The sequence below is a fragment of the Argopecten irradians genome, chromosome 14 (assembly GCF_041381155.1).
Source record: "Argopecten irradians isolate NY chromosome 14, Ai_NY, whole genome shotgun sequence".
NCBI lineage: Eukaryota > Metazoa > Mollusca > Bivalvia > Pectinida > Pectinidae > Argopecten > Argopecten irradians.
The window spans coordinates 36,378,679-36,503,052 of NC_091147.1; the positions used below are offsets into that span (position 1 = coordinate 36,378,679).

Consider the following 124,374-nt stretch of genomic DNA (forward strand, 5'->3'; position numbering starts at 1 on the left):
GTCGTGAAATGCACTGCTTAATGCAGCGCGCTTAAGTGAGTACCACTGTAAAGTAGATTAAGGTTGGAAATAACGGTATCACAAGCTGGAAGACATAACAAAAATCTATAAAAGATTCCATGAACACACCTTGTTTTACCGTCTACAAAATTCTATTTCTAGCGGGTCTTTACAAAATAGTTATTTTATAATGTATTGTTTGAAAGAGCGATAGTATCCTTTCAAAATCATCCTACACAACTACACAAAGTGCTGTCACTAAGGCATTTCATCACCGTTTCAACATCATCGGACCTCAGTAGAGGTTTTGAAATCGATGGTACATTGAATGTTCAAAAAATGAAGACAGAGTGAGGATTAATATATTGTCCTAAATAAAAGACGGTGATATGGCCACATAATGTGAGGTTTGTGACTTATGGAATTGTTAAGATGCACGAATATAAAGCCCATAAGGAATGTACGAACTCCTCTAATCGGCTGAGACGGATAGAAAAAACCTGGATCTGCCGTGTGTGTAAAATAATATGTTCATGGTTTTTTTTTCAAAAAGAAAAAGAAAAGAACTACAACCGATAACGTAGAAACAGAGGACAAACTACATGTAGTAGAGGGGGAATGGAGAAAGTAGAAAAAAAATACCTATCTATACAAATAACGTTATAAAGATAAAGACCAACAAATACTGTTTGATAGCATTCCAGAAAAAAATGGAACTGGCTGATAAGTGCCGACATCGTGAATTTAAAGAAGAAAGATGTGAAAGACATCATTGTAACAAGATAATATACCTCTGAACAGGGGACTACCTAAAACATCGCATCCACTCAATGCAATAACATCAGACAAAAAGCAAAAATGAAGGAATGCTAGTATCACTCAACGTATGGAGCAAACCACGAACGTCTAAACGTAGTGCACTCCGTGTGCACAAGGGTGTAACCTTTAGTCTACTGCCAACTGTAGCTAGCTGCTAGTACTCGAAAAACGCTATGTAGAAACATCCAGTCGAGTGGAGATTGCAACACCCGCAGTTAATGTTCATGAGAATCCATAAATCAACAACGCCTTGCCTGCGTAATACTCATTGGTGTCATCTTGAAAGGGACAAATCGATCTGGGAAAAGTGACCATCATTATCCAGACTTCCCAAATAAAAACATTAGGACATGACTTTTTATCAACACCAGAAAAACATTCAATTTAGTAAATACAAGTAAAGGTAACTTAGTGATATCTAATATCGTATATGCATGTACATGTACCAACAAAGGAAGTTAGCTTACTGAACAAACGCCGAGAATTTGAAATAATCATCAAATAGGGAAATCCATCAATAGTGTGAAGCTTTAACCGAAACATTGCAAAAACAAACCGGGTTATCGGATAAGTACTTGATAAGTACTGATATCGGGAATTTAAAGGCGAAAAATTTAAAAGACATCATTGTAGCCAGAAATTGTTGCCCTGAACAGAGAGGGGGAAAACAAGAAAGTAAGGGACGAACTAGCGAGGATTGCACTACCGAAACAATCGAGGCGAGTTCAAAATATAAGGTTATGATATATTTATTAACAGTCTCTCTGAAGAAAAAGGTGTTATCATCTGCAACAAAAATGAACTGCTTGGAGAATAAGAAGAGGATTTTATAAAGAAGGGTTTTGATGAAATGCTATGGAGCATCATAAAAGTAAGCTGCAGAGAATTTCCTTGACGAAGGTTATGTAGCCGGATTCCATAGTTCCATTTGGAACAATTATGCCAAGTTATAAAAGTAAAAGGATAATCCTTTTTGATTGGGTTTATGTATGGTCCATCGAATCAACGTTGACAATTCAATATCGTTTATAAAGGAAGCTACTGAAAAAAATTCACATCTGCTTGTGCTAGGAGATTTCACTTACAAAGGTATAGATTGGCAGACAGAATCAACGTCAAAAGGTATTAAACGAACAATCAACAACCCCAAAACTAATCTGAGATAAAATGTTCACTGTGTGTGTAATGATATCGGTAGAGTACTTTCTAGTGTGCAGCCCATCTATCCCGTAAAAGTATACTGAGAACGAACATATCGTCCCCAATCTCATATTTTGAATATGAAGCAGAAGAAATATTATAGAATCTGGTTTGCCTCAGCCAAAGCAAATAATCCTGAGTGTTCCTCACAGTACTATCGAACGCTCAATTCAAATGCTACACGTGAAGCATTGTAAAGAAAATAACAAGAGGGAGAAAACTGAAGAAAAAACATATGGAAAAGAGGAAAGAAAACAGAATGACTTTTATAGTGGCCGATGGCAGCAGGTGCCATGCTTACACTCTATATGCAGGACAATAACCTCATTTTCGAGATAAAGTTGTGATGTGAAGTTATATATAGTGCATCAGTAACATAAGACAAAAGGTAAGTTGTAGAAATATGTACTCTTTTATTTCTCCTTTTGACAGTTCGGAAGACAAAAATGATTTTTCTTTCTCTAACATCTTTCACACATACAGTAAATGTGGATATTTCGGCGTGTTGATATTTTCACTTATTTAGTTTCAAACTATTTGCGGCGAGCCAATTTCTGGGCATCCTCGATACTCCAGAGGGTGGATGTGACGACAGTGATAGTAACCCCTGGAATACCGATGATACTTTATAGCTGTTCATCTGATATAGTGAGATGATAGTGAGATTTAAAAACAAGGACACAAGCGAAAATTTCAACTCGCTAATAATTTCACATTTGCAGTACTTTCTTCAGTCGGTCATATCCTCAACACTCTCTCACATACACAGTTTACTCAAGCTACACTAAAATTCTCTGTAAAATCTCTCAGCAGTCACAGATTATTCAGAAACTTTCTCACACGTACTTACTCACACAAAAACATACACGTGTAGCCGTCGTCAACATATTTGTACTAGTATATGTTAGTAGTTACCCTCGATAATCCAGGGGTTCCGATCACTTACTATCTCTGCGCCCCTGGACTATCTCATAGTAAATCTGAAGGCTTCTCAGAGGTCTGAACCAATCACAGGACAGCAAAAAAATCTTTTGAAGACTACAGAGTGAGCGACGTCCAACTTCAAAACCACACAGTCAACCACAGTGTACTGTTAAACCTTTTGATATGCATCAAAGGACTAAATTACCTATTCAGTTCTGTTCCCTTTGGTTTTTCTTAATGAGATAGTCTAGAGGTGTAGATATCGTCAGTAAATCGGAACAGCTGGAGTACTAATGGTTAGTAGTATGCCAATCTAATAAAAAGTTGATGTTCATTATATACACCGGGGAGTTTACGAAGTAGATAACGAACATCAAATTTTAATTAGATTGGTGGTAGTGACTTAAGAATTTTAATTTACACTGAAGTTCCATTGTATGAAATAATTTCGAACAGCTATTACCCTGAATAATTGTATCTTACATTACCAAATCACCCATATGGACCAGTGAATTAACTAATACATTACAATAAACATGGCCATTCTATCTCTAATCGTTACTTTCCAAAGGGACAAATGGAACAAAATAAGAGCACTTTCTATGGAAAAACCTTAAATTCTACTTATCTAAGATTACTATTAAATACGAAACGTGTATTTTTCGATCATAAACTAAACTGAAAATTCGGTTTCCTTGCAAATGAGATAATTTTTTTTTTTTTTTTGTTTGTTTGTTTGTTGATGTCTGAAATGATTATATCAATAAACAAACAATTGAGAACAGGCCCCGATTTCTCTAAACAAAATGAACAACTTAAGTCTAAACTAAAGTTATTTCTTTTATGTAATCTATGTTAATAATTTTAACTTGAGTTCATTATTGACTTAAGTTTGTTTTGAGAAATCGGAGCCAGGTCCCGAAATCATGAAACGGTCTTGGGTCTACAACAGTCTTAAGTTTAGTCTTAGCTCATCACAGATGATAGTACAAAAAGTTAAAGTTACGTCATTTTTGATTAGCTAAGGAAAACATGTGGTACATTGTTTCGTGATCCTGGGCCAGGTACACTTTGTCGGAGTAATTCTGATCATCATCAGTATAAACTATATCACTGTTTGCAAACTACCGTATATGCAAGAAACAACCAGATAGTTACAAACATCTAATTATTGCTAAAACGTTTGTTTATGGGTATCATTTCCGGATCCTTGGCTACCCGGAAGACATATTTATATCGTCGTGTCGTTTTAACGAGCTATATTTATCCAACCTGTTTCTGACAAAACAAAAATACAGCAATTACTAATTTTCAGAAAATTGACAAATACAATTGATGGCCTTACGTTGTTTGACATTCAGGTAAATTCATGGGAGAACTCTACCATTTTGAACATATGAGTTATACTTTGAAATTCAGAATTCGACAGACACACAGAGAAACACTTCATGCGCGTAGTTTGACATGCGTAGCGGTTACAATTTAATCTGATTTAAGTTCTCCCTGAGAAACATTTAATTGAAATTTACTCATAAAATACAAATCACCATTATAAAACTAAACCAATAAGTAACTGATTTTCTGTCGATGTAATATCATGAAACACTATACTTTTAAAAAATGATATTGATTAAATTAATACGAGTTTGTACATGTATATGTATCTGTATCGTGATTCTAGTGAAAATACCTTATAGACAAAATATACAATAACGTTCTTGGATATAATATAAAGATTTTAAAAGCACCGAGTACAAATACATACTTCTCAACAGCATACACTAATATGGACGGCAGACATTAAAAACACATAATTCATAACATTATACCAATGAAAGTAATATATTAACATCGTTTTATTTATGACTTTGTAACGTCCAAATGTGTATATATATATCGTATACGCAGTCTACTTAGCCAAACAACCATAGTGATCGTAGCTACTAGATTCATTCTGTCAAAAACCAGAACAAGGATGTAATTTTCAAATATTGTTCTTCAATTTGACGGATTATATGTTAGTATGAACGCATTTGACAAGGAACATATCCATTGATGGAGCGCTAACATACATCGCGAATAATTGAATATCTTACATTACCAAATCACCCATATGGACCAGTGAATTAACTAATACATTACAATAAACATGGCCATTTTATCTCTAATCGTTACTTTCCAAAGGGACAAATGGAACAAAATAAGAGCACTTTCTATGGAAAAACCTTAAATTCTACTTATCTAAGATTACTATTAAATACGAAACGTGTATTTTTCGATCATAAACTAAACTGAAAATTCGGTTTCCTTGCAAATGAGATAATTTTTATTTTTTTTGTTTGTTGATGTCTGAAATGATTATATCAATAAACAAACAATTGAGAACAGGCCCTGATTTCTCTAAACAAAATGAGCAACTTAAGTCTAAACTAAAGTTATTTCTTTTATGTAATCTATGTTAATAATTTTAACTTGAGTTCATTATTGACTTAAGTTTGTTTTGAGAAATCGGAGCCAGGTCCCGAAATCATGAAACGGTCTTGGGTCTACAACAGTCTTAAGTTTAGTCTTAGCTCATCACAGATGATATTTACAAAAAGTTAAAGTTACGTCATTTTTGATTAGCTAAGGAAAACATGTGGTACATTGTTTCGTGATCCTGGGCCAGGTACACTTTGTCGGAATAATTCTGATCATCATCCATATAAACTATATCACTGTTTGCAAACTACCGTATATTACAAGAAACTACCAGATAGTTACAAACATCTAACAATTGCTAAAACGTTTGTTTATGGGTATCACTTCCGGTTCCTTGGCTACCCGGAAGACATATTTATATCGTCGTGTCATTTTAACGAGCTATATTTATCCAACCTGTTTCAGACAAAACAAAAATACAGCAATTACTAATTTTCAGAAAATTGACAAATACAATTGATGGCCTTACGTTGTTTGACATTCAGGTAAATCCATGGGAGAACTCTACCATTATGAATATATGAGTTATACTTTGAAATTCAGAATTCGACAGACACACAGAGAAACACTTCATGCGCGTAGTTTGACATGCGTAGCGGTTACAATTTAATCTGATTTAAGTTCTCCCTGAGAAACATTTAATTGAAATTTACTCATAAAATACAAATCACCATTATAAAACTAAACCAATAAGTAACTGATTTTCTGTCGATGTAATATGATGAAGCACTATACATTTAAAAAATGATATTGATTAAATTAATACGAGTTTGTACATGTATATGTATCTGTATCGTGATTCTAGTGAAAATACCTTATAGACAAAATATACAATAACGCTCTTGGATATAATATAAAGATTTTAAAAGCACCGAGTACAAATACATACTTCTCAACAGCATACACTAATATGGACGGCAGACATTAAAAACACATAATTCATAACATTATACCAATGAAAGTAATATATTAACATCGTTTTATTTATGACTTTGTAACGTCCAAATGTGTATATAATATCGTATACGCAGTCTACTTAGCCAAACAACCATAGTGATCGTAGCTACTAGATTCATTCTGTCAAAAACAAGAACAAGGATGTAATTTCAAATATTGTTCTTCAATTTGACGGATTATATGTTAGTATGAACGCAGTTGACAAGGAACATATCCATTGATGGAGCGCTAACATACATCGCGCTCCGTAGAATATGTTCTCTGCCAATTGCATTCATTATAACATATCTACAGTTACGCAGCCAAAATGAAGACCGATCTTAAAATGGAAGACAGTTATAAAATGGAAAAAAAAATAGATAGACGACACTCAACATAATACAGATTAAAAAATAATTTGGACGGTACTGATAAAAAAACTTTATGAACCAGAAAAATAAAATAGTATTTGAAACAAAATACATAGGAAATAATTACGTATATCACACCCGGATTCGGTTTCAAGAGGCGATCGGTTTTGAGAAGGATCGTTTTGGGGAAGTTACAATGTACATACATATTACTGATGACATTAACAATGCATAGAAAATAGTACCCTATTTTTGACGCGGGAAGGGGGTGACTAGAATACGTCAATTCAAACTCAGAACTATCCTAAGGTATTATCCTGACGCAACATTATCTATGGAATGGTTTTATAGATAAAACTAATGATTACAAGCTGTTTTGGTTTTCAATGATATAAGAACATTGGAATGTGGAGTTCTAGTGTCAAAAAATAGAATTTTATAAAATGGTGCACTTATAGATAAATTAATAATACATTTTTAAATATAGTGTACAAGCATTGATAAGTATTTATCTAAAATTATAGCACTGATTTAAAAATAAATTAAATAAATATATTAAAGCATTTTAGAACTGACAAAATGTATGGCAACGGGAATGTAATTAGAAATTTAAATCTCTGATAAAATGAAGTATATAAATTTATATCATCTCCTGGCTGGAAGATCATTAATTCATCTTAGAACCTGTGTATAAAGTTCAATACTGCATCTAGTCGGAAAATATAACTATACATTATTCAGAAATATGTACATAGGATGTATAATGCTGATATTATATAAATTAGTATAAATACCTTGGACCCAGCTGTCTGTATTTTAATAACTAATATCTAATAACTGGAATGTAAATTACTTTAACTTAATCTATTTGTACTTACCATGATCATTAATATGCAACAAACATCGAAATCAACAACAACACCTTACCACAGGCTTTTGACTCTGCCACAAAGTATTCCAAACACAAATATATATATAGGGGTGTCCGTATATCTACAGATCCAAAAGCCTGTGTCTTAACAAACAATCAAGAACAAGTGGTCCAAGAGGCCGGTAAACTCACCTGCTAAATTAAAAAAAAATAATGGTGACCATAAATGCATATCAAGGTCATTCATTTGAACAAACCTGCACTCAAGCATACTAACTATCAGTTTGATAGACCCTTTTGTAAAAAAAAATTTAAAAAAAGGAAATAAGTCCAGAAATAACATCAGATCACATTTGTTATGGACCTTACGAGTGAAGATCATTAACTGATAAACCCTAGTTAATTTACCCAAGAATACCATAAGTGAGCTTTTAGGTAGTTGAGAAAAAATTTGTTTTTTAATTATAACTGTGAAAATAAGTCAAAGCTCTTCCAACGTTTGAACAAATGCCATAGACCTCATTTGAGCATGCTTCAGTCAAAATATCTATAAATAAATACCACCCAAGGGGAAACAAATCTTTATAGCTAAGTTATCTTTATACCCAAGAGAAATTTTAAATCATTAGATACCCCATAAAGTTGGTTTATTATGCAGGTAGTCGTTAAAAATGTTATCTTTAAATAAGACAATGCTGGAGACAGTGAGTAGGACTGGCAGACGACAGGTGTTGCGCCATCACATTTTTATATTAAATCTCTCTTTATTTTTGACAGATAAACTTATTAAGTTATAAAATGTATTTTTCAAATCTACATGTAGGTACAAGATATAGAGTAGAGTATTATAAACCAGACCTCAAACGAAACAAAACACTTCAACTTTCTTCAGTGAGACAGGAAGTTTCTCTTACTCCGGAAAGGGATATCCGCAATTTTACCGGTGTAAGGTTTTACTATCTCACTCTAGGGTAAAGAAAAGCTACATGAGATCTTTAATTGCACTTGAAACACAAAGTGGTGCAAAGGGTTAGAGGAAAAAAATCATTTACCCACTTAGGGGTGAGATAAGAGATCTCATCCCTGGGAATGAGCTGTCAAACGCTAGGCATATTTTTGTCACTTAATTCTAAGTTCAATGTTTTATCTTTTACCCTTTGAATAAAAGACAGGAGCGATAGCAAACTTAGTTCTGTCCTGCTTATCCATCAGGAAAGGAGGCAGTGTCTGTTCTTCCATGGCCAGGCCTTCAACGCCGACCATTATGTGGCCATTTGAATAGAAAACATAGGATCTCTTTCACCTCGGAATATGAGGAAGTCGTCAGGAGAACAACTTGTCAGGATTTTTACATTTCAGGAGTTTTGGTCATCAGATGCAAGGTAATCTGTATCCCGTAAGTCTGATTTCTCCTCTCGCCTCAGGAATCAACTTGAAGGTAGTCGTTATGCCTAAAGTTCCTCAGGTATTGCTTGCTTCAATAGCTGAAGTAGTCTTTAATAGAAAGAATAGTCAGGTCTTCCTTGCCTCTGGAAATAAGGTGACCGTGCCTTCAGAAACACAGCTCTCACCGGGAGCCAAGATTGTCTACTAGTATACAAATGCAGGAGGTTTGATTAAGTAAACATAATCTGGTCTCTATCACCTCAGGAATCGAGTTAGCCCTCAGGAGCAAAGTAGGTCGGGTGTTTTTTGGTTGAGGAATTTGTACAGTCTGGTCTTTATAGACTCAGGAACCAGGTCAGACTCTGGGATTAAAATTTGTCAAGTCTTTCTCGACTAACTCATCCCGACAGTCCTCATGAATAATGATAGTCAGGTCTTTATGGACTCAGGAATCAAAGATATCGTCAGAAACAAAGTAAGGCTTCCCTGTTAAGGACTTGATTAAAGAATCAAATGTAAATCCAAAGATAGTCAGCTCTTTTAGAACCAGGAATTGATAGAGGAGGTCTTCGGAAGTCGGGTCTTTTTCGACTCAGAAAACTTTCAGGTATGTTTCACCTGACGTTTGGTCTCTCTCACCTCATAAATGAGGAAGTCTTTTACAGAGAAAGCAAAACTTTCAACTCCGAGACATATTCATGTAAATTAGGTCTCTTTTAGTTCAGGAAATGAGATAGTCTTCAGGAGCAAAGTTTGTCCTGTCTCCTTCATCTGGTTCTTCTTCTACAGGTTTCGCCGCAGTGTCTACCAAAATGTTAGATTTCTCAACCTGCAGATAAAAAAAAGGTTACATGTCAAGCATCAAAGACCGATTCAAATCCATTTCTTAAAAGAAGTGCAAGGAACACAAAAAGTCAAAGATATTTCAGACATTTCAAACCTTTTTTCATTATCAATTATACCAAAGCTTAGGCATACTTTTGATGTAAGTCAGAGGTTAACAGAATTTTGCAATCTTTCACAATCAAAGTTTTGCGAAAGTTTATCGACACAAACTATTATTTAAACTTGATACTGAGAGAACTTACAAATTTTGAATTCACGAATGTTTCTCTTTGCGAACTTGTTTTGAAATGGACCTGCGAAATTTAGCAGCCGCCAAAAAAGTTGGTTTACAGTATTATAGCTATGTTTGGTACTATATGTACTTGCTTGGTTAACCTATTGGCCATCAACGTGGGAGAAGTTATTTCAAAAAAGATAATGTGATGAATGAAGAGTGAGACAAAAATACACAATATAATTGCACATCGAATTGAGTAAGAGATTTACTTTTTAATCATTTTAATTTTGCAGTTAACATTTCATTTAATTGATTTTTAGCAAAATCGCATGACATTAAAAACATAAAAATACATAATATGAAAGTCATCTTACAATTCGAATATAATGTAAGTTCTTTCACCACATAATCTAAAAACAAAGACATGACAAGACAGCCAAGAAAATTGTGCTAAATAATAAATGTATTTTATGAATAATTGCAATGGAGTAAATGTTTCTCTCATACTTGATAGGGTTATTCTGTGGTTGCTAGGGAATAGATAACTGTCTTTTACCTAGTAGGGAAAAGACAGCTCACATGAGTTAACAATGGCGTGACATCATCAATACCTGCCACAACCATTGTCGACAATGTCATTAATTTTGACATTTTCGATATACATTTGATGACCTTGAATCAAAATGTTTCTGAACAACTGATTTTTAAAGTATGAGAGAAAAAGAATCAACCATGAGCCTGTCAGGTGGACAGGGATTTCTCAACCCTTGTGAAAGATTTTGGCTGTCAACCTTCAGGTTGAGATATCTCTGTCCACATGACAGACAGATGTAAGAGTCTATTAGTCTTATTTTCATTTGTGGATATTAATAAAGAGAAAGACACAGGAATAGCTTTGAACTGTTCTGTATAAGATTACCTACCTCTTCCTGAAGAGCTAAGTAATTTTCCACTTTGTCTATCGCCTGATTTTCAAACTTGAATTCGTTGGTGAAGTCTACTCCATCCGACTGCATGATAGCGTCGTCCATAGCCTTTAGTACCAGAGCTCGCATATACACGCTGGGATGCTGGGTGTCGCCTAGCTCCTGGGTGATGAAGTTACACCGCTGTTCTATTGGCATAACCTGGTGTTCATTCCTATCAAAAATATACACAAAAAAACACATCTTTATATGAAATACCATAAAGTTGGGTTTTTTTGTGAGGATAATAATTTCGCTATTTTGCAGAACAATGCTATGATTATGAAAATTTATTCTGAGATATGCAAAATGTTTAAGATGCTCCACCACTGACAGAGCAAAAACAATACTCATTATTTGAAGAAAAATTGGTGTTTAGTCGTGTATGCATATATGTCTAATTAACGCAAAAATTAATATAAGATAATTTAGTTTGCTTTATTGCATGCGCAATCAGTATCTCATTCCATATAGAACATTATATAGAAATTTTTCCGGATGCAATTAATTTTTTTTAATATTTTTATCTTGAAGTAAAACGAAAAGCTCGAACTTTTCAAAGGTGGTAATGGTGTAAAGTAAGTAACTTTTGTAACTAAAGAAAAATACTAATTCGTCGGTTCCTGTTTTTTATAGAGCGTTGGAGCATATTTAAGAAATTATGGTTGATTCATGTAAAAAACCCATTAAAGACATATCTTAATAATTCTAAACCGCTAAAATTCAATCTTGATTTGAGATCAAATTGCGAAAGGCGTGACATGCAAAATTAACCAGCTATAATATAACAGTATTGTAAATGGTATGAAATACATTAAAATACACAAAAAAATCATATAATGATTATTTTATCTAATATCCTTTCGACTCAATTTTGATAGTAGGTTATAACAAATGCCATCTATGAAAGCAGTTTACATCTAGATTTCGGTTTTATGCCACTTTTGCAATGATAACAAACAATACACACTACAAACAAGCAAAAACAGTCACCGGAAGTCCCCTAAAGGTCACCACATACGGGTGATGGGAGGCAGAAACCTTGACCTTTTTTTTTTTTTTTTAATCGGTGCTCCTTTCCCCTTTCTCTCTATATGTATTGGGATGAACATCTCCTTTTAAAAAAACTAGCATTTAGTTTTTATTTTTTTAGCTTGCCTATTCGAAGAATAGGGGGAGCTAATGTTGTCACCCCCGGCGTCGGCGTCAGCGTTGGCGTCCAATTTCACGTTAAAGTTTTTGAGCAAGTTTCTGTTTCGTCAATTGTTTAAACTTAAGTCATCATAAATGTTTATGATTTTTTTCATAATGTGTATGAATGCTGAACGTGATAATACAACCAATTTCGGGCCCTTTAGGTTTTTTTTGAGTCTGTTAATTTATCATATTTCCATGTTAAAGTTTTTGAGCAAGTTTCTATTTTGTCTATTGTTTAAGCTTAAGTCATCATAAATGTTTATGATTTTATTTTCCTAATGTGTATGGATGCTGAACGTGATAATACAACCAATTTGGGGCCCTTTAGGGGGTTTTTTGAGTCTGTTAATTTGTCATATTTCCATGTTAAAGTTTTTGAGCAAGTTTCTATTTTGTCAATTGTTTAAGCATAAGTCATCATAAATGTTTATGATTTTATTTTCCTAATGTGTATGGATGCTTAACGTGATAATACAACCAATTTGGGGCCCTTTAGGGGGTTTTTGAGTCTGTTAATTTGTCATATTTCCATGTTTAAATAGTAAATACTTGAACATCAACTTCTTCTGAATAGGCGAGCTTTGCTGTTCTCCAACAGCTCTTGTTTATTTAGTTACGGCCGTCCAAAGGATATAAAAAATATAACATTATTGTATAATAATTAGTAACAAAATTATAATAGACAGATCCTAATGTGAATAAAAGAGCTCACTGATTTGTTAATTTGAACTTTCATCCATGTGAGTCTCAATTAAGAAACCAGATATGTGGTAGAATGTCATTGGAACCACTTGGTTATGGGTTCAAATCTATGTTTCGCCTTTTATATTTAACTAGTTTATAACTCAATAAATTTTGTGTTCATCCAGTGTCGCTTGCACTTACCAGACCTCATACGATTTCCACATGGCCCGTCGCTGTCGGTATGTGTTTTTGTCAGTAAAGTCGACCACAGAGATATAATTGATTTTCTACAAATAAATATAAACATTAATTAGATCTAAATTTTTGTAAAAGAGTGTGGAGCAGCCAGAATATCAAAATAATATTAATCAGATCCTACAGTCATAAGGTACAAAAGACAGGGTATTTCTGTGAATCTTATTAAATTGACAACCTTTCCCATGGCTTGTTTTACTCCAGTTTTGCATAAGATTAAAAAAAACAAGTATGTAAATGGTGTCCTTCCCCTGCCCCCACCCCCTTGTCAATCAACTTTTACCTATCAGTTTCTTGATAGAGTATGTACTTGGCCGTAAATGTTAGTGTGCATCTTGCCCTATGATTTTCCCCATGTCAATTTTGTACTTAACCTATCAGTTTCCTGATAGAATTTACCTGGCCGTAGAAGACAGCGTACGTCTTGCCCTTGGAACACATGACGGTGACTTCTAAGTTACGAGGCAGGTCCCAGTCTGAGGCATCAATGAGACACCCAGGAAAACCTGAAGACAGACAATGATACATCTTAAGTTAAGCTTAAACCATAAATTCCACAACCACTTCTTATTTCCGTTTGCTGTGGAATAAAAGAACTTCCCTTGCTCGCTATAATTTGCGCCCAGGGTGCTTAAATAATTGTAACAAAGGGGGACGCTTATTAATGAACCAAAATGTAAGTTGTGGACGAAAAAAAGTCATATTTTAAATCTTTCTGTACTCATGGTACATTAATCTGTTACAGTAAACATGTATATGTCTTTTATCCTTTGAGACTCATAATTATGTTGTGATTCACATGTAAAAGACTCGAAAGTTTATGTAATATGGTATACACAGATGATGTTTGAGGCATCACATGTTGTAAAACATTGTTAAATCTATGGAAAGGGGGTGTTTATACAACTTCCAACTGTTCTCCAGAAAAGAGGAGGGCGCTTAAAGGGAGAGAGAGGCTAATTACGGCGAATACAGTACTAGGCACACATTTAGTGATAAGATCCCTCACTGTGATTTTTGTTTCTAGGGTAGGAGGGGAGTTTTATGTCGGTAGAATAGATTACTGTATAAAGGTAACAAAATTTTATGCAAATTAATGTTCCATGCTATCCTTCATTCGAAACCAAAGCAACCAACCCAAGACCCCTGTAAACTTTATGCAATATACCACAATCCAGCACACCTGTAATTATTTTTTACCTGAGAATCTGTCCTCCTCTCGCTCCATCATAACAATCTGCCGTCCTGTGTTGAGTGAGTATGCCTTTAGTTCACCGCGAATGTTCACAAACACATAGGAGGAACCTGTTGGTCCATATGTCTGACTGACCTATCAAAAGAAAGGACAATTGATGATGAGGAGGGCAAGACTGGTTTGGATGGATATTAATTCATCTGACAATTCAAAAGTGACTTTGGCGCAAGACTTTTTACATCGCTACTTGATATCTAAGGTCTTGTCTTCATGATATCATTGTAAGAAGATGTGACTATAACTTCACACGACTAATAGAACCCTTCACCCCCTTTGGGGTGAGACAGGAGAATCTCAACCAGAGGGGCAAGATTCTTAAGTTGTCAACACAAATCTTTGCCAAGTGTTCGACAGCTTAAGAAAACTTATCCCGAGGGTTGAGATCTCCTGCCTCAACCCAAAGAGGATGAATAATTCTTTTTCTCTTATCCTATGTGAGCACGTGCACAGGTCTAGTGTACCTGTCTTTACCCTCGGGTGCACGCAACACCGCATACATGGGAGGCCGTCCTTACATGACCATAGCTGTTAATAGGACGTTAATGAATCAAACAAACAAACAAACAAACCCTAGGGTGAGATAGAAAAAATCTCACACCGGTCAAGTTGGGGATATCTTTGTCCCGGGTAAGAAAAACCTCTATCTTACACATGGAGATGGAAGACAGCTTACATGCGTTAAACGTTTATGTGACATTATCCTTACACAAGGCTTATTGTGTCAATGATGTCATCAATTTTGACACATAACAACAGTCTTGTAATAATGGATTGACGAAAATCCTGTTAAACATTCAAGTTTCATTATTAATCATATATACTAGTATATGAGAGGAAAAAAATCAACATCGGTCTGTCAATAGGGATATCTCAACACTCATAACAGATTTGAAATGCTTGCCGAATGCTGACCAGCCATAATCTTTCAATATGATATCCAAACATAATCAACAGACCCATTTAAGATTTTTTTATTTCTCCAATTATTCACCCCTAAGACATATTTTAACTTCTCCAATTCAATGGCTGGAATAGTTCATTATTAATTTCCAGGGGTGAATGAGTTCCCACTGGTCTACTCACATCAGTCGAGGTGATGGACTTACATCATACTGAACGACGTTATTTTCCAGTATATCGTTATACTCGGCAGTGGTCAGATGGATGTCACGTCTAAAGGGCTTCAATTCCCCGATGGTTAGGTCACACACAACAATGGTCAAGTGGGCAGCTGTCAAACAAAGGACACAGAATTTATTAAAAGAAACAATAAGCCAATAAGCGCTCAGGGTGTTTTAACAAATTGAAACAAATAAGGAGTTGCTTATCAACAGAACTGTTCAAACAAAGTAAGCTATAAATCATAATGCAAATTCAAAGAAAACAAATAAAGCAACCTACCCAGTTTTTATATTTTCTGTCTGCATTTTATACAAGATAAGTGATATTGAGGCCTAAAGATGAGGGAGGGGCACTTATAGGGATGGGGTGTTTATTGGGTTAAATACCGTAGGTTAAGTCATTCATCCCTGAAGACACATTTGGACTCTTCTACTTCAAGACCTGGGGACAACCCATTATAAAATTTCAGGGGTGATTTGGTTAACATGCTACTTTCAAATTAAATTGACCCAAATTGACCCAGTTCAGCATACACAGCTGTCCTCACATGACCTTGGCTGCTTCAAGGTCATTTACAAAGATTACATTTCTTTGTAAATGTCCTTAAAGCATTAGAATCATTAGAAACAAGAAGAGGAAAACTAAAAAACTTTTTGTTCTTTTAAAACAACAGTCTATCAGATTAAACCTTTTGGAGGGTACGATGGAAACAACATCATGAATATCATATCCCGGCCGTTAGTTGACATCCTGGGTTCAAATATCTTGGTGTACTTCACCTGAAATGAAATAGCTTTACATTCAGATAAGTGTCAAACTCTATAACAGTAAAACCTATATGCCCGGGGCAGAGCAAAATTTATACAGTTCTTTCCCTCCCCAGATTTGTGCCAAATGACACTCTTCTCGCCGCGCCATGACATAAGCTCACCGGCCCTTCGGGCCAGGTGAGCTAATAATGATCAACTGCTGAATAAGACCTCATTTTTACTACCAAATGACCCCTATATTTTAACACTATTTGACCCGTGATAAGTTTCAGACAGTAAAACCTGCCTTAGTGACCACCTCTTTATAATGGACAACTGTATATTAAGATCAATTTCTATTTGTCCCAAATCGCCAATTTTTATATACAGTTTTAACCTATTATGAGTTTGTATATTACAGAGTTATCTGTCCTTGTGGTTAGGTATTGATTATAATTTGCAAGTGAAATATCATTGTTTTCTGAGAAAACCACAGGAATTGTGCACACAAAACAATGATGTCACAATTTCTACCTACCCACACACAAGGGAGGTTACTCTGTAATATACAAATACAGAATATTCAAAGACTAACTGTTTAATAAAAACTCTTTGGTTCCCAAATAGCTTTCAACTTAATTTAAACACTTGGCTATAAAGATTATTTGTGTATTCTTGATGGAGAGATTTGACCGTAATAAAATGTGACAAAACTTCTTGAGGAAATCTTGCGCTTTTAAAATCGATGACTTAATTAGCTGAATCAGTAAGACATACCTTAATTGGTTTATACATTCGAGTGACGTAGGACGACAGAGTATCAGTCTCGATGTGTCGCATGACGAGATGGAACATGGCTCCGTTGGTCTTTACCCCACCCTTAGGGGCATACACATACAGCTGTAATGACAGAAATCAAGTACAGATAGGGTGTTGCACACAAAAAAATGAGACAAGAAAACTGAGGCCTGTCTGAAAAAGTACTGCTGAAGCAGTAATAACCCAATCCTTTCAATACATAGAAGACTTGAAAAAAATGGGGGGGGGGGATTCAAGACTCAAAGAATCGAATTTATATTATAAACTAGAGCTGTAAGTCAATAACTAAACAATCACCCACTACCTGGTATTTGAGGCCATGACAAAAAATGTTCCTCCAAGATGTTTCAATTGACAGATCACCAGGTGTAATATAGCCACGCCTTGTGCTCACGAACGCATGTGTTTCTATTCAATGTCGGAGCAAACATCGTAGCACACACAATACAAAATACAAAGTCACGTGCGGTTTGATTGACAGCTGGCGATCCGTCAATGGTAGTCGTTAACACAAATATCAGAATTTGTTTATCAAACAGTGAATCCTCATTAACACTGTCTTATATAGGCCCATGGTAACACTAAACACTCTGATCTACCAATGTATATAAACTGTATAGTGAAAAATTTGGTCCAGACCAACAAAACCTTTTGGTAAATGTAGTTTTGATCTTCCAGAGTGATTAGAGTTGAATTGTTTAAAAACAAAAATGAAAAGTTTGTCATCAATGATAATTCATCAAGCAGAACTCACAGTGAGGCCTTCGTCTCTAAGGATCTCTCTATGCCATGGATCACCAAGCTGCATATTGTCTAGGGTTGTTTGGGCTAGAATCAGAAAAAAGTAGATGTTTCATTAAATATTCAAAGTCACAGGTTGAAGAAAATGCATCATAATTGCATCGGAGTCTTTATTCCTGAGTTAGAGGACAGGGCTCAATGTCATCTCAAAGTTACAAATAAAGAATCTGAACGCCAGACTTGAGGCATTATCAAGATATGCAACTACACATTAGGCAGAAGGCAATTGAGAAAGAAGAGAAAGCATATCTTGTTGCAAATTTATTGCCTCTTGCATATTGCAGGATGCAGGAACAGTGCTTAATATGCACAATCTACGAGGTTTTTATTTTTTTCATAGATTTACTTTTTCATTCTCACAGTGGTAGATACAGATCACAAAATCTTGAGTTCTTGAATACTTATTACCCTTTCACACTTTTATTTTTATCAAACCTACAAAAATATGTATCTTTCTTTGATTTCAAATTTTAGGAAATATGTGTTATATATATCAAGAGCGGAAGGAAATATCATTGTAAGGCAGGTTGTGCATGTTGTGTACTTACTAGTCTTTCTCTGTTTGGCTATTTCCTGTAGCGTTCTAGGACGCTCGCCAGGCATCTGTGATAGGCGGTCAGTGAAAATCATCTGAAAATGTCACGAAAACATATCTTCATTTAGCTCTTGAACAAAGACAGATTAAAGATATGTAGTTCATTACACCTAACCCTTCCTGATATTGGGATTTTATTAATTTGCAACATAATGCAGGTTAACATTTTGAACAACATACCTTGGGCTGACTAAACAGATTGATTGGTGTATACCATTATGTAGTAACATGTACATATAACATAGCACTAACTTACCCAATGCACATTTTACATGTTCATTACATTATTGTAAGATGAACCAAGTTGAGGTATATTCTTCTTGATAGTTTATAACCATATCTATAGATAAAGGTCTTCAAAAGAGTGACATCAAACCAAATGATGTGACCCCAAATCTGATGCTGTGATCTTTAACCCCAAATTGTGACCTCTAACCTTGGGCTTCTCCTTGTTGCAGGTTAACATTTTGAACAACGTACCTTAAAGGCTGACTAACTAGATTTATTGGTATATATACCATTATGTACATATAACATAGCACTGACTTCTTCAATGCACATTGTGTATAAAATGTATGTTAAATACAATATCATCATATGAATCATGATGCTGTGAACTTTAACCCCATATTGTGACCTCTAACCTTTGGTTTCTCCTTGTTGATTGGTGTATACATGGCTTTGGAGGCAGCAATCCTGTATTTAAATTCTGGCACATACCAACCTGTAGTGGTCATATTCTCACTGTTAAAAGACAAAGACCATTTAATTCATTCACCCCTGATGACATGTGTAAACTCTTCTAAATCAAAGGCTAGACTAGTCCATTATGAAATTTCAGGGGTTGATGAGTTAAGTAGCTAAGTGGTTAATGAAATATAAGGTGCTCCAACATTCTGTTACAAGCTTTCTACATATGGATTGCTAGTTTGAAATCTGAAGGGACAGTTGTAGAACAGCATTTTTTCTATGTAAACTTATGCTTTTCCATGTCTACAATTTCTTCCTTAAACCACAATGGTTGTTAATTACTAGAATGTTAAAAAGATTTTTTTTTTTTTTTCCATTTTTAACTATCTCTTACTTTGAGTCTATAAATGCAACTTGAAGGAGAAATAGTCAGTCTCTACTTATTCTATTTGTTTTGTTCATTAAGTTCTTCCATTAGAATCATTTTATGTAGTTCTGTTACCCTTACTTGTCAAGTTTCCACAACATGATGTATCCGTCCGAGTCGACCGTCACCATGCGGTTGATATTGTCTACATAGCCCATGAAGGTGATGATAGTTTTATGACGCCTCAGGAGCTCGGCCTCGATCCCTTTCCCGATTACGTTTATGCCTTCTAGCTCCTCCTGAGTAAACCAACAAAACATTTTACAGATCATGCAATATCTTCAAACTGTTCAAGAATACAAATATTAATATATCTTAAACATTGTGTTGTCATCACTGACATACCGAGGTATAATTAATCTTCACCTTTGAGTTAGTTTGTAATGAAAAATTTCCGGCTAAGAATTGGAAGAACTCAAATTTGTCTCAAATGTCAGAGAACAAACAATATGCAGGTTACAATAACATATTTTCATTAGATAAAAACGTTTTTCTAAGACTAACTAAAGGTAAACTGTATATACTGTGTGTATATGTTTACACTCTATGTAAATTAAGTAATATGAATTCTAAAAACCTAGTAAAGATCATATTTCCCAACTAAATCTGCAGAAACTATAACAAACTAACAAAGTTCATTTGGTTGAGAATTTTCGGCGTTTCTGTGAACTCTGTAGTAGATGAGCTGCCTAAAGCGTATTCCAGATCAGCTTTCAATACGTCTCCATTCTCCAAAGCAATACAGATCATATTCTGGAATTATAACAAGGTACCAAATGTGGTGAAATATTTCAATAAATAAGATAAAAATATCATAGCAGAAAATCGGAATTCATTCTGAATGTGTAATAATCTAATTGCGATATTCAATCTGTAATATATTTTCTTAATTACCAATGCAAATGTATATCCAGTGGACCAATGATATCCAGCCACAGATATTCCAGAAAACTCAATCTTTATTTAGACAGAAATGACTTTGAACAGGTTTGATTATTGACTAGACAAATGGAAGATGGCAGTCTGGAAAATTAGCAATCCTGATGATTTGAGGTCCAATGGTACAGAAGTGTCCACTAGGTTATTGAGGGTCCATTATGAAAAAAAAAAATATTCTGGAATTTTTTTTAATATGTATACCCTGATACGAAATACATATAAATATTGTAATAATTATTCTGATTGCCTTAAGGAAAATATAAACAAATAAACAAACAGAAAGAAAGTGAAATAGCATGAAAGATTATTTTGATTGACTGGAAATAAAGAATGAAAGAAGAATGATATGTGAAAGCCCTCCTGCGAGAGGACAAGTTTTGTAGAAAAAATAACTGTTATTCGATTTTAAAAATAAAATATATTGTTTAAGAAGAAAAAAAAGGTCCTTTTTGCCACATTACACAAACTTTGTAGCTGTATTACAGTAAGTATACATGCATCTTTTGAATTTGTAAAAAGGCCCACTTCCTTTCAAACACAGTTTTTTTTAAATATCTTCAAAATACAATAAAAGACAAGAGGCCCAAAGGGCCTTAACGGTCATCTGACTACCTTGACAATAATAAAATTAATTATATATAGTGTCACTTTGTCAGGATCATTTTCAATTTCTTTCAACAAATTTTATTTCAAACAAATTGGCCCAAGGGCCTTAACATACAGGAAATTAATTAGATATAGTGTCATGGTAGCCATCTTCGATTTGTGATCAACCAGAGATGTAACAATACTTTGTCGGGACCAAGTCAGGATCATTTCATGCAAGTTTCAGCCAAATCCCACCGGTAGAACTTGAGAATAAGTTCAAAATATGTTTTCAAGATGGCGGCTGTGACGGCCTTCTTGGATTTCGGATCGACCCGAAAAATAACAACACTTTGTCGGGACCATGTCAGGATCATTTCATGCAAGTTCCAGCCAAATAGCACCGGTAGAACTTGAGAAGAAGTTCAAAATGTGTTTTCAAGATGGCGGCTGTGGCGGCCATCTTGGATTTCGGATCGACCCGAAAAATAACAACACTTTGTCGGGACCATGTCAGGATCATTTCATGCAAGTTCCAGCCAAATCGCACCGGTAGAACTTGAGAAGAAGTTCAAAATGTGTTTTCAAGATGGCGGCTGTGGCGGCCATCTTGGATTTCGGATCGACCCGAAAAATAACAACACTTTGTCGGGACCATGTCAGGATCATTTCATGCAAGTTTCAGCCAAATCGCACCGGTAGAACTTGAGAAGAAGTTCAAAATGTGTTTTCAAGATGGCGGCTGTGGCGGCCATCTTGGATTTTGGATCGACCCAAAAAATAACAATACTTTGTCGTGACCATGTCAGGATCATTTCATGCAGGTTTCAGCCAAATAGCACCAGTAGAACTTGAGAAGAAGTTCAAAATGTGTTTTCAAGATGGCGGCTGTGACGGCCATCTTGGATTTCGGATCGACCCGAAAAATAACAACACGTTGTCGGGACCATGTCAGGATCATTTCATGCAAGTTTCAGCCAAATCGCACTGGTAGAACTTGAGAAGAAGTTCAACGGAAGAAACATGACGACTATAGGTCATCCTGACCTTTCGGGTCAGATGACCTAAAAATCTATATTGATGGCCTAAAATGAGGTTACAACACCAATCAAATACAAGTTTCCAAGAGTTATCTCTGTTAACAGTAAAGATAAATTTGGCTGTTTTGCAGTATGGCAAGGTGATAAGTCAATTAACGTGTGGTAATAAGGACGACAGCCGGAAACATAATATATGTATGACTAATAACTTTTGCAACTATACAAAATTATCAATCCTATTTTACATTTCCATAATTTTAAAAATCAAAAGTCGTTTCAGAAATATAGTGGGTTTTCAAATATCATTTGACCAAAACAATTACTGATATATTTTCAAATACTGTACCTGGATTCCAAAAAATGAAAAACTTGGGTAAAAGGTTGCCACAGTCGGTGAGAAACTCTGAGTTAGTGTTTCCTGCTCCACAAATGGACCTTCAATGACAGATCATAATGTCTTTAATAAGTGTTTTCAGTAATCACACAAGCAAAGGACAAAATGGCATTGCTCTCTGAATTTCTTCCAACAAAGACAGAATCAATATTTCCTATAAATGTGGTACAGTGTATAATGATTGTAGAATATATCAGTCATTTTAAGCATGCCGACATCACCTCTATAAACATTAGTCCCAGACACCAGACAATCAGATTCAATTATTAAATAATTAAATAATCAACATTATTTATTGAAAATAAGACAATATTTTCTTAGGTCAAACAATTAGGCTAGAAATGACAACAAAGAAAAACAATATAAGGCCTAATTTTCAGACCAGAACAATCAAAATGCAGAAAATTCAACAGCATCTGATCAGTCGTCAGATCCCTGTGTTGGAACCATAGGTGACTTACCTTGGTAAAACATGAAGTCGTTCTCGTCTGTATCAAACTGGAACAGGAGTCCTAGCTGTTTGGGGAGTTGGCCGTCTGAGTCGGGCGCGATCCCGAGGGACTTTGTGTCTGCCTTCCGTAGTCCACCGCCAAGGAAAGCCCATACATTGACTAGGCCCTGCAACATGGACAATAACATGTCAAAACGTAAGTGATTAGGCCCTGCAATATGGACAACAATTTATCAACACATATTAAATATAAGGCTCTGTTGTATGGACAACCAAACTTCAAAGGTAATTATAAGGTCCCAAACCATATTGACTAGCTAGGCCCCGTAATATGTGTAAGAAAATATGTCAAAACATTAAAGATGCTCCACCGCTGACAAATGGTATATTTTCACTATTAAAAACAGGAGCAGACGATTTAGTATTTTTCTAGAGCTACAACAGTTATTTACTTTACACCATTACCACCATTGAAAAATTTGAGCTTCTAATTTTACTTCACGTTTAAAATATGAAAAAATAATTAATTGCATCCCGAAAAAAATCTGTGTCACTATATCCTATATGGAAATGAAGTACTGATTGTGCATGCACCAAGCAGACAGGAAACATAGCATCAAAAACCCTGATGTACAAAATTCTCTACATCAGGTTATCAAGTCCCTGTCTGTTATCAAGTCCCTGTGTTACATAATGTCCCCTGAAGTATATTATCAGGGTCCTGTGTTAGTTAATATTGTCTCCAGAAACATGTTATCAAGGTCGTGAGAAATCATAAGTTACATAGTATTACATTCGTATTCAGACAGTATTCCAGTATTAATTATGTGGTAAAATGTTAACTGATATATATATCAGTTGCTATATAGTAGTACATTTTCTGATAGAATGCCATATTCTATTTGCTGAGAGGGATCTTATCCTGGAAATCATTGTTAATTTTCTTCATGTTAATGACTATGTTACATTTACGAACATGAGTGAAACTGATCAAACAAAATTTATCCTTGGCAGACAATCACGAGATATCAATTTGTCAGACGAAAACTGGACAGAAATAATGAATATATCTCAAAACTGATACCAAAAATGTATGCAAAAATTGATGAACATTATAAATAACAGTGACGAATCTAAGAAACAACTAAAATATGAACAATCAGTAAACCAGACATAACTTATATTGGTCATATATTTAAAAATGAGGAAATAAAGAATATCTATCTATCTATCTATCTATCTATCTATCTATCTATCTATCTATCTATCTATCTATCTATCTATCTATCTATCCTATCTGTCTATCTTATTCCAGACAAGTCTGTTTGCCTGTCAACTACAACATGTTATCAAGTCCCTGTGGTAAATACACTGAAAATGTTATCAAAATCCTAAACAAGAATTCCATAAAAATGGATGTGTCGCCTGCACAGAAGTTGAAAACATCACCAAAACTAGTTATTTACAGTTGAAAATATTGTTATTAATTAGGTGAAGTTATCAAGTACCGTAACTCTTGCAAATATTGAGGGATTTTGACCAGTATTAAACTCATCCGAGATATAAAGCAATATACCAAATTTGGTTGAAATCGGACAATAAATACGAAAGTTATTGCATGGAAACCATTTCCAAGACGCCAACGCCGACACAACCGACGCTGACGTCGACATAGTGATACCTAAGTGTCGCCCTGCGTTGCAGGTGACGTCACCAAAACTAATTATTAAACGGTAATAATCTATAATTCTCAAAATACTATAAGACAGATAGTACAAGCTTCTTAGCCATCTATCTGTTAGATATAATGAAAAGAAGCAAAAACAATGGGGAATTTGAAAACGCAAAAACAATGGGGAATTTGAACCTTCACATGAAATTTAGTATATATCAATTTTATTACTGATTACTGAGAATAATGCATTATTCCATTTCAAGACAAAAATCTCATACATAATGAAGGCTGGTAAGTATTGTGGAAATAAAAAGATGTACCATGAATGGTTCCCACGGCCAGGAAGCGTTGATTTGGTGACCTCACCATGGACAAGACTCCCCCACATCTCTTTGGCAGATCTATACGATTCAAGGTCGCTTCCACTCTCTGTTTAAACAAAATCCTCCATCAAAATCTCATAAAGGTTACATCTATTCTGTTTATACATGTACATGTCTAATTATGCAATACATCTTATTAAATCTAACAAAGGTCAAAACCACTTTTTATACAAAACACCTCCTCATGATTTCCTCGAGATTCCATCCACTTTGTTGATACAAATACATGTACATTATGTACCTCATCAAAGTCTTAAGGTAAAAACTACTATTGATAGTCAAATCCCATTAAAATCTCACTATTTTGTTTATTTTGTGTTTGAATTTTGAAGTACTATCTGTCCAAACTTGCACACAAAGAACTTGTGTTATGTAATGTGTTTGCAAGCCTAATGTCAGAGTTTCAGGGAAAAACAAATGGTTTTCATTCACAAATTAATGATTAAAACCCTTGATATAATGTAACAATCCCCGGTATACACAAATAACTAATATGCAAAGACCAATCTAATAAAATTACGATACTCTACACTACGCTCCAATACAAAGATCTAACAACATTCCATTCAAGGTCACCTCTGCATGACCCCTGGCCTAGAATCTGAACATCTTGGCCGTTTATACTTCCGAATCAATCAACTACACTGAAGATTTCATAGACAACACGCTGATTGGCTAATCAAAGGGGTCATGCTAAGGTGACCCTGAACACGCAGTTATTAGATCTTGTATTGGAGCAAAGCATAGAGCATTAAAGTGGAGTCTCATTTTGTTTAGATTGATGCAAATACAAAAATACTATTAAGCTAAATAAATCATATACCCCTTAAGGCACATTTAGGCTCTTCCAAATCAAAGACCAGACCAGTCCATTATGAAATTTCAGGGGTGAACGAGTTACGAAATTTTTTGTACTCACCGACCAGTATTCCACCTCCTTGGTCATGTAAGTCTGGTATATGCGTTTGTTTCGTTTGACGTCTGGTATGTCTGTGCGTACAGGTTCATAAATCCTAATATCTACAGGTATGATATGGTGATATTCTAGTACTACAATGTCAGGGTCCTCATCGTCGTCCCTGCAACAGGTTACCATGACAACAATAAACAATCATAAAGCTGTTACCATGGTTACAGAGCTACAATGTCTGGATCCTCATCGTCGTCACATGTTACCATGACAACTATAAAATGTTAAAATGTTATTATGGTTGTCTGTGCTATATGTAACCATAACATTTAGATATCATCAAACTGAAAAATTGATAATCAGAAAGTATATTCATTTCATACAAAAAAAAAAGGAAATTCACACCATTTAACTGGAAAGGTATTTTTTGGCAGAGACTATATTTTTCACAGTAATTTGTGACTACCTGTAGACATTATTCTATGGTCATGAAATATTTGTATGCATGCTCCTTAATATTTTGAGACAGTAGTGAATAACAATGTACCCTTGTTACCAGATCACACAATATTCATTTACTAATTATCTAAATATTACATAAATCTTAATGTAAGTTGATGGGTCATTCAGATATATAAATGAATCGTGAATTACCTCCCCTTGGTATTGGATTTTTTATCATCTTCTTTGTTTAATTAACTAATCTCCTGGTCTGTGTAGCACTATTTTTATATTAGCATTAACTAATTTAGTTATTGTTTTATCATATTGGAAATATTTCAACCAAATGACAATTGTAAAATAATCCTTTGTCATATCTAAAATCAGGACAAACATATCTAAATCCTTTGTCAGGTGTAAATATTCTGAAAGAAAATGTCATTTTAAATTATTTTAGCAATATACATGCGCCTAAAACCCTAAATACATGCTCTATACAAACAAACAAAGCTTTCTTGGTTCAGCACAGTGCATCATGATGCGTGCAGAAATGCTGAAATACACTTTATGCTTCTACCGTGCATCACACAACTATAAAATATTGAAAATGTATGTGCTACTTTAATTGTACAACATACACTAGCTATATTCATGTATTAAGTTGTCTTTTTATTTCCCTTCTCCTCTGCTGCATAACTAACTATAATAATATTAATGAATACTAACAAAAATTACTTAAAGTGGCTACAATTCAAACCTGTTTATAAATTAAGCCGACCAAAGGATATAGGAAAAATGGTCTTATTTTGATTATATAAGTTTATTAGACAAGTGATCTTTATACACAGGTCAAATTATGATTGGTCACTTACAATAAGACCCTTAGAAGAAAGTGGTTGTATTATACAGGTGGTCTTTATACAAAGAGGGTCACTTAAGACAAGTTCTACTGTACACTGTTCATTGTTTAATCAAAAACAAGGGAGATAACCCTGTATATATTACTAGCTATTTGTGTGATAACTAGCTAATTTACTGATCAATGAGATTTTTTATTCTCTTATTTTCTCCTTTTTACGATGCACAACTGTCTATAATACCAATATATACTAAATAGTGTTTTCTATAGCTAATAGCTACATAATACTAATGTAAAATACAAGGGAGATAACCCTGTACATTACTAGCTAATGCAATATATACTTACACTCAAAATTGCCTCGCACTGCCAAATCATCAAACAGGTGAATATTTATACTAATTAATGATAATTAGCAACTCTGTCATATTGGAGAAATTTCTAAGAACTTCTTCTGCAGTCTTTCTCTTTTTCTCAATGACATTAAATTTTGTAACTTCATCACAACAAAAGACAATTAAAATTTATCACTGACAATTATCTTTTCGTCAGTTGATACTTGCGAAGTAAATTAAGTCTTTGAATATACAATTACTTCATGCATGTATGTACATGTATACTGTGATAAGTGTCTTTTCAATCCATGCTGCTGTGAAAAGCGACATTTTTTGCATTCTCTTAACAAGAGCGGTTTGCGGACAGCAAAGCTTGCATCTAGCAGCCTTTATAGATTTTTTTAAAGAGCTTAATCATATGCGAGTATATGTTTGCCAATTGGGCCACTTGAAATTTTCAAAATTCTGATTTTTACCCTAAAACCACTGCCCATATCCATAACAACATATTATAAAATCCTAAACCTATATCAAGACAAAAATCAATGTCAGCTGTCAAGAGGAAATGAAGTCTAATAGATCATTCCTCTGCTATTATCTCTTCCTTTGAAATGTTAATTAAAAAATGCATTTGGATTTAACAAAAAGTTTCTCATATATGTCCTGCATTTAATCATTTCTGAGAAACTTTCTAAAAATCTAAGCTGATCATCCGTTTGCCATTTTATTTTGATTTTTTTCTTTTTAGTTCCAAAAGGTAATGTATAAACAATGAAGAATGATGAGAATTAAACAAATGTAAACTAAATTATCTCGAGAGACGACTATACTTATGAAATAACAGAAAAATCCTTTAAGTATTTCCTGAGAAGTAGTGACAACAAACTTAATCAGCCCAAATCAAAGATGGCCATCTATACACTCTCTGATCCTGATTAGTCCAAAACTGAATGAAATTTCATTTGAATTTAAGATGGATAATTGGACCAAGGACTGCAAATAAAAGGAATTTGAATAAATCCATTAGTTAAAAACCTCCGAAAACTGAAATGGCCCAGTGAAATATGTAAACACAATGAATTACATACTTATCGCCTTCTTCCTCTTGTATCACTTCTTCTTTCTTCTTCTTCTCCGGCTTTTTCTTTTTGATGCGTTGAGGAGCTGCCTTTAGAGTGAATGGCTGTGAGTGACCCCATAACTCCATCCTATACAAAAACAATCAAAAGGTCATGACCCCATAACTCCATCCTATCAAAAACAAGCAAAAGGTCATCACCCCATAACTCCATCCTATCAAAAACAAACAAAAGGTCGTGACCCCATAACTCCATCCTATCAAAAACAATCAAAAGGTCATGACCCCATAACTCCATCCTATCAAAAACAAGCAAAAGGTCATCACCCCATAACTCCATCCTATCAAAAACAAACAAAAGGTCGTGACCCCATAACTCCATCCTATCAAAAACAAACAAAAGGTCGTGACCCCATAACTCCATCCTATCAAAAACAAACAAAAGGTTGTAACCCCATAACTCCATCCTATCAAAAACAATCAAAAGGTCATGACCCCATAACTCCATCCTATCAAAAACAAACAAAAGGTCGTGACCCCATAACTCCATCCTATCAAAAACAATCAAAAGGTCATGACCCCATAACTCCATCCTATCAAAAACAAACAAAAGGTCGTGACCCCATAACTCCATCCTATCAAAAACAATCAAAAGGTCATGACCCCATAACTCCATCCTATCAAAAACAAACAAAAGGTCATGACCTCATAACTCCATCCTATCAAAAACAAAAAAAAATTGTGACTCAATAACTTCATCTTATCAAAAACAAACAAAAGGTCATGACCCCATAACTCCATCCTATCAAAAACAATCAAAAGGTCATCACCCCATAACTCCATCCTATCAAAAACAAACAAAAGGTCATGACCCCATAACTCCATCCTATCAAAAACAATCAAAAGGTCATGACCCCATAACTCCATCCTATCAAAAACAAACAAAAGGTCGTGACCCCATAACTCCATCCTATCAAAAATAATCAAAAGGTCATAACCCCATAACTCCATCCTATCAAAAACAATCAAAAGGTAATGACCCCATAACTCCATCCTATCAAAAACAAACAAAAGGTCGTTACCCCATAACTCCATCCTATCAAAAACAAACAAAAGGTTGTGACCCCATAACTCCATCCTATCAAAAACAATCAAAAGGTCATGACCCCATAACTCCATCCTATCAAAAACAAACAAAAGGTCGTGACCCCATAACTCCATCCTATCAAAAACAATCAAAAGGTCATGACCCCATAACTCCATCCTATCAAAAACAAACAAAAGGTCGTGACCCCATAACTCCATCCTATCAAAAACAATCAAAAGGTCATGACCCCATAACTCCATCCTATCAAAAACAATCAAAAATTTGTGCCCAAATAACTCCATCCTATCAAAACAAACAAAATGTCATTCATTTGAACAAAATTTATATAGCTTACTACCTAGTAATAAGAAAATCTTCAAAGCATTCATCTTAACCATCCTTTAATAATGTTCACTGAGGTTTTTTCCACAGATAACAAACACAGAATTGAAATTTATAAATATATAATATTCGCCTGAAGACACCTGTGAAGGTTGTAAGGCCTAGTGACGAAGTCTAGTGTTTCTTCTTCTTTTTAATATATATATATATATATATATATATATACACCTTCGCAAGATACATTGTTTTTTTAGCTATATAATATTCTAGTATATTTATGCCAAAAGAAAGTCTTGTACCTTTGCCTGTTTCTTTGTTGCTGGTATCCATAGAAGGTTTTTGTAACCATGCTGTAACCCTGATCATTTGGTTGTCTCCCTTGGTCCTCCCCTAGCACTATAGCCTTCAAAGAATGATTCAAATAATCAAGATCTACTGATTTGTTAAAATTTCCATATTGCATCTTAAGAAAAAGAAATTTTGTTGATTTTGTGATATTTAAGGATGGAAAAAATATGATTAATACAATGGGACATACACAAAGAAGAAAAAAGATCTGTTTCTTGTATGGCATTCAAAATAAAATGAACAGTAAAATTAAGATTTGTTTATTATAAAAGAGCATGTCAAACTCTCAAAAGGACAGTATTTCTGCATATGTCACTATTGATATATGACCTGGAGCGATTTTCATTGACTGAAATTAATTGTGTCATCTAGACAGAAACAATAAAATGACGTCAGGAAAAATGACATGACGTCAGAATTTAGGGGACGACAGAACAAAATGGCGACCCTGGTTGGATTTTTGCAATACATTTTGACATGATATTTTTTGAAAAGTAGGTTTTTGTAGCAATGTGATAAAAAGTATCTTCATTTTGTGTTCATTTCATATAAGATTTTATAAAACTTGTCTCGTTAAGGCTCACAAAAATCAAAACTTCTTAGACTTATTTCATAAAATATCAATGACATATGAAATGAACACACATTCACAATCCTGTTTATAGAAAGTGTCAGATCTGTGATACATACCTCGGTTCTGTTCATGACTTCCTTGAAGGCCATATTCCTCACCATGCCGTATGTATGTTTCTGCTCATCAACAGCTTCCTGAGTCATGTCCGCGGTCACCTTATAAAAGATCGAACACACCATATTAACTCATGCACCCCTGGAAATTCATAATGAACTATTCCAGTCTCTGAATTAGGAGAGTTCAAGTGTCTTCAGAGGTGAATAAGTTTCAAGCATCATCATATTAACCCATACACCCCATCATAATAACTCATTCACCCCTGAAGATACGTTTAGACTCATCTAAACCAAAGACTAGACCAGTCCATAGTGAATTATTAGGGGTGAAGGAGTTTTAACAACAATTTCTGTATTATTTCTTAAATTATGCCATTTTCAAAACGATGTTTCAAGTACCATCATGGCTTACTAATTTTGCCATGAGATACCAAATTGAATCATACTCCTTTCTGAGAATTTAAAGAATTCGAAAAAATCTTTAGAAGTGTATGGGTGAGTTACTAACATGATTTTACATTTGGATGGCTGCAAAATAAAATGTCCAGTACCATGGTAAGATTAAATATGATATGAGAGACAACTGGAGAAGAGGGCATGCATTCATGTATGTCTATTTTTAGATATTATATCTATTTTTAGATATCAAGTCTATCTTTAGATCACTATAACCTACATCTAGTACAAGCTCTTCCATGATCAGCTGGACAGCTTTCCTCTCAGACAGGGCAATCGCTGCTTGTTCTAGATCTTTGCTGTCCTTCTCCAGTAAGGCTCTGTTCAGAAGAAACATGTTAGCAGACTTGTGTAAAAATATGCAAACAATTTTAAATTAGTAAACATTTCATTGGAGAAATCACTAATGATTGATTCTGAGAAGTAGATCTTAGTCGTTTTGTATTTTACAGGTGTGACGTCTCATCAAATGTCAGGGTCACTGAAAGGCTTGCTAGATTTTGGAGGTTGAGGGATTAAGCCACAGAGTACCAGGAAAAATACAACTGTCCTACGGTCCTTATCTGACAACAGCCCCACATGAGTTTTAAACTTGTGACAAAGAGGCTATGGAAAAATTTCAAGACACAATAAACACTTGGCTACTATGTATATATAATGCTATTTCAGTTGCTTTCATCTATATTCATAATTGAATGTTTTACATAATAATTTAGCTAAGACATACAGTCTAACCTGACTATAAAACTAGCCATGAAACAGAGGGAAATTGTGTTTATAGCTAAATGTTCCTTATACACAGGGTGAACTGTGTTGATATTGGTCAATTATGACTCCAATAAAAGTGGTCTGTTTAAGCAGGTAGTCTTTATACAGAAGTAGTTGGTAAGACAGGTTTTACTGTATTAAAGTACCGGTAATGCATTTTCTATCGTTTTAGACATTTTTTAAAAGTACAATATATATGTTTAAGAATAATTATGCTTGATATATTAAGCATGATACATATAAGTATAACTTACGTATAAGCCTCTTTCTCCACCATTGGGATAGCAGGCCGGAAGTAGGAGTCCAGGAAACTTGTCACAACATCATCTAGGATGGCTCTTACCTGCATGGCCAAAATAAATACATTCAAAATTTTACAAATAAGGTTTGATATGTTTTATCATAAAACCACAAATCACAAACACAGTACTATCAATGAAACCTTTATAACAAGAGGCCCAGAGGGCCTGTATCGCTCACCTGGTTTGTAATGCCAAGTAATGTTCTGAATACAGGTTCATTGTTTTTTTTCTGAAGGAATTTTAATATTAACCTCTAAATCCCCTATTGGGCCCCACCCCTCCTGCCCCCAGGGGTCAGAGCCAAAATTTATACAAGTTCTGTTCCCCTTCCCCCAAGGATGTTTATGGCCAAATTTGGTCACAATCCAAGCAAAACTCTTAGACAAGTAACGATTTATAGGATTTACCTCTATTTCCCCTATTGGGCCCCACCTGTCCTTCCCCCGAAGGGGAGCCAAAATTTATACAAGTTCTGTTCCCCTTCCAAAAAGGATGTTTGTGGCCAAATTTGGTTACATTCCATGCAGAACTCTATGACTAGTAGCGATTTAAAGACTTTACCTCTATTTCCCCTATAGGGCCCCACCCGTCGTTCCCCTGGGAGCCAGAGCCAAAATTTATACAAGTTCTGTTCCCCTTCCAAAAAGGATGTTTGTGGCCAAATTTGGTTACATTCCATGCAGAACTCTATGACTAGTAGCGATTAAAAGGATTTACCTCTATTTCCCCTATTGGGCCCCACCCGTCGTTCCCCTGGGAGCCAGATCCAAAATTTATACAAGTTCTGTTCCCCCTTCCAAAAAGGATGTTTGTGGCCAAATTTGGTTACATTCCATGCAGAACTCTGTGACAAGTAGCGATTTAAAGGATTTACCTCTATTTCCTCTATTGTTCCCCACCTCTCCTGCCCCCGGGGGATCAGAGCCAAAATTTATACAAGTTCTGTTCCCCTTCTCCCAAGGATGTTTGTGGCCAAATTTGGTCACAATCCATGCAGAACTCTAGGACAAGTAGCGATTTATAGAATTTACCTCTATTTCCCCTATTGCCCCCCCCCCTATCCTGCCCCCCCGGACCAGAGCCAAAATTTATACAAACTCAGTTCTTATTCTCCCAAGGATATTTCTGGCCAAATTTGGTTACATTCCATGCAGAACTCTATGACTAGTAACGATTTAAAGGATTTACCTCTATTTCCCCTATTGGGCCCCGCCCCTCCTGCCTCTGGGGGACCAGAGCCAAAATTTATACAAGTTCTGTTCCCCTTCCAAAAAGGATGTTTGTGGCCAAATTTGGTTACATTCCATTCAGAACTCTATGACTAGTAGCGATTTAAAGGATTTACCTCTATTTCCCCTATTGGGCCCCGCCCCTCCTGCCCCTGGGGGATCAGAGCCAAAATTTATACAAGTTCTGTTTCCCTTCCCCCAAGGATGTTTGTGGCTAATTTTGGTTACAATCCATGCAGAACTCTAGGACAAGTAGCGATTTAAAGGATTTACCTCTATTTCTCCTATTGGGCCCCGCTCCTCCGGCCCCCGGGAGGTCAGAGCCAAAATTTATACAAGTTCTGTTTCCCCTCCCTCAAGGATGTTTGTGGCCAAATTTGGTTACAATCCATGAAGAACTCTATGACTAGTAGCGATTTATAGGATTTACCTCTATTTCCCCTATTGGGCCCCGCCCCTCCAGCCCCCAGGGGGTCAGAGCCAAAATTTATACAAGTTCTGTTCCCCCTCCCCCAAGGATGTTTGTGGCCAAATTTGGTTACAATCCATGCAGAACTCTATGACAAGTAGCGATTTAAAGGAAATGTTGACGGACGGACGGACGGACGACGGACGACGGATGCCGCGCCATGACATAAGCTCACCGGCCCTTCGGCCCAGGTGAGCTAAAAATCATAATTATAAAAGTATAAATTATACAGCAATATATTTAGACACAATTAATTTAACTCGTTAACCCCTGAAAACACATTTGAGCTCTTCCATTTCAAACGGTGGAATAGGTCATTATAAATTTTCAGGGGTGAATGAGTTAAAAGTTATCTATTTCTCAAATATCATAATGAGATGTTAAATCTTTGGAATTACATGTAGAAGAGAATGAAATTAATGATAATGGCAGGAGGGAAGTATAGGTCTGCAGATCAAACAAAAAGAAATTAGTTTTTAAAACAAGAGGCCCAGAGGGCCTGTATCGCTCACCTGGTTTGTAATGCCTAGGAATGTTCTGAATACAGGTTCATTGTTTCTTTTCTGAAGGAATTTGAATATTTACCTCTAATTCCCCTATTGGGCCCCACTCTTTCTGCTCCAAGGGGTCAAAGCCAAAATTTATACAAATTCTGTTAACCCCAAGGATGTTTCTGGGCCAAATTTGGTTACAATCCATGCAGAACTCTAGGACAAGTAGCGATTAATAGTATTTACCTCTATTTCCCCTATTTGGCCCCGCCCCTCCTGCCCCCAGGGGGTCAGAGCCAAAATTTATACAAGTTCTGTTCCCCTTCCCCCTAGGATGTTTCTGGCCAAATTTGGTTACAATCCATGCAGAACTCTAGGACAAGTAGCGATTTATAGGATTTACCTCTATTTCCCCTATTGGGCCCCGCCCCTCCTGCCCCCGTAGGGTCAGAGCCAAAATTTATACAAGTTCTGTTCCCCTTCCGCCAAGGATGTTTCTGGCCAAATTTGGTTACAATCCATGCAGAACTCTAGGACAAGTAGCGATTTATAGGATTTACCTCTATTTCCCCTATTGGGCCCCGCCCCTCCTGCCCCCGCGGGGTCAGAGCCAAAATTTATACAAGTTCTGTTCCCCTTCCCCCAAGGATGTTTCTGGCCAAATTTGGTTACAATCCATGCAGAACTCTAGGACAAGTAGCGATTTATAGGATTTACCTCTATTTCCCCTATTGGGCCCCACCCCTCCTGCCCCCGTGGGGTCAGAGCCAAAATTTATACAAGTTCTGTTCCCCTTCCCCCTAGGATGTTTCTGGCCAAATTTGATTACAATCCATGCAGAACTCTAGGACAAGTAGCGATTTATAGGATTTACCTCTATTTCCCCTATTGGGCCCCGCCCCTCCTGCCCCCGTAGGGTCAGAGCCAAAATTTATACAAGTTCTGTTCCCTTTCCCCCAAGGATGTTTCTGGCCAAATTTGGTTACAATCCATGCAGAACTCTAGGACAAGTAGCGATTTATAGGATTTACCTCCATTTCCCCTATTGGGCCCCGCCCCTCCTGCCCCCGGGGGGGTCAGAGCCAAAATTTATACAAGTTCTGTTCCCCTTCCCCCAAGGATGTTTGTGGCCAAATTTGGTTACAATCCATGCAGAACTCTAGGACAAGTAGCGATTTATAGGATTTACCTCTATTTCCCCTATTGGGCCCCGCCCCTCCTGCCCCCGGGGGGTCAGAGCCAAAATTTATACAAGTTCTGTTCCCCTTCCCCCTAGGATGTTTCTGGCCAAATTTGGTTACAATCCATGCAGAACTCTAGGACAAGTAGCGATTTATAGGATTTACCTCTATTTCCCCTATTGGGCCCCGCCCCTCCTGCCCCCGTAGGGTCAGAGCCAAAATTTATACAAGTTCTGTTCCCCTTCCCCCAAGGATGTTTATGGCCAAATTTGGTTACAATCCATGCAGAACTCTAGGACAAGTAGCGATTTATAGGATTTACCTCTATTTCCCCTACTGGGCCCCGCCCCTCCTGCCCCTGGGGGGTCAGAGCCAAAATTTATACAAGTTCTGTTCCCCTTCCCCCAAGGATGTTTGTGGCCAAATTTGGTTACAATCCATGCAGAACTCTAGGACAAGTAGCGATTTATAGGATTTACCTCTATTTCCCCTATTGGGCCCCGCCCCTCCTGCCCCCGGGGGGTCAGAGCCAAAATTTATACAAGTTCTGTTCCCCTTCCCCCAAGGATGTTTCTGGCCAAATTTGGTTACAATCCATGCAGAACTCTAGGACAAGTAGCGATTTATAGGATTTACCTCTATTTTCCCTATTGGGCCCCGCCCCTCCTGCCCCCGGGGGGTCAGAGCCAAAATTTATACAAGTTCTGTTCCCCTTCCCCCAAGGATGTTTGTGGCCAAATTTGGTTACAATCCATGCAGAACTCTATGACTAGTAGCGATTTAAAGGAAATGTTGACGGACGGACGACGGACGGACGACGGACGGACGGACGGACGACGGACGACGGGACGGACGACGGACGGACGGACGACGGACGCCGCGCCATGACATAAGCTCACCGGCCCTTCGGGCCAGGTGAGCTAAAAATGAGCATATTATAATATGATAGGATAGACAGTGTGATGTAAAGCAAAATTTGACAAGTCCCTATCTGATGAATATTATGTGGAATGATACAATGTCTACATGTTGAAAATGTTAAATAATGTTGGACTTAGGTTATCCCCTTGTTTAAGCCCACAACTGGATGTAAAAGAATCTCTACTGACGCCTGCAAGTAAATCACGAGTTTGCATACATGTAATTAAAATAAAAGTAAGACTTACAAGGAAATAGTGCTCTATTTGGTTTGGTTTATACGACTGAATCCCCATTTCGCCACGATATGGCCTTTTATACTTCTCATAGTGTCGCTGGACGTCCTGTCTGCAATACAGAGAAAATATATCCTCATGTAAGATTTACTTCTAATACCACCTTTATTTTCATGTGCAGTAAAGTTTCTTGATTTAAGTTGGCATTTAGAACTTTCTGAAAATTAATTTTCAATTACAGATACATATAAAGTAGAACATTCAGGTAAATTTAGTAACTTAAAATATTCAATAACACATAAAAACTGTTAGACATGAAAAATGAAATTAAGTCTTAACAAGTTTGAAGTTATTTTTACATATCTAATCTGAAAGAATTGCTCGAGTATTATGAAGTCACACACACAGAATTTCGGTCCGGTTATTTTGTCTAGGACTTCATAAACCAAAACAAATATAAAAACAATGCTTAAAAAGTCAAATCACAAAAGTTCAAATATTTCAATTAGATAACAATAAAAATATTTTTGTCCTCTTTGTAAATTAGTTAATATTATTCAGTTACCTTCTATAAACCTACATGACTCTGCCTATTGTTACATTTGTGTGTGTGTGGTTGCGGTTGTGTGGTAATTTTTACCTTAATCGCATGATTTTATCCACAGTTTGAGGGAGTGTTTTGATTGTGTCCTTTATAGTCGCGTCCACACTGTGAACCTGCCGTTCGGGGGTAGCTAAGCTGAGTCGTGAGTAGGGTGTCGAACCCGAACCCCCTCCTCGCTGGACCATGTCAGGAGCACTCAGGACCGAGTCTGAAGGGAATCACTTAATATTAGGTTTAAATATTTTAATTCAACATAAAGAAAATGGAGAGATAATCTTAAATATCATTCCAGTTTTTAAATTAATTGTATACAAACATCATAAAGATTACAATAATGCATATTCTTATTGAAGAAATTTAATGTTTGTTTTCCCTTAATATTCAAAGATAATTATAGAAATTCTCATGTATCACCATGATAAACCCCTTTTCAAATACATATTTCAAATATTTAATTTGAGTCTCTTGTGACCTTTGACTCAAGGTCAAATCATTGATGGTCATATGTACATGTTTCAGAATGACTTTGGTAATTAACTTACAAATTTACATTTACCAACAAGTACTTTAAAGAAAGAGTGAGTGTTCATATTAAATCTAATCTAATGATCTATTTTAAAACTCATACACCCCTGAAAGCACATTGAACTCTTAATTCTAAAACAAAAGCTTGAACAGTCCATTTTAAAACCTCAGGAGTAAAGTTTTGAGATTTTAATCATAACATTATGGGGAGGAAGCAAACCTAATATGCAAGTTGACTATAGTAGTCTGTGATGACGTGTATCGTAGCATACTCTTTATAAAATCAGATCTTAAACTAAATTGTAAAGTAAATACTCAGCAACAACACAATCTCTAGAATAAAAATTATGCGATATCAAAAGCTCCAAACACTTAAATAATACAAACAAGAAATAGTGATTGATGTAAAAGAGTTAAGTGTTAGTGCAGTTAAATGGCTATTTGATAAACAAACATACAACAAAATGCAAATAAATCAATCTGTTTCACAGGAAAAGGGTATGCAAACAATTATATTTGGTTTTCATACTCTTGGTAAGTAATCTTGTTATTCATGATAACCTGCACACCCCTCAGAAAAGGATTGGTCCATTATTTTCAACAATAAAGGATGATCTCATTATATAGAGAGGGTAGGCAGGTCCCGTGAATAATGAAAATATACATTAATGTGATTTTAAAATAAAATGTAACATAATACTTATCACTGAACAATTTTGATAGTTGAAACAAATCACTTTGAAAAGGGAAATTAAAAAGTTTTATATATATGACTTTTCATACTACAAATCTTAAATCAAATTATTTTTTTGGCATGGCCTAACTTTTGGCACTTATTATACATGTACTTTTGTACCTGGTAAGCGACATTGGCAAAGTTACAAGATTTGAACAAATATTTTTTCAATGGGATGAGAATACCTTTTATCATGACATAATATATTCCTTTTTACATCTACTTTATTTGCAATTCACTCATTGTTGAAAGCATGAATATTACATTGGTTATCAAAAGACCCAGGTATACATGTCTATTCATCATGTTCGATTAAGCGTGACGACATGCCCTTTAATATTTCCATCTCATTCTGATTTCCTTAAATGGCATGAAAGTTTTGAATAGCTGGTCATGTCCTCTGGATAGAATACCAATTATTTGAATTTGACGTCAATCGATCAATTTTCACAAATAAAATTTACAATGAAATAGGCAATGAATAAATAGCACTCAAATAATTCTCCTTCACTCTTACAGTAGAATAAATGTACATTGGTTATGAACTTGAATGAAACACATTTTCTGTATAATTCTTATACATTACATGCACAGTAAGTTTGCACAAATGATATTAAAACATAGAACAAATTCATTTTATACTTATGGTTAAAAAACTGGATGAAAGTTTTGAAATTATGTTTTTTAACTAAATTATTTTTCATAAACGTAAAAGATATACTGTATGATCAATTTATTTTTATTTATTCATTTATTTATTTATTTATTTATTCATTCATTCATTTATTTTAATTCATTTTAATGAATTTTTTTATTTATTTATTTTTTTTTTATTTTTCTTTTTATTTATCTATTTATTTGTTTACACCGTATTTCAGTATTGTTATCCATACACATATAAAAATGCACCTGAGTAAACAATGATGAAAAAAAAAGAAATCAAAACAAAACAATCTATTGTTACATTTTAAAAAACTTCTTTTATTAACAATGAAACACTCAATGCACTCTAGCCTAAAAGTAAAACGGTGTACAGCAACTAGTGTAGCAAAAATAATTTTATAAATTACAATGTATAACAAAATCAGCTAAGTAATGACTGTATATAAAAAATATACCTTAATATGGATCCCATGGCCCAGAAAGTGCCCATTTTCACATAACTGGCCTGTCAAGCCATGCCATACAGCCATGTCATCAATATTGTAACCGAAGACACGTGTGTAATAACACCATTATGACGTCACATATAAATTTTGAAAGTTTCAGTTGACAGAAACATTACATCTGAGCCGGATTTCCACTGTTTTATAGAGAGACGAATTTTGGTTTTGCCTATAAAAGTTAATTATTAATAAAAGTTATGTGATAAATAGAATCTTACACTCGTGACTATGTGATATGAAATTTATCAAACTCGTTAAATAATTTGAAATGCAACTCGCCTAAAGACTCGTGGCATATCAAATTATCAAACTCGTTTGATAAATTCCATATTACATAGACATTCATGTAAGATCCTCTATTTCTGAAATAGCTTTTAATTTTTAAAATGGAAATATTAAATGAGATTATTAATTTTGAGTCACAATAGTTATTACCGTTAATACTACACTTATCATCTTCTAAATAATTGGATAAAAAAAAATAAACGTCAATTTTCATAATGTTCATCTTGTTTCCCAATGTCATCCTAACTTATTACCACAGGTTAGTTGACTATCAACTGCACCAGACGGCAAAACAGCGAAATGGACCTTCAAAAATAGATTACACAGGAAATCTTGCATTTGTTTGGCCCTGTTATATAACCTCATCATAAGCCATTGATAGATATTATCTGATGTTATAATAGTTTTTAAGAAAAATTGATTTTTTTTTTGTTTCAGAAAGGTACTGGGCCTTTATGGGGTCAATCAAAATTGAGAGGGTATAGATTAATGGGCCCAAATTCACAAAACTATTGCACAAAGTTGAACTCAATTTGCGAAAATAAAGAAACTATGCCATATTTATATTTCAATCTGTTTTTTAGAAAAAAATCTAATTTATGGTCAAACTTAAAGCCTCATGAAATAGCACAAATAAAGACAGTGCTAGTGCCTATTAGGTCTAAGATTTGACACTAATTAAAGGTTTTGGAATTATACCAAAAGTTTGCAATCTGGATGCATCTAAAATACGTGATCATATTATCTTTTCAATCCTGAGCACAGCTTTGAGTTCTTCAATTTCAAAAACAGGAACATTAATTGCACTACAAAGTACAGAGGTGGAAATAGTTCCACATAGGTATTGATTTATCAGGCAATCTCAGTAGAATGCATTATGAGCCGCAGGTTACAATAAAATCTAAAAATTTAAAGTCATGAAAATCATCGCTTTGTGTTTCATTCGTCTTATCTATAACTACAAGGAGCCTCACTTTCACATTATCTATGTTCATATACAGTTCGTTTCGCAGACTGCTTCACACCTGGGATACACAGATCTGCTCCTGTACCATCTGTACACACCATATAGGATGAGTTGTTCCCCTTTGGAATCTACCTACTTGTAATTATACCATATAACCTGTGATATTTCAAACCTTTTCAAAGATCATTACTTTTATAAATCTTTTTTTTTTAGCTTTTGTTTTCTACCTATGACTTCAATATCTACTTTTAATTCACACTATGTTAGTGTATATCCTGTAAATTTTTACACTTTGCTATATTAGCATTTATGTACATTACACTTCAGTGTCTTAACCTTTTTGTGTAACATTTGTGTGATATACAAGTGTAATTATTAAGTTATTACCTTTAAATTAATTTTTCTTATTTCTGCTAAACTGTGATAGCTGTTTCCATATCATGTATCTATTGCATGCTTGCTATAGTTAAATTGTTGTCTGTCTATATATATATTTTACCTGTTTGTACTGTGATATTTTACATATGTTTGTCGCAAGAATAGCACTACAGTGCTAATGTTATTATGTTCCCCATGTATGCGACTCTAAATAAAACTTCTTGACTCTTGACATTATCTATGTTCATATTTATGAAATGAACCAATTTTTGATTATCAAATTGCTATTAATAGCTATGAGAGAGGAAAGAGAACCAATCTTTATTGCTCAGGTATCATGGCCAAAGGCTTTCTGAGAAACAAAATCGTATGTATTGTATGTTTACTATTTCTAAAATTTTACATTACCATCAATTAGAATTTATTTAAGTTAATTTTTTAAAGGGACACAACTGATGTAAAACAAAGAAATGAAATTCTGTTTTTGAAACAAGCACACTCCATTTCAAAGAGGGATTGATCAAAACAGTTTGAAAGACATTATTGAACAAACAGAACTTTATACCAAACTTGCCAACCTTGTACCATGCTATTCCCATTTAAGTTTAGCGATTAGTATGTAATATAATCTAAAGGACATCAATAGAAAGACAATGATATGTTTATTTTCCTACCTGAGTTTTAAAGAAAGAGTTAACAAGTTTACATTAATGATGCACATTAAAATTTTTATATTTTAAATACTATAAAATAAAAATAAATACAATACTGGAAATCATGCAAGTTCTTCAGGATAATTGTTAGATATATATAATCAGGTCACCAAAATAATGAAGAATTATACAGGGTTAACGGAAATATTAGATTTTAAACAAGGCTTTAAATTGATAAGAGCTCATTAGCAAGTTAATTATTTTCAATAATTGTAATTTGAAATCAACACACCTGTCACAATGGGTAATTATTTTTGTCCCAACACACAAATAAATGATATGATATACCAAGAATTTATAAGTTAGAAGGATTTAGCACTCAAAATTTGGGGGGAATATCATCGAGAGAATAAGTCGCAAGCGCTTTTGTGTTTGTGCACTGACCGTCACATTGGGCGACGACTGATTTTTCTTTGATATTCGCTAGCGCAACCGTTGATGTTGATTGCAGGGCTTATCACCTTACTTTCTGATGGTGGCTGTCATTTCATGAGATGTATTTTTTTAATGAAAATTTACATCATTACCTCTAAATCTTCCATCCGTTAAACAAGGAGCAAACATCGTGCCATTTATTAAGCTTTACATTGGTGTTTCATTTATAAGACAAGTTTTTGTTGAGAAAAATGATTTTTTATTCCCATTTCATAGGCATCTCGCGTGGTGTTTAGTAGTGTAAAGAGACAGTGACAAATCCTTCTCACTTATAAATCCTTGGATGTACATACATGTACTTAAATGCACATGTAAAAAAGTATTAGTAAGTATTAACAAAATAATACACCAACCCCATGATATTAAATATTAAACCGTAAACCAAGATTTCCGTATCAACTGAATTTCAGAATTTCGCAATCTGTTTAAGATGCTACACCGTTGACGAATCGTAACATTTTTAAAAACAGGAGCAGATGAATTAGCATTTTTCTTCAGTAACAAAAGTTTTACGCTATAACCATCATTGAAAAGTTAGAGCTTCTTATTTTACGTTAATAAAAAAGTACTTAAAATAATTAATTGCATCCAAAAAAAAAACCCATAGCACTAGTATTATAATTACCCTCTATGAAATGAGGTACTGATGGCACGCACAAAAAAAGCCAAACAAATTATTTTATATTTGCTTTTGTGTTAATTAGACACAGATACATACATGTCATTTCTTAAACTGTTAATTATTGACCAAATAATAAAAAAATATGTTCTGTCGGTGGTGGAGCAACTTCAACTTTTTGCAAATATTTTTTAAGTGATTGATAGTAGAGAAATCTGTGTAAATATAAATAGCACATTGAAATATTAATAAGTTTACAAGTGTTTTAAATACTTTACCTTGTCTGGCTACAATAAATCAAATCAACACATATAACTTCAGGGCCCATAGTGCATGCAGTTATGGTGTATATAGATACATTATCATGCACAGACCATGCAGCCATACATCTTTGCTTGCCAAAGGTTTCAGTACAGTACAAACCAATTATGCTTATTTAACTTTTCTTTTTCATTCAGAGTTATCTGCTCTTTAGTCAGAAAATGATTTGATTTTAGCTTCAATATTAAGCCTAAATCCAAATAAGCCTAAACAAAAATAAGCCTAGGTCAAAATAAGCCTATAGATTCAAAAATAAATCTGAATTCAGAAATTATCCTCTGGTACAATCAATAAGCATATGTTCACATTCACAATTTAACACAAATTAAACCATAATCATAATAAGATTTGGATAAAATAAGCACATCATCACAAATAGAGTTCACATATAGTGCCTGGTACATGCATGAATGAGCCAAGATACAATTAAATAATTCCTGGTTCACCCACCAATAAACTCAGGATAATGAATAAGCCCAATTCCACAATAAGCCATATTTGTAACTTGCACAGGTCTTTCAATTAAAATCTTGAAATATAAGCTCAAACTGACTAATTAGAAATTGAAATCCCCTTCAAACATACTCTTTAATCTAGGAACACAGATTCACCATGTCCAAGGAAATGTCCTTGAAAATGGCCATGCAACGTATCTAAATTTCCGTTTTCGTTTTTTAGGTAAAGGTGTGGTTACATACAACGGCTTATCTACGTAATGATATAGCCCAAGTGACTTCAGAAAGCCTATAACATCAATTTCCGAAGACTTAACATGTCGTCTTGGTTTTCTAGTGTCTTGTTTGGATTGGTGGCCCTGACGGGCAGAGTTTAGGAATTCTTTCTTACCAGCAGGGGTCATGGTTTGAAGAGCACGACGCTGTTCTCTCACTTTCTCTCTAGCTGCCTGAAGTCGATCTCGTTCCTGGACTAGAAATCTGGTCAATTGAATATGAAATGATTTTATAATAATATGAAATATGACAATAATGTTTTAAGTTACGAACACATTTTTACATTAACATTACAGCTTCTAGCAGCAGTAAAATATAATATTACAAATCCTATGGTACCACAATGAAAGTCTACTTAGCAACCCCTATATGAAGAAATTTAAGGTTACATTTTGCATATTTTGACCTATTCTTTCTGATGGTATAGTCAAAATTTGACATTTTGAATATAAATGAATTTGGACTTGCTAAAATGGCCTAAAATTGATGTTCAAAACAGGAGTCTCCCTCCAAAATAGGGAGGGTTGGCAAGTATGCCTTTAAACCAGTTTCCTTCTTTCCTGACAACTTAATTTTGTGATTTCCATTTCAAGACAAAGATTTATTTACATTCGCGGATTTGACTGGAAATTCCTATACAAGTATCAATGATATGCAACAGTAATCTGGACCCTAGACTTAATCACTTTTAACAAATAAATCTTCATCAGAAGGTGGTTTTTAAAACATTATAAAATTATTATTACTTTAAAGAATTTCATATTTAACTATGGAAATGTTCAATGTGAACTTTGCAATTTTGTACAAAGTCATATTGAAGCTAAAAATCATGCAGAAAAAAATCTTGATTTTGTAAAAGTTATTATTTACCTTGCTTCCAATTCTACTGCATTCTGCTGCCTTGAAAATTCTTTAGTTCTCTGAGCAATTACAGTATCTATATTTTCACCTGAAATCAAATCATGAATTAATATCATAATGGTAATTTTGTCACCGGTTTCTTTCTCAATTACTAAACTAAAATTTTCTGTTGACCAATTATAAATCATAGAGTTTTGATTTTAATGATTTAAAGATTTTAAACCTAAATATAAGCTCTGTTTAATTTTCACCGGAGATAAAAATTGGGAAAATCATGATATCTGAAACTGATATTCACTCTTCATAATGTATATACAATCATGCATTTACCTACAAAGTAGATAATTAAGCAACTTTTATAATAATGGGAAAAAATTTATATGACATACAAAAAATACTAGTTTTGCACATGTATTGAAAAAAAACCAATGTGAACATTTTTTTCTACTAATGAATAAACTTTATCAGCAGCATGAGATAGCATGGAAATTCAAGATGTCTGTTTTTGAACTTTTGATGTTTTGCTTTAATCAAAGTCAAATGCTATCACCTATACCAACCATTTTTTATGCTTGCAGCACTATCTCTTCCATAACCTCTCTCTTTTTCTGCCAACAAAAGTTGGTCTTTGTTGTGACGATTCTACACAAGAAAAAAAGCACAAATATAGAATATAATCCAAACATCACATAAACACTTTGTTTCTTGATTATTCGGAAAATTTAATGTATATCATTAACAATAATGCTAGACTTTAAAGAAAAACAATCCCCAAAAGTTATCAAGCTATTTTCAAAGTTCTAAGACTGATGTTTATATCAAATCATACACAGTTACCTCGGCACCCATGTAAAACAGCTCATGTTAAACATAATCACTGCCTCTGCCAGGGATCAAATTTGGGAGCTACAGGTTAGGCCAAAAAAAATTATATGCATGTTTCAGGTTACATGACTGAAAAAAATAGGGTAGGTCGGTCGTGAATTTATTTTATTTTATTTTTTTATTTTATTTTTTTAGGAGAGGTGGGGGAGGGGTTGAGTTGCTTTATTACTACATTACAAAGTAGGCTGGCTAGAAGTCTTTTATTTCTCATTACCATAATTGAACTTTATCTGGATAAACTTAAAGCCAGCGTAAAAATCTAAATTGAAAACTTCACACACTACATTTTTGTTTTGAAAAAGTGTGATAAAATAGGTAGGGTCGGAGGTAAAAACTAGGGTAGGTAGGGGTACCTGAAACATACATATTTTGTTTGTTGGCCTAACTAGACTCACTAAACTGATCACGCTAAAGAGAATTTCTCTGTCGTCTGTGATTAATATTTACCAGGGTTACAATGATATACAATAATCTCCACTTACTAAAACATTATTCTGTATTTCCTTTTGTCTGTCCTCATGTTCCTGCATGCGACTCAGCCTCTCTATCAGTTCTTTTTTGTCCTGCTGTTCCTTTTCCAGTCGTTCGATCTCTCGTTGGATTTTCTCCACCTTCCTCTGGCCAAGTTTCCCTCTGTCCACTGGCATCGGAAGGTAAACGTCTCCACCATACCGATCTCCCATGTTGCAGATGTTCAATTTTCAATCCAGGTGAGCAGAAGATCTTCAAATCTTCACATTTTAAATCTACAATAATTAAAAAGAAAATACAGTTAAATCTGTCTTAACATGTGATGAAATAATTAAAAAAATATTGTTATTGAAATATTAAAATTGTAATTGCTTTACTTCCTAGAAAGTAATGAGACTACAATTTTAATACTTCAAATACAGTATTTCTATAATTATACTTTACAAGTCTGAACTATCTCATAGTAAAACTGAAGACAGCTCAGAGGAAAAAATCTGAACCAAGACAGGCGAGCAAAAATTTCCTTTGAAGGCTACACAGAGAGAGCGATGCCCAACATCAAAGCCACACAGTCCACCACAGTGTACCGTTATACAGCTCTTTTGATGTGCATCAAAGGACTAAATTACCTTTTCTGTTCTGTTGCCTCCAGTTTTACTATCAGATAGTAAATGGGTGAAAAGAATGTATGTGATCGGAACCCCTGGAGTATTGAGGGTGGGCCTTGGTAAGATACTCATATTAAGTCACCATTTTCCACTTCATATTTAATACCAAAAAAGGTCATATTTTAAATTTTGGGTCTAAAGATATTAAAGAAATTCTGGAAAACAAAGTAATAGAATTTGTTGCAAATTTTGTTAGAATTATTAACAGATCATTCTTAAATTAACTTGCATACAGTAATTTCATTAATAATAAACAGGTCGGGGAAAACCACCAACTTGCGTATTATACGCAAACTAGAGTATTATACGCAAACTAGAGTATTATACCCCAATTGGAGTATGGATTTGTTACTAAAAATAGCCTAAATCGCTGAAATGTCAACTTTTGCTATACTTTTCAAAAAATCGCATTAATATATGCCAAGATGAAGTACATTTTACTAAAATTTATGCAGTAGAAGTGTTTGTTACTAAATAACTTGATGCAACTTTTCTCAAAATATTGCATCTATTTTCAATACTTTCCGACATGCAAGTAAATATATTTTTTGCATTTGTATTCTGTTTCAAAGTTAAATAAATGCGATTTGTAAAAATATTTGGGAAAAGTTCATTTTAAAGCATTTTTATCTATTTTTAGTAACAAATCCATACTCCACTTGGGGTATAATACCCCAGTTTGCGTATAATACGCAAGTTAGGGGTTTTCCCCAACCTGATAAAGTTTATACCCTTGAAGGACCAATATTCGTCAGGGTAATCAAATCTTCCCTTATCAACAAACCAGAAAGAAATAAAATGTACCAATTTTATCAACACAAATATATAATATTTTGTCTTACTTGTACAACAAATTGTCTATCAATTCGTTATTTTTTTATCGCGATACAGAATATTTCTACCAGCCGGTTGTGGGTGATGGCCGACACAATAGGGACCTATTTTCGTCAGGGGGGCTGTATGGCTTATTACGAAAATTAAGGTAATTCCAAATAAATGTTGAGCAGCAGGCTCTCTTGTGAGATCGTGTTTAAGCTGAAAATTTCTTGTTGTTACATCGATTTTAAGTCTTTTAACCTCTTGGTCATGGAAAGTGGCGAACACCTCTGTTTACATAGAATGTTTTCAACAGTACCGCACCAAAAATTTCGGGTAAGTTGAATCGCTAAAATAATTTTTAATAACCCTAAATCCGGGCTATGAATCACATTATTAGACATGTGACTTCCAGTATTTTTTTGACATACTGCTGCTCAGTGTACATGGACAGTCAAATGCTGACGGTTGGGTTTTAAACTTTCATTTAAAATGGACTTAAGAAAATACCTTCATTTTGGGTATATTGTTACATCATTTTTATAAAATCACTTGGTTACAGCACACAATCTTTTTTAGCATAACAAATCTTCCTTGGTCAAATCTGCTTTCAACAGACGTCACCCTTTATGAAATCACGCGATAGTTCATGAGATATAAGCAAAATTGTAAACATGACGAAAAACAGGTCCCTGACGAATTTAGGGCACTTGACCATACTTGGTAAATAAAGTCAAGAGCCTAGAGGACTCAATGAAGTAAAATATGAAAATGCAGTAAGAACATACATTATGTTGATGTAAACAAATTGATTGGAAAATAAATAATATATTGAAAGTGACGAATACTGTTCCTTTACTGTATATCTATGTCAAATCTATTTAATCTTGTATGGACAGACAGAGATGGTGCAATAATCCAATTCTTTTACATTTTTGTATGTGGAATGATTTCTGAGATAGAATTATCATTGATTTATTCATGAAAGATTTTAATATGGTGGAGAAAAAATAGTTACCTATTAATGTGGCTTATTGACATACTGTAATGTATACATAGGTGAATGAAGAAAAAATAAACAAAAGTAAGTTTAGGCTACTTTGACTTGCGAACATCAAAATGTAAGTTGCTGTGAAAATAACAGCTCACGCAAGACAACGTCAACTTACGTTTCCGTGGCGAAATACCAGACGTTAGCAATGATGTCTCAATCCAGATATCCAATAGTCGAAGCCATTTAAACGCTTACTCATGTAAAGTTTCTCAGCAACAGGTTGTTTTCAAAGCATCGGCGGCCATATTGAAACAAAGTATGCTGTTAGGGAATGGCGGGTTTCGATTGGCTGATTGGGCAACAGGTGCGATAAGGGAAGTAACTCTAATAGAAGATAGCAGTAAAATAGAAATACATATCTAATAATTCCGGAATTCAGTATTTTTTACAATCTTATAAAAATTAATTGTTAGACGGCTTCGTACACTACCTGGTAAATGAAGTCATGTAACAACTTATAATAAAATCTTTGAAAAATGTGATTTTTATTAAAAATGGTTATCAAAAGATTATTAGAACCAAAATAAAATTTTGAACAATTATTAAGGAACACATTTCAAAAACAATTAAGCTTATACATCCCCCACATGCTATTTTCAGTTTATGATAAGATTTATTAAAGATTATTATGATCTCTTTTCTACTGATTATTTATAACAAGACAAACATAAATGGAAAAAATTTAAGCCTCAAACTTTTTGATCTCCTTCACCTTGATTGGGAAATTTGGCAGCTGGGTGCATGCATTCTGTGATGGTATGCTCGGCTATATTTGATTCCAATGAATACATTTTACTCATGTTGAGATTATCAATACTTTGGCAAATGTAAAGATTTTGCAAGTTTTGCTAATTTTTCTTTTCATTTAAAACTGTAGAAGAACTCCTATGATTCATAAGCATTTAAATTTAATTTACCATAATAATTCTGAAAATGCCAGGATCGGGCCTCCACATTTCAATATTGCTACTTTTTTTTAATCTTAGGTGCTCCCTTTTCTATTTGCTGAAAAATATTAGTTAAAGGGACAAATCAGTAAGGCTAATTCGTTACATAACCACAAAGCAAAATATGACATTAATGTATTGTTCTACATTCCTTATGAAACATATGACAAGAAATAGTGACACATTCTACAACATTGTTAAGTATTTTGATTAATACCAATGAAATTCCAAATTGTTGATCAATACGATTAAGCAGGTACAACATGTACGCTGTTCCCTTACCCGAGTCAAAGTCACGCACGTTAAACAAAAGCAATACATAACCACTGAGGAGTTGATGAAATTAATTTTAGGCAAGAACATGCATCTAATAATGTTAACACAACTGTAAGAGCAATTTGAGTAGTTCTAGACAAAAAATGCTTTATGTTTTCAGCCTGGCTCCGCATCTTACTTCTACTAAACAACTACCAATACGTCAATGACAATCAACATACACAGGCAAGGGTCAGGGTTCGGCATACAAGGCTATGTGTAATGGCGATTGAACATTTCACATACATTTGACTGCAGTGGGCTTTTCTGACATATCACAGTAAAACCAACTTATCTAATTTCCATTAGAACTGGTTTGTTTCCGAAATATGTTCAAGTTGTAATGTACTCTTAGAGCGAATTGTCCCTTTAAATTTAGAAAAAGAAACAATATGTTCATTTTGTGAACGCTTCCCTTCATTGTATTGGAAACAGCAATGTTTTTATTTTAGCACAATCAGATTTCAGTGCAAGATAGCAAAATTCATATTGCACAATAAGTGCTAAAACATGCATTTTTGCAGTGTAATTTTTTCATCAGGACTCCTAAACTGAGTTATTCCCCCTTAGATCATGCTGTCATAAATACTGTAAATTTTAGAGATCATCCAGCTGTTTTTAAAGCAATAATTCATGTACATCACTAAACATTTTTTTTTTTAATTTTGGATTACTGGATCACACTTACTTATCCAATCTACACTAATAAATGAAAAATTCTAAAAAATTGACTGTGCTAAATTATGTATGTTTGATAATATCAGTATTAATTGTATAAATTTAACATATGGGTGATATGCAGTTTGAAATGCCAAGACGCTAAAATTATCTGATGATTGACAAAAAAAGAGCAACAGATTCAAATAAATGTTTATTTTTTATTTATATATATATTTTTTTTCCCGATTTTCCCATTTTTCAGTGAGTATCATTTAACATGTTGTAAGTGCATTGATTAAGATCATGTTAAACAAACAATAACAGCATCCCACTCATATAATGACATCCCAGTTGTACATGTTGTATTGTTCAATCCAATAAAAATTGAGATTAACATTGTACATGAAAAAACTCTTAAAAAATATAAATAGAGGCATAGTATTATAATAAGTAAGATTCTTCATCTCTGATCCAAAACCCACATCAAAACAAAGAGATTGATAAAGTAGTTTCTGTACATAGGGCAGCAAAATTTTTTATATGTGTCAGGTTTTTTATAAGAATTCTCACAGCAAATTTTTTATACATTGAAAAAAAGAAATTGTTACATCAAGATGATAACAATAAAGAATTTTCTATCACAATTTCTATAAATGGAACATTTAATGAAAGTATGTTACAATTTCTATATACATGCACAGGGCACTGAAATAGTTCCTATGTGACTGTTTAACTGAAAGAATTTTTCTGTCATCATTTGACAATGATAAAAAATGCATTCTAATTACTGGTATAGGCAGGGATCAATCTAGGTTTTGGGGGAAAACTACCCTTTTTCGAAACAGGGGAACAGTTTGGCGAAATTTAGGGGAATTTGAATCTTCTTTTTTTGGTCCAAAATTATATTCATTTTGATGGAAAAGTACTGTAAAACAATTAATCTTAATTTAGATTTAGTAAAGCAAAATGTTTTAGCTCAATAATGGAAAAATTGAGTTTATCATAAAATATGCAGTAGCTGTATGATAAATATGAAGAAATTTGTGAACAAAAGTCTAAAAAAAAACTAATGAAAAATAAGTCACAGGGGAAATTGTGTTACAAAAACGGTCATTTTTTAGCTTAAAATGGGGAATTTTTAAATCTTCAGGGTAATTTTAGGCAAGAGGGGACTTCATTCCTTGAGGGGAAATTTACCCATAAACGGTAATAATCAGAGCTAGATTGTTCCCTGATAGGTCATGATATTTTGAAAATGAGTACAGAATGCTTATTGTCACAATTTTCATCCGTATTTCATCTGCATATTACATAGTTGTCTCCCTTAAGCGTGCGGGTAGGTATCCATTGTAACATCATTATTTTGTGAGTAAAAGTCACATCGTTTTCCCTGAAAAGTATGACATTATGCTCGAAAACACATGATGTCATAATCAAGGACAGACCACTAACTAATTATCTGTATTGTACCAGATTGTACCAGTGGATTAAACATTAAAGCATCTACACAAACCTATAAACAAGCCTCAATGTACAATACAATCACACATACAAAAGATTCCTCACATACACATACCACTATTAATTACCAATAATTCCATACATCTAAAACCATTGGCAGTGTTTGACAAGCTTATGGCTTATTTGAAAACTTCATAAAATCCAAAGGTCTGTCAATTTTTTATAAACAAACAGCTATGATCCAACTAGTCCAACCATATAAACGAAAATGGCCCAAATGTCCATACATAGTAACAACGCCACTCGGGCCTGGAAAACACTCATAGATACACATCCATACATTTTAAATGTCACCACCCTCATAAAAACTTATGTTGATATGTTCTAATGACATTCCTCTCGATAAGTGACCATCCCACTCTGGTAGATATGTGTTCCTATATCATCAACTCATCCAAATTACATTAAATCATTCACCCCTAAAAATTCATAATGAACTGTTTCAGCCTCTGCACCAGAAGAGTCTATATGTGTTTTTAGGGGTGAATGACATGATGACACCATTCAAGCAGATAAGAATATGTCTATACTTCAGTATTGACTATAGTTGTAGCCTCTTGCTGGTGGAGCTTGTTGTCCACCCCAATACTTTGTGCTGTCACTTGGATACCGTTGCCGAGACGAAGATGAAGAGCTACTGGTTCGGTGCTGCCGCCTACTGGAGGCCTGTAGGTGTTGATTGAAGATTGGAATTCCGCCAGATTTAGCAAGTTTCTGCAGAGCACTGAAGTGCAACTTTGTAAGAATCTGGATTTCTTCAAAAACTGGAAAAGAATATTTGAAAAACATACATCATTCATTTGTCTTGTTTAAACCAAAATAATTAAAAAACAATATTTTTCAAAATTTAATTAGATAGTGAAATTTGCTCAAATTTTGAACATATTGATCCATTCACCCCTGAAATGTCATAATGAACTGTTCCAGCTTTTGGATAGGAAGAATTCAAATGTATAATCAGGGGTGAATCAGCTGTATAATTTGCTTTACCTTTGCTAATGTATGCTTTATCGTCTGGTACATGGACAAGCACTTTCTGTAGAAAGTTACACATGGCTGCCGTCGCTAAAACCTGCTCTGGGACGGTGAGACTATCAAAGTAGTCAAAGTCAATCTCGTAAGGGTTTGTAGGTGCAGGGTAACAGCAGAGCTTTACCAGTTCTGCTACGATGTCCCACACATTGTAATCTGAAAGGAAATAGGATAGTTACTATATAATTAGTCTACACATAACCATCATTCTAGGAAGGAGAAGCAATTTTGTATTATTTCTCTCAGCATTGATAATATCACAAAAATCTAAATCATGCAATTGTCACATAATCGACCTGACTTCTAGTGATTTCGCCTGTGCAATTTTTTGCAAATGTCATTATAATCTGGAGCGATTTTCATTGGCTGCGCTGAGCAGGAAATCCATTGTGACATCATGACGATTAGATGTAATAATACTTATTTATAACTGTTATCTTTATCAACTAAATCCTGAGATCTTATGTCATCAGTAGTAAAAACAGTACTGTTATAATAATGATGGCAGAGAAAAGTGATTTGAAAATCTTAAATATATAAAGATGATAAATTATTAAAAGAGTAACTTCTACAAAATCATTGAATGAAAATATTTTTACAGGTAACAAGATCACTGTAATATCTCATGCTAATGACAAAAACATTTTTAGGACATTCGTTATTGGTAACATGTCCCAGGGAAATAACAGAATAAACAATTTTTTTAACACTGGATGAATAACACTACAATGAAACTTCCAATTAATATTCCTCGTCATAATTACCTCCCTTTACTACTCCTCTCTGCAATACATACCCGAGTCTTTCCATGTGTTTGTTGTTTTAAGTTTGAGTGGACAGTCCTTGTCGTTAGCCGAGTCTCCCGTCAGTTTGATCAGCCTCTCATGGTTTGATCTAACCCACACGTACGGACAGCAATATCTAGCGTAACCAGCTACCAGGAACAGAGTGGAGTTATCTCCCTTAAATCAAAATATTATCACATTAAATTTGAAACATTTTTTGACAAAAAATATAAAACTTACAAGGGGTTACCTTTAAAGTTGTCTCCCTTTTTGGACTCATATGAATCCTCCTGAAGTGAAAATTTATTACAATAGATTTATCTCCCTTTAATGACAATGATTTTAATTATTACCATTAGGAATTATTATTTCAAGTCAATATTTGAAGTTGGTACATATATACAACACTTACTTATAACACATGTACATTTGCATCTGACAAAAATGTTGATATTTTGCTTTACCCATATCGCTTTGGTATCTCGAAAACTGTCTTTTTATACTTACTCCAATTTGAATTTCCTGATCACTGGGTGAAGCTGGGGGCAGACCAATCCCTGTGGGGGCTGTACTTAGAGTCATCTGGGATCTCATAGAGATTAATAGAGATCGTCTGCAACATATAAAACCACATTTATTTTCACCTCATTACACTGAGTCCAATAATGTACAGAGTATATAATAGTTTTGTCATAAGAAAATACTAAACAACACACCTAATTTGAAATGAGATATCCAATACATCATATTGAAATACTTATAAATTTGTAATTAATTGTAATTTCTGTTCCAAATTTTTTCATTTCTTTTTCTTTACCGGTAGTTATACGTGTATTAAAATCTAGATCATTTAAAGATATTTTCTTTTCTAAAAGGACTTCAATTTAACCAGATTCCACTGTCATTATTAGAGGTTCAGTCCTACATTTTACCCTATACAAAATATACATATAATTGTGTACATATATCTACAAATAAGATGTAGTGTTGTAAAACCTGCCTTAGTGACCGCCTCTGTATCAAGGCCAACTGCTTAATGTAGACCACCTTCTTTAGGTCTGACTTAAGGTTTTATATGATTATAAAGGCCATACCATGGGTTTGGTCTAGAACTTATATATTACCGGTAATAGACAAGTTTGGGTTATTTTTATAATAGACATGATATTCAGTAAAACAGAAAGTGAATTGTGATAAATTGGTTTAAGAGTTGATATTGAGTATCATAAATTGAATCGTTATAACATGATTTAAGAGTTAATATTCAGTAAATTCAATTGTGATGACATGGTTAAGAGTTGATATTCAGTAAATTTGATTGTGATAAAACAGTTTACTTACTTATCATATGGGAGATTTTGAGAGGTGAGGCTTCCACTTCGGTCTGGAGAACTAAACCCTGTACCACTGGATTCTGATGGTACGTAGGTATGATGGGTGGTCTACCAATAAAATAACGACAATTTATCGTTAGTAACTTAATTTCTCACGAAACAGTACAGAAATTAAACATGTAGTAACAATTCAGTTTTGAGATCTCAAAACACTTGTATTAGTGTGAATTATTCACACTATAGCTAATACAAGGGTTTTGGGATCCCAAACGATGTGGGTTAAGTAGAATTTACTGTCATTGAGTCCCACCTTCCGGTATTTATGACCGTCAAACGTCAGAAAAAACACAGTAAATGATGACGTCATAATCACCGGATTGTGGGACTAATTGATGGTGAATTGTACTTTACTCCATCAATATATCGATATACCGATACGTATCGGTTTTCAGGAGCGTATCGAATATCGATACGCAAACATGCTGTATATCGCTGTATCGTTTAACATCTCAACCTACTGTTTTCATTATAGAAAGGGGAATTTCCAAACAAAATTTATTCTAAAACATCATTCAAGTAAGAGCATTTCAATCAAAAGGAAGTGTTTAAAGCATATATGTCACCTAGATGGATTAGAAATGTCTTTTCATAGCTAAGAATACGAATTGACAGAAATTAATCAACACAGATGGTGAATCAAATGTTAGGTTTCTACCAGGTTATAGAATGTTTTATCAAAATTTTTTTTTATTGTCACAATATTCAAAACACAATGGTCAACTGAATTTGAAAAAAAAGGTCCAGTATATCGTCAATACGTATCGTGTATTGTTTCAGTGTATACTCAATACGTATCGTATCGTTTTAGACCTTCTAATACCCTGCCCTAGTAAACACAAACATGTATCCAGTTATACCTGCCTAAGCAATCACCTCTTTATAAAGACCACTTGCTAATTAGAACATGCATGCACTTCCTTATATGCTATTAGGTACCAAATGGTTGTTTATAATAAAATTTATTTCGACTGGTGTAACACCACTTGTTAAAGAGACTGCTTCTTAATTAGCAATGATACAATAAAAGTAAAGTATTGATTTTATTTTGTGGTTAAATAATATAATTAATTATAAATCTAATCTGAATTACAGCTTTCGACTTTATATGTGTGTTGATCATGATTTGTTTTTAATTTTTATGCTAGAACTGACACGCCATAGTCATAATATATTATAAGCATACAAAATGAAAAGGACACCATTTTTTTCTTATACGTTTTATCTTTCATAGTAAACAGAATAAATTTATATATGAATGTGTTAAAGAGGATTAATAAAAATGCCTCACACACTTATTAATTTTGTAAACAAATATGCCAATATTGATAAACAAAAATTGTGCTTTATTTTGAAATCAATCATATCTTATTATGACAGCCTAAAACATCCAAATGATCATAAACACATAATTACCTGTGGTTCATTCACAATGCTAATAACCATTTCTTCTCTTCCTCTCATGTAGGTTGCAAAGTGTTTGAAGCCTTTCAGGGTTCCCATTTTTAACATCTCTCCAAGAAAGCCCTGAAGTCGTTTCTTCAGGTATACCTCTTGTGACTTTAAAAGAATTCATAAAAAATATTTCACTGATGTAAAAAGTTTTCAATTTTTTCATGTAAACAAGTACTGAATTTATGTAAAATTAAAATCATAAAAATGTCTCGTTTTCTTTCCTTTAAAAGTCATTTCATTCAGGGTTCTCATTAAAAGCCGGTTGCCGGCAAAAATAGCCATCTATTTCCTAGTTTACAACCGGCTATTTTTATCAGAAATAAGTATTGGTCACTAGGGGGAGTCTGTGGCCCCCAAACACCTATTATTAAAATTCAACCATCTTTTTGAAAAACTTAGTGAGAACCCTGTCATTAGTGTAAAAGCTGAGCAGAAACGTTTAATAAGCAGATCAACTACTGTATATAATTGTATAACTGATATGTTTCAAAGTTCAAACTTCTAGCTGAACTGGATATATATAAATATATATATAGATATATGTTCTTTTACTTTGGCTTTGCACTTTACTCAAATACTAATAATTAAGGATTATAATTTCTTAGTAACTCAAATAGATTTTTTATGTTATAGAGATACAGTGGAACCTCCCGAAACCGATCATGGTCGGTGCATATAATTTCGGCCGGTTTAGAGAGGGTTCGGTTTTGGAGAAGTGAACCGAATACCGATCATCACGATCCGGATTTAATCGATCGGAAGTCGTTTTTTACATTAGCTAGTGCACCGCATGAATGCCTAGTGTTCGTTAAAACCGGACGATATTGATTGTTAATGTGAATGTTATCACAAAAGAGAGAATCATACGTTTAAAAGGAATGGATTACAGCAAACTTGACTTTGTTACCGCTTATAAACGTAGTTTAGTTAGTTAGTTGCGTGAATGTTCTTTGGGATGTTCTCGTCTGCAACCTACATGACGACCGATCGCTTCCGGTTACGTCAAGAATCAAATTATATGGTCTAATCATAGGTATTTAGCACGCTGATAAGTCAAAGACCCACTATAGACTAATATATATTAGTCTATAGTGGGTCTTTGACTTATCAGCGTGCTAAATACCCATGGTCTAATTACACGATGATCAGTCGATGCCGGTCATTATATGACATAGTCATTTTCTAAAACAATACATGGCTTCGGCTTCTTCATACAGATAATTTACGTTATCCGACAACTACATATGTAAATAAAAAAAATTTTAAAAAACGTGTGATTTGAATACGAAACTTTCTCTTTATTACTAGCTCTGCTTGTTTTCCTACAGTAAACAAACCGCGTGCACATGGTAGACCTTCGTTAGATATCTAAACAATAGACATGATTAAATGATTACACCACCATCTCGGGTATAATTACTGTGTACCTATAGCCTGCCCATCGGTATACATGCCCAAGGACATGGCATGCAACAACTATGGTACAGGTATGTGTGTATTTCACGGTTGGTTGATCAGACCTCAATGCAATCTATCGGTGTCGCTCAAGTAAGGCCGGTTTTCAGAAGTGTATTTTAGTTACATTTGACTATTCCGATCTCAAAATCGGTCCGGTATTCGGAATTGGGAGGGATCGGTTTTGGGAAGTTTTATATACTATTAATAAAGAGGAATTCATTCCGTACATGACATTCATGTTCGGTTTCTAGAGGTGATCGGTTTTGAGAAGGTTCGGTTTTGGGAGGTTCCACTGTATAACACAAAAATCTGAGTGTACTCTCATCTTAAACCGCTTCACAGTTTATCTAGAGTACATTTAGATGTTTTTGTTCTCTATAACAAAAAAACCTTTTCATATTAATCTTTATAATTCAATTTATTAAAAGTTATCTTTTCGAAGTTCCAAATTCATTTTAAGACGCTTTCTTCTTTGAAATCATTGGGCCTACACCATTATCTTTTCAATCAAAAACTGATGTTACAAACAGCGACGTCATTTTTTTCCTTTATGGGATAAAGTAAATTTATAAGCCAATGAAAATCCTCGTAACTAGCAAAGTTTCATTAGACTAAAATGTACTCGAGTCTAATAGCTATTTGAGTAAAAAGGTCAAGCCCGTTTTTAAGAGCGCAGCTCTCTGCGCGGCCGAAGGCCGCGTAGAGCGAAGCTCTACTAACCATAACACGTGTGTGAGCATATAGATTCCAATATATTCCAGTACCCCTTGGACTTTGAAATTGTGTCCCGCGGGAAAAGTCTCGCGCCTCCATGCAGGCAGCCATGTTTTAATTCTCGTTATCAGCACGACGAGATTTGAAATTTTCTGTACTAGACGAAACGTGTCATCGGGATACGCTTAAAAATTACTTTAACTTACACATATACAAGAACAATGCAACAAATGTATTGGTCAAATATATTATATGTCGGTGTAGGGAGGGGTTAAAAAAACCCTATCAGTCACCGCAATCACGGAGCCCATCAATGCCTCTCCATAAGTCTCCTGACTTCCAATGAGGCCGAAAACCTGCGAATTACCTGCGAATTATATACTCAGTATGTTCTCAAGCGCACAGCACCGTCAGCAGTGACGTCACAAAACCTGACGCCAAAGATGACGGCATTGATTCCCGCGTATTTGTTATAACATGTGTGGCATATTGCCAAGTTTTCTCTGCATCTGATGGAAAGTAAATTGAACTATTCCATTTGCATTATATCGAATTCTTTCTAACTATTGATATCCTGTGCATGTCAATGAAATATATTTTATTGTTAATCTCGTAGAAAAATGTAGACAATATAAATTGATGATGTTATATAATCCTGTATTTACATGACATGGAACTGCGCTCTTCTGAGGCTTTGCCTTATATTCATATTATTGATTTTAATTCAATATGCACTAGCAAATTATCTATATTTCATGAGCTACATTTTGTATCATATTAACCATTTGCTAACAGGGTTTTTTTTTTTTTTCATCTGTTCACATTGCATTGATTGCCATCATCGATCAATGCTCGCTACGTCCACAAAATTAAATTTATCGACCTGCTTGAACCTGTCGCCTCCGATTACGTACTGAACGTTCAATTCATCTATCGAGCTGTATTTTACTTACATGGGCATCCATTATGTACAGAGACTATGCAGAAGATCCCCCTAGGCTCTTTTTCTTTATTCTCAGCATCTGCAACACCGACAACTTGCAGACCGGATGTTGTAGTTTGTCGTGTAAAATCGGACACGGAAACGATACCAAAACTTCCGGAATTTAGAATATATCTTCGGAAAAAAGCGTATCAAATAGGAGCCAACCATATAATATCTTTTCTAATTTTAGAAATATTTCGAAGGTATCTAATTTTAAAAATAGACAAGAAGAAGCAGCAAACTTACTACAGTGTAACTAATGTTTCGGACAACGGTCTACTGTTACTATTGTCACAGGGGTCTGAAAATTAGTTACAGCTTGGACCCACCAGACAGAGTGTCCATAGATCTTTTTGGAGGCCTAATTGGTCTAAATCAAAATTCGGTAAAACTCTGATTATATAAGATATACTTAACGCATTGAATCAAATACGAGAAGGGAGGAAAGTTCCCAGAAACAAAATAAATCTACCCCACCAAGCCAGTATAAATGACTTTGATTATATATGTACATGTATTTGGTGCTTTTCGCACCTGCGTTTGAATAAATTCCACCTACTAATTACATTTTTATAAATTTTAAGTATTTAGATTATTAAAAACTGTTAGTTTAATATTACAAGCCGAATATTATTTATACAAGCAGAGACATATATAGGTAACTATGTCTTCCCTAGCTATATATATTCCGACTGGTTATATTAGTTAATGAATATAATAAAAGTTAACACCCCCTTCCCCCTCCTACTGGAAAAGTCAAGGATTTATAAGTGAGAAGGATTCGTGACTGCATGTCTCTTTACACTACTAAACATCATGCAAGACGCCTATTCACCGGGAATAAATAAATTAATTTAGCTACAACAGTTGGTAAGTCAGAGCAAGGACGTATATGAATGAGACTTATAAATCCTTGGTCAAAGGCAGCAATATAAATACCATGGGAGAAAATGCCAGTTTTAGGATATATGATAAGTTGCATAACGATTGGCTTCTGTTTTCAACGGTGAAATATAAATTTCATGTATGTATTAATTAGGCGCTTTAATTTTGAGGTAAAAAGAATGGGTTATTTATGTGAAGATTAAACAATTGAGATGGTCTTAGTTCGAGTATTATTTTTATCTTTTACGCTTCAAAGGTAAGTACACGAAACTCCATAAATGACAAAAGTTTAAATTACTATCAATACTATCAATACTGGTAGCCACAATGGGTCTCCTTGTTGCACACCAGGTTGAGAAAAAAAATGTATACGTAAATCCTTTCGGGTGTATGGAAATCACAACAGCTTCATTACAAAATCTATGAATATACACATATGTTGGACTATGATAGTCCAAAGGGCCCGGTAATTCCTTGGGTATATAAATATTTCTGTAAGCACCAGCATGTACCACTTGTACCACTGTATATCGAGCCAGCTGGGCGGCAGTCTATGGCTGATTCCGGGGGTTACTATCCGGCGTTCGAAATTAACGTCTGTTCATCTGCTCGTGGCCGACAACTTTATAGTCGGGCAGAAATTTTTGCCATGTAGAATTGTGGAAAAGTTGAAGATCAAAATGTACAAAACTAATTTTTCGTCATATTCTGTTGTTCAGTCAACTTTGTTGAGAGCGAACATTACTAATCCGGACATGCGGATATATTCTGTTAGTAAAACGATTAATTTGTTAGTATATAGTATTGTAATTTTATAAACTAAAAGGATGAAGGATAAATTGTAACTTTGTAAGAACCAGTAATTTTCAATCAGGACCAGTAACTTTTTGGGTCATCCGGATCCGGTCCTTAGGACCAGCAGTAAGATATCTTTAATTAAAGGAGAACACTGTTACTATCACTGTGGATATAATGTAACAACAACGTAACGGCGGTGATAGTAACACCTGGTTTATCGAGGGTGCGGTTATTTCACTTGGTGTTAAGTATAAAGTACTGTACTACATGTAGTACACTATGTAGTAAATGACTATTAAAAGGGCATAAACAAAAACAAATAAGACAAACACATTCTACACACGATAACAGTCCCGGCCCGTACACACGACGTTTAAACTAAAAGGTGTTTGGCATTGTTTTATATATATATATACCGACAATGTACTCGATTGTCTTTGAGTTGTGAATCTAAAGCAGTTTAATAACGCAATACACATGTGTATTCGTAAAGGCTACATGTATCACATGTTCCGGTTGTGGGGAGCTATTGTCTATCGTTATCTCGTCTCTTAATAACAAAACTGTTACGGGTGGATGAGTTTTACCTGTACCACTAATTACAGGTAACTGATACACAGGTACGAATCTACGACAATGTATTCTTACAGATGTCCTTGTGGTGTTCTTGCATTTGCACGAATACACACATATACTCATTGTTTTATCCGGGCATTAACCAGGGTACGTGTTTGGATCTTTAAATTAACTTTATAACCCATATATCATGGCCAATATTGATATTTGATTTTCCTCTGGACAGGCTTAATAGTGCATGCATAGAAAAAAAATGTCTTTTTATCAAACTGTATTTGATCTCGGCGTGAGATGGAGTTACATGTAAACAAAGAAATTGATTTCCAGAAATAATTAATTCGGCTCAAGTGTAACTGATTAGTAGTATGTCTGGCGTGAAGATAATAAAGACATGTGATATTGTCACCTGGTGAAAGAATACAAGAACGGCTGAAACCGAGTAGAATGGGATCATCGGCATCTCGCGTGTGTGGAACGGGTGCCCTGGGAGTAGTAAAACTTCACAGAGAGGTATGTATGCAAAACGAGCATAGAGCCAAGTTCATCCTCGACATTCTAGGGGTTACTATTTCTGTCGTCAATCATTTCCACCCTTTGACTACTGTATATCATAGCAAAACTGAAGGCCCTGTCTACGACAACATATGAGCAGGTAATTTGTTCCTTTGATGTACATCAAAAGTATTAAATAAAAGTATATTTCGGTTGACCAAATTAACTGTTCATACGTTTTTTCGCAGAAAATTGAAAGCAGTTCAGGAGAAAATTAACTGACCAATCACAGGTCAGCAGAATTTTCCTATGAAGATTACAGGAAACCTGAACTGCTTTAAATTTACTTTGAGATAGTCTAGGGATGGATATAACGACAGTGAAAGTAAACCCTGGGATATCGAGTATGAGCCAGGTTTAAACAAGTGAATGCAGTGTTATTTTCCAAATAGTTTTCTACGGAAGGGGTTTTCTTAGGTCGATACTCATGATACTATACATGGCCTAGATCCCTAACGAGCACAAATCCTTTCTGAGAAGATTCCCTGGTGTTTTGAGAGCATTCTTATTGAAAATATAATAAATACATTTATAGTTGGAATAAATGATATTTCAAATGAAAGTGGCCATCGGTTATTGTCAAGATATGTGTAACAATTCAACGAGTTTCGAAATAAATGTCCCAAAATATAGAATCTTCAATACATAGATATATTCCGGTTTCTAGGTGAATTATAGCAATATTTCATCGAAATAGTTGGGCTAGTGTGAACTACGTTTGGAAAATATAAAAGAGTTTCCAACACACGAGATTAAATATATATTGAAATTATTCGTCAAGAAACTATGAATATATTTCTGTTTATTACATATTTACGTCTCTATCCTATTGTAGATTAGACCTACCGATAACGGTAGATTTGTTTCAATCTGCCGTGATACGTACTTACTCCCCATTAATTTATTTCCCGCTTACAAATGATTTTAGTTCAGAATTAAAGATGACCCAGTTCGATTTATATACCATGACATCTCGACATACCATGGGCAACTATTACTTTGGATATGGCGACAATGAAAGTAACCCCTGGAGTATCGAGGGTGTACGTACACGGAGGTGATGCATATTCGTTTTGACTGGCATTTCTACATGAAGATTTTACTACACGTGCCAATTAACTGTCTTTATGAACGTCTTAGAATCTACATTCAAACATGCTTATTTTGTCGACCAGTCGTGTCATTTAAATAACCATAATACTGCAAATTCAAACTTTAATTATTTATACCTATATTATTATCATTAACAATAAAATTTTATGTTTTGTAACATGATGCTTATAAAGTAGATTTTCTTTTGTCTTGATATTGTTTTTATAATATTCGAATCGTCATGTGATTGTATGAAGACTAGATATTTTGTTTACGTATACTTCATACATTCATAGGGGTTGCGCGGATCTGACGATACATATAGAGAGCATATAATGGATGTTTAATAGCAATTATAGCGTAAATTTGTCAGGTCCCTGTGATATTTAATTCCGATAACACAGATCTATACGGCTTGTTGCTGTCACCAGTATAACAACTACAGGTTGTTTGGCAAAATGACTGATTAGATTTCGATAATTACTTAATGCAGTACGTGCAACCTTGCTCGTGTAGGACAAACTGCGGACTACCTGCACACATATATCGAGACGTCGGTAAGTTTTAAGTAATATTTCTATCGAAATGTCAATTTATGGTATACTATGATATGATATACGGTATCGAAGGTTATTCTTAAAGTATTGAAAAGCACATTTATTTGCCAACGCTCGAGTTTTATGGTCGATATGCATTGCTAGTAACTACTGTAAGAATCTAATATACAACGTTGAAATTTGCGATATTTTTCGTAAGTTGTCATCTCCATGACGACCATCTCACATTCGCGACTTCGTCATCTTGACTTCATAAAATGATTGATGTTTTCAATGATGTAATGCGTATCAAATACATTGTATGACCATGGCCTTGAATAATTTCAAATTCCACAAATAGAAATTCTTAAGGGTTGGTCGGTGTCATTTTTTATATTTTATTTCCATCTAAGACATGATTTTAATGATAGAAGGATATCGGTAGACAGTTTATGTTGTATATCGCTAATCCATCTTTCAAAGACTAATCGTCATCGATTCGCAGATACGAATTCGTTTGTTTCTCGGACTTGACTTGATGAAAGGGGAAGCTTCTTTGGAGAGACTTAAACTGCAGTGTCACAGTGAATCAACTTGCTCGTAAAGGATAAAAACACCATGTAGAAATGTAAAAGTTTTGTTGTACACATGGAAAAGATTTAAATCCTGACACACACATGTGTTTTATTCTGCGTTTTTGAAGTGAAGGTTGGAATGTGTCTTATCGATTACCGAGATAGAGTGGTATAACGACCCCCAACGTCGTAAGGCGATCAAGTGAAGTGCTACATCACAGGGACTTGGAACGAATTTCCAGCCAACGGTCAATAAAATATGTATTATATACTATGTCTGTAATACAAAAATGATCGTTAGTTGGAAATCCGTGTCAAGCCCATGTGTACTACACGCGGTATATCAAGAGTCTTGATTTGCAACTGGTATCAGGGAATCAGGGGATCAGATCTGTTTTGGACGTGTTTTGTCCAATCCCAGTCTGTATAGATATAGTCCGAGTAATTCTTGCCATAACACTAGGCTTAAACATTTTATAAGACATCTTTTAATAAGACCCAAGCGAGTATCACGATATAAAGATGGCAGGTTTGTAAAAATGTTAAATGCTGACGTGTTTTCGGCGATGTATAAAAATCTCATCCATTGTATTCTTAAGATATGTGCCTATCTCGAACAATGTTTTTATCAAAGATGCATTTCTCTTTTCAAATGTCCATTCATTTATTTTTCAATCATTTCGCAATGTACCTTATTTTAGGATGTGTGATATATTTGTTTATTTTCTTCTCTAGGTGATTGACCCCGCCCCGACCCCAGATATTGACAGCACATCCGGGGATTTCAGTGATGAGGATGACGTCAGTCACGCAGACGTTCCTGTCAAGCGTCATCAGATCGTGGAAATCGCCGACACAGGGGGTACAGAGGTCACGTGGTCTGATCTCATATGTAGGGAAAAGGGGATCGTCATAGAGCAGGTTATTCCTCCAATAAACACGGCCTATGTTGGACTATATTCTTCAAAAAAGGAAAGTTCAAAGGTCATCCAAAGGTTTGATTCTATTTGTGAAAGTAATGGTATACCTGAATCTACCACGTGCACGAATTCTGATGAAGGAGATGACGACACCGATGACGTCACATCTGTAGAATCAGCAGAAAGTGTGACGCTACGTGCAAGTGACGACCTTGGGAATGAATTTATAACGTTTTTATTCAATGAACTAATTAATAATGTTATGACAGAAATGACTGAAAAAGAAATGTCAGAAGACAAAGTTATGGACGATACACAAGTTGACTCTGATTGCAAATCCACTTCTAACGCACTGGAAGATTTGATTGACAGCTCCGAGTTTGACACAGCCGAAGACTACTTGAATGAAATTGAGAACGCCTCCCGTAGGAATGATACATTTTTTGATAAATTTCCGACACCAAAAGTATAAACCACTGTTCATAGATGAAGATATACTTCGAACAGCTCATCGGAGGCATGGGAAGCAAATCGATGTTATGGTAGATCCTCCTCGAGACGACTCTGGTCGACCTCTACCATACCCGTATGTAGACTAGGTCAAGAGGCAGTAGTCTCATGTGGGATCGAGGCTGTCATATCAAGTCTAAAGGCTGCAAGGTCTGTCAAGGTACGTTTTTATAGCTTGGTTTGATATTGTTTCCATTGTCGATATCTACGATCATCTAAAGATTTGTTAGGTTATGATGTTAGGTTATGATGGTAAAGGAAAACCGGAGTACTCAGAGAAATCTATCAACCTCCGACCAGTATCTGAAAACACCTGCAAACATGCTTCGAACTCGCGATAAAGTGCAGCCTACAGGTCAGACGGGATGGGGGATAGTGATTGAAGACCATAATATTAGAATAAACACGAACGGTCATCCGTTCATCATTTATAGAAATGTCCTGGCATTTTACCACTTTACCACTAGACATCCATTGGCGGGTCGTGACTTCAAAAATCATCTGTCAGCAGTTTTCAGATACGTACGGAAGGTCGGTGGTGTTTCTGTACGGCTTTCCTACACCCCCAACGTCTTACATGTTCTTTAATGTGGAAGCTGTGCATGTTCTTAAATGTGGAGGTCGGGCGTGTTCTTTCATGCGGAAACCTAGCTTTCTTTTTATCAAATGAGAATGTTTTGGATGTTCTTTTATGACCATGGATTGTTCATCGAACGTTATCAATAGACATTTAAACTCGCAGTGCAATAACATGCAAATATTATTATGCTACCATCAACTGTCTTCCACTTTGTACTTATTTCAGGAAAACGTCAACTTAAGAGACGTCCTGGCACAGATTCAGACGTCCTGCTCTGATAAAGAAGGGATCATACGATGCGTGTTCTCATTGGTTCATTTTGCTCAGAGATGCGAGCTAGAGGACTTGGCGAGTGAAGTAGCAGACGGGAGAATGGAGGAGGATATGCTTCGAGTACACGTCTTCAATTATATATGCAGGTATGGATTAGAAAGTCAACATAGTAATATGTACGTTCACTGTTTCTCAAATCATAGGAAAAAATCTATAGTATTATGTACATTTTGTAATATTGTAATAAACAACTCCTGTTTAGGAAAATTTTACTCGGGCCAGTAACGCACGCCCTCTCTGCTGAATTGCAGCAAATTTTTTTGCTGATTGGTGATTATAATACATGCTGTCCACTGATTGGTCATTAGAACACGTTCTGTTCGTCTGATTAGTTATTGAAACACGCCTTTTTAATTGGTCATTAAAACATATCCCGGGTAACTGATTTATCAATTGAACACGTCATGTCTACTGATCGGATCTATACCCTTTTACTAATTGGTCACTGCAATATTCACCAATGTTTACTAAAGCGAAATTTGACTCTTCCTTCTGTCTACTGACAATACAAAATAATGTCGATACCTCTATAAGGTATCCGAGTCCACATGAATAAAACTGTTTTGTTACCGAAATTCCCGTAGTTTTTTATCCTCCAAAGGCATTGCATTCCTCCAGATATTCCTCATCGTAAAGTTTGAACAAAGGATACTATATTTGTTTCAGATCCATGGACACTCCAACTGCTACTATAAGCGGCTATCACAAACTGGACACCGTCGATAGCGACATCGACGATAAGCAGCAAAAACTGTCACTTTGGTCGGCGGTACTAATAAATGATATCTGGAAATACATTGATACAAACAGACGAAGTGTATTTCGGGACGAGAAACACCTATGGAAGGTATATAGGCCATCGTTCTGTACCTCGTGGCTCGTCAGTCCGCTGTGCTTCATCCAGACGCATCTACCTCAGAAACGGTACTGGCAGCAACTTAGTCGACCAGTCAGTAAATCTGAGTGGGACAACATGGTGTTTTTGACGCCGCACTTCTTTCATTATAATCTTCAACTCCACAGCCATAACAGGTACGAGATCTCGTGTGACGAAGAGAGTTTCACAGTATTATTCCGTTATATGGAGCGCAACCATCTTCTCTTTGAAGCGAAGCTTCTATATAGGGGCAATCCAGTACAGATTAGTCTACCGAAGAACTGCTCATGTACATTTGTGGAAACTCGGATTTCTGACACCTCGGAGCTAGTTGTCCGTGTTGTCCCACCTCATCCAGGTGAATTTGTCCTCGCAATATTTGGACTCGACATTTTAGAGGATCCCTACAAGTGCATGCATTTATGCTCGTATAAAATACGATGTAACAAGCGTTCTGATGATGTAACTCTCTTCCCTTCCGTATCTCAGGGTCGGTATCAGTGGGGACCTGGTGCCGATACACTGAAAGCTGGTTTATTCCCGGCAAACTGTTTCGATTCCTCTGTCGTCTGTGAAGGACCTTCCCTGCACCTTAAGTTCCGAATATCAAGTGATTCTAACAATGTGGATTTAGTGTCAACTATGACAGGCGGGGATAATTTTGAAGATAATCTCAATAGACACGTATTTTTCTGGGTGGCGGATGGTCTGGCCCATTTCCTGGTACACTCCCCAGGTCCGGGGCGATACGTGTTGAACATTTGTCAGAAAATGCGAAACACTACTGTTGCCATTTGCTCGTATCTACTCGAGTTTAGAAGTACGGCTTCAGACGTCGTTCTCCCCCCGGGATTTACAGCAAACAAGCTGGGTACCACAAAGACAGGTCTAGCTGCTGGATTCGAAAAGAAAGAATGGCTTGCGGCATTTTCGACCGCTCCCGCAACGGGTGAACTGGTGCTTAATCCTGTATTTGACCACGATCAAGTCACCAATAGCTACATACAGCTACGACTTCTAGGTAGGGACTGCATGGACATGACATTATACACTAAATGCAATCTGGAAGAAAATAATTTGTCGTGTACAATTCTTCTTCCACGAGTAGGCACTTACCTACTTTCCCTCCACGTAGAGTCAGTGAACGGTTCAACAACGTGTTGGCACAATGCTATTATCATTGCTGAAGTTCCGTGTTCAAACTGGGCACCATTTCCCAGCCGAACTCGCGATGTACCGATCGACTTCTGCTTGCACTCGCCACTTTCTGGACAAATTCCGGCCAAATCACAAGTAACGTTTTCTTTGCAATTAAACGAGGCACACGATGTTGCTGTGGTGACTAGCGGTGGGTGGTTTCATTTGGAAAAATCGATCTCTAACTCTTCGTTGTGGACTGGAAATGTAAACACGGGAGCAAGAGGGACGGATATGAAATTGTGTGCCCGTTTCGAATCTGGATCAGGAACTTTCACACCTCTGTGTATCTACAAGGTAAGTTTGAATCAGGGGCTTTAGCCTTATGTTTTACCAGGTAAGTTATAGGAACGTTCACTTAGATATCGTACTCTAGTATAGGTCAAGGATACATGTTAATAAAGTTCTCATCAGGAGCATCCCTTGTATCGTGCACTTGTCTGTGGTGGTAAGGGTACTTGATGTATTATCGCTGTTTCATCTGGCCAGGCTTTGGCTCGTCTTCTTGTATGAGCCATGCATTTTTTAATCATACGAACAATATACCTAAAGACGGGTGTCACCGTTACATCAGTCTAGCAAAGACCACAGGGAAATTACGAAACAAGTGCGATCTTTATTTTGTTTTCCCTCACCATTTCCTATGAACTTGGAAACTTTGGAATTTAAGAATGCTAAGACGTGTTGATTAGGGCTTTGGTATTCATCAATAAATTTTACAAATTAATTTGTTGTGCATTAATAAAATTATGCCAAGGTTCGCTCGAATCTGGTAACCACGTATTTGTCTGTATGTTAACTTTGCTCTTGTAAATAATAAGGATAAACGTGTAGATATTTACAGCGGTCTAATTTTACTTTGTTGGAGTCATCATTCACTATCAATGTCCGATTTCGTTAAATAACATAACAAACAATGCAAGCCATTGTTATGCAGGACATCAAACAGAACATATACTAAACATCCTCTTTTGAGTGTGTGTCTACAAAGCAATTTTGTAGAACCCAGAAAGCGTCTGCTATTTTGATATTGCTGTGCGTTAAGTGTTGGTAACACGATATTCTATAGGAATGTTTCCAAGGATTTATCGTCATATGATATGTTCCAGGTAATCTCCGGAGACGAATACGAGTCTCGATCTCGTCAGCAGAGCAGTTTGAGAGAAACACTACTACAAAGGACAGATACTAATGTTAGGTAGGACAAAACAGCGATTTGCTAAAACGTCATATGCAGATCACCGCACAAACACGTGGATAGTTAAGATGGGGTCTGGACGAGGATCGTTAAGATGGGGTCTGGACGAGGATCGTTAAGATGAGGCTGGATGTGGATCGTTAAGATTGGGCTGGACGTGGATTGTTAAGATTTGGCTGGACATGGATCGTTAAGATTGGGCTGGACGAGGGCTGGACAAGGATCGTTAAGATTCGGCTGGACGTGGATCGTTAAGATGAGGGTTGGACGAGGATCGTTCAGATTGGGCTGGACATGGATCGTTAAGATTGGGCTGGACGTGGACTGGACAAGGGCCGTTATGATTGGGCTGGACGTGGATCGTTAAGATTGGGCTGGACGAGGATCGTTTAGATTGGGCTGGACGTGGATCGTTAAGATTGGACTGGACGTGGGCTGGACAAGGATAGTTAATTTGGGCTGGACGTGGATCGTTAAGATAGGGACTGGATGTTAATACGTTAAGATCGTTGCTGGAAGAGGATCGTTCAGATGAGAGTTTCCAGTCTTTAGGAAGCTGGTCGTGGACCGTAAAGATATAGAGGTTAGACGTACGCGTGGGTCCGTTAAGATGGGACTGGACGTGGATCCATTCAGATGGAGGGCTGGATGTTCAGATAAGGCCTGAATGTGGATCGTTATAAGATGGGAGTTTCCCGTCTTTACATAACACAATGAACGTCAATCGTATGGCGAAAGTCCTCTTGACGTGGTCATCCTTTCTAGTCGGACGATTCAAAAGTCATTGGGATAAACCATCGCCCACTTTTCAATTTTCATTGAAAAAATCACTGCAAGTGATACATTCCTGACGAAGATTTTCAATTTTTTTTTGCGCTGAATAACATAGGATTACAAAATATAAGTAAAATGTTTTCTTCATTTTATTTATCCCACATTGACTAAAAAATCACCCATTATAAACGATAAAATATTAGTACATTTTTCAAACTCAATAATTATACTCAAACCATTGAGTAAATAAATAAACATGTAAACATTAAATAGGTTTATTAATTTATATCAAGTCATGAAGTTATTTTTTAAGTTTTAGTTTTTGCAAGCCTTATAAGCAAAGATTAAAACTTGAAGATGAGTTGCATGCAATTTCTTATCAGATAAACATACACTTAAATTTAAATCATGATTTATCACAATTCATAGCACATTTCAATATTTTTTAATATCAGGATGTGATAAGAAAAGCAGCCCTTATGCACTGCCTTCTTTCATTCCTGACAACACCTCATTGTCCATATCATAACATCACAATGGTTACATTACACTTCTGATAAGAGATACATACAAAAGTACTATATAACAAGAAATATTCGTGGGTACTTTCTTTTGCGGGTTTGAGCATTGAAGTAATTTCATTGATTTGAATATTTGTGTTTAGTCGATAGAACCATAATGACAATAATGTAAAAACTATTTTTTTTTTCATTTGTAATTTCACTGCAACCATGAAAACAATGAAGGTGTCTACATGACGAACATTTCATGTTATACATTACTAGATTCAATGGAATTAACGTGAATACATATGTTATTCACAGAATGAAGAATGTAGTCTGGTTCCATTCAAAATTTGAGTTTCACTCAATGAACTTGATAAATGCATCACACACTTAACAAATATACAGTGTGTATATCTTCATTAAACAAACCTTTTCTGAATATCTTTAAGTTTATAATCCCCAAAACTCAAGATAAATTGACCTTGAGGCTGAAATATTTGCATATGAATTATTTCATCAATAGGAAATGGATAGAGAAGTTAAATAAGCATACTGAGTATGTTCCGCCCACTTAAGTTAACAATCTTTGACTCTGTATATACTAATAATCAATCTGATCAATCAGATCCTTTATGGTTGAGAATCAGGATCTGGATCTTAACATTACGGACCTATTATCAGAAGATATAACATACTCACCCCTGAAATTTTATATTAAACTGTTCCAGCTTTAGTTTTGGGAGATTTCAAATGAATCCTCAGGGGTGAATGAGTGAACAATACCTTACCTATGATTTATTGCTGATATCATCAGAACAATAATTCTGATATTTAAATATTGCATATTCTGCATGTGCATGTCTAAATAAGAAAGAACATACAAATGGACGCCAGGCCGTTCTGGTAGTGTAAAAAGGAGCAATGTATTATTTGTGAGGTATGTCCAAATAAGGAAAGAGCACATGTTCTTTGCAATTTTTCCAGTAAGAGTCCACACATGCATGTCCAAATAAGGAGAGAACACATGTTCTTTGCTATTGTTCCTACTAAGAGTCCACATTGTATGTCCAAATAAGGAATGAGCCATTTTATAAGCATCTGTATCACAGAATAAATATTTGATTCGTGTAACCCACTCAGGACTTGGAAGTTGATAGCAGTAAATTGATCTGGAATTGAATAAATCACACAACTTGTTACAACATGGTATTTTAAGATATTCATATCAGCAGCATTATCATAATTTCTTCAGTTTTGGGAAAGATTTTTCGACTTTATCTTCTTCACTGTCTTTGAATCTCTTGGTTGTTGAGAAGATGTCATTTGAAAATTCAAGCATATACGATCTCTGTGATCTTGAATAAAGGTTAAAGCTATTCATTTCATCAATTGCGGTTACTCCTCATCCAATCAACTTTATACTACTATAGGTCAAATATGAAGTCTTTCGGTCAAGAAAAAAAAACACCCGAAAAATGCACATGCAAATTGTTTGCAAAATGATGATCACCAGGTGGGTCAGAGATGCCTACAGCACATAGACTGCGGTGACAGATAACAGATAACAGACAAAAAGTCAATCCAAACTTTACCTGTTCTGAGCTAGGTGAAGCCACGATCTGTCTGTCCTCTTCCGTGTAATGGTCAGCTAGGATCTTATCTATCTGTTGGTATGTCTGTTGAATGTTCACCTACAAACAGATTTTACACAAAAATACACAACAAATAATTGCACTTTGAAATAGCTTTATCTGCCAATACAGCTATAAACACAAACTAAGATAGAAAATTACTAATTGTTAGAATTTCTTACATATGGAGTTAAATCAAAAGTCAAACAAAAGAATAGAATTAATTATCTTTAAAACTAATAGACCATCAATGAATAGTTTTGGACATTTATTGTTTTTGCTTACTTTCCCTGCTTCCAGCAGATGACTTTCATTGGTAGAATAGCTTTCATTGCTCCAAATGTATTAATTTTTGTAGTGAATACAAAGTCATTAAACATTTACTAAAACATCTGATGGGTGTTTTGGATTATCATTAGCACAAAATGACCTCGACCTACTTTTATTGGTTTGAAGAGAATGACTTCTGTGTCTCGGTTAGCGAGGTATAGTGACATTGAACGTTGCACTGTAGGGAGGCGTGTCTTGAGATTGCGATATGTCTCCGACATGACGTCATGTAACTTCTCTGGGGTGGCAAAGGGCTGTTGTCGGAGCGAGACATTTCTGACTGGCTCCTCAGTCTTCATACTGATTACCACATTAGCCTACAACATCATAAACAACTTATTGATATCAAAACATAACACATATCGTAACATCACCTTAGTTACCATATCACTCCATGGCCACTCTATAACACCATACTAAACATATCCTTGGTTACACAGTATCTCTATTGTTTCCAAACGTTTTTCTGTTTACTTAACGTCTACAAGGTAAACAAATATCTTCTTGGTTATCTATCATCCCCATGGTTACTTAACATATCCATGTTTACTGAAAACTATTGTTAACATTTAGCATGTATGTGGTAACAATCCATCTTCATCTAGTCATCAAACATCACTATCGTCACTAAACATGTTAATAGATATAAAATATCTCCATGAGATATACAATGTACAGTGTTTTTCCTGCCTATATATTTGGGGCCGAAATAAGGCCCCATTCCCAATTGTATTTCTTGTTATTTTTTCCCTAATCTATGTCTAAATTTCCCAAATCAGTGAGTTGATGCGTATTTTGTGCGACGAAACTAAATTTTTTAGGAAATCCCAAGTCTGAATGTCGTATTTTAGTAACCATTTTTACACTTGATTCTTAGAGGAGCATAATTGTCTATTCTGCCTTTTCCTAAATTTCCATAAACACAGTTCAAATTTTTCATTTCCTACTTTTATCGCACAAAATTTCCAAATTTTCACCAGGTGGCAATTTCCAAAATACCCAGGAAAAACACTGATGTATCACCATGGTTACAATACCAAGGTATATATATATATATGGTTGCAAAACTCCGGTAACAAAATATCTTCATGAACACAATGTATCTCCATGGTAACAAAATATCTTCATGGACACAATGTATCTCCAAGGTAACAAAATATCTTCATGGACCAAATGTAACTCCAAGGTAACAAACCAACCATCTCTATGGTCACCAAAGTTCTCCATGGTCATGGTAACATGGTCATGGTAACAATACCAAGGTATGTCCCCATGGTAACAAGCCATCTCCATGGTAACAAACCATCTCCCTGGTTACAAAACATCTTCATGGTGGCCTAACCTTTCTATGATGATACTCACCATACATCATCAATACATGGGTTGCTGTGACTCAGTAAAGGTGTCAAACATATAGTAAAAGATCTTAACAAACTAAAACTGTTGCCAGAGTGGACAACTAATACCCCCTGCTGCACAAATTTAGTAATTACTCTATTAATAAGGGATATTGCACAACCCTATATAGTGTACTCAACTCCCCTTTATGTCAGGGCTCTGTGTAACAAAATTTATCAAAATCTGTAAAGTATTTTAAAAGAAGTTTGCTGGACAATGTTGTGTCTACCGACAGACAGACAGATGGAAAACCCAATTCCGGTATATATACCAACCCCTCCCACTTCCCACCCCCAAACCCCCTAACAACTTCATTACAGGGGGTATAAAACTATGATGTCAAGGTAGGGCAGTTGACAGTTTCATTTTCTTGATATACTTACTCTTGATAGGAATGTCTGAACTGGTTCAGTAAACAGACTTGTTACATGATGTATGAAATCCTCACAACTTTTCTTAAGCTGCTGATCAACATCTCTTTTAGAGTCCACAAAATATTCGGTCACCTGGGGCGTTCCCTGAAAAGCAATATTATCTTGTGATATTTAATCATTTTCATAATTATATATTTTTTATAAAATTCTATTCACATTTTTTTTCATAAAATGTGTAAATCATATTCTATTAGTCAAGCAATTATAAAACATTATTTATATTATCAAAAGTTTATCCTATGAATATGACCTTAATTTTTTTTTTTTTTTTTTTTTTTTTTTTGCTGGAAGACAAGAAATATGAAGGTTACCTCGAGTATGAACTGTAGTATTGAATTGGTGCTGTTTAAGGCGAACAGTTTGGATTTGTTATTGACCAGTCCATAAGCAGCACCTGAAAGCAAACATTTTATCTGTATGTAAGAAAATATTCAGAATGCAAAATGATAAACATTAGCTTTGGTCTTACATTAAGTTGAACTGTCAAAATGATGAGGCAAATTAAAGACTCACTATGCAGATACATAATATGCAATATGATGGTAAATATGGCTTTAATTTTTCTCGTCGTTTTGACTGTTTGAATGTGGAAATAAATGTCATGATAGATGATTGTGGTGACCATACATCAACAAATTGACATTATGTCAATACACAGATATTGTAAATCACTTTATTTTTGCATATACAGAGGCATCCTCTTAAAAAATATGACATTAAGAGGAATGTGATATTAACAGCTGTTGAAACATTTTCAATCATTTACATGCATTAAAACAGTACTATATTTTGCATCTTCATCATTTTAAACAAATTTGCGAATACGTTAATTCTGAAACCAGGACTATATATAGAGTTATATATTAAAGATGCTCCATCGCCGACAAAGCATAAATAATAATCATCATTTGAACAATAATTGGTTTTTAATCTGTATATATATGCCTAATTTACACAAAAAATATCATAAAATAATTCATTTCACCTTTGGTGCATGCGAAATCATTACTTCATTCCATATAAGATACAGTGTCATGGAATTTTTTCGGGATGCAATTAATTATTTTTCATATTTTTAACTTGAAGTAAAATCAGAGACTCAAACTTTTTAATGGTGGTAAATGGTGTAAAGTAAGTAACTTTTGTAACTGAAGAAAAATATTAAATCATCTGCTCCTGTTTTCGATAGAGAAAAATACCATTTGTCAGCGGTGGAGCATCTTTAAGTATATGTATTTTAATATCATTCATGAACCATTTCAATAAACATTTCAGTTCTCCTGCCAATTCAGAAATTTTGAAATCATTTTTGTTAGTAGTCATGACTATTTATCTGAACTGTTTAAAATAAGGTCAATATACGAGGCAAATTACAAATGAATCATAAGGATTAAAGGCCATATCGACCATTGGCTCAAATTAAGATGTTTGGATTTGGTCTCCGAAGGATTTTAATTAGACTAAATGTAATGACAAGAAAATGTTTGATTACTACAAGAAGATAAATGGGAAAAATAGAGGAATGTTTAAATAATGATGGAATGAAACCGTACAATGACAAAATAGCATATTCCGTAACAGAACAGATAGTAGAAGGTTGCTAAAAGTTACACTAGGACTAGATCTAATGTATTTAGTATTGTACAAATGAAATAATTTATTTTCCTTGGACTCAATTTTTGTGGATGATACAATTTCACAATTTTGTTGGCCATGAAGAAGACCTCAACAACATATAATATTCTGTTAATAGTAAATAATAAAATAAGAAACAAACAAATATGCTACAACAACCCAAATAGTTTTTAAAGGCCCACTACCTTCCGGGGCAAAATTTAAAGGTTTCTTAAAAACATTAATAACAAAAGAAAATATATATATCGATGGCTTAAGATAAGGTTACAACACCAAACATATGCAAGATTTCCTGTCTAATGTACGATATCAGTGGAGATTCATTTCGCTGTTTTGCCGTCTGGCGCAGTGTCGTCAACTACCACGCGGTATTTAGGACGACGGTGGGAAACATACCATAAACGACCCGCATTATGAAAATTAACATTTTATTTATTCTTATTAAACAGTTCTGAAGGTGATGATAAGTGTGCTAGTAAACGTATAGTTAATAACTTCTGCGACTCTACAAAATTATTGATCTCGTTTTACATTCCTATTTTAAAAATTAAAAGCCGTTTCGGAAAGGTAGTGGCCCTTTAAAATGCCAATACCATACTAAGGCTATATCATTAGCATTTTTTCAGAAGTACATGCTTATAATGATGTGATTTTATAAACAATGCATACATGACATTTGTATACATTCATTTAGATTTTGTGAGGATGTAAACCTGCTGATTTTGGTTAAAAAACAAAAACTAAACTAGAAATATGTCTGTTAGACATTAAGTGCTCGCTAAATACTTCCTAACCTTAATTTCCGCTATGAAATCATCCCCTGCAACAGGTGTATGTAGCACTTTCGCTCATTATCCTTGGAACTATTGCAAGGAGATGGTTTACACCCTTGGTGTATTGTACTCAATACTTTCCTTAACTTCATCAGAACTTTAAATGTGAAATTACTTTGAAGTTCTTTGTTACATAAAAGTGTGTTTATTATCATATTGATATTGATACCATATTCTTGTTTCGTTGTTCAAAATAGTCGTACGCTAGAACACCGTCCAGTCTCTGTGCACGTGGTGACTTACCTGTGTCATGCTTGAACACCTTTCTGGGGTACATTAGACCTAGAGCTCAGACACTCAGACTAATATTTTATAATGTGTTTTTTTTATTCTGTTTCTGTCATGCAAAGCTGTGTAATTTTTATTAATATCAATTAGAACTGCAGCAAATGCAGTCTATGGTCACAGGGTATAGTAAGCGATAGTGCAACGTACACCTAGGACCTAGGATGATGTGAAATAAATTAAATATGTGGCCGGTACTAAAAGTTATCCGTTTCGTCACTTTCTTTTATTGACTATATAAACCTGAATTGCATTGTATTGTTCCGGAAGTTTCAAAAGTCAATCAGATGCTTAGAATATCGTGACTGATGCAAGAGTTTGTATGAAACACCGCTTGAAATTTACACAAAACAAATGCATTTAGCACTGTGAAATGTCACTGTTGTTAGTGTATAGTAGGTTATCGCTGAAAAGTATATCTTAATATATGTTTTTGAAAGTTTGGTGTCACTAAATCATGGCAAATCTATTAAACGCTATAAGACACTGACTTCCAGTATCGTGTGCGCAGTTGGAATCTGCGCATAGCAGATGTACACAGACTCTACACCCGACAAGAAAAATAATAGTACGAGTACACTCGCACTAAAAAATCGAACTCCAAGAAAATATTATGATATCACAGTGCAGTATGTATGGGTACAAGACTGTGTTGTTAAGGATTTATTACAAACAGATCTATAGAACAATCTAATTAATATTCTCTTCATAAATTATCAACTTTGTAGCTATCTTCAGCCGAAAAGGAACATGACTACTTATCAAGAGTTAAGTCTCTTCCCTTTAAGAGTAAATATTGAAAAGAACTTAATCTAAGAAGACTTTATATATGATAATAGAAAAGTTAGCCACTTTGTTCTGAAATAAGAAAGTTGACACATTTTTAAAGACTTAACACTGCCAGCTTAGCAAAAGCCTCAAAATAGATGAATTTTGTCAATCACACTTGACTTGCCAAGTTGAGATATTCTGTGTGCATGAAATGTACAAGTCTAACTATTTTTTTCTTAACTCATTCACTCCTGAAGAACCATTTAGGCTCATCAAAATCAAAGACAAGATCAGTCCATTTTGAAATTTCAGGGGCGAATGAGTTAAATTGCCCTTTTTATGCAACATCAAAACCTTTCAATGTAGATAAATAGTTAACCATCATGCAATATATGAAATGTTTAAAATCATATGACCCATTTCTAGGTCATTAAATGTCATATGACCCATTTCTAGGTCAGTAAAATCATATATCATATGACCCATTTCTAGGTCAGTTAAATGTCATATGACCCATTTCTAGGTCAGCAATATATGAAATGTTTAAAATCATATGACCCATTTCTAGGTCAGTAAATGTCATATGACCCATTTCTAGGTCAGTAAATGTCATATGACCCATTTCTAGGTCAGTAAATGTCATATGACCCATTTCTAGGTCAGTAAATGTCATATGACCCATTTCTAGGTCAGTAAATGTCATATGACCCATTTCTAGGACAGTAAAATCATATGGCTCATTTCTATGTCAGTAAAATCAAATGACCCATTTCTAGGTCAGTAAATGTCATATGACCCATTTCTAGGTCAGTAAATGTCATATGACCCATTTCTAGGTCAGTAAAATCATATGACCCATTTCTAGGTCAGTAAATGACATATGACCCATTTCTAGGTCAGTAAATGTCATATGACCCATTTCTAGGTCAGTAAAATCATATGACCCATTTCTAGGTCAGTAAAATTATATGACCCATTTCTAGGTCAGTAAAATCATATGACCCATCTCTAGGTCCATAAATGTCATATAACCCATTTCTATGTCAGTAAATGTCCAAGACAGGATCTTTGATCTCACTTAAAATTAATAATTTACCAAGAATTTTCCTATTCTAGATTAAGTGATATGATTTTAAGTACAAAACTACGAATGAGTATGTAACATGATTCGGATAAAACCAACACCATACTACAGATATAATTTCCAGCATGCACCATTTTCCAATTCACCCCTGAAGACACATTTAGGCTCTTCTTAATCAAAGACTAGACCAGTCCATTATGGTATTTCAGGGGTGAATAAGCTAAAGGATAATTATTTCAGAATGTTAGACATGAATTTTGTAAATTAATCAAAGGGGATGAAACACAAGCAAAGGGAGAAAAAACAGGAAGGGGAGATAATATGGACATGGGCAGACAACACACACAAGGGGAGTTAACACAGACATGCATCATAAGACATGGAAAGGTTACAAAAGAACACAATAAAGGAAAAAGGAATAACACAAAGGGAGATAACATGTAAGGGGAGACAATATATAACAGAGGAGATAACACAGACTACATGGGTAAAAAGTCTTAAGAGAAAAAACAAATAGGAGTAATTAAAGATGCTCCACCGCTGACAAATGGTAATTTTTCACTATCAAAAACAGGAGCAGACAATTTAGTATTTTTCTTCAGTTACAAAAGTTACTTACATTACACCATTACCACCATTGAAAAGTTTGAGCTTCTAATTTTACTTCAAGTTAATAATATGAAAAATAATTAATTGCATCCCGAAAAAAATTCCGTGGCACTATATCTTATATGGAATGAAGTAGTGATTGCGCATGCACCAAAGGCGAAATACATTATTTTATGTTATTTTTTGTGTTAATTAGGCATATATATACACGATTAAACACCAATTTTTGTTCAAATGATGAATATCATATATGCTCTGTCGACGGTGGAGCATCTTTAAGACAACAAGAATAGACAATAAAAATAACAAAAGGAGATACAAATATTAAGCAAATAAAAAAGACAATGGTAGAAAAATTATAAATAAACATTATAAGACAAAAAGACAAGGAAAGATAACATACAAAGATAAACAATTCAGATAAAAAGTACACATAGAACACAAAGGAAAAGGAGAAATAAAAAAAGGGGAGGCAACATTAGTTAGGGGAGTTAATCAGGACAAAGACAAGAGGGAAAAAATTGTTAAAGGGAGACAACACAAGATAAAGGGAGATAATATAAAAATAAGGAGACAATACCAAACCAAGGCAGAATATATTGACAAGTGGTGACATCACCAGAAATGTTGCATGTTAACCCCAGGGAAATTCATCAGTTATCTCAGAAACATCAACTTACAATACCCTAAATATTGCAGATCAGATAATACATATATTAAAACATCAACAAGATATGTAATATCATTTGTTGCAACGCCAAGAATTTACATAAACCTTTAGAATGGAAAACTGACATATGTAAAGTCTTAGTAGCAGATATAAACAATATACTCGGTTTCATAAACAGCCCATATTTGTTTTAAAGGATATGTTCCAAGAATGAATAATAGATAGTGATAATGATCATATTAACTGTATTGATTTTTTTCAGAGGTATAATCATGTAAAATACAATATTTCTGATAAGTTGAAAATTTCCCCTAGGTTGAAAAAAGAAACAGGCAGGAAGGAAATAGTTACCGAGAAATTTATGCCCAGCTTGTGATAAACTCAGGTCTGCGCAGTAAATAAATTACAGCCGCAATATTAATAAAACCAAACATTCTCATTCGCTTAGAGGAATGATCAAAAATTTTATGTGTCTATTAAACTAGTTAAAGCAATAAACATATAAAATAATTTTCAAATGAAATGGGAATGTTTGTAAAACAACAGGAGAAAAGCAAATAATGTAAAATCAAAATCAATTAAAAAACAAAACGAAAAACAAAAACAACACAAAAACCTGAGCAATCGTATTGATATCAGTGATGGATTTTGATAACATTTTCCTTTTCTTATGGTGGTTTTTTTATTAAAAAAAGATACAGGTCTGGTTGGTGGAAAAAAAAAATAAAATTATCAATACAAAAACTGCTGTAAATACTTATTTTAGCAGTTATTTTATTTATGTGCTTTTCACACTGTTTTTAAAGTGCTAATTCATGTACAATCATGCTAAATCGTAATGAAAAAGGACATAATAATTGAAAATATCAGAAAAAAGTTTTAATGCAGAAATGTGAGTGTTGTAATCATTTTTACAATGCAGGAAATAACAAAATAATAAAAGCATTGAGCATAAACAATTAAATCAGACATAATAATCTATATGTCAAAACAGAAATAGTGAGAAAAATTTTGATAAAATTTAATAAAATAAACACCATTGGTGCTGGAATTTAAATGACTGACCTTTAAATTTACTGAAGTCCAGTGACGTCTCTCGGATCGAAAAATCAGCCTGGAAGGGGGCGATTTGTTCCCGTAAAATCAAGAGATGTTTAATAATGAAGAGTTCCCCGTCTAAAACATTCTGGAAAGTGGAAAAGTCATCTGAATTAGGAATGAGTAATATATTGAAAATATAGGATCTTATTGATAAATAAGTGCTCATTTCATATGAGACTTTAGGAAATGCGTCTAAGAGTTTAGATTTTTGTGTCCTATTGAAGATGCTCAGGCAGCGCATAAACGATACTCATCATTTGAACAATAATTGGTGTTTAATTGTGTATATATGTCTAATTAACACATAAATAATATAAAGTAATTCATTTCGCTTTTGGTGCATGAGCAATCAGAACTTCATTCTATACAGGACATAGTTTCACCGAATTATTTTCGGGATTCAATGAATTTTTTTTAATTTTTTCATCTTAAAGTAAAATTTGAAGCTCAAAATTTTTCAATGGTGGTTAAAGTGTAAAGTAAGTAACTTTTGTAACTGAAGAAAAATACTTAATCGTCTGCACCTGTTTTTGATAGAGAGAAAAAAATATCATTCGTCAGCGTTGAAGTGCTCCTCATTTTTTCAACCAATTTTTAAGTACCCTTGGCGCTTTATATTAGATCGAACTATAAATGACTGCCTTTGACTGACCTTGCGTTTGGTGATGCCCTCCTTAGCATTCTGTAAACTATGTATACAAGACTGCAAAGCTTCCTGTGACAGACCTTGGAATGTGGTTTTCTGTGAATAAATATGTGAATACACATATAGTCTAAATCATTCTGTTAATATATAGGGATTGAATGTATTTTTCTAATTTTCATAGCCGCTATGAATAGCAGAAGCTATCTACAGATCCTGTGGAGGACTATTTTCTTATTGATATGAAACTGGCGTGATGTTTGAAATCAGCTGATCGATGCACGAGACGTTGTATTCATAGTGTATTCATAGTGTTTTCATAGGCAAATGTTTGTTTTTGTCAGTTGATTGATTCATAAAGTGACGAAACATTCAGAATGTAAATATACATACATGTATACAGTAAAGCTTATCAAAACTAGAACTTATTTAATCTGGATCCCTGTGTATTCTAGCATAAATATATAGTATTTTCCTTGTTAACTTATTGTAATAGAAACCTGTACAATCTGAAAACCTGGCTTTACCGACTAAATATGCTGATCCCAATGACATAGACTAGATAAGCTACACTGTACACAGCAAGCCATTATAAATAATCATTTGTTGACTTAGAAACAGTAAACAAAATACCATCTTAATACATAGAACCACACCTGTACTACTTTCATCTATTTAAGCATTAAACTATCTTCCTATGGCATCTATGGTCTATATAGATGCCAGAGCTTTGCAGACAATCATCTCATAATGCGCTAGCGCGCATTATGAAGATTGAAGAAATGAAGACTATGCCTTAGGAAGATAGTTTAATGCTTATATTTACATTATCAACTCATTTTAGGGTCTCTGCATTAACATTGTTTATGCTAGACCAGGAAAACCGTTTATCATCGACGATTTAATCCACAAGATGGAACAGTCATTTTGACGGTGATCAGTTGACATCACCACGTCAACATGAGTGACGTCATAATGGTCATGTTTTGGGTGTCAGTTATACCATCATATACTTCACTTTGCCTTGGTTAGTTTATATAGTAGAAGTGACAAGTAAATGTAAATATACACCAATAGAGTTTAGACAATAGAGGTCACGTACGTATTACTTACATCTATGCACCTGTAGAGTTTAGACAATAGAGGTTATGTACATATTACTTCCATCTATACACCAATAGAGTTTAGACAATAGAGGTCACGTACATATTACTTCCATCTATACACCAATAGAGTTTAGACAATAGAGGTCACGTATGTATTACTTACATCTATACACCAATAGAGTTTAGACAATAGAGGTCACGTACGTATTACTTACATCTATACACCAATAGAGTTTAGACAATAGAGGTCACGTACGTATTACTTACATCTATACACCAATAGAGTTTAGACAATAGAGGTCACGTATGTATTACTTACATCTATACACCAATAGAGTTTAGACAATAGAGGTCACGTACGTATTACTTACATCTATGCACCTGTAGAGTTTAGACAATAGAGGTCATGTACATATTACTTCCATCTATACACCAATAGAGTTTAGACAATAGAGGTCATGTACGTATTACTTCCATCTATACACCAATAGAGTTTAGACAATAGAGGTCACGTACGTATTACTTCCATCTATACACCAATAGAGTTTAGACAATAGAGGTCACGTACGTATTACTTACATCTATGCACCTGTAGAGTTTAGACAAAGTGACCAGCGTCCGGCGTACAGTAGGGTACCACATACCATGGAGGTCAGCGGGAGAGAGCGGCATCGAGGTCCCTATAACAAAATGTGGTACATCAGTTACTTCGCCTAATTGAATGAAAATGAAGGATCAGCCGAAGGAAAGATGACTTAAAGCATACAAAAATGGAGTGTATGACGTTACTGACACTACAGCCACACAACACAAAAATAATATCCCCACTTAGATGCTTATGCAGTGTAGTGTTTTAAGTACTTAGAAATATATCCAAGATGTAGAGCCAACGCCTTTGTTGTATGACTGGTGGGTAAATGAGTCCGCCGTCCACCTGGGTACTCCGAGGTATGCAGGGAATCAAAAATAAGTAGGGGGAACTATGATTCAGGGGAGACAATCTCAATCGACAGCCTCCTGTCTGTGGAGACTGTCTCTTCTGATTCAAAGTACTTAAAACTATAGAAAGATATTCACAAGATGAAAGGCTTTTACAGCTAATAAATTCCAATGTACAATTATTGACTTTCTGTAGGTTGAATATATTAAGGAATTGTTAACCTGAGAAAGGTGATAATCCTCAAAGTTGTAAAATGAGGGAGATATCAGGGCTGTTTTTGTTTATATGGAACAACCGGTTGGACCGTTGGTTAAAGTCATTACTTCAAGTATAAATCCTGACGGACCTACAGTTTATCAGTTTATAATACAGGCCTGTGAGGACTTTGTCAAGGCTCATCTGAAAACAATATAAAATCACCAGATCCATCTTTAATTCATAAACGAACAACTAGGTCCAATTAGTCAAACTGCATAACAAAACCGGCCCAGGTTTATAATTTCTTGAATTTACCTAAAAAATGTAGTTGTACTTATTTGTCAACTTGTGGAGTTTAAATTGGAACAGGAAAGACTGGAGGGAATTATGACCCAGGTTACCAGATTTGGAATTTGAGATATTCATCGCTTTTAAGTTGATATTGACTCTTGTCAATACCTTTACGGATGGTCTCAACCAATCAGAAAACAGCAAGAATAACAAAATGTAATCACCAGGGGGATGCTGAGAATCTGCTCTCCTGCAGCCGTTGGCCCATATCCATAGTTCCAGTACATACCTTGAGGATGTTGAGGGTCTGCTCCCCCTGCCACCGGTGGCCCCATCTCTTGCTGTTCCCCTTCTGTAATTTGTGCTACCTCCAGACTGGTGTTGGAGACATTTGACAATGACCTTTTATGACCTCCATCCCCCGAGGAAGTTGAAGACGTCCTGGACTTTTCCTGGCTGGTCTTTATACTCTCAGCTATACTCTGAAATAGGAAATTAAGAACATAGATTTAATCTCAAGCTATTATCACCTTAGTTGCATTTTTGACATCTCTCTTAGGAAAACTGAAATCAGTACTAAATATCTGGCCAACTTAACTTCTTATCATAATGTCTGATTATTTTTTCACTAAAAATAAACATTATATGGTGAAATATATTTTTCATGTCATTTAATCACTCACAAAATTTCTGGAGGTTTTTGGGGTTTTTTTCCAATTTTTATTTTTTTTATTTTTATAGTTTAATAGTATCTGCAACTGTGTCACATAGGTTTCAAACTTTCAAGAGGCATAATATTTTGGAACAATTCACCACTTGACCATGGAAGTTTATGATCACTGTATGTCTCCATGATTTCTTTAATATTAAATCTGAGGAAACATCTCTTATGCTTACCAATCCAAGGATATCTGTTATCAACTTATTGTCTCCTTGCTTTAATTACATGGTCCAAGTTAAACAACCTTTTCTCTATAAAAGCTCTAATGCACTTGCAATCAAAACAAACATGTAATTTTTCAATATTTTTTTAAATCAAAGTAGTTAACATTACCTCCATCATCTCCAGTTTTTCTGGGTAGGCCAAGTCGCCCTGGGCAGCGTTGTAGTTTAGGATGTCTGCTTTGATACAGATATATGTACGGTACACCAGTCGTTCCTGGACGTCCATTAACATCTGTCTACAGATCGTCTCAAACGCTCCCAGCTCCTGAACTGTAAATTAACGTTAAATATCAAACCTTAAATTACACAATTCTATTTTGTCAAAAATCATATTTAAGGATTGAATCTTGCTTTGGTCGATTTCATGGGGTGATGAATTGAGTTGCTCTTGTTTTAAGAGCAACTCAATTCATCAATATTATTAATGTAATCAAGATGAAACATAAAACATATACAATAGATTTAGACGTGATTGCAAAAATGGTCCGCTGAAGATGCGGAAGGATCCAATGTATAGACTGTGTGATACAGTTGTCTCCAGCTTTGATTCAAAATGGAGAGTCACCATATAACATGATGGGAACGGAAAGGTTTAGTGGTTTATGTAGACTTTAGCCTTGATACAACTTAAACAACTGATTAAAGGTAAATCAACACTCATTGACTTTTATATAGTATTTCTTATCGCTCTTTAGGCTTCACCATTAGATAGTAACTGAGAGGGCATAAAGTGGACTAGTTTCAACACACGTCTTCGGTAGGCAATGTTGCTCGACTCGAACGATACACAAGAATCAGTGAAACAAGAGTTCATAAAATGCTTTTAGAATTGCAGAAATCTGTACGATATATTTACACTTTTTTTTTTAAATACCGCAGCTTAGATCTATGCCTAGACCTAGTAGGAACTTACGCCTTCTTAAGCAAAAGTAGGTCTAGATAAAATATTTTCTTGCGCCATGTTGATATACCCAAGTTCATGAGCAAATGAAACCGGATTTCTCAAGTATTTTCATTGAGTTCAACTTCAGTGAAGATTGAAATATTTGCCTTTGATTTTAAGTTCACACAGGCATATTTTCTATAGATACCAAATTCAACCCAAGAAGCGCCCCCATCCCTAAAAAGGCTCCTCCCCTTTTTTGGAGCCTCAATTTCACTTTATGTATTGTGATTGTTATGCAGACTTGCAATTCTGACCTAATTACTTGCTTACCATTAGCTTGTACAGCAGATTACTTACAATGATTGCTTACCATTATTTGTACATGCTCCTCCAACATCTAACAATGGATTGCACACCATGATTTTGTACATGCTCCTCCAACATCTAACATTGGATTGCTTACCATTATTTTGTACATGCTCCTCTAACATCTAACATTGGATTGCTTACCATTAATTTGTACATGCTCCTCCAACATCTAACATTGAATTGCTTACCATTATTTTGTACATGCTCCTCCAACATCTAACACTGGATTGCTTACCATTATTTTGTACATGCTCCTCCAACATCTAACATTGGATTGCTTACCATTATTTTGTACATGCTCCTCCAACATCTAACATTGGATTGCTTACCATTATTTTGTACATGCTCCTCCAACATCTAACATTGGATTGCTTACCATTATTTTGTACATCCTCCTCAAACATCTAACATTGGATTGCTTACCATTATTTTGTACATGCTCCTCCAACATCTAACATTGGATTGCTTACCATTATTTTGTACATGCTCCCCCAACATCTAACTCTGGATTGCTTACCATTAATTTGTAAATGCTTCTCCAACATCTAACATTGGATTGCTTACCATTATTTTGTACATGCTCCCCCAACATCTAACCCTGGATTGCTTATCATTATTTTGTAAATGCTCCTCCAACATCTAACATTGGATTGCTTACCATTATTTTGTACATGCTCCCCCAACATCTAACCCTGGATTGCTTATCATTATTTTGTACATGCTCCTCCAACATCTAACATTGGATTGCTTACCATTATTTTGTACATGCTCCTCCAACATCTCTATCTTCAGAATGGAACATAACTCAGCCAGCGTTTCTAAATGGTTGATGTGAATAATCAGCGGTCGGAACATGTCGTACAGACTGTTGCATAGATGTTCTAACATCTCACTGAAACAAGAGAACTAAAAATGATAAAAAAAATGTGGTAAAGATGACACTAGTCAATGTCATCTATATGTACATTTAGATGACTCCATTCAACAACTTTAACGTGTTTTAAATAAAATTTCTCTAAAATAATAAGAACTTCAGCTGTAAGAAAAAATTAACACCAAAGCGAAATAAAAGTGACAGTTTGCGACTTTAAGCACTAGATCGATGCCCATGACTTGTAATTTAGAGCCGGACTAGTGCCAATTGTAATGAAGTAGTCCAATTGGACTAGTGGCTCCCAATTCGATTAATAACGTTAATTCATTTACAAGAGCGGTGGTCAATTGCATTTTTCAACACATTTTGAGTGCATTCTTTATTCGATCATTTCAGTCCGGATGCATCATTTTGTGAGAATTTGTGTTCATGAAAGCATCTAGACTGCAATTTGGATAAAACTGATCATGACTGAATTTGAAGTGCTGAAGCAAAACGGCTGTACTGTATATTTAATATGGTCTAGTGATTAAATCGTCACACTAGAAAAATTTTGGGATTTACTAAATGACTAGCAGCAAAAAAAATTAGCGTCACAGACTGTAGTGAATTAAATCAAATGGGAACATCCTACATATAAATTCTAATGTTAATTCTTTCTTAACTTCTCAAAAATAAAAGTTTATTTAGTACTTGAACAGTAAAAATCAAAGGTCAAGACATCAAATAGAACCAGCACACAAGGTTTTGATAAACAGGATTAGAAGGCTGCATCATTCAACTTTTCAGTGACAATTTTTTTGAATTTTTTTTTATCAAAGTGAGGGATTAAGGCATGTCTCCTAAATTCTTTTTTGGGTGTAAAATCAACAGTTTATACATCATTTTAAAAATCTTCACTCAAGAATGCACCAGAAAAATGTGGAATTAGCTACTACTCACTCTAGTCGGGACGTCGGTTTGGAGAAGAAGTTAAAGTAAAGCTGATGTTCATCTTCACAGACATGGACCATAAAAGCACAGCCACTCCTCATCTGTAAAGACAAAAGTTTTTACTGAAAAAATACTGCATAAAAAACAAAACTAAAGCAATTACAGATCACTGGAATAGTTTTAGCATTGCAGCTGAACTTGGGTTATGTCTAAAATATGTCCACAAGAAGATACAAGTAGGCTATTTATATGGAAGAATAAGTACTGTTGGGTAGTGGTGACTATTGCCTGTATTGGAATAGTATTGAATTCTTAATTCTATTCAATTCCACCTGATAAATTGGCCACCATGTCGTAAATCTATTGCATTGTTGGTTTGTTTGAGTTGCTTCCCTTTACCTGTTAGCGTGACTTTCAACTCAAACACAATGACGATGATTGCTTTTTGATTGAATAGCATGGAAAAAAGTGACATTTTATCGTGACTGTTAGTCTGTTACTGTATCAAACTTCAGTGAGTACATCATTTTAGTCCAAGCTACAGAAAAATATCTGACAATTGAAACTATCACCAGTTTGGCGTCGTATCAGCAATTGTTATCGACTTGTTGAATTTCCCATCGATTAATTAAATTGAGAGGTATACAATGTATTGATAATCCCATGTATTGTCTTAACTTACAGTTGGGATACTTACAAGAGCACAGTGGTCGCGGGCGTGTTTAGTAGCCAGGTCGTTTACGGTGGACGAGACACTCGGACCAAGTAACACCTCTCTCTGTTGAAAGTAGCATTGATGACAGTCTGCTAATATCTGGACATACCTGTTAGAAGAAAAACAAGTGAATCTTACAAATGAGTTGGTATCACAGATAAGAGTATCTAATACACTAAAATTAAATGTAATAAAAAAACAAGCAAATTCGTGGAATTTCCATCCCCCGCTTTCAGGACATATTGTAGATAAACATTATTGAGGTTAGGTTTAACCTTGGTTGAAACATGAAAAAATAAACTGAAGTTTTATTCGGAAGTAAGATGTGTAAAATAATGACCCCTGTAAGTGACTATTAAACTTGGCTGAGCTCTTAAAGCATTTATCTTCGATACTAACTTTTAAGAAAATCGCTTTCATTTGTTACAATTATTACACAGGGAATGGCAGAAAAAGACGTTTTTAATACATCAAAGGGCCATAACTCTACTACATAATGTCGGCCAAAAGTGGCAATCAAACTTGGCCAAGCCCTTAAGGCATTTGACCTTGTTACCAATCGGTAAATATTTATTACAGTTATTGTACTAAGTGGCAGAAAATGACTTTTTTTTATAAAAATCAAAGGGCCATAACTCTGCTGATTAAGATCTGCCAAAAGTGGCGATCAAATTTGGCTCAGCCCTTAAGGCATTTAAATTTGTTACCAAGTTTCAACAATATTAGTTTTAACATTTGTTAGTTATTACACAGAAACTGCAGAAAAATGAAATTTGTAGTAAATTAAAGGGCCATAACTCTGATAAATAACATCCGCTGACAGAGTTAATCGAACCTGGCCAAGTACTTAAGGCATTCAACCTTGTTCCTAAGTTTGAAGAAAATTGGTTAATATTCATTACAGTTATTGCATAAAAGTGGCAGACACTGACTTTTTTTTATTTAAGCAAAGGGCCATAACTCTGCTAAATAAGGTCTGTTGAAAGTCGCGATCGAACTTGGCCGAGTCCTTAAGGCATTTAACCTTGTTACTAAGTTAGAAGAAAATCGGTCACATTTGTTACACTTATTGCACAGAAATGGCAGAAAATGATGTTTTTAGTAATTCAAAGGGTCATAACTCCGCTAAATAAGGTCCATCGACAGTCGCAATTGAACTTGGCCGAGTCCTTAAAGCATTTAATCTTGTCACCAAGTTTGAAGAAAATTGGTTTACATTTATTACAGTTATTGCACGGAAACGAAGTGTGACAGACAGACGGACGGACAGATGGACAAACCCAAATTAATATCCCCTGTTTGGGAAAAAGTGGGGGATAAAAAGTTGTGGAGGGTGATTGTGAAAAGCTAGCAAAGGCATTTCCATTTTAATGTAATGGCAGAAACAATAATGCCAGTATGTGTCTATTTGTGTTAATATGTGTATGAGAAGCTAGCAGACATACAAAAGAATGGTTTCCAAAAAACTTTTGTTCCAACTGATATATAGAATATTTGTTTCCATCAGAAACTTTAGGATCACAGGTATTATAGAATTCTTGGAGGAAAGATTTTTTCCCACTTACTCTGGACTTTTATCCACCCTCTGTTCAAGTTCTTCCATCAGAGATTTCACACGCGGGGCGTTGGCACGAAACTTTCCATAGAACAAGGTAAAGGCGTTGTCCCCAATATTGACAGAGTCCTGAAATTATACAACATATAATAATTAAATCAATCACATATGAAAAATGGAGTGAGGGTAAAAATTGGGATTCAAACATGATGCTTATATATTTTAAAAGATAACTTCTACAAACTATTATTTATTCGAGCAGATACATGTATAAATTAGTGCAAGTCTGTGGTTCGATACCAGATATATAGAGGTTACGCAACGAGTGGTTGTTGGATATGGAATTTATTCCACACGAGTGAGTTATTTTTTAAAAATTACAAAATACAAGAGCTTTAGCAAGTGTCTTTTGTAACTTTTAAAAAAATAACTTACGAGTGTGGAATAAATTCCATATCCAACAACCACGAGTCGTGTGACCTGTTTCTACCACAATAATATACGATTTTAGCCGATAGAATTACGACGAGGATAAGTACGCAATCCAACAGCAGTTTTGGCGTCAAGCGACAATCACAGCATAGCATGACGTCACTCGATTATTGATGACGTTGACAAAAGATGATACGACACTGAGAAAGACGTAGTTCGGTCAAAGTTCATCGTGCCAGCCAGTCAGTATGCGTACAGAGTTTATACCACGTGTGGTATATACAAATTGTTAATAAACAGCTGCATTGTTTACTTGATACCCTGAGAGTTGAATAACAGCGCCTATTGTGGTAGAAACCCTTTTGCACAATTTAGCACTGTATATAAATAGGTCCTTCAAAGACAGCGCAAAAAGTTCTAAAATAAACCTACCGCTAAAATAAGTATGTTTGTATGCAGTATATGATGAAACTTGATTTCTTCCATATCCTAAATTCTGCAACATTCATCATTACCTATGATCCAATGAAATCCAGTAAAAGACATTTGCACGCTACCCATATTGTACTTTACACAATATTCATTGCAAAAATTAAGTATCTATGTACCATTAAATGCAAGTACTACAATGAAGCATCATTTGGTTAAGTCATAATGAGAATTGTAAGTTAAGGGGAGATAATTACACCAAACTAAGACATGTTAACCCTACCGATTTATGCGAAAAAATTTTCTCATTTGAAGCCGATCTAATGCCTTCCCGTTTAATATCCAAATTGTCCTCTTTCTGGAAAACATTGTTTTTTCTTTTGATTTTTCAATAGTGATTCAGGGTTGCCATGGCAAATTCAAAATGCATTACAGAGGGGCACTGGCATGGTAATTAAGTATACAAAAATTACTACATGTAAACAATAATACTAAGTCTTTGAATACCTGTATTTAATAATTGACCTTTACTGACCTTTGTGGGTTGGACCTGTTGTGTAGCCATTTGTAAAATGTGTACAACATGACATTTTATCAGGTTTAAAGCCCGAGCCAGGCAATGTCTAAACTTGGCAAGGTAAATAGCAGATTCCTTACAGGGGGCCTGAAAATACAAGATCATCAACAACTAAAATATAAATTCAAACCTAAGTGCCCATATCCCTTTTAGCGCCCCTTTCCCTTTTTGAGGCCTTCATTTCTTTTACCTCAAATGATATGTACACTGAAAATATGAAAACTGTGTAGGTTTCTTCATTTTTCTTTCTTTCGCTAATTGATTATTGTTTACTTTATGGAATAATCTTTGATAATAATGATTCTTTATAATTATTCTCTTTCAAAGATTTTTATAGTATGCTAATTACTTATATGTAAGATTTACCAGTAATTATAGAACTTTAATCATTTTGAGCTATCAATAATGACAAAGTTTCAATTGATTGTCTCCAACATGGCTCTGGATCAATAGACAGCAGTCCTAACACTAATTCAAATCATTATCAATTATGACAAGGTACTGGGTATAGTAGGTCAGTGATTTTTTTCCAAAAACTCTGACTTTCTCCATAAAACATTATAACAGATGACGTGTAAATTCTACTCACATTGCTGGAGATATACAATATACACTCATCCAGCCTGGACAACATTGGAACAAAGGACTCATTGGTAACAGTTAGAGTCGGGGAACCAAGTTTCTGAAACAAAATAGAGTTAATATAAATTTAACAGCAACCAATAATGAAAATATTCTGAATCCAAATATTTGGAAAAATGATGAATATCTAGTTCCTGTACCCTGTATACGTAATATTGTGTGTATATGATAGAAATAAACCATGCTCAATTAGTTTGAATGCTTACTCATCACGTAATAACAATATTGCAAAAAAAGACACATGCAAACCATGAAATAAAACTCTCGTAGAAATAGTCATATGTGTGTAACCCTGAAACTTTATATTATAATGCACTCTTCCAGCCTTTGAATCGAATGCGTTTTCAGGGGTGAATGAGTGAAATCAACTTCACAGCATTTAGATGTCATGATTTCTTATTCCAATAAAATTGAATCGCACATGAAAATAATTTGGTTTATATATATATTGATAGGTCACTTACTGAAGATATACGGTCCAGCTCATTGAAGTAAGACAATTTGTTACTGATGTTTTCAGCTGTGTTGATGAGTCGTGTCTGCAAATGAAAGAAATAAAATGTTATGTAGCGGAATTGGACTGTGCCAATCATAGCCATGCACCAATTAGCTCAATTTGTTCAGCATTTGGTTAAGTGTTCAGAGGTCCTGAGTTCAAACCCCAGCTTGGTCGCTACATTTTCTCCTTTTTCTGTTTACAGTAATTATGTTCAAGTTATGATTAAGTAGATAAAGACATGGGTTATGCTATGAATGGGTATAAAATGGTATTAAGTATTATTGCCATGCCTATCTTTGTTTTATAAATCCTACATTTTAGATGCTTTTAATATCCATCTCTTATCATTTTGTGGATCAAACTACTGGAAAGTATAGTGCAGGGTATAGCATCACATCACCTAGTTCTAAATGTGCTAAAGACAGAATCATATTCCTAAAAAAAGGGTGATCAATTCAAAACAGCATAACCTGTCTTAACGGCCCTTGTCTAATCAAGATTAGGGCTGGATCAATATATCGATATACCGATACGTATCGGTTTTCCGCAGTGTATCGAATATCGATACACAAACATGCTGTATATTGCTGTATTGTTTTAACAACTCATCCAACTGTTTTCGTTATAGACATAGGAAATTCCAAACAAAATTTATTCTAAAACATCATTCAAGTAACAGCATTTCAATCAAAAGAAAGTGTTTAATGCATCTGTGTCACCTAGATGGATTAGAAATGCCTTTTCATAACTAAGAATACGAATTGACAGAAATTAATTAACACAGATGATAAACTCAATCAAATGTTTGGTAGATTTTTTCCTGGTTATAGAATATTTTATCAAAATTGTCTTTTATTGTCACAATATTCGAAATACAAGGGTCAACTGAATTTGAAAAAGAGGTCCACTGTATTGATCGTCAATACGTATCGTGTATTGTTTCAGTGTATTGTCAATACATATCGTATCGTTTTAGACCTTCCAATACCCAGCCCTAATCAAGATACCTATCTATCCTGGCTTAAATGTATGGCATTTTTCTTCTTAATTTACAATAATTAAATATTGTATTATCAATCGAATATGCTGGTCTCAGTGATAATATACTCAGGAAATATTCTTCCTGGTAATATTTTCCATTGACAATGAAGTAGAAATACATGGGTGATCAGGTGGTGTAGTGCTTAAGTCACTCGCTTTCACCTAGCTAGCCGGGGTTTGATCCCCCGCACAGACTAAAAAGGTTAGGGGGTCAGCTGCATGATCATGTTGGTTTTCTCCGGGCACTCAGGTTTCCTCCCACACTGAAAGCCCTCGCGCACTTACATCCGGGCCACCGATAGTGATTTACTTAAGTTGTATAACTTGTTTCGTAATCGATGTAAAATAAATAAAGTTTATATTAAATACACGGTCAAATGTCATTTAGAGTTGTGAATTCTTTTTAGCTATATATTATATGATAATGTTGTACCTGTTCAGCCAGCAAATGTTCGCAGGCATCATGGAGAGCGTTTGTCTTTGTAGATACGTGGATGTAGTGAGCCTGGAGACTGCGTAGGTAATCCAGAGCTGTCCCTACCTCCTCCAGGACAGAATCACACTGTTTCTGGTACTCTCTCAACTCCTCAATGTAACGCCTGTGGTAACGACGTAACAGAGCACATCATTTTATTATGTAGTGTAGTTGGTAATATTTGTGTGGGTGGGGGGGTTAATATGTAGTGTAGTTGGTAATATTTGTGTGTGTGGGGGAGGGGGAGGTGGTATACAATGCTGATGTCAGAAGCATCTCTTGTTGTAAAACATCGTTAAATTTAACTTCCATCAATCTGAGGGGTGCTAATTAATTACAGCGAATACAAATTATATAAGTCACCCTTACCAGCTATCTCTATCAAGGTTAATTAGAATATACATCTAATATATCTCTTAACTACTTATGGTTAGTGACAAATTGTTAGTCTCACCTGTATGGAATTTCCTCATCTTTTTCAATATCTTCTTCAACAGTGGAAAACCAGCAGAAAAACTAAAACAATCAACACATTTTACTGTATTACAGTTTTGTGATCCTCATTTACAGTTTCAGATTTTCAGTGTATTTTTTTTCGAAACAAAATTATGCGGATTGACCCATATTGGTCTGTTTCTAGATCTTTTTAGTTATTTAAAGTGAACAGTCGGGCAAGGATGGTTAAAGTCGGTAAAATGGTGTGAATGTATCCATTATAATTTCTTATGAAATAGAAAAATAAAATCTCTCGTCAAAATCTGTCTGCGTACGAAGAAATTAATTTAAAGTATGGAAATTCTAAAACGTCCTCCCGGCTCACTATGTCCGTGGTTACATTTCCACGCAGCCTCGCTTTCAACTTTTCTGTACTTTAATGGTCAGAACTGGGAAACTAAGCAGAACTTGACCGTCGTATTAATATGTGAGAACTTTTGGAAGGCCAATGAACGCATTTAGACTGGTTTTCTTTTCCCGACTATTCACTTTAATTTACAAGTTTAAACTTGTATAATTAGAAGACCTGAGTTATTTCATTCGAAACAAAAGACTAAAGTCAATATTCAATCACTTGTAGGGTTACCATGGTCATAACTAAATTGCTTGTTTGATATTTAAGATCAATAAATTAATTTGAATACTTAGATATCTCTTAAGTGCCATTGATGTGACCATGGTCCCTAAGGCCAAACAAAAAAATATTTGTGTTTCCGGTAACCCGACCAACCCTATAAGTATCAGTGCCTTCTCAATAACTTTTTATTAGTTTTGTCCTCAAGCAGACAAATAACAACCTGAATTTTGTTTGTTTTTTCACAAAATCCAGAATTTTGGTACAAATTCTGTAAATCTAAGACACCAATAGTCTCCTGGGAATCAAATCAATGGTTTATATAAGGTTGAATAAAGTCTACTTCAGTTTTTTACTGCAAGACTGGGATGATGAGAAAAAAATATTTAAAAATAAAAAAAAATCCCTATCTGCCGACCCTTCATTTTAAAAGGGTGTTACCAGAAACAAGAATATTGTTTTATTTGGCCTCATCAACAAGTTCTGACTATCAGGATTTACATAAACATTTAACACTGCCAAGGGTCATACTCAGGACCTCTGGGTAATTATGAAGTATTTTTACAGTGAAAGTAGCATGCAGTATTACCTGTTGAGCTGTATCTATCTTTTCCTTGTCATTTGATAAGGCTACTTCCTTCGTTTCCTGAGAATCAGAGACCAGCCGGGAAGGAGCATTTTTGGACATCGAACACGGAATATCATCTTCTGGGAGCTAATGAAACAGCAACAAAACATCATGTCAAAAAAACAGCTGTTGTGTCTGTTGTTATTTTCAACACATGATATGATTTCCTGACTTGAACAAATATAATACATACTTTATATTTATATTTATCCAACACAATCAACTCTGTATAAAATACATCTGTCTTTTTTTCAAAATGATACGTTATATGCTAAAAACAGTACAGTGCATTTGCAGAATAGGTCTAAGTGAAAACTGTGTCAAAGCACACCCCGGTATTCGATACCCCACCCCTCATATTCTAATTATTTGTTAGATGTACACGGATTATGACAATCAACTGACAATCATAATTAACTTACATTATATATAATAATAATAATAACTAGAAATTGTCACCGGGACAATTTGACGGGCTTTTCACCTAAAAGCTACTTCGTTCATGGTCATTTATAAAACACTCGGTAACGCTTAGTTTCAACGTACCAAAAGTCCAATACCAGGTCTTAGGCCTTTCAGAACTTTACAATAAGTCATTTGAAGACTTTAGGATTGTTAGCCTGAGTGCCCTTTGATATAGGTCAAGGTCAATCACATTAACAAACTTGGTAGGCATTTATGTCAGCATGCTTCATGCTTAATATTAGGTCTCTAGGCCTTCTAGAAATTGAGAAGATTTTTTTTAATGATTTTGTCGAAAAATTGCATTTTTGAACTTTGTCCCTTATTTCCAACCGGAAGTTGACGTTTAACAGAAAAATGATACAAAACTAATTGTTTCATTTTTGATTCTACATAACATATCCAAAAATGAAAGTAATTGGCTGTGTGGTTAACGAGCTACGGCTGTCTCAATGAGCTGAATTTTCACAGGATTATTTTCATAACTCTACAATCACACGCACTCTGTGACCTTGGATGACGGTCAAGCTCGTTTATTTTTTCAAACCCGATAGTCAACTACCTAAGCTTACTTCATGCAAATCATGAAGCCTCTATACTATGTAGAACTTGACAAGAAGATTTTTTTCGTGATTTTCACCGAAAATGGCGAATTTCCATTATGAGTCAATGATCATTCGGAAGTTGACATTTTAGAGAAAAATGTACAATTACAAAGTTTCTCAGTATGCTATTCTACATAACATACAAAAACATGAAAGGAATTGGCTCAGTGGTTAACGAGTTATGGATGTCTCTAGGTTAAACCGGAAGTGCCGTCATTGCGGCCATATTTGAATTTGAATCAACACCATATTAACAAGAATTGGTCACGGTGACAAGTGGAAGATTTGTAGTGCGTTTGGGCTTGATTGCACTGGTGGAATCAGAGGAGATGTTTAAAATATAATTGTCGAAATTTGAAAAAAAAATCTTAGTTAAAATATTAATTACGTCATAAAAAATTATTTAGTGGACTAATTTTTAATTTGAAGACATCAAAGCCTTCAGAATGAGATACTGCATCGATGCAATGGAAAAAATTTGGAAAAAAATTGAATAATAAAAAAAAATTCTAAAAATAGTCACTTTTTTGTAAACTTTGACCTCTAGCGAGCTTTTTAACAAGACATATTTTGTGGAAACATGTCATGGGTAAAAGTTAGATATGTTCATTCCCTACAATAAAATACCTTCAGATTTGCAATAGCTTTCATATTTTTTGAGTTAAAGCAGTTTTTGTGGTTTTAAGGTTTTACGTCATGGCGGCCATTTTGGAAATTTTTGACCTACTTAATTTTGTTCATGGAACACCTTCAGATGTTTGGTTAAAACATACTGAAATCATTTTTAACCTGTGTGTTACCGTTTGACCGAGAGAGCGTTCACAAAAACAGGAAGAAGAATAATAAGAATAATAATAATAAGAAGAATAAGAAACTTAACGAAAACAATAGGTCTTTTCACCAAAAAGTGAAAAGCCCTAAAAATACTGTAAGAGGTATCTTCATAATTCGAATTGTTCTGAAATCAGAACGATTTTTTAAGTGTTCCAGCGAAATTAATGTAGTATAACTAACTGACTTTTGGAGGAAATCGACTTTTTGTGTCCCTATTTCCCTGATGCAAATATTCACTTTTGCCTTACTAGGAAGATCTTTATCATTTCGGTGTTTATTCCCGTTGAAAACAAGCGTTCTGACGCCCTTCGCGGGTTAAGTTCATTTTACGAATTTAAAGTCAACAAATGAAGCGGAACAATATCAAGAAACAATGCATTTTCAGCTCTAATATCGACATTAGGTCGGGCCACAGAACTCGATACCGGATAATAAGAATTTCCTGTAATAGTTGCAATAAGAAAATATTACTATGCCTGTAAATAAATGTTTATTTTCTTTTGTTTGATTCAATTTCTAAATTTGATGATTTGATCCCGAACATTCCAGTGACGTCACTTTTGGTAGGAGTGAATGAATGACAGTCAGTCCCGCCAAACAGTGACGTCACAATTGCCGGAATGACGTCGTTTACATATTTCCCACGGTAGTAAAAAGGAGTACACACTCATTTGGTTAAGTAAATGCATCTTTTCTTGGTCATCAACGAAGCGTTTCGCTTTGAGTGAAATCGTGAAATCGTGTAAATAACAGGCAATTTGCTTTCGTTTTGAATGCCATCTTCTGTATGTATAATGAAAAAGTTGCAGGATAAACAGAATACACGGTCAATATCTTACAATACAAGTTTTATTTTGGTGTCGACAGGGAAAACCGAGATGACTCAGCAAAACCTCCTCATCTCATCGCACAAACGATAGCAGTATCGCTAATAATTATAGCAAAACAAAAATGTCCAACGTTGAAAATATTGCAAGTACATTCATTATTTACATAAGCCAGTAATAAGAATAATCGTTTATTTCATCTAGACTAAACAATTTGTAAATCCCATACAGCGCCCGCAAGGAGATGTCCTTGGCCTATCGCTACCCACGATGCTCTCGATCGTGGTCTTATATTATGTAACTTTTCATGGGATATTAAATCTAGATATATCTGTTTTCGATAGTTAAATTTCTATGAACATGTGTAAAACAAGCAGTCTCAACTGCTATTCCGAGACTGTAAAATGCAATCTTGGTCACCTCAGCTAAAACACAGGGGCACGCAAATTATGACAGAAACGTTTACTAGCAATTTGATACGTATGTCATTAAAAGTATTGGAGACCTTTTGATATGCACATGTATATCATGACGTTTCAAGTGGCTGCCCATATTATTTTTTGTGAAAAATGAATTATACATATATGTTATAAAATTAGATTAGCTTTTTGATTGTCATTATTGTTTAGTACACTGTATGTGCAATCTAATCAAAATTAGAACTTCTATGTCGCTCTCCGTACCGTCCGCTCGTAGAAGCGGACGGTACGGAGAGCGACATAGAAGTTCTAATCAATTAATACAATGTCGTATTTTACCTAAGAAGCCTACATATATAATGTAAGTATCGGTTAGCTTGTAAATGAATAATAAATGCCAAACATGTTACAGTATCAAGTTATAAACCTCTTAAACTTTTTAGTTCAACACTAATCAACGTGAACTAATAGACTACAGAAAACTTCAAGATATTTTATTGCCATTACTGTCCTGGCCCAATAGTATGAACAGATGTATCGACACTGACAGTATCGATACCGGCATTTAGCTATACTGACATCTTTAGGGAATGGTCTTTCCGATGTTTTTGCTGTTAATTCAACCAATACATCCTTCTGATTAGCTGTCAGTGGAGCTTTAGGGTCAGTAGTTGATTCCCACGCATGCAAACGATCCAGTATCACTCTCTGGTTGACAGGCAAAGCCGACGTGTCCGCCATCATGGAGAAGTTGTATATAACTTACGAAATCATACCAAATTTAACGAAACGCACTAATTAATTTTTAATCGCAGTTACGACATTTTTAGATACAAATGTACTTCAGATAACGAGCGTATGATCTACCTATATAACAATATCATATGCGTATTTTAAAATATCATAGAATTTAGTAAACTGTGTGAGATGATTGTAGTAATGTTGATATAAATTACGGATTTTTGTTCAAATAAATGAAAGACCTTTAGCGGGAATTTCAAATATTGTTATTCATACTTACATAATTATGTAAATACTTCTGTCACTTATATACGTCTACAATTAGTATATATATTACCATTTTCATACAGTCCCACTATGTAACCTTACCAAGCACAGTTGGCAGTCATAGACTATGAACTTTAATCACTTATTTATGACATCATTATCATTGTTCCAATCACATTTGTCGTGCAAGCGATCACGGAAAACGGCTATTCCATCCTTAATGATAACCAATGATTAATTCATTACAGATGCAAAATCTCCTTGGTATGTCAACATAAAATTGTAACCAAATGTAAATATAAGCAGTGAACGTCTTTCAGTTGACATTCATAGCCAATATGAATGCCAACTGGACATAGGCAAATCAAATAGAATTGACCCTATTTTTTGGCCAGTGGTTAACTCTATTTTGACACCTGGATCTCATATCACATTTTTCATGAGTCACAGCTGGTAATTAGTAGAAATTAGTTTTGTTCATTTTAACTCTAATAAGAAAATAATAATTCATCTACCTGAAAGGCAACTACACTAATTCAGCTAATTCAATATGTCGTAAGGTGCAGCATTCATTTTCTGTGGCCATCCAATGTCAAATCTTCACTACTTCTGTCTATACCCAAGAGGTTCCAGACACATGCTATTTGGCCTTTGGATTAATCCAAATTTGTTCAGATTAAAGACCTTGCCCTTTATTCAAGGTCACATGAATCAAATTGGTCCAACTATATATATTAAGACTAGCTTATGCACAGATCTCGTCGCAAGCCGATGTCCATCTTGCATGCAGAATATTTAAACAAACCTTCTTTTTTTATTATGACATTTTTAATAATATAACATCCAGAGGGATCTTGGCGCCCACCAAAGAATGATCTATGTCTGACAATGGAAAGAGGGATCTTTTCCCTGCTTTTCAAACTTTTTCAAACAAACACTATATATAGAATTTGAGACAGATCGCTATAGTTCTTTCTAAGAAATAGCGATAACAAACTTTAAGTATCAAAATCCAAAATGGCCACCTGTCGGCCATCTTGTTCACCGATCGGTCCCAAAATGCAATATGCACAACAAGGGTCCTAGGGGAACCTGTATATGAAATTTGAGAAAGATCCCTTCAGTACTTTTTGAGAAATAGCGGTAACAAACTTCAACTATCAAAATCCAAGATGGCCGCCTGTCGGCCATCTTGTTGACCGATTGGTCCCAAAATGCAATATGTTCAACAAGGGTCCTAGGGGAACCTGTATATGAAATTTGAGAAAGAATCCCTTCAGCACTTTTTGAGAAATAGCGGTAACAAACTTCAACTGTCAAAATCCAAGATGGCCGCCTGTCGGCCATCTTGTTCACCGATCGGTCCTCAAAATGCAATATGCACAACTAGGGTCCTAGGGGAACCTACATATGAAATTTGAGAAAGATCCTTTCAGCACTTTCTGAGGAATAGCGGTAACAAGAATTTGTTAACGGACGGACGGACGGAAGGACGAAGGACGACGGACGGACGGACGGACGGACGACAGACTACGGACAAAAGGCGATTTGAATAGCCCACCATCTGATGATGGTGGGCTAATAATATAACATCCATTTCACAAGGCTTTTGTAGCTTATTATAGGTAATGGGCCTTTTAACACTTGAATGACTTGCATGAAATCTGAAGTGACCTCCATTCTCAGTTGGACAGGTAATAATTTTGGAATATCTTCTTCAATGACCAAGAGGCTTGAGCCTAACTCGATTTGCACTTTCCTGCTTCTAAAATACAACTTTCTGTTAACTCGATTTATGTAGCTCTTCTGCTTCTGACTTCTTACAAGACTTCGTCGCTTGGCCTTACTGCCTTCACAGGCATCTTCAGGCCTTCACAAGATAAATTGTTTTTTTACTTTATACATACGTACCAGGTATATAGAGATACACATTTTGTTTTATTTGTCTTTGTTAAATCCAGTTTAGCATTCAATTCACATTAACTCTAATCACAATTTGTGGTATTTGCTTAAACTTTAAATGAAACATATATCCGCATTTCCATGATTCCTAGATCAGAAAACTATGTTTAGTGTGCTGCTGGCAGAGAGCACAGACGCTATATATAGTACAATCAATATCATGAATTAAAGAGATGACTTTGATTTATCGGACATGCACAACTGATGAAAATCTATTTGTGTCAAAATGATTGAATATAATTTGAATCAAAATGAAACAACTGGACAGTGTTCTTACATAAAATTTTAATTTTCATTTGAATGGCATTCATCAGAATGTTACTACATATACATGAAATATATTAACAAATGTTATTTTTGTGGTTGTTTTCAATGAAATATTAATTCACACTTTCGATACCACAAATACATTGTTTTAATGTATAATTTGAAGCTAGGTTGGATGCATTCCTGATCAACACCATGCAAAATCAATATGAGAACATATTTAAACATCATCAAATATACATAATAACAAACATTTTACAATTTACATATTATAACAGAATATATACTGAATATTTAGTATTACACACAATGTATCTTTCATACACTCACAATCTCATCTAATATCTCATCAATACTCCTCAGACTTAAATCACAATCAGCACTATTTCTCATGCCATACATCTCACATCATTGCACATATCAGCAATAATTTCTTACAACACAACCGCAATCTCATATCTACGAACTATTTCTTGGACCAATCTCACATCTATGCAGTATTTCTTAAACAAATCTCAAATTTATGCACTATTTCTCATACCACACATCTCGCTTCATCTCATCACTATTTCTCATACCACACATCTCCCTTCATCTCATCACTATTTCTCATACCACACATCTCCCTTCATCTCATCACTATTTCTCATACCACACATCTCCCTTCATCTCATCACTATTTCTCATACCACACATCTCCCTTCATCTCATCACTATTTCTCATACCACACATCTCCCTTCATCTCATCACTATTTCTCATACCACACATCTCCCTTCATCTCATCACTATTTCTCATACCACACATCTCCCTTCATCTCATCACTATTTCTCATACCACATATCTCCCTTCATCTTATCACTATTTCTCATACCACACATCTCGCTTCATCTCATCACTATTTCTCAAAGCACATACACTATCTCTCATCTCTGCATTATTTCTTGTATTACATTCACTATCTTGCACCTCTGCACATCTTGTACTACATCTCTCATTTCTTAGTTAGCACTTTTTCTTACTTACATTTAAGTGATGCACCACAATTCAGAACAAGGTTCTTACCAGCTTGACACTTTTGGTACCAAAATATGCTGGCGATACCAAGATAATGAACATTTAGTAGCTTAGACACCTGTAAAACTCTCTGAGGTTAGAAATCATGTTCAGAAGTTACAGTTCTTCATCAAAGAGCCCACAGCAGCCATGACCACCAGTCATAGTGGTTTAGACATTATTCCATTAAAGGACAAAATTGTTTTCAAGGAGACTCTTAAAATCCAAATTCAGAATCGACTCTATCTGTTTCCATGACACCAGCATAACAACATGATGTCCTGAACCTATGATGCTTGTCACCTGTCAATTTTGTTTCAGTTACAGACCCAGGCTGTCGCTGTAAAGCTGTATGGTTGTCACGTCGCTATGACAACATTGATGTCATGTTGCTATGACTATATTGATGTCATGTTGCTATGACAATACTGAGCTCATACTGCTAGGACTACATTGATGTTATGTTGCTATGACAACACTGATGTCATGTCGCTAGGACTACATTGATGTCATGCTGTTCTGACTACATTAATGTCATGTTGCTATGAAATCCCTGATGTCATATCGCTATGACAACACTGATGCTAGAACTGGGAATGCATTTTGCTTGCTGACCACAAGTTTCTGGTGTTGATGAGAAATGTAGCCCTTGATCTTGTTCTGAAATTTAAAAATAAGAAATTAAGTGTAAATACACATAACAATTGATTTGTTGGTGAAAATGTGAACTACCATAATACCTGTCCCGGCTGCACAAATTTAAAATAACTCCATTAATAGGGGACATTGCAGAACCCTATATAATTTATTCCATTCCTCTTTATATCAGGGTTCTGTGTACCAAATTTTATCAAAATCTGTCAGGTAGTTTAGGCAGAGTTCGTCGGACAATGTTGTGTCTACAGATCTAGACAGACAGACAGATGGACAGACGGACAACCAGATTCCAGTACACGTCCCTTAACTTCGTATAATAAGTCTAATGTGTACATTTTAGAAAATGATAGATGAAAATCATGAAATTACAGTACATCATACATCATCTATGATTCAGGAATTACTGAGAACATGGATTATAATTTTGATCTTGGAGCCAATGCAACAGTAAGTTAGCATCAGTGCACTGTACATAAATTTCTGGCAATTACATGTGTATCCTCAATGATTAAGAAGTTATGGTCTGAACAAAAGCAAAAGAAAAATGGTTAAAAATGGAATGAAAACACTTACTTCATAGATGAGGTTTGCTATGATACATGAAGTCTCGTCGTCATCAATATCCGTCACCTGTAACCAAAAATTAAAATTTCTCACTATGAAATCAGGAAAATTGGGTCCCTAAGACTATTCATTATCATTCCAAGTTTGTTGAATGTTCATGTGTGAATATATTAGAGGAGATTGAGTGAAAGCTAAATAAGTGAACATTTCATTGCAAAAAATATAATCCAATGTTAACAATGGGTATAAGATGGAAAAGCCTGCATTGATTAAAGGAATCTATATAGCTCAGCCCACAATCTGATGTCAGATGTGTGGGGGGGAGGGGGGTTAAAATTTTAAAGAGTACAGATATAGTGATCTTGGATAATTCGGATGTCGACAGTCCAGAAAACTCACAATCCGAATTAAAGTATCAGGGAACAGATGTGATTTTTGACAAATGCAACATTTCACAATCCAGACAGCTTAGGCTAGGAAAGCAAGTGTTCGGAATATCTAGGGTGCGCTGTACAAAGTTTGCAAGGCCTAAGTAGGCAATAAGTGATCAGAGACTTACTTCCATCAATCTGAGGGCTGCAGTGAAGGCCTTTACTGGTATCTGATGTGTGTTGAGGAGCAAATAACTGTAACAACAATCACATCAACCTGAGTTCTAATAAGGTATGTAGTCTGATCAGTACTTAACTGATACATGAATTTTGAGACGTAACTTGGACCATTACAAATAAAGTAATCTTATTGAGATCTTACAATATGAACATACTTATTTTAATGCAGTAAAATTTTAACGCAAATGTGAAAAAAATGTAAAGTATGATTCATTAACGCTGATATAAATTAGCGCAATTCGGTGGTTCAATAGCATTTTACAAAATTTAGCGCTGTTCATGTATTAGCGCTTCGAAGAGAGTGTTAAAATAAAAGTACCGCAAAAATAATTAGGTTTACAGTATGTGTCTGAACATCTGATCTTATGTTCACATGTCGATCTGTATAGAAATGCAATATCCAGTCCTAAGTCTTAAAAGATTTGTCAAGAGATACCAGTAAAGTAAATACAAACTATTACAATATATAAATGGACCAATGGATTTCCGCTAAAATAAGATGGGAAAAATCAAAGCTAAAATTTCAGTGTTTTTTTTCCAGACAGAAACCTAATCATGTGTGGAGGTCATTGAGATTCCCATCGACAGAAGATCTCACATTGTTATTCAAATACCCTGAACTTGATGTTCAATGACAACTTTAAGAGATAAAATGTCTGAACTTACATTTTCTTAAACAAATTTCTATATGTGATAATTTTGAGTTTCTCCAGGATAAGGAAAATGCCACACTTGATAAAGAAGGCTTCATTCTTCTCCAGAGCTTCATTCAGGAGTAACAGGTTCCCAGAACTGTAACAGAAGACAATGAATACTGTAATCCAACTTATTTTGATATTCTAACTACTCTGCGAATATTTTGACCAGCCAAAATGGCTACTGTATACCAACTTTCCTTCGCAAAATTTGCAGTCCAAGTCAATTGGTGAAAGTTATCTCCGTGAATTAACATCTGCATCAATGATACTGATTGGAATTTCTATTCAATTTTTGAATTCATGAATGCTAATCTTCGTAAAATTGTTTTGAAATGGAAATCGTGAAATTTAGAAGTCGGGAAAGAAAGCAGGTTTTCAGCATACGATAATAAAGTTTTTATATTAACTTTCACAATTTCTTATCATAAATGTTCAAGTATACTGATGATTATTCTGTAGATAGAAGAGTAATAAAGGGCCTGTAATGCTCTGTTAGAATTTATTAAGAATGCTGACCTGATACGTACCTAACAGCTTTAGCTACGTCGTAGAACTGCATCAAATCATACTTCTGGAGCAGGGATTGTTTTGGCATGTGACCCTGAATGGTTAACGCAGTATAAACAATGCGTCATCAATCCAACATTCAAATTAAAATAAATATGTATCATCAATGTGTTCGTCTATCAAATCTTAACAAGCATAACCTAGACCTGTAAACTAGCGGTGTGTGGATACACCCATACTACAACAATGACCAATAGGTTTGTAAAATTTGGACCTATGCCCTTATATGGAATGAAGTACTGATTGTGCATGCACTTAAAGCAAATGTAACTATTTAATATGTATTTTGTGCTAATTAGACACAGATATATACAAAGAAACATCAGTTAAACGATGAGTATCATTTATGCTCTGTCGGCGGTGGAGCATCTATAAATTGACAATTCAATAAAGTCTGTAATAACCATGTAACCTACCAATAACATTTTAACAGGTAACAGGTATATCAAGGTCATCCTTTTATTTTTCCTGCTGGCTCGATGGCAGCGCTCAAAGGCATAGGAGAGGAATTCATCAGCTGTAAAGATAAGGGTAGATAACTGTAGATACGGGTACATCACTGCATATAAGGAAAACTGAGATAAGGGTAGATAACTGTAGATAAGGGTAGATAACTGAGATAATGGTAGATAACGGTAGATAACTGAGATAAGGGTAGATAACTGTAGATAACTGAGATAAGGGTAGATAACTGTAGATAACTGAGATAAGGGTAGATAACTGTAGATAAGGGTAGATAACTGTAGATAAGGGTAGATAACTGAGATAATGGTAGATAACTGTAGATAACTGAGATAAGGGTAGATAACTGTAGATAACTGAGATAAGGGTAGATAACTGTAGATAAGGGTAGATAACTGTAGATAAGGCTATAGATAACTGAGATAAAGGTAGATAAATGCAGATAAGGATAGATAACTGAGATAAGGATAGATAACTGAGATAAGGATAGATAACTATAGATAAAGGTAGATAACTGTAGATAAGGGTATGTAGATAACTGAGATGAGGGTAGATAACTGAGATAAGGATAGATAACTATAGATAAAGGTAGATAACTGTAGATAAGGGTAGATAACTGAGATAAGGGTAGATAACTGAGATAAGGATAGATAACTATAGATAAAGGTAGATAACTGTAGATAAGGGTATGTAGATAACTGAGATAAGGGTAGATAACTGAGATAAGGGTAGATAACTGAGATAAGGGTAGATAACTGTAGATAAGGCTATAGATAACTGAGATAAAGGTAGATAAATGCAGATAAGGATAGATAACTGAGATAAGGATAGATAACTGAGATAAGGATAGATAACTATAGATAAAGGTAGATAACTGTAGATAAGGGTAGATAACTGAGATAAGGGTAGATAACTGAGATAAGGGTAGCTAATTGGATAAGGGTAGATAACTGTAGATAAGGGTAAGATTGTTGTACTTAAGAACAATTAATTGATGGAATTTTTATTAAATTAGAAATTAATGAATTTAATGCACTATAATGTAATTGATAATGGTATACAAAATCAAAACAAAAACTTTCCTCGAAGGGATTGCCTTGACTTACCACTCTTGAAATCACTATCAAACATCGCTTTTCTTCCCACATAATATCTACAATAAAGATTATCACAAGTTTTTAGTTGACATCTCGTAGTAGTGTTACAATGTATAATGCATCCATAAGCAGACTGCATGGTCAAGGTATTTATATCAACAAAACTGGTCAAGGTATTTATATCAACAAAACTTGTCTATTCTTTCATAAAATACCAATTATCCAATTATAGATCTGTAAGGCCTTTCAATGTTCAAGGAGTCATTTTATAGTTATTTTGACTTTGGCTGAAGTTGGCTATTAAAATTAATTTGTTTTGACAAGCAAAGTAGCCTTTCATCATACCACTGCTGCAGATCCACTATCTCATGATAAAAAAACATTTCCAGTGTGAATTAAGTCTTGATGCTACGTACCAAATGATAAACAGACCAAAGAGGAAAGACAGAGTATGTGTTGTGAGTACCAGTTGCCCTTTGAGTGATTAATGAGTAGATTGAATGTTAACTTGTCCTACAGGGATATTTCCATACCTGTATGTAACCTGCTGGGAGAGAGGGAACCGGTCCTTGATAGGTAAACTGTCAATAGCCCTCACCAATGGCTTGCATAAATGGAGCTTGTTAATCTGAAAACAAGTACAGGTACAACTTCTGAATCCAGACCATGAGTAACAGATATCCAATTTTTTCATAATCGATGTAAAATAAATAAAGTTTAAATTTAATCTAATTCCGCTCCACTGCAATGCTCTACAATAGTTTACTCCAATACAAGATCCAACAACTCTCCATACCAGGTCACCTCAGCATGACCCCTGGCCTGAATCTGAACATCTCTGGACAAACTAATAGCCGTTTCCAGGAGAATCAAGCACACTAATGATTTCATTGGCTACCCATAGGGGTCCTGAGTGACCCAAAATGGGGAGTTGTAAGATTTTTATATTGGAGTGTATAGTAGAGCATTGTAGAGAGTGTTATTCTTGTCCGCAAAACTAAACTTGTATTGGCCTTTAGAGTAAAACACATTAAACTCTTTTCTGTTTCTCTCTCCCTTCTGGTTAGGGCATAGATTGTGTCATAATTACTTTGTGAACAAAATTTACATCCTTTTCTCTGAAAAATGTGACGTTACATTCATTACTAGAACTGTCGCCAGAGTGAATGACTAATACCCCCTGCTGCACAAATTTAGTAATACCGCCATTAATAAAGTACATTGCAGAACCCTATATAATTTACTCAACTTCCTTTTATGTCAGGGTTCTGTGTACCAAATTTCATCAAAATCTGTCGAGTAGTTTAGGAGGAGTTTGCCGGATAAAATTGTGTCTACAGACAGACAGACAAACAACCCTATTCAAGTATAACCCCCTTTAACTTCGTTCTGGGTGTATAAAAACATTAATAACAAATCAGTACCTATCCGCAAGGGAAGATTACTCTGTAACATGCAAAGACAGAATATCTTTGCTATATCATCATGCTCTACTTGTTAACCAAGTGGTTGATGTCGGAAATATAAAACGGCTACAAGTATGTCCCAAAATTTCCCAATTCAAGGTCAGGAGTCATGCCAACTGGCTAACAAGATTTACCTTAAAATACACTTTAAACAACTGGTTAACGATACCCACCTTAAAATATATCTTACTTAAATAGCTGGTTATTGAGATTTACTTTAAAATATATTTCAAACAACTGGCTAATGAAATTCACCCTAAAATATATCTTACTTAAACAGCTGGCTAACAAGATTTACCTTAAAATAATTTTTTTAAATAACTGGTTAACAAGATTTACCTTAAAATATATTTTAAATAACTGCTTAATGAGATTTACCTTAAAATACATCTTAAACAACTGGTTAACGAGATTTACCATAAAATACATCTTAAACAACTGGCTAACAAGATTTACCTTAAAATATATTTTAAATAACTGCTTAATGAGATTTACCTTAAAATACATCTTAAACAACTGGTTAACGAGATTTACCATAAAATACATCTTAAACAACTGGCTAACTAGATTCACCCTAAAATATATCTTACTTAAACAGCTGGTTAATGAGATTTACCTTAAAATACATCTTAAACAACTGCTTAATGAGATTTACCTTAAAATACATCTTAAACAACTGGCTAACGAGATTCACCCTAAAATACATCTTACTTTAACAGCTGGTTCATGAGATTTACCTTAAAATATATTTTAAATAACTGGTAAACGAGATTTACCTTAAAATATATTTTACACAACTGGCTAACGAGATTCACCCTAAAATATATCTTACTTAAAAACTGGCAAACGAGATTTACCTTAAAATATATTTTAAATAACTGGTTAACGAGATTCAGCATCCCCCACTTCTTTGTGTCCTCAACAGAAGCTCGGCTGTAAACGAGAACAGAAATATTATATGTATACAGTGCAACTTGTCTAAACAGGATGTCATCAGAACCAGCATAATTTGGCCGGTATAGACAGGTTTTTATATTATACAGGTTTGAATCATTATAATAAGAAGCAGTGATTTTTTTACTCAATAATTTCAGGGGCCTGACTTTTTAAATCAGGAAAAATTTACATAGTACTTTTTTTGAGATATGTATATATATGAGAGCTTTTCTTTATTTGGGAAAATATTACATAAAATTTGGAAAATATAGCAAAATTTCTCTAGGGGAAGGGACCTTTATTCGGCCCCAAATGTACCTGAAAAAATCACTGTTCAGAAAATAATGCCAAACAATAACATTGGTGATGTAGTGGATTTTTTATAACAGATTTGCATGTGATGGATTTTTAATGAAGATTGGGATAAGTCATGTGATAAATTTTAATGAAGACATGATGAGTTTTTAATGACGATTAGCGAGTAGTGAACTTTTAATGAAAATTGGTGATATAATGGATTTTAATAAAGATTTGTGATGTGATGAAATTTTCATGGAAACGTGATGAATTTTAATGAATATTGTTGATGTGATGAATTTTTAATGAAGATTGGTGATGTGATGAACTTTAAATGATGGTCCGCAACATGATGATTTTTATGAGGCTTTATGTTTTGATGAACTTTTAGAAACATGATGATTTTTTACTGAAGTTTGGTGATGTATATTTAATGAAGATTGATAATGAAATGAACTATAAATAGACACATGACAATTTTTAATGAAGATTGGAATAAGTCATGTGATAAATTTTAATGAAAACATGACAAGTTTTTAATGGAAATTGGTGATGTGATGAAATTTTAATGGAAACCTGATGAATTTTAATGAAGATTGGTGGGTGGTGAACTTTTAATGAAAGTTGGTGATGTGATGAATTTTAATGAACAATGTTTATGTGATGAATATTTAATGAAGCTTGATGTTGTGATAAACTACTGTATATTTAAATTGAAGATTAGAGATTTTTAATGAAGATTGGTGATGTGATCAATTTTCCATGGAGACTGGTACCGGTGTGTAATAAGTTTTTAATGAATATGTGTGTGATGAACTTTTTATAAAGATTGGCATGTGATGAATTTCTAATGAAGATTTTTAATGAATATGTGTGTTATGAAGACACTTACTTGTCACTGGCACAGACTCTGAAACACGACATTAGAAGTTCAGCTGCCTTCTCCAACCTCTCGCCAGGCTTTCCTTTTCCTTTTTTCGCAGCCTGAAGGTCTGCCTGAATTTAAAAAAAAGTTTCATTACATTACAGAGTTATCTGCCCTTGCAAGTTGGTATTTAACTATATATTTTCCAGAGAAAACGACATAATTTTCACACATAAAATAATGACGTCACAATTAGATACCTACCAGCAAGGGAGGTTATTATGTTACTGTAATTTGCAAACTCAGAAAACAATGGAAAAGAAAAGCACTATATACTGGTACTTTACTTTATAATAGTCATTATACCGCAATTCATACAAGTCATATTACCATATTTTCTGAAAAATAAGTCGCACCTGTGTATAAGTCGCAAAGGCCTTTTTTACGTTTTTTTCAGTTTTCATAACTAAACTGGCAAGTAAAACTTACAATTTTCACATTAGAATCATGATGTAATAATGCAAAAACATTGTCAGATTTTAGCTTTCATCCTCGGATAAGTCGCACTGGTGTATAAGTTGCACTCCCGATTTTCAGGGGAAAAAGTCGTGACTTATACTCCGGAAAATATGGTATTTATATGTACAGTGTATATAATTTGATCAAATAGAAATTATATTGATTGCTTCAATGATGAAACTTATCTCTGTGAGAAGGGTGGGTCAGTGTGCTTTGTATATACAGTAGTGTTAAATACAGTCTCCGTCACTCAGCTGACTGAGCTACTTCCATAACATGCATATGCATATTACTTTAAAACATGTGAATACTTTGAGTTTTACTGTATCATACGATACACAGTACTTACGCTGTTGGCAAACAGCCTGAGGTCAAGGCAGACAGAAAACATAATGGAAAGAGGCCAGTTTTCTTCCTTAATGCTTTGGAACATTTTCACAAAAGCTGTGGTTTTGTTAAGAAAATATAATTGAAGAATTCCAAAAAAGTCGTTATAAACTTATGTAAAAGACAAATTGAATACAACTCTACCTACCTTCTGCATGCATACGCAGTCTGTGACAATAACTTTTTTCCATGCTAGTCCTTTGGACTAGTAAACCTCAAAGTTTTACCAGTCCGGCTATTTTAACACTAGTGGAAATTCTAACACTAGTGGAAATTCTAACAAAATGATGCATCTGGACTGAAATAATCGCATACAGAATGCACTAAGAATGTATAATAAAAAAAAAGAAATTGACCACTGCAGTATTTTATAATGATTTTAATTGGGCGGGAAGCCACAGGTACTAGTCCAATTGGACTAGTTCATTACAATTAGCACTAGTCCGGCCATAAAATTACTAGTCATTGGCATTGGACTAGTGCTTAAAGTCGCAGACTGCATACGTATATCTACAATCTCTGGATCGTCAAACACAATTGCTATTTACCCCTGGGTACATAGGCCACAATGTTAGCATGATTTACATATGTGACCAAGGTTGCTACATATTATAAAATCTTAGATCTATAGATATATGTACATATATATTAAAGCATTAAACTGTCTTTCTATGGAATCTTAGGTCTATATTATCTTCATAACGTGCGCAAGCAAGGGCACCACAACCCTGGCAGCTCTCACCAAATCAACGATGTGTATATACATTTGTTGCAATGCCACAAATGTATATACACATCATATACAGCTGGGGGAATAAAACATGTGTACTGTGAAAAAAAAAAAAAAACGTGCGCAAGCACAATATAAAATGATTGTCTGCAAAGATCTGGCATCTATATATAATAGACCATCGATTCCAGAGGAAGATAGTTTAATGCTTATATTTACATTATTTAATCATTTTGTTTGGGGTCTCTGCATTAAAATTGTTTATGTTAGACCAGGAAATGTTAATCAACGACGATATACTCCACAAGATGGAACAACCATTTTTATGGTGATCAGTTGTTGTGACCATGTCACCATAAGTGATGTCATAATGGTCACGTTTTAGGTGTTTGGGTGTCAGTTTGCTTTCATAAACTTCACTTTAGCTTAGTTAGTTTAAATACCATATTCGACCCAATAAGCGCCCATGTCCCTATAAGTACTCCTCCCCCTTTTTGAGGCCTCAATTTCAATTGCTCAGGCACAATTAAGGACCAAAACTACATGAAACGGTATAAATTTGCAATAATTTTGACTTATTAGCACCTTTTCATTTTTATCAATTTTTTAAGCGCCCTGGGCACTTATTGGGTCGAATACGGTAGTAGATGTGGCAAGTGAATGTAAATATATATGTGTAATACTGAATTACACATATATATAGAGGTGTTTGAATATTTATATAGAGTCAAAAGCCTGTGATACAATATTATAAACCAAATTTACAACTGGATTTGTGTTTTACATCATAAAGCTAATCCGGATTTGAGATGGAAAAGAAAAGCAGGACCGGCTGGAGAAAAACACCAGTATATATATATATTTGTACAGTCAGTATATAAACCCTTTAACCATAGGCCTTTTTATTGTGTGTGTGTCTATTAAGCAATAAATAGTTCTCTCATACCTACACATACAATACTGGCTGCTCTAGGGCAATACACTCATGTCGCCTGAGGCTGTATTGCATGGGTAGCCATTTAATGGAGCCTTGTGATGTCACGGCCTCAACAACATTACTATTTGCTAGGTATAATTTTAACATTTTTTTTCAGAAACTAGGTTTACTTTAAAAGATACAAACGGGATTTGTGTTGAAAATATCATGCAATTTTCATGTTTGGAGAATTTACTTTCAGCCGCGTTTTTTTCTAATTTATTTCAAAATGACGGAAAATCATAGTAGTAATATTGCAATAAAATGTTGAGGTATGAGAGAAAAATACTCTTTCATAGGTGGATATGAAGGATAGGGATATTCTACCCTTGAGATCACAAAATGTTGTAATACCCTCAGCAAGCCTTAGGTTTTACAACATATTGTGACCCTAGGGTAGAATATCCCTATCCTTCATATCCACATATGAAAGAGTCTTATAATATATCACTGATGATAGCATGCTTTTCTTCCCCCTCTACCCATAAGTTGGTGACTTTATCTAATTTTTATGCTCCATTCAATCGTTTCTGCTGTGCATAAAGGATATTGGACCACAACGGACTGGCAGCCATAAGCTTCAATGAAGTCATGATTTGACACTGCCCAGCAACACCTGAAAATTAACAAACGCAATATTAAATATTGAAACACAGGGCATACATTGGCTTAAAAAAGTCTCTCTAGAGTATGACCACTCTACCAGCTGTATCTGTACCTTTCTTTAGTTACTGCATTAGACCCTATAAGCAACCAGGGCGCTTAAAAAAATGAAGCACCTCAAGATCAGAGGGCGCTTAATAGTTTAAACAAATTTGGACTTGTCTTTCATAAATTTATTCTACAGAGTAAGCCATGAATCGATTTGCAAAAGAAATCAGTAAGGAAATCAACACAGTTTTCATATTTTCAGTCTGCATTTAATTCTAAGTAAGTGAAATTGAAGCCTAAAGAAAGGAGAGGGGTGCTCATATATGGATGGGGGTCGAATACTGTAAGATAGTACCGGGGTATGTTTAATCAGGTAACAAATTATAATTGATCATCATCAGTTGGCATTGGTTGACTTATGTGATACGATAACTGGTAAGTTTTTAGGTTAGATTTGATTCCCTTGTCATTTTTTTCGTAGCCCCTTATGTCATAATTTGAGATAATGTGAAAAAATTGTGCAAAATATTTTAATTCATCAAGACATTGAGGGAAATGATTAAATTAAGGATATGAATGATTTAAATACTGATATTTCTTTTTATTAATCACTTAATTAATTGATTACGAAATATTCAACTAGATCTAATGATTAATGAATGTTTGACAATAATCATTACATTGCTAATGCATATTATAATAAGAGATGAACCAAATTCAACCAAATAGGTGTAGATGCCAGGGCATTTAAAAAATTGAAAAAAACAGACATAAATTATTACACAAATAAGCCATTAATCAATTTGCAAAAAAAAAAATTGAAGTAAAGAAACCTAAAGCTTTCATATTTTTAGCCTGCATTAAATTTGGAGTCAATGAAAATGAGGCATCACATGGGTTTATTTGAATTTGGTCAAATATGGTACATGTCTATCGCTGCATTCGCATGAAAACTTTTCCATTCTTTTCTGAGAAGTGTGTAATTGTTTAGTTACCGTAAATGTGCTGCTATTAGCTCATCATATGGGGGATCAAAAACACGCTGAACTGCTGATTCGGGGTGTTCTATTTGGAGGCGTGGGTTGGCAATATGAGGATGCTTAAAGGACAGTAACTCCTGTAAATAAAATCATCAGAGAAGTGTCAAATAAAAACAATGTAGTACAGGTTTGTGGTTCAATCATAGTCACCCTCGATAATCCCGGGGTTCCGATCACATATGATCTCTACACCCCAGGACTATCTCATAGTAAAACTGGAGGCAACAGAACAAAACAGAACAGGTACAAGTAAATTAGTCCTTTGATGCACATCAAAAGAGCCGCATAACAGTACACTGTGATTAACTGTGTGGCTTTGAAGTTCGGCGTTGCTCTCTTTGTAGTCTTTAAAGGAAATTTTTGCTGGCCTGTGGTTGGTTAAGATTTTTTCCTCTGAGCTGCATTCAGTTTTACTATGAGATATTCCAGGGGTATAGAGATCGTAAGTGATTGGAGCCCATGTAGTATCGAGGATGTCATAGAGTTTAATGTGGCAAATTCTGATACTCATCATGATCAATAGCTGTCATAAAACATATAGTAGTACATGAAAGGAAAAACCTGTTACTTCTCTCTATAAAGACCACCTCTGTATAAAGACCACTTCTTTAAGGTTCCATATAACCAATATTAAAACAATGTAACCTGGCCTCAAAGACTTTTTTCAACTGTACCTTCAGTGGTCTTTATAGAAAGGTTTGACTGTACTACTGCATCAGTGATTTTTCTCCTGATATAAATGGGGTCTGTAGATCCTATTTCCAATGCCAAACCCCCTTTATTTTTCCCAATTACAATGAAAAATTCCCAAATCAAATCGCTGAGAAAAAAACAAACTGTCCTGATAAAAGATTGTTTTGTTGATACAATACAGGTCCATGTAAAAACAGCATGTTACATCAAATAACACAGTTATACAATATTTAATTATCTATAACACCACGTTCAGTAATGGGTAACTTTTCCCTAAAACCGCTCTTTTTGCGATTAATAATTCCCACTATGTGTCAAAAACTTTTCCCCAAAATACCCTGAAATATCACTGAGTATATATATATAGAAGACGGCCCACATGACATATACATCCAACTAGACTGGTAAGGCCAAATGAAAAAATGTTCTTGTTTCCGGTAACACCTCTTAAAAATGAAGTGTTGGTTTATATGAAGGTAGGATTTTTTTTTAAATACCAGTATTTTTTCTCGTCATCTCAGTTTCTTGCAGTGAAAAACTGAAATCAACTTTATTCAACTTTATAATATATAAACCATGAATTTGATTCCCAAGGTATTATTGATGTCTTAAATTTACAGAATTTGGGCAAAAATTCAAGATTTTGAGCAAAACCCCAAAAAACAAGGTTGTTAAAATATTTGCTAGCTGAAAGGCAAAACTGATAAAGTTTTTGAGTACCGATAGCTAGATATAGGCACTCATTTTATTGGGTCAGTTGGGTTACAGGAAATACAAATATTTTTTTGTATGGCCTAAGACAAAATTCACACAACTCTCTTTGTTATATATTAGTAGATCGCGATATATCTGATTCATCAGAACTCTATTAACTGCATTAATGCGGTTGTCAACAACTACTCAGTAGCTAGGGTAGCTCATGATCTGTTGTGAACCGCAGATTTGATGACGTCACCAATGTGCGCGGACGTGGTCACATGGCGCTCGCGAAGCGCTCTCTCTCCTTCCATCTCTTGAACTGTAAACACCTGTTTCACTACTGTGAGTAAACTTGTCAAAGATAACATGCATTGTTCATTATTATTGTAGATGATATGTACTGTAGATAAATATGTATATAGTTGTGAACGATAGTTTACAATAGATCAATCCATCAAACCCCCTATCAAGCCTACCCACTTTTAAGGTGATCCGGTGTTACAGCTAAAGATGGGGGGAAGAATACATTCTTCATTTTGAAATAATATAACATTAATTTACAATTCTTTAGTATTTAAGTTTGTCTCTACCTGTAGTCTAAATCTTGTGCACAAGGGTGTTATCTTTATAATTACTAAATTAGTGTACTACCAACTGCATATATATATATTAATGTGATCATAGGTGTCAATACTGTATATATAAGCACACTGGTAAGTTCTAATCTTAGTGTGTAGATCTAACGTTATGACTTACCATCGTATACGTACTTATTAAAATTACTATGATAGCAAACACTAAATATAATATACTTACTGCACACCCAATGCCATCCTTCTCTGAAAGTGTATCGTCCATCTGAAATAAACAAGATTGTAACGATAAACAATCGTAGCGGGAGTGAACTGGGTCTATCATCGGTGACCAGATAGCTAGTGTTTGGAGGGTCGCAGGTTCGAATCCCTCTCTGGCCGCTACATTTTCTCCTGATCTCCTGTTACAGAATATTATATAGATTTTTTACATTACCTTACATATATACTACATAGAGAAAGAAGTGATCAGGACAAAACATACACAGATATACTGTACTGTACATGTAGATCGGGTTATCACTTTGTTGAGAATATATGTTTTTCAGAAACCAGATCTACAGCAGTGATTTTCTTACTCAATTATTTCAGGGGCCTAGCCTGTACCTTTTCAATTGGGAAAAAAATTGTATCTTTCTTGAACAATGCAGGCCTAGACATTTACAAATTCAATCGAGAGTTTTTCTTTATTTGGGAAAATATTTACATATAATCTGGAAAATACAGTTAAATTTCTCTAGGTGAGGGGGTCTTTATTCGGCCCTACTCCAACAATGTTAGAGGTATAGCCTAGCACAACAAAACACTTAACTTTTGAAACATTACCACGTCGTTTCGACAGTCAGCAATGCAAAATATCACTGATCAGTGCCTAAACATTTTCATCTCTGTTAAGGAATTCCAAATGTTAATGTTTTACTTACAGACTGAAAATATTGGTTCGGTGTCCAGTGTGCCATTTCGATATTCGTTTAGACGACCAAATGAAAATATTTACAAACGACCAAATGAAAATATTTACAAACGAGTTTCAAAATTTCCTTCCATTTGTGGATAGGTCAAATTTCTATATGGCGAGATTCCCTCGTATGCGAGTACTAGGGCACTCGCTTATTTTAGGCTGAGGCAAGTCCGCAAATAGTTTATCGACTACATCAGTCTGGTATTAATACTGGTTGCATTCGATGTCGAAGTATTCAAACACTAAAATTAGACACAAAGCATCAAAGTAAAACAATCATTAAGTAAATAATGTATATATATGATTAAAGTCATATATAGATACACATTAGATTTACGTACAGTATTACGAACAGTTAAATAGCGGATACAATGTACAGTATTTTGGTATTAGCCTATTTTACTGTCTATGCAAATATACCAAATTACTTATTATTTGTGCAATTTTAATTTAGATATTATGGATGAAAAATGAAAATTGTCAAATACGGTGGCCAAGATTTTAAATCCATGTGTTCTATAAATAACATATGAATTACATGTTATATGTAACCTTTCATATATTTTAATTGGCATTGTTCATGGACGAATGTTTGAGAGAGTTAGATGGATTTAGAATACAGAAAAAATCTTGTGATTTAGAATGGCTGAGATGAGTTTTAAGATGCAATTTGATGATTTTAAAGCGTTCTTAAGATGGCATTTTTTCGATTTAAGTTACCTGCATTTAGAAATGATCATTGTGAATGTCGTCATATCATTATGCAACCCTGCTCGATCTCAACAAACTGCTTCACACCATCGGTACATTGTTGTGTAACTAAAAAAATTACGGATTTATTGTCTTGCTAAGACATATAAACAAAATAATTTTTTAAATACTTTTTTTGAAATAGTAGAATCACTTGATGGATATTTTAGTCTGGTTCATGTGTATTGAATTTTTATCATTAAAGGTTTGAACATTACGTGCTTGAATGTTTTAGGACTTAAGCGCCGCGCTGCGGTAGTTTTTCTAAAATGAAGTACGAAAATGTGCAGGAGGACTCTTTTTTCTTTTCTTTCAAATGTGCATTATTATAACATTTCAGTCGCCGAAAATGGGACATGTTAAGCCCCCCCCCCCCCCCTCCCTCGGGAACAGGAGGAGGGGGCAACCCCCCGCCCACTCCAAGTATTGCTCTTTTGGTGTACTTATACTTACAGATGGTAGTCGTCACCTTTTCATTAAACGTTCAGTAACAGCCCCAATCTGATTAAAATACAGATCCTTACTATCACTGCATTAAGGTCTGTATTTCAATCAGATTGGTAATAGCCCAACAGTATCAATTTAGATTGTCATTTATTGAACACCTTGTATATATATATATATATATTCTGTATATATTAATCGAAGTCTCCCAGCTTTGTTTACATGTTAGAAGAAATAAAGAATCATTTTTATCAGGATAAATGTACTTTTGACTTGACTTTCACTGTGTAGTCTCACAGTGAAAGTAGACATCTACCCGTATAGAACGTTTTAAGTAGTCTCATATAGGGCAACCCAAATTCAAGTGTTCTAGTTTTACATTTAAGCGAATGATATTCTCAATTGTACCAAACTGTGCAGTTTCTCTGAACATTTTGAAAAAAAAAAACATTTGCAAAAGATCCGGGTATTTCAGGCAAGGGAATCAAGCCGTATAGAGTCGCATTTAGGGCGACCTACCCGTATTGACCAAATTTTGTTCTAATTTCACTATTAAACGAATAATCCATTCCATCGTACCCAAACTGTGCAGTTTCCCTGATCATTAAAAGAAAAAAAAAAGTTTGCAAAATATCCGGGTATTTGAGGCAAAAGAATGTAGTCGTATAGAAAGTTACATAGTAGTCTCATATAGGGCAACCTACCCGTATTGTCCAAATTTTGTTTTTATTTCACTATCATACGACTTATAATCTCCATTGAAGCCAAACTGTGCATTTTCCGTGAACTTTTTAACAAACGTACGTAAGATACCCGGGTATTTTAGGCAAGGGAATCTAGCCGTATAGAACGTTTTTAGTAGTCTTATATAGGGTGACCTACCCGTATTGTCCTAATTTTGTTTTTATTTCACTAGTAAATGACTAATACTATCCAATATAGCCAAACTGTGCAGTTTAAGTGAACTTTTTAACAAACGCACGTAAGATACCCGGGTATTTTAGGCAAGGGAATCTAGCCGTATAGAAAGTTGCCTAGTAGTCTCATATAGGGCAACCTACCCGTATTGTCCAAATTTTGTTTTTATTTCACTATTATACGACTTATACTCTTCATTGTAGCCAAACCATGCAGTTTCCGTGAACTTTTAAACAAACGTGCGTAAAATACTCGGGTATTTTAGGCAAGGGAATCTAGCCGTATAGAAAGTTGCCTAGTAGTCTCATATAGGGCAACCTACCCGTATTGTCCAAATTTTGTTTTTATTTCACTATTATACGACTTATACTCTTCATTGTAGCCAAACTATGCAGTTTCCGTGAACTTTTTAACAAACGTGCGTAAAATACCCGGGTATTTTAGGCAAGGGAATCTAGCCGTATAGAACGTTTTTAGTAGTCTTATATAGGGTGACCTACCTATATTGTCCAAATTTCGTTCTGATTTCAATACTAAACGAATTATAATCTCCATTGAAGCCAAACTGTGCATTTTCCGTGAACTTTTTAACAAACGTACGTAAGATACCCGGGTATTTTAGGCAAGGGAATCTAGCCGTATAGAACGTTTTTAGTAGTCTTATATAGGGCGACCTACCCGTATTGTACTAATTTTGTTTT

At 34.7% G+C, this 124,374-nt stretch overlaps 6 protein-coding genes across 7 annotated transcripts; 2 read left to right on the plus strand and 4 right to left on the minus strand.

Moving 5' to 3' along the window:
- Window positions 1–7,165: 7,165 nt before the first annotated feature.
- LOC138307178 (uncharacterized) lies at window positions 7,166–49,722 on the minus strand. The gene is made up of 29 exons (XM_069247812.1): window positions 49,568–49,722; window positions 46,926–47,189; window positions 46,119–46,200; window positions 45,568–45,646; window positions 44,813–44,901; window positions 37,858–38,029; window positions 37,230–37,329; window positions 32,646–32,734; window positions 31,844–31,943; window positions 31,168–31,266; window positions 30,429–30,532; window positions 28,711–28,830; window positions 25,997–26,156; window positions 25,015–25,123; window positions 23,030–23,230; window positions 22,521–22,609; window positions 20,241–20,363; window positions 19,692–19,849; window positions 19,138–19,237; window positions 18,447–18,528; window positions 17,852–17,925; window positions 17,056–17,178; window positions 16,218–16,308; window positions 15,514–15,638; window positions 14,353–14,482; window positions 13,552–13,658; window positions 13,099–13,184; window positions 10,975–11,191; window positions 7,166–9,817 (listed from the first exon to the last, which is right to left on the minus strand). Exons 2-29 carry the CDS (start codon window positions 47,124–47,126, stop codon window positions 9,710–9,712), a joined length of 3,318 nt encoding a protein of 1,105 aa, XP_069103913.1. The 5' UTR covers window positions 47,127–47,189; window positions 49,568–49,722; the 3' UTR covers window positions 7,166–9,709.
- A 1,856-nt stretch (window positions 49,723–51,578) lies between these two features.
- On the minus strand, window positions 51,579–60,803 carry LOC138307406 (uncharacterized). The gene is made up of 7 exons (XM_069248144.1): window positions 60,684–60,803; window positions 57,520–57,663; window positions 56,054–56,154; window positions 55,220–55,325; window positions 54,724–54,889; window positions 53,886–54,083; window positions 51,579–53,659 (listed from the first exon to the last, which is right to left on the minus strand). Exons 1-7 carry the CDS (start codon window positions 60,693–60,695, stop codon window positions 53,427–53,429), a joined length of 960 nt encoding a protein of 319 aa, XP_069104245.1. The 5' UTR covers window positions 60,696–60,803; the 3' UTR covers window positions 51,579–53,426.
- Window positions 60,804–63,013: 2,210 nt separating this feature from the next.
- Window positions 63,014–67,121, plus strand: LOC138307179 (uncharacterized). Its single transcript, XM_069247813.1, has 2 exons — window positions 63,014–63,484; window positions 66,465–67,121. Exons 1-2 carry the CDS (start codon window positions 63,419–63,421, stop codon window positions 67,119–67,121), a joined length of 723 nt encoding a protein of 240 aa, XP_069103914.1. The 5' UTR covers window positions 63,014–63,418.
- Window positions 67,122–67,251: 130 nt separating this feature from the next.
- Window positions 67,252–72,258, plus strand: LOC138306852 (hillarin-like). The gene is made up of 4 exons (XM_069247354.1): window positions 67,252–67,319; window positions 67,965–68,158; window positions 68,739–70,443; window positions 71,256–72,258. The coding sequence occupies exons 2-4, from the start codon at window positions 68,112–68,114 to the stop codon at window positions 71,346–71,348; spliced, it is 1,845 nt and encodes a 614-aa protein (XP_069103455.1). The 5' UTR covers window positions 67,252–67,319; window positions 67,965–68,111; the 3' UTR covers window positions 71,349–72,258.
- A 121-nt stretch (window positions 72,259–72,379) lies between these two features.
- Window positions 72,380–102,543, minus strand: LOC138306850 (conserved oligomeric Golgi complex subunit 3-like). 2 transcript variants are annotated; one of them, XM_069247352.1, is made up of 22 exons: window positions 102,379–102,543; window positions 98,614–98,739; window positions 97,410–97,471; window positions 96,914–97,079; window positions 95,405–95,479; window positions 94,888–94,980; window positions 94,257–94,385; window positions 92,871–92,989; window positions 91,288–91,414; window positions 90,600–90,691; window positions 89,536–89,675; window positions 87,638–87,798; window positions 86,873–87,065; window positions 85,734–85,834; window positions 84,058–84,147; window positions 83,370–83,490; window positions 82,656–82,691; window positions 76,729–76,811; window positions 76,367–76,501; window positions 74,696–74,902; window positions 74,217–74,315; window positions 72,380–73,793 (listed from the first exon to the last, which is right to left on the minus strand). In XM_069247352.1, exons 1-22 carry the CDS (start codon window positions 102,541–102,543, stop codon window positions 73,761–73,763), a joined length of 2,553 nt encoding a protein of 850 aa, XP_069103453.1. In that variant the 3' UTR covers window positions 72,380–73,760. The 2 variants fall into 2 exon arrangements, with proteins under 2 accessions (XP_069103453.1, XP_069103454.1); XM_069247353.1 differs by lacking the exon at window positions 82,656–82,691 and having other exon boundaries at window positions 102,379–102,540.
- Window positions 102,544–104,726: 2,183 nt separating this feature from the next.
- On the minus strand, window positions 104,727–121,581 carry LOC138307283 (PCI domain-containing protein 2-like). The gene is made up of 15 exons (XM_069247936.1): window positions 121,524–121,581; window positions 120,824–120,865; window positions 118,571–118,692; window positions 117,474–117,540; window positions 115,181–115,276; window positions 114,340–114,443; window positions 113,072–113,147; window positions 111,282–111,376; window positions 110,758–110,804; window positions 109,606–109,706; window positions 109,150–109,223; window positions 108,591–108,716; window positions 107,873–107,939; window positions 107,323–107,379; window positions 104,727–106,752 (listed from the first exon to the last, which is right to left on the minus strand). The coding sequence occupies exons 1-15, from the start codon at window positions 121,557–121,559 to the stop codon at window positions 106,660–106,662; spliced, it is 1,203 nt and encodes a 400-aa protein (XP_069104037.1). The 5' UTR covers window positions 121,560–121,581; the 3' UTR covers window positions 104,727–106,659.
- Between the last annotated feature and the right edge of the window lie 2,793 nt (window positions 121,582–124,374).

Bases quoted from the DNA above. Each gene is read 5' to 3' on its own strand.
- LOC138307179 (XM_069247813.1), top strand. From the start codon at position 63,419: ATGGGATCATCGGCATCTCGCGTGTGTGGAACGGGTGCCCTGGGAGTA. The intron at 63,485-66,464 runs GTATGTATGCAA...TTTCTTCTCTAG, and splicing joins TAGTAAAACTTCACAGAGAG to GTGATTGACCCCGCCCCGAC.
- LOC138306850 (XM_069247352.1), bottom strand. From the start codon at position 102,543: ATGATGGCGGACACGTCGGCTTTGCCTGTCAACCAGAGAGTGATACTG. The intron at 94,386-94,887 runs GTGAGTAGAATT...TTGTATTTTCAG, and splicing joins TATTGTATATCTCCAGCAAT to GCCCCCTGTAAGGAATCTGC. The intron at 85,835-86,872 runs GTATGTACTGGA...ATTTTGTTATAG, and splicing joins AGACCCTCAACATCCTCAAG to GGACCTCGATGCCGCTCTCT.
- LOC138306852 (XM_069247354.1), top strand. From the start codon at position 68,112: ATGGAGGAGGATATGCTTCGAGTACACGTCTTCAATTATATATGCAG. The intron at 68,159-68,738 runs GTATGGATTAGA...TATTTGTTTCAG, and splicing joins GTCTTCAATTATATATGCAG to ATCCATGGACACTCCAACTG. The intron at 70,444-71,255 runs GTAAGTTTGAAT...GATATGTTCCAG, and splicing joins CACCTCTGTGTATCTACAAG to GTAATCTCCGGAGACGAATA.
- LOC138307283 (XM_069247936.1), bottom strand. From the start codon at position 121,559: ATGGCACACTGGACACCGAACCAATATTTTCAGTCT. The intron at 117,541-118,570 runs GTAACTAAACAA...GTTAATTTTCAG, and splicing joins CTAATAGCAGCACATTTACG to GTGTTGCTGGGCAGTGTCAA. The intron at 113,148-114,339 runs GTAAGTGTCTTC...TCTCGTTTACAG, and splicing joins AGAGTCTGTGCCAGTGACAA to CCGAGCTTCTGTTGAGGACA.
- LOC138307406 (XM_069248144.1), bottom strand. The intron at 54,890-55,219 runs GTAAGTATAAAA...TTTTGATTTAAG, and splicing joins ATCAGGAAATTCAAATTGGA to GGAGATAACTCCACTCTGTT. The intron at 54,084-54,723 runs GTATGTATTGCA...ATTTCCTTTCAG, and splicing joins AAACACATGGAAAGACTCGG to ATTACAATGTGTGGGACATC.
- LOC138307178 (XM_069247812.1), bottom strand. From the start codon at position 47,126: ATGGGAGATCGGTATGGTGGAGACGTTTACCTTCCGATGCCAGTGGAC. The intron at 25,124-25,996 runs GTGAGTACAAAA...TTGTTTAAACAG, and splicing joins AGGAGGTGGAATACTGGTCG to AGAGTGGAAGCGACCTTGAA. The intron at 18,529-19,137 runs GTTAGAGGTCAC...TGACATTTTCAG, and splicing joins TCAACAAGGAGAAACCAAAG to ATGATTTTCACTGACCGCCT.